Source organism: Acanthopagrus latus, chromosome 13 (assembly GCF_904848185.1).
Source record: "Acanthopagrus latus isolate v.2019 chromosome 13, fAcaLat1.1, whole genome shotgun sequence".
Classification (NCBI taxonomy): Eukaryota; Metazoa; Chordata; class Actinopteri; order Spariformes; family Sparidae; genus Acanthopagrus; species Acanthopagrus latus.
Window position 1 is genome coordinate 5,177,433 of NC_051051.1, and position 129,972 is coordinate 5,307,404.

Sequence of the window (129,972 nt, forward strand, 5' to 3'; positions counted from 1 at the left end):
TAATATTAAGTGTGCCAGGACGAAATGATGCTCTCGAGTCACGCATACGTAAATCTCACATGTCAACGTCAACACTTCGAGCCAGCTCTGATAGTTCTGTCTTTTTCAAAACAGCATAACATACGCACTCTCACATATACTGAAAGATCAGATTGTGTAAGACAGGGGGGAAAAGGTTGTTTAGATTAGCTGCCATATCCAGACGTCTGTTTCCCTACAAACTGTTAAGATAACAGGTATGAACTGGCACCGAATGAAAGGCCCGACGACTCCTAAGAATGAAATCAGACGCCGTTTGTGAAATTTCTTCAAGGACACATCCGCATTAGCATTTCTATAGTACCGAGAATGTGTTCGTGTGTTGCAAACGTGACATATGAAGTTCACATTAAATGCTCATTAGCGTGTAATGTGAACTTTGAGGAGGCGAAGGGGAAGGCAGTGGCTTTATTATTAGCTCGCAAAACGGGCGATCGAGTGTGTGGAGACATTTCCACCCAATCTGTGGTGACCAAGACTGGTCCACTGGTGTTCTTCATATGCAGGCGGACCTTCTCCAGCTGTTTTTGTGGTGATATTTTGCCAAGCCATGATGTTTTACTCACCCTTACCAATTGGTATTTGTGCCTTAACTGTAACAAGAGTGAAATTGAAAAAACATACTTAGCTAATATTTATTCTAGCGATTGGGTTGCACATGGAAGTACTGTCTGATCCCCTATCAACAGGAAGACAGCGAGAATAAATACATCTGTTTTATGACAAGGCTGACTGAGGTTAGTTTAAGCCAAAGCATAATTGGTCCTTTAACCTAAGCTCTTTGTTACGGTGAGGGTGTCTTTGTCACGCTAGTTCCATTCATGAACAAGCTTTTCAGATTGTGGAATGTGTGTGTTTGCAGGTAAATAAAGGTTCATCTGTATGCAAGATGTTAAGGTTCGGCCAAAATCACAAACAAACCAACACAATGTACGTCTCTCCCGGTTGAAGTGGGCGTCCTTGATATTGTAAAGAACGAGGAAAAAGCGGGAAAGCTGGTGCTGCATTTGTATGTGGCGAGACACAGAAAGGTCACAGCGTTGCTCCGCCGTCGTTATGTTTTGAAAAGTGTGGCAATATGAAAGCGACGGCTGCCTTCAATGACTGTGTTAGAGGAAGGCAGGGGCAGCTAATGGAGACAAGCTCTTTCCATTACAACTCCATCTGTTCCACTGAACAGTACCGCTGGCAGCTGCGCACATGTTGGAGCGAGACCTAGAAAGCCAGACAGAAAAAAAGGTCCGAGTCCCCGCGCTTCTGTTAAGCCCTGACAGAGCCAGTTATTTTATGACAAAGGGGCTAATTATCTAAACTGATCAGTGGAGGTCCGTTTGAATTCCTCTGCTTGATGTGTTTTCTGACGCCGGGAAAATGAGAAACTTTTTTTTTTCGCGGGGCTCTTCGCTGAATTTAAATGCTGAGTTAACAAAGGCGGCACGCAGTAATTGTTGCTGGAGCGATTCATATTTGTTCTACCATAAGGCTATAACTAAATCAATCTAAATGGGTGATTTTAATTAAATATATTACAGATAGGCTAAAACGTATCTGATCCAACAGAGTGTTTTGACGCCTTTGTATGCATGGATGCGTTCCATACGGTATTTTTTTTTTTTTTTTTTTAATGGCCACTATACAATAAAATACATGGAAGCAATAAAAAGCGGCTGTTGATTTGGTCAGAGGGATTCACGATGAAGCCATCCTTCCACATGAAACATTTATTTCTCCTAATTCTCCTTGCAGAACCTTTGAGTGATAATAACATGTTTCTTTCCGCTTGGCCGTGCCAGACGAGCGACAGGAAGACTGTAGGCCATAATTATCCTGTTTGTTCAGAGGCCCAGTGCTTTTTATTATTTAAATCTCCTAGGGCTGTGAAAGTGCTGAGAGGCAATTCTTTCTCCCATTTTTTCGCCATGCTGTGTTAGTCAGTGTTAATGCCGCTCTGTAATTTTTTGATGTTCTGTTTGCCCAGTGTTCATCAGGAATGTGAGGGACGCCTTAACCAAGAGGAAGAAGTGGCGTGACAGTGTAAACAAATAACGCGAACAAATTGCTTTATGCAGACACAAGTACTGATGATAGTAGGCATCAAATGACCGTATTATTATGAGGAATCAGCTTTTGCTCTGGATGTACAATGGACCGGTTCCCTTCAACGGTGCAAAAGAACTAATGGCTTACAGAGGTGGCAGAATTTTTTTTTTTTTTCTACTGTTGTCCCCCCAGACAGTCATTCATCTTTGTGGTTTTGCAATATTTATGGACTCTTATGACTGGTGCAAATAGGTAGGTGGAGGCATTAAAAAATTCATACGTTGGCAAAATGTCACAACATAATAACCAAACTTCTAACTATGCATGAGTTCCCTTAATTATTGAATTAGCCTTAAAATTTCACAGCATTAAAAACACACTTGAATGATTCATTTCACTGACAGCAATGTGTTTGGTGCTTAAACTGACTGCCACACAACTTGATTCAAAGCAGCACACGCTGTACATCTTAGGCAGGAGAAAAAAGTCCCAATGAAGACATGATGTTTACCGACACTAGAAATTAAAGGCCCAACAAGTCCTCATTATAAATCAAGAAAATGTTGTTTCTCCAGTCATCTCTGGAACCGCACACAGAAATATTTTTTGATTTGACACCCCCTATCAGCAGGACATATGATGACACTATGGTTAAAGGGCATTACTTAAAGATTAGCCATAATTCTTATTATATGAAATAAACATTAACAACAGAGTGTGAATTAACAGAAGTGTTGACGTTATGTCAAAGACATCTATATCTACCAAGGTTAGCATGCTAAGAAGCTAACTCTGGCCCATCTTGTCTCCTCTTGCTTGGTAAAGCAGTAGTTATAGCTGGGAGATGAGAAAAATGGTGAGTTGTGTATGTTGTCCAACAAGTGAACTCAAAAAAAGTCGCAAAAGGAAACTAAGAACAAGCTTAATTGCCTCATTAATCGTCTTACAAAGCAAACTTCCTTCAAGTTTGGACAGGTTCAGGCACACAAATAAGAGGAAAGATTATGCTTCACAGAAGTATTTTGTTAAGGTGATTAAAATAATAGACACAATGTTAAGATAATGGAACAACTGTGTTCTGATTGTCTTTGGAAATGAATAACACCCCCCCTGGAGTTTAATACAGTGTTTTGTTTCCCACACAATAATTAATATGCTGGTTAAACAAATTTTACATGTGTGATTTTTGGTTTATGGATTTTTATCATTATCTCACTGTTGCTCGCCCCTGCCCATCTTTCTACTCTCATTTAGTTTGAGCAGTGGAAGCACATTTACTCCAAGTACAATTTTAAGGTAGTTGTACAAGAGTTTTACCATTTTTATGCCACTTTATGCTTCAACAGCGCAGCATCTCAAATGGATATATCGTGCTTATTGCCTTTGACGTTAATACTTTTACATGATAAAACTAAAACAAAAATATATGATCGTGTCAAGTAGAATTAATCGTACAAGATCGATTCACCAACCTTTTCGGCTTGTGACCAGACCACACAACCCGATACATCACAAAAAAGATAATATTAAAGAGAATATTAAAATAATACTTTTGTTTTTTCTTACCTCACTCATAACTATTAATCTAACCCCGACCTTCACCACCCCTCAGATTAATCTTTTGACCCCAGTCTAACCCTAACCCGCTACACTGGAACTGTATATAAACTGGTTGGAAATCAGCTCTGCCTCTACCAGCTAATGCTACTCACACATTGATTCATTAATAATGATGAGTCTAATAAATTCGCTGTACAAACACTGTAAGGAAATTACCAAAAGAAGGAATATGAGCCAGTGTTTTTTTTTAATATCCCCATCTATTCATGGCAATATTTACAATACTCCATAAAATATATCCTTTCTAGTCGTCAAACCCCCCACAGGCCTTCTATGAAAATTAATTCCGAGCTGATAGTGGGGCAGTCGCTCTCAGCACATGAGCTCATACCAGTCAATTGTACGCAAGACAATTGGAAGAGAAAGAAGCCAGAGCCTGGGAGAGCAGAGATATTCGAGCGAGCCCGAGGAAGCCTCTGTGTTGCTTACAGTGCCTGGAATGAGACCCCAGCAGGGCAGTACTGTATCCTCTGTTAACTCAAGTGTGCGCCAGTAAGGGAGTAGGGCCATAAAAGGTGCTTTGGTTAAACCCCTCGCTGTCGTTTCCAGTCATGTGTGTCTTCCCATCTCTCAGGCTGGGGGGGTTTAAGTCCTCTCCAGACGACACTTTGCTTAAGTTTTTCGGCAATCCGATTTCAGCAATTATTTGACTGTGAAAGGAATTAATGCTTTGTTGCACCTCATTAAAAAAAAGCTACTCTAACTATGTTCACCAGTGGGGTTACTCCTTCACAAGAAAATAATGAAACCTGTTATTTAGTTAAAGTGCAGCATGTCACTTGATATTCTTACAGTGTATCATGATCTGGGTGAAGACTTGATTCTGATTGGCTGCAGGGTGTCAATTAACGCCTGATAGGTGACGGACACCTATGGAACTTCTCAAGAACTTCCGAATTCTCATGCTTTTCAGCGTATTCCTAGCTCCGATGTTGACTTGCACAATTTATGGCCATGACTTCTCATGGTTTTCTATGGTAGCATGAATAATCCTCTATCTTAAAGAGACTGGTGCAGCATATCGTTCCCTTATGAAGAGTTAGGTTAGTGACTTTATTGAGTGAACACTACTCACATTATAAGTATTGCTACTCCCGCTTAGTTTCAAAGTGCAGGTGCATCAGCTTTTATGACACTTCTTACCTTCGCTAGTTCAACCAAGCACAAGCGTATTTAATTCACTACACTGAGTGTGGCCCTTCAGTGCATCATCCTCTAGATGGTACCTTCAGGAAGTAGCCCACCACCCTCATTCTGAACTTCCTGGTATCAAGAGATCATCTCACCTCCTGGCCGCCATTCAACTTGCTTCTTCATTGTTGCCGACAGTACGCTGAGGCGTATTATTTTCTGCTGGCATAACGTTAGCGTTCTGGCTAATAGCTCTGCCGAAGGGTTCTATGAGCTGAGAAGAACAGCTTATGTCCCGTTGCTAAGTCATATTGAATGGGTTCGTCCTATTTACTGGAGAAGGGAACACTGTTACCATCGCATTAGAACCTTATGGGATTGCAATGTTCGTTCCAGGTGTGTGTCAGTCCCCGCAGGTGTTGCCTGGCAAATCGAGTTGAAAATGTTTTGATAGTGCTCTTTAGTTTACTCCTGATAATGGACACCTCATTGGACATCATCCCTTATTAAGAATCTCTGGCTGTGTCTGTTCTTTGCTCTATGTATAGAACAAAGAGCAGACACATCCAGCCTGAGGAAATCTGGATCCAGTCTGGAGTTTGCACTGCTCTTCTCTCTGTTTGTTCTTTGTTTTCAACTTTTGGGATTTGGAGGTTTGATTTATTTTAATGATACATCCACTGTTTGGAAAATGTGCGTTTTAACTACATAAAAGTGAAGCATGCACTGTCAAACTAGTGGCTGCGCCCTCCCGCACTCGACATTACCCAGCTGTACTTTCTTTTCCTTTTGTCTGTCCAGTATGATTAGATATTAATAGACTATTTTTCAGCCCAGGGGCAGAGAATTTTAGCTCAATTACGACAGGAAACCCAAACCAAGGCTTGGGACTTAAAGGATGGACCATGAAATCCTCCTTTCAACAAAAGAAGCCTTCCCCATCTTCTTGACCCTTTCTCTTTACCTGCTCTATTGAAGCCGTCTCCAAAACGGTACCAGCCCCGATATTTACAGCACTTAAAAGCCACTTGACAGCGCCACCATAAATTAATGAGACATGTTTATCAGCAGCAGCAGGCCACACCCGGCATTTTAAAGAAACAATCCTCAACGGATACATACCAGGGACTGAGCTGGGATAATTATCATCATGTAGTACATTTTAAAAAAGCAATGAGAATGAGTTGTAAGTACTCTTCCTTTTTTGCACTATGACATACATGCAAATGTAACACAATGCAATTAAATAAACAGTGACATCCCAACCACTAAGAAAGCATCATGACATAAAAGATAAAGGTTGATATCATTTTGCCATCGAGACAACAGTGGGAGCATTTTTCTCCAAGACACTAACTTACAGTATGACATTAAAGTATAAGACCTAAGGGTAGCACTGTCCTTTGGTAAATGCTGAGAAGGCACAATAGCATCTCCCCCCCAACCACCACCACCTTCTAATGCTGCTTGTTTACAGTAGGCTGAGTAGCAGAGAGTTTGGGATTTATAGGCAGTTGTGATATGAACGAGCACAAAGACATGAAAATGTCACAGTTTGTCAGATGGCTTGTGACCTGGAAAAAAAAAAAAAAAAATAGGAGCACTGTTTACCAAGCAGAGAGAGCGGCCTGGAGAGATAACATGCATGACCACGGCTAATGATTAACCCCTGTACTGAAACTGCTTATACGTGATATCTCCAAGAACTTGTTAGTGCAGAGTAAACGTTGGTGTACGTCATTCATATTCTTTGAAGTTGTTATAATCAGCGGTGCTTGGCGGATGAAGATAGTCAGATGAGAACTTAATGTGTTGCAGGGTGAATAATTCACGAACACCATTTCGTCAGCTGCATGTGTAGCAGTCACTCGCACGCAGTCATTCACATGGAAACAACTTGATTGGGTGTGCATAGTCATCTATTCATTAAACTATTTGCAGTATCAACATAAAGAACAAAACAATGGAGCCAAATGGGAATTAGTGAGCCAATTACCTGTGGGATGAATTACATTTCATGTTCTTTGTTGCCAGTGGCGCATCACGCCAGAGTTTAGCCTCTCGAACATGAATAACAGCAGATGTGAAGGATTTCCCGTGTGCTAATGTTCAGTATATTGTCTGCTTATATGCTTTGGTGTTGTTTTTTGAAATTGAATTGAAGTTGTGTCACGTAGCTCGCATATCATTTCTTTTTTTCCCTTTTTTCATGATGTTATTTCAAAGTGTGTACATCCAATCCATCTGAAATGCTTTCAAATGACAACAAAACGTTCACTAACGTCAAGTCGGAGACCCGAATTAGCTGCTGGGCTGCAGACTGAAAGAAAATAACAGTTCCAAGTTGAGCCACAACTGGGACGGCACTGTCGGGTGGATTTGGTTTATAAAGCTAGAAAAATGCAGGAAATACAGAATACATAAAATAAGCATGGGAGAAGTGACAGATACGTTGGACCGCCATGTTTTTACTGTCTGTCTTTAAACGCTACAATTACAGCCTGGGCAGGATCAAGGCACAGACGTTCTAGGCTAGGGGAAAAGAATAGCCGGTCTCAAACTTTATTTCAGTGTTAATGTATGTATTTATTCTCTGCCTAGAGTAATCCGTCCATTTAATCTGGTACTGGTTATGGATGAAAATGACATTAAAAAAAAAAAAAAAAATGCTGATTTTGCATATCTCTGTAACACAAATCCAATGCTAGCTGTCCATAAGAAGGGCCTTCCCAGTCCGCCGTATTTATGACCGCAAACATCCGCTCCCTTGCCTCCACACGTATGTACCTTTAAAACCCCGGTGGTCACTTCTCTTCTTTGGATCAGAGTGGGTGGAATTTTGCTCCTGCAACAGCATTTTATAATTAGGTTCAGCTCAGTGTCAGCAACTCCACACACAGCCAGACACCTATATAACATAACAGCACATTCAACGTGATTCACGGACAGAATCCTAAAGCTGCCTGTTCAATAAATCATCGTCTATAGGTGTGAGGGTATATTTCTGGAATTACTGAGAGTCATAGTTCAGAGTCTTTATACTGCAGGTGGAAAGGAACGACGACTTGGTGCAGACGCTGGAAAGAGTGAGAGTATGGAATTCTTCCTCTTCTTCTTAACATATCCCATAACAGAGACGATGTACACAGATAATAAACAATTACAAACAAATTATGTGTCTAGATTACTTAGAGTTCCCTTTTGTTTTTCTTCATGATCCTACAGATGAATATTTATGAGCTTGTGTAGTGCAGTGTCGAATGATGTATGTGCAGAGTTTGACACATTTTCTCCGTGCTCACTGAAAATTTTATTTCAAGAGGCGGGGCCTATGAGCAAGATTTGTGACATCACAGATATTTTGAGAGCCAATCCTGCTCCAGTATTCTATATCCACGATTGCAGTGTGGAGACACCTTGCGTCCAGTGGTTAGACTAACTATTTGCATATTCATAATATAGAATTAGTTTGATAAGGGAGAAGGATAACGCACCTTTTAAAGGGACAAGTCACCCAAAATCGAGAATGGAGTCATGACATGTCAGGTAAACTGCTGGGTAGTAATACATCAATTAGTGTCATAACTAGTAACTGCTGGAATAATACTTGCCCATACACAAGTGTAATGGATTCTAACATCCAAATCCAAGTAATTATATCACAGTTACTATATTAAGTAACATTGCATTAAAGCCAGAAGCATCCAATACTCCCTGAATAAACACAATATAACATGTAAGGTAACTAATTATTTTGACACCAAGTAATAATTAAAGTAATATAATACATTTAAATTGAGTAATAAGTTAAGAGTAACGTTTCTTAGTCCACAAAACATTTCTGGAGCTTCACAGCAAAACAGTGTCGCAGCATTCTACCAAACTACTGAAGCAGACAGGAAAGTGTTTTAAAACCCCACAACTTGTCTGGCTTACAGTCTCTGGAGGCCCCACGAGATCTCAAACTGGTCTGAATAGACGTTATTTACACCCCCTTTGTTTAAAAGCCTAAATCTTCACTGTGTCTGCTAATCTAAAAGCATCTACCTCGTATTGAGGGTGTAAAAATGGGCTTTTTTAAAAATTCCTTGGGGATCTCAAGGCTTCTGGAGACTTGGTGTACAAGCTTTTTTTCCAGTCGTTTTTTATTGTGTTAGGAAAAGTCCCCATCTACTTCGGTTGTTCAGGAGAAAGCTGCAACACTGTTTTGCTGTGAGGCTCCGGATCTATTTTTGATGGGTACAAATCATCACCTGGCTTTTCCATTAGGATGAGGCCGAGTAGATAATGACGAAACATGATGAAATTTTCTTTTTTTGGGTGAACTTAAGCTTTAACGATTTAGATAATGGTAATTGTACTTTATTTTCAAATATCTGTAAAGCACAAATTATACATGTGTCGAGGGGATCTTTAATCCCACAGTGATGTTTAACAAAACATAATGAAGGAAACTTAAATTTCACTGATAACTTCACAATGGTGTTCTCAATGTTCTGGCACATTTCTTAATTTGCTTGTTGTGATCCAATATGGTTAATGAATCTCGCTGAGTAGGCTGTGGGACTTAATGGGAGCCAGCTGTGCAACTCTTTGGTTTTAATAGCTGATTGTTCAGATGATAGTTTGCTTACTTGGAAGCATATCATTATTATCATCACCATTGCATGATGTAAATATTCAATTTAGCAATTTCTATAATTGAATTAAAGAGTCTAGAATCAGGAATTGTTCCATTTTTTACATCATTAACACCTCAAGGACGAGGAATTCAATTATAAAGTAACACTTGCTTGTACTTAACAGTTCAGCAAAGGTGGATCTTATTAGGTTGAATGCCAACTGGCAACATTTGTCATCTATAAAAGTAAAGTGCCAAACAGCACTTTGATTTGCATTTTCAAAGCAACTTGAGCCAATAAATGGAGCTCAGAAGAGGCCAAACCATCTGTGGCCAACCTGCCAGTGTATCTGTCCACCTGTAGTGCTTTCCTCAAGTATTTCCCTTTTTTTTCCCTCTCCTCAAAATATTATTGGTCTAACATTTTTAATAGGACAGTACCTTCACTTGTCAGTTCCAATTGCTTTCTCCCCCCATCCCCGTGTCCTTACCATCTCAACCAATTACCTTCTCTGTCTCACTTAGGTTTAAAGGCAATTAAATGTCAAGAAATGTACACAAAACAACAATCAGTCTCCTCGTTATGAATGCTGCCCCGGAGTGATCTCCCCGTGTATTTGTCTTGGATTTGTTCCTGTTTGTCGACAGCCTTTACCAGACTTGTCTCTTCATCTCTGGACTGAGGCAGAAGGTCAAGGCTATTTGACCGAGTCTAAGAAGAACACAAAGTCCGGCTCTGCAATATTCATTACACACCACGATACAAAAGATTTGGATTGAACCAACAGCATCCTTTTTTAATGATTTAATATCTTTTCCTCGGCTGCTTTGGCTGCTGGTTTGGGCACAGAGTCAGTACCAAGAGCTCGGCTCCACATCGATATTTAACACGACTTTATCCGTAGCGTCTCGTTTCATTATGCTTGAGATAAACAAAAAAACAACAACATTTTTAAACGTGCCCCGTAAAACTCAGATGTTCTCTTCATGTTTAAGCTTCCTGTTCAGCTGTGATCTCAGCGGAATGCGCTTTGCAAGGTCAGTGCACAGCAAGGAGGGTTAAAGTCCAAATAATATGAAAATCTGTGGGCTGCAGGAGTGTAGAGATGTGGTGTGCAAAAGCTCAAAGTAGCAGTGCTGCAGGGCTTGGCATCGCCGCTCTCTCAGAGTTAAACAATGGCTCAAGCTACCGTGCAGCAATCCTGCTACTGATCCTGTACAGCCTTAGGCGTGGTTGGTGGTGGGGATGAGGAATGGGAAAACACTGACATTGCTTTTGGATATTAAAGTGGCGGTAATGGACGGGTAGCAAACGGTAGATGCTCACTCATGGTCGGTGAGGCAGACACTGGTGTTTCTATAGTAACTCATTAGAGCCACTTGAGCATAGGGCTAGAGCAAGAGCAAGCAGAAACAGGTATATATTTTTCATATAGGGGAGCATGAAAATATGTTGTTTTTTGTTTGTCAAAAGTAAGCAGTTTATTTTTCAAAGCCAAGTAAATTGTATTAAATGTGGTTGATGTATAATGTAATGAGACCTTGGTACCAGAAGATGGAAGCAAAGCTCAGTTTCAGCGACACAACCCTCTCCCCACCTCCTCACTTTCTCCCTGTGTGGGTGTGTGTGATGGCAGACTCACCATCGTTTTTAGCCCTTTACATTCTATTTCAACTCAATTTTTTAAAGACCGTCTGACAGCACACATCAACACGTTGGTTTAAAGCCGTCCTCATACCAGGTGTCACAGCCCACCAATGGTCCAACTCACCTCAGCTTTCATTCCTTCTTGAAATTACATGAAACCCTCCTCTGGTGCGTTCCAACTGATGTCAGTGCTGTCATAAATTATCTCTTTTAAAAAAATAAAATAAAATAAGCTTGCTAAAACATACAGGTTCAAGTGAAAGGCCTGAAATTATTCTGTCAGCCTCTGCTGGAAGAATGAGACGTGTATTAATCATCCTTAAAACCAAATTACTGCTCTTCACCACTTGATGGCAGTGTAACTGTGGACATCTGCATTTCCTGAACTGATTAAAGCAAATCATCTCTGCTGTAAAAACAAACGAAAAAAAAAAAAAGAAAATGTTGGCAAAGGCAATCAGGGGAGAGTGATTTATTAGAAAAATATTTAAAGAGGGACACACAAACAGTCATATGCACTGTGCAGATGAGACAATGTCACAAATACTGGCCGGCTCTGGGTTCCTGAAACCAATGTAAGCAGGACAAATAAAAACACAATGAGCAAAAATGTTCTGATCTATACTCAGATTTGGTCTTAAGATCAGTTCAGTGACAACATCAGGTTTTATTCACAACCTATTAAACGTGGTTTTCTGTCATACTTAAAGGAGCACTATGTTGTTCTGGGGGAAGGAATTTTAATCAGAAAAAAAAAAACAGATCTTCATCGACTGATTTGTTTTGCCCAAAACCAAGTAAATGAATAAATTCTCTTTGTTTTCATGAATAAACAACCTGACCTTAAGAGGACACAACAATTCCATTTTGCTTTGTCTATATGTGGCGGACCCTGCCACTTTGCTAGCTTCAAACAGTATTTCGGGGACCTTATTTTCTTCCTTCCTTATTACCTCATTAATATTTCAGATATAGAAAAATATTATATGCATTTGAATTCCTTCTAAAAAAGACTTGAAATGTGCACTGTGTACCTTTCTGAAACTCAGGAAGGTAATATTTACTCCTATTGATAAGGAACAATACAAAATATTTATGTTGTATATTAACTTTAGCATTTATTATTTCCATATATGAATATATGAGCCTTCCTTAGATGAAAATAAGGTCCCCAGAACACTATTTGAAGCTAGAAAGGTAGCAGGGTCCGCCAAATATAAACAAGTAAAGCAGTATGAGGCTGTGTTGTCCTTTAAGTTCACTTTGTGTATTCAAATTAAATCGTGTCTTGACATGGTGCACCTTTAATATCCAAAATGGAAGGTAAGTCGGTTCTATAAACGAGGCCCCAGGTTTCATGCAGGTGTCTGCCTGTGTCGCCGGCTGTTTGTGCCACACATTCGTAGCTTATTTCACGGCAAATCAGAGTGTCAGACAAAAGGAAAATTGCTTTAAGAATGTCAGCAGCTAAACGATGTATATTCATCTTTCTTCAAGCTCTCCGTAAGACTGTTGTATATTCAGTTTGTGTGCCGTTCTTACTCAGTAGAGCAGGAGAAATCCAGCAGACAGCGCTGTTTGAAATGGTAAACAGCATGTTGTGAGACAGTCGCCATCAGTGTTATGAAGACTAGAGGCAGCCTGCTGGCCAAGTTTTAATGTTTACAGAGCACTGTGTACCGTGCTAAGATGAATATTTCATTACGAATGTCGTGGCATGCGGCGCGATGACCTCGACGCCGGATAGAATGACCAGCTTCCTGCGACAATCCGCGCAGCGTTTTGGCAGGGATAATGAGATGAATCTCTGCCCTGAAGATGTCAGGCTGTTCTGGGGTCAAAGAGGTGTCCGGTCTGGTGCAAGATGAGTGTAATATAATGTTGTTATGTTGCCATTATAGCACACAGTGGATGTTTTTTTTTTTTTTTCTAAGCTGTTGACATGTCAGTGGGTAGCCCGCAGGCCACCAGCTTATCTCCTCATGACTACATTTCACCTCTCTTAGCTGTGTCCCAAGACATGACACTTTCGTGAGACAAGTGAAGACGACCGAGCATGAATTATCCTCCAAATCAAAATATTTGTATCTTGCAGATGAACTTTTCTCAAGCCCTACGTGTCAGCCCAAGTTAGGCTCTGTGACGGTCATTCGGCATTCGAAGTTGGTTGTACAAGGTGTGTCAGCGAGATACAGCCCGGCGTAGTCAAAAAGCCCCGGGCGCAGCGTGTATTAAGGTTAATTTGAACTGATTAGATTACGAAGTGGGGCTGTTGCTGTGTGGGGAGGGGAGAGCAGGAGGGTTGTCGTGCCTCCTGCCGGGAAGGGTGTGTGTGGTGTGCTTTATCTTCGTGCTTCCGAGTCCGCTCGTGAGGGGTGCTACTTTGCGCTTAGGGATAGCAGGTCGCATGAGTTCAACCTCTTTGATAGCATGTATCCAGCAGCTTGTCACGCTTGATGGGAGAGTCAAATTGGCAGTGTCTGGAACAAGGGAGCACTCCGGAGGAGGTTGGCGAATGCTGTTTTTTTTTTTTTTTTTTTTTTTTATTAATAATACAATCCTCCTCACTATTTTCCTATTACTGCAGTACGTGAGGTTGCTTATATTGAGTAGTGCTTATTTTCCTCCGTGTAGTGACTTGATGTGATGTCCCAGGAGAGCTGAAGTCATTTCCTCTGTTATCCCTCCTTTTTTCTTATTTCCACATTTCTGTAAGGCTGCCTGAGAAAGAGCCCTAAGCGAAGGAGCGTCGCCTATCTGTATGTACATTACAGCCATTTATGTTTGTCTTCTCTTCTGTGTGATGTCTGCTTTTCAGAAGCTTTCAAATATTTCCTTCTTTCACAGGCAAGGTCCTTCCATTTTTTCCTTTGTCGTCTCTCCTTGAGCCTTTTGGAAAGCCCCCTTTTCCCCCGCTGCACAGTATTTGCACTTTTAAGAACACTGTGCGCTTTGGATCAAAACCCAACTGTGCTACCACAAAATAATATGGTTTGAAGAGAACTGCTGGCTGGAACAGATCACAAGGAGAACCCCAGAAATGGTTTTTGTTTTTTGTTTTTTCCCAAAAGAAACAAATTTGAGATTTGAGATCTGAGGAGCATTTAACGTTGCTGCAAACCACAGACACATCTGAATGTGTTGTACATTAGATGGTGGTGGCATGACAGCGGGGTGACGTGAACAACAAAAAATTCAAGGTAACGGTTCAACATGGATTTCCTTTGAAGACGTTGACAGTTTTCAGCAGGTTTTGTGGCGACAACACCAGGTGATTTTAGGCCACATGTGATATTTTCCTCATCCTAACCAAGTGGTTTTAGTGCCTAAACCTAACCACACCACAAAAATCAGCTTGAGAACAACCAGTTAGTTACCAGTTAATGGGTGTCAGCTTAATCATAACTGACCTCCCTAGTTGTACATCAAAAACATTGCAGACATATACGTGATCAACATTTACTCAGGCAACTTGGTGGCACAGCTGCGTTTTGAACTCACAAAATGACACCGCTAACATGATGATGTACAGCAGGTTTTCAATCTTAGTTAAGAGAGCGGGCATTCAACTTTCGCTGTCAACGCTAAGCACAAAGGACAGCTGTCAATAAGAATTTGGACGGGGGAGGACAACATAGATGAACGTCATTGTAATACATCAAGAGATCTCACCATGTTTGTGTTTTTCAAGAGTAGTAGGAGGAGAATTCCTACTTGCTAAGTTTGTTAATTTGCATACAGAGAGTTTCCACAAAATGGTTGATTTGGATACTGGAGCCAATAGAGGAAATGTAACAACTTTGATGAGCATGGCTTATGCCTGCTTTTCATATATAATTTATCAATAAATGGAAAATGAAATCCTCATGTGCATATTGTCACAGATGCAGGGGCCAAGTATAAATACATCACATTAGATGTAAGGAAAAAGAATAAATCTAAACTGGTGCAGAAAGTGTAAAATGTAGTGAGAAGGTGGTGCTTGCTTGAGTGCAAATGTAGAGAGTCAGAAAAAAAAAACTACCTGGTTTACTCTGAGATACTTAGAGCAAATGATGAGCAGCTTGCATAAGCTGACAGGTCTTAAATCTGTGTGCGCTGTTGTTTAGATATGCATATTCATTGGTGGTGAGGATGTGACAAAATTCTGCACAGTTAGCTGATAAGGAGGTTGTAAACAGCTGGTCTTAGATATAAGAGGAGGGACAATTAGCACGCCACCAGATGTGATGCAACCACTGGAAGCATGAGTCATAGACTGGCTGTTACAACAAACTTGGGTCACTGTGATTCTGGAGAACATAACTACAAGTATTATTTCTCATGAGTTGAAGAATGTGCGTGTTAGCCCTTTGCATTGCAAAATGTGTTCGTATGGCATCAGGCCACTAGGATTAAAGGTGCAACATGTACATGACAACCTTAAGAAATTAACAAAACAATGTGAAGAAATGGCTGTTCTGATGTTATGACATATGTGTATTGTGCTGCAGAGGGATCTGCTGAATTGAGCATGCTGACCAACTAGCCCGAGTGCAAAGCGCCAGTGCTAGTATTGTAATCATCAGCAGCCCCCTTGCAGCTAGCGGTCTGGACTGGGAGCCTAACTAGCTAACAGAGAACATTTTTAGCACACATTGCAGTATACATGTTTTTGATGCTTAAATGTTCGAAACATGATGAAGTAAAGCAATGACTGCTAGGTAAACAGATGAAGACGATGTCCAGTAGACAGAAGACAAAATACACGATTGATTAAACATTACATACTGGCAGATTATTGAGGATGCAAAGCTATTTGGATTTTTCTGCAGATTCGTACAAGGCCGTGTGTTATTAAGTGTTGGCTTCAGTCGAAGTTCAAAATACTGTACATCACCTCCAGAAAATTAAATCTCACCAGGACATGGCTGGATATGGATGGTACACTTGCATTAATGTTAACATTGTTTAAAATTACATCACCCGGGAATTAAAGTGTCTACATCTCCTTTTTCCAATTAAGCTCCCTTTACTACATATTAAGTGCTCAACTTAAGCTGCAGGCAGCCAAGGATGCATTTCATCGCAGCTGGATTTCCTTTCACTCTGTCATGGCATACAGTATATGTGAAGAAGTGAGTAAGCCCCCCACAAGATTTTTTAGTTTTTGGAGAAGAAAAAAAAAAGAAAAAAGTACTGCAGCCAAATTGAGACTCTCTTCATCTGTAAGCTGCTTTAAGCCTCACTAACGGCTTAGCCTCCCCTTATTAGTATTGGCTGCTGTGTAGATTTAGCAGACCTCCCCCTTTCCCTCTCTTTGCCACCCATCTATTTACCTTTCATGCAGCCATGTGCACTGATCACTTCAAGCACACCCGTTAAGCTCTCCCCCTCCCACACAGAGCGTCGTCGTCGAGTTGCATGTTAAGACCGGAGCCTGGTGGATTTTATGCAAGTAGATCTTACTGATTGTTTGTCCAGCACACACAGCTTTCCTTCTCAAAGTCTACCTGAAAAGTACAGAATGTGTCTTATCCAAATGAAGACTATATGAGCCATCAGCTCAACTGAGAGTAATTGTAGTTCTGCAGGTTTTTTTTTTTTTTTTTTTTTTTTTCAGAAGCATATCTCTCTCCATTGGAGGTGAAATGACAGTATTTCTTGTTTCTGAGGACAACACCATATTTTATTTATGTGAAAGGCACATCTTCCTCTGAAAAATCTAAGAATAGGTTGATTTTTCCAGCTAGATGTGCCGTGAGTAGCACCTCTCCTGGGAATGAATGCAAATGTGCTGGATATATTCCTTTGTATCTTTGCAGTCTTGAGAGTACCATCTATTGTATATTATGTATCGGCTTTTCTCCTGTCTGTTTGACACCCAAAACAACAGCACTGACTGAGCGAGTGCCTAGAGGGCTGCTAAAGAAGGCTTCTGTCATTTTTTATTTTTTTTTTTTACCTTTGTATGCTGTTTGGGATAGAATGGATGATTTTTATGGAAATGGCAAGATACGTCTGAAGTCTGGAATATTCCTTATAAAAACGCAAACAAAGTCTGCAAAGTGTTTTGTACAACTTAGTGAACACCAGGGTGGTGGAGGCAGCAAATGTTTTTTTGCTTTTCAGAAACAGATGTCTTTTCTCACCTACTGCATTCACAAAAAGGCTGTCACATTTCTCCCACATGGTTTGTTTACCACAGCCCATAAGCAGGGGGCAGCAGTGCAGTGCAGAGAGTGAGTTGCTGTTTTTAATTGCTGCATTGGAGAGCAGATTATTAAAACAGCAGAGGCAAACAAAGCAGATGCCTGTGGCAGAGGTTGAATAAACAAGCCGTAATTTCTGGTATTCAATGCAACTGTAAATAGTTAATAGATGTGCATCATAAATGTGCGGCAACCCTGACGCACCATCACATATAACTATATGCCACTTCAGATAATTAGATGCAGATTAGAACGCAATAAGATTTGTTCTGAAAACAAAGGCATGAAAGAAGGAAGTAAAGTGAGCCGACGGTGTCCACAAATTCTTGAAACAAGTACTTCAACAGCTGCTCAGCTGCCACAGCTGTGGCACATTCTCTTTGATTACCTCCGAAAACCCTTTGTGCATCACACAAACATGCTTCCAGTAAACATACAGCAGGGCTTAGTAATTTCTTCACATACACTTTGTGCAGACAGAATGGAAGGAAATCCAGCTGTGTTGAAATGCTGCCCCTGTCTTAAATGGAGCACTTAAAGGGAGCTTGATTTCAAAGGAGATGTAGTTAATTTACAGTGAAACTACTGTATCTCTACAAGGTGCAGTGGATTCTACATACATTCTAGTTTTGACAACATGGCTAATTCAGCTACATTAATGCAGAACACGTCCATGTGCTAAAGATGAAATCTTTCCTTGACAACACCGCCTACTGAACCTACGGAAAAAAAATAAAAAATCATAAACAACCAAGAGGTTCCCTAGAGATCTAAGGAAATAAATCCATCAGATCCATCCCTGCACCAATTACTGTTGGATTTTTTTCCCCCGCGCAGCTTCCTGTTCTAACGTTGATCTGACTGACACACCTGGCTCGAAGGTCTAGGTTTTGTGTGTCCAGAGTAGGATGTAAGTAATCCAGATGTTGGGCTCTAAAACAATCTGGGAACTAAGTTGATACGCACGATCTGATGCCATGATGGTGGTGTTCCTGAAAAATCATTATCAGTGTTGCTCCAGGACCATCATTGTAACCGACCAAGCACAATATTGTGATGTCATAGCTGCCTAAACCTGACCAAACATCCATACAAAACTGAAAAGAAACAGTTATTGGCATGTGAACAGTAAAATACTCCTGACTGAGTCTTCTACCAACTCTGCTATAACAGCTTGCACCAGATGTGAGCTGCTTCACTTTTTTTTTTACAAGCTGAAATGATCCTGGAGCAACATTATTTTTGATGTTTCAGGAACAACACTAACACGGGACTATCAGATGGACCATGTTGATATGGTCTTGTAGGGAAGTGCAACAACACAATGAGGTACTCAACTTCAGCATTTCAATGCAAAATAGTTAGCTCGATGCAGTCTGCGGGTCGAAAAAATTAGGAATTCCTCCTAAGATCAGTTGTCTGGCTGATGAATAATAGAATGGATATAATTCAGTCTCCAGACATTAAACCATGGAGAACATGTTCTTCCTCTTATGATAATTGGCTGACCTTTTTGCTACAGTGCTGGAGCAATCTTGGAACCCATTGGCTAATGTCTAATGATGATTCAGCCCCACAGGGAGCAGCAGCCAGTGTTTTTGGACTTCCGATGTAACAGATATCCGGGCCAAGACATGGTCATTGTTTGTAGCCCAACTGAAGAATGGAGTTAGGTATGCCTCTGAATACAAATAAACAAAGCTAAATCATTGTCAGATGACAGCTGATGGCAGGGCTGCTGACAGAGCAGAACACCAAGTCAGATGGCGGCCCGGGCTAATGGGTTCCATGATCACATTTTGACCGATACTTAGAGACTTCAATCAGAATCCAGAAGGCTTCCGATTCCAAAATGTTCAGATTCTGTATTTGTTTGCAGATATCCGTTTCGAAAGATTAGCGCGGTAGCTGTGGTCTCAAGAAAATGCATCCACCCAATTGGAGGCTCCAAGCGCATCTCTCAAATCTCCGAGATCTGATGACGTCCCATATTTTTACTCCAGCGCCGACCCCATTACAGCTGGAGAGGTTGTGTTGGTGGTGGACTGATGGGCAGACAGGGTCGCAGAGACTCTGAGAGGGCAGGCCGAAAGCAATCAGTGCCATTACAGTCGGCTACCATAACTTGTACGGGTAAGTGGGAATAATGCGTGGTTAGTTTGTTTCAACTGCAGAGAACAGTTTATTCCTGTCCACTCACACAAAAATGTGTTTCTTGTCTTCCTTGTTGCCTGTGACGTCCGAGTCTTCCTATGCAAGATGACGCGTGTGCAGAGTTTGACACTTGAAGGCTGTTTATACTGTTATCCACTGAAGGGGAAACGTTTCTCTCTGCTCAATATAAAAGCTCAAAAGTGAGTGGAGTTTTCTGGCAAACAGACAAAAGTTACTGTTGGATTGAATTCATTGTTCCTCACCACAGCACAATGTGTGCATCCCTGAGGTCTAACCAATATTTCAAAAGAATTTCCTTCCTCATATAATATTCGCAAAGAAGTTTATTTATTATTTTGTTTGGAAAGTTACACTCTAATGGTCATCACAGTGTTTTGAGGGTCAGCATCGGCACTACACCAGTTCTTTCACGGTTAAATCTGGTCCCAAGGTTAGACCAGCAGACTCTTTCCAAAAAAAGAGTCATGAAGTATCCAGTATGAGGAAGAGTCAGTGGAAAGTCCAGTGTATTAAATGACAAGCTGCACTAAGCTGACCAACAAGAAGACTGCAGCCTGTCAGAACAGGGTGATTTCACACTATGCCGATTGGATAATTGGACGATTGCTTCACAGTCGCATGTGGTGCGCTTTGTTACGTTCGAGCGTATATGGGACACCCACATATTATGGGTCACAAAACAGTTTTCAAAACAAAAGACGAGAGACATCGACACTACAGTTGTGTTTGTTTTTTTCTGGCCCCCTCAAAAAGATGGCTCGGTGCCACAAATCTCTGTTTTGGCATTTGAATCTTAAGAAGACCAACTGTCGTCATAAATCTGCAGGAGGCAGATTTCCAACGCACACAAACATGCTTCAAAACACTGCAGAGTGTTTCTCTCTCATGCTATCTGCTCTGGTGATAGGAGCGATCATTGGAGCATCGCTGAGAGTTGTGACGGCCTGATCTGGTGGGCAGGGGGAGTCTGAACTACAGAACACTTTCTTAAAGAAAGTGCATGTAGACATTGCTTTTAGGTTTTGGTGGCATTATTATTTTCGATACAATTCCTGTCTTCACTTGCTATTGTTGTCTTTGCTTGGATGTGACTTAAACATTTGCATAACTGCCCTTTTCTATTGATTAAATGGTTGATTTGTATTAATAAATCCTGACTACTCCAACTGTCCTGTAGCTCTCACTGGCCAGATGCGTGTTAGTGGCTAGTTTGTTTCGTTTAACAGGCTGTCCTTGCTGTTCGAGTCTAAAAATACATGCATAAATGACTCTGTTGAATGCCACAATCATGTGAACGCTCAGAGATAGCCATCATTAACATACCTTAGTCCGGGTAAAGACCACAAGGTCTGGCGGTTTCTCCATACCGCTGTCAGTGTGCGCTAATGTGCAAATGTATTCCTCGGGTTAGCCGTTTTATTCCTTTGTGTTTCAGGTAACTTTGCGTTATCTGAATTTAACACTGCGAAAGAAAAATTAGGCCCTAATGACAAGAAGAGAAATCATCCGTCTGCCTGCTAACGTTATCATCATCATCTCCCACAAACATCGCCTACAAAAATATCACTCATCATACAAAACAGTCTGATGTCGAGAGTGAGAGAGAAAAAAAAAAAGTAATGCGCTCTCATTTATTACAAGAATTCACTCAGCCAATATTTAATCCTGTGTACAGTAATAGGGATGACATGTGACACTAACAATACTTGACAATGTTCTCTATCACGAAGGCCGGCCATAGAAGCTGCCTCTGCCATTCGCTTCATGCTTCCTCTGACAGCAAGTGGATCGTGGAAGAGCTATAGTTAAGCCGAGTTCCTGCAGTGACTCCTGGGGCCATCAACATAGCTACGTCTACTATTAGAGCTGACAAATGAAGTTGTGGCATTAACTAAGCGCAGGAACAAAGATATACATCACAGATTCAGATTCCCATTACAACAGTTTTGCATGCACTGCTGTCCCGTTAAACGTTCATGTGCATGTTCTCAGTCAAACAGCCTCACAAGTTCCTCTTTTTCAAAACCTAAAAAGCTCAGTTAATATAAGTTTATTACCTGATTTAGCCACAAGTAATGAACTCATCCTTGGACACTGATCTCTTTAACGAAGAGGCACCAAGACCTGTCTGAAGAAAAACCCCTCCAGCTATATCACAGCCTATCACTATTGGTGCCCATTTCCTGCACACACAGGAATGAAATCAAACCAGTGGCAAAAGGAGACCATCTTGAAGCTGCACCGTAATTTAAGCTACAGTCTTACAATAAAGTGCCAAAATGCAATGGTTGCATAATCTTTTTCGTTCGTGAACAATGCTGCATTTTTCACCTGCTCTCACAGACAGCGGTGAATAGGTATGATGATAGAACCGACTGAGAGACAAGAGAAGAGTTCGGGGAGAAGAAAGAGCCTCGCGCTGTTTCTTCAGCCTCAGTTGAAATACTCTCCCTGCCCTTCCAACCAACATGCATTTTGCATAGACTGCAAGGATCGTTTTGATGTCGGGCACCAAAGAGCAGCAGACAGGCTAACTTTTAAATCCCAGATAGTGTTTCATGTTTCAGCATTTTTTTTGTAAATTTAATGCAATGTGGTTGGAGTCAAGGATCTGGTATGATCGTATTTAAGAGTTTGACTTGCCGAATAATTTTAAGCCATCCGGAATACTCAGATTCCCTCCACCTGTTTTGAATTTGAATACATCTACAAGGCCACACCATAACAGATTTTACGAAACAAAATCACAGCGAATGTAAACGTTAAACCTCCTGTAATGTATTTTATGAAGCCATTATGTTGTGGATCAAATTTAATCTATAACAAGAGGGAGTCCTGTGTAGATTGCATTTAAAAAAAAACACTTACAGCTCCTTGGAGTAGAACAATGACATAAAGAATGAATGCAATCAGTCCTGATTTTATAATATGTACGACATTAAAATGTCTGTAAAACAGCACGCAATGGCATGCAACAAGGGTTTGTGTCTGTGTTTTAGAATTCAGGTCAACTCATTCATTAAACTCCCTTTGCCTCTCTTCATAAAGTAGAACACACTCACCCTCCAGCTCAAGTCGAAAGTAAACATTACAGTACGTGAAATACGAACAATCACCTCCGTAGATCGCTGCTGCAGTCAGGTTGATAAATGGGAGCAAAGATAGATTCGCTTTTAATCACAAAAATGCAGCAGTAATCCCTAAAATCTCCTCTTGCTGGCAAACATCTCCAGATCGGTGCAGAAGCCAAGGTGACTCGGGGTGTTTACTCCTCCGGTGGGTCTGCACCAGCTTTCTCCTCAAGAGCTGGCCAGCTCTGATCAGTACAGCAGCTATATCCCCTCCTGCTCCTCTACACACAACACACGGCAGTGCACCTTTTCACAGAGACCCCTAGCAGCAGAAGTTACATACTGTTGGTTTAACGGGTTTAGTTATGGGTTTAATTATATTGCACAGCCCCACACAATCATTAGAGACCCACTAAATACATCAATCAGTGCAACAAACTCTATAATACTTTTCTCTCTGGAGGGAAACGGCAAAAGGTTTATTAAACTAGACTTCAAAGAAGAGTGCAGCAGCTTGGACTGGGAGTAGATTATCATTCTTACAAGGTTTTCAGTAGCACATGCATACACATCTTTACTTGAGAGGATATGTTGGGAGCAATGTGTCAGGCACTGTGCTCTATTGTCCACGGACACTGCTAATGTATATTTTATACAGCTCTCTGTTGCGGATGGGTGCATACATATATATGTGGCCGTGCATGTCTGCACACATGCAAAACCAGTTACTTCTGGGTTGTTTTTTTTTTCCTTTTGTTCTCTTTCTTCCATTTGGAGATTGGATGGAGGACAACAATGCGTCGGAGAACAGCTCAGAGAATATCATGCAGCGCGGTCACAACATTATGTACAACAGTCCGTCAAGTTATCTGTTGTGCAAAAACTCAATAAGGAAAAATCATTGCTGCTCAAAGTTTAAAATAAGTCCTCAATCCTCTTACTTTGCCACTGAAACATTAAACTTTACACAAATATTGTGAATGTGATATTTTCCTGTCCAATGCCTTTATCTCAATTGTGCTTCCAACTGCAGCACCACCACCTTTAAGATCACTTCATCTAGCAACAGTACCACTAGTGAGCCTCCTTCAAACCCTTTGGTCTTCAATATTCACTTTTAAGTGGATGAAAATGTAGGACTGTACTTTCTGTACCAAACACTTATATCTGCTATCCCAACCAATTTAAATTTCAATATCCTGCAGCTGAATTGCACTGCTGGGCCTGTTTCATGGGATATGAATCATTATGTATATGAAACAATGGCCCAGCTACGTTTGCACGATGAGTCATACATCATCCTCTGTTCTGCTGGAACCCTATCAGAACTGCAGTCCCGTCCTTTTTGTAAAGACTGATGGTGAGATCCGAAATGACTGGCTTCAACGTCGAGCGCTGAAGCCAGTGCTTGAGTAATGTCAGAGTGGTGTGGATGTAGTAGGCTTCATGTGAGTATAGGTCTGAGTTCTGCTGCCATTTGTGTCACGGACAGCAACATGGTACAATACAGTGCCCTTGGCTGTGTGGTACACAAGTTTTTTATAAGGCTGAGAGTCAAGAGTATTGAATTTTTCTCATCAAGTGTGACACATCTGAATGCTGAGCTCCATCTCTTTGCTATGTTCCCATCATCACCCGGGATACCATTGACTCTAATGTTATGCTGGGATGACAGTTGTCAAAGCTCCATCTTGAAAAGAGTAGTATGAACTCAAGGTGTCAAAAGAAACATTCACCGACAGATCAGGCAGTTGAATAGGCCAAATCAAGTCAGCCCATCTTCATCAGAAAAGCGTCCATAAAGGTTGACTGTGCAAGCAGGTTATTACAGTAATACCTATATGTGCTCTTTTTAGATGAAAACCTCTAACGCTCAAAGTAATTATAGCGGCAGCAAAAGAGGCTGTCAGGAGTGATAAATGATATGTTAAGTCTTCTTTAATTTAACTTAATCTTTTTCTTCATTTCATGTTGTGACTGGCTAGATTTAAGCACAATGACCACTCAGGAAAAGAACAACAAATATCCAGGGTTTTCACAATTGTAAATGTTTAAACGTGGTCTCCAACTGTGGTCACTGGCTTCACAATTCACAACCATCAACCCCAGCTCCTGATATTATATAAACATGTAATGTGAACTTGATATGACAAATATAATAGAAATCTCAATATGGTACGTAAAACAGTGATGTGCAGAAACATGGACCACCAACATCGTATCCTGGCGACTGGACTGTGGATCCCTGCTGTTCTCATGCATCTGATACTGACACTACAGTGAAAATCAGGTGAAGGTGACAACCAGTTGATAGGATCGACTGCTATAAAAGTAGTAACAACCAGCTATTAATATGATGGAATAGCTTTTTTTTATTGTGAAATAAAAATGTTTTTTACTACATTCACTACATTTCCTGCTGGATTTGGCAGGACCCCCGGGTGCATCCTGAACTACCTTAACAGTTTCCGCCAATGTGAAGGAGCAGCAATGACACCAAGGTCTTTTTCGGATCACTAAACTCCCCCACCCAGTCACGCAGAGCGAGGTCATAAACCCTCGGTCCCTTGTATCCACAATCCAATTCTTTCGGTCACTACCCAGGAGTCCTCATGACGATGGGCCCGGGGACACGTGGAGGGACTGGCGAGAAAAACACAGAGTTGGAAGTGACGCACAAAATCGGCGGTCAAGGTACTCGCTGTTCCTCTCCCACTCTCCCTGACACACCTGAGCTCTTTCTGCCTGGATCACAGGAACCTGTTAATGGAGCAGCCGATCCAGGAGAGAACAATGTCCTCAGAAACAGAGGGGCTGCCTGAGCGCGACTCTAGTCTGAAATATATGTATTTTTCCTTCAAAGAAATGCAAATTTATGCAGCAAAAGTACTCCAAAAAAATCTAATCAGATCATCTACCAGTGCACGACAGGTTTCTAGGGGGAGCCTGCGGTGTATGTATTAGGTTTCTGGCATGTATTGTTCTTAAGTTATTATTTTCTGAAGCCTATGCCTACACAGACAGTCCCACACCTGCTACTGCCTGCTAAAATGAGACACTGTGTCTGGTAATCATTCCTCAAATATACAACTTTCATTACATTTTTCTCTTTTCTTATAAGTTGAACTCACTGGCTTATATATTTTAATAGATATGATCTGAGGGGTACTGATGAAAAACACAAACATGAAATGTTGATGAAGGTTCTCAGTCATCCAGGTCGTGGTAATTCTAGGTGCTGTATCGTGGGCAACTGGACTTGTTTCAGTTCCTTTGAAGACATTTCAGCTCTCATCCAAGAGGCTTCTTCAGCTATAACTAACTGGAGGGGAGTTGCAGGCTTTTAAACCTCATGGAGAGGTTATTTTGGTTATATATCTGTGCAGTCCTGGCTGCATTAAACATCATTAACGACATTACTCTGCATCAGCCTGGGTGCTCTGTCCCCAGGATGGACAAGTTTCTGCCTGGGATATGATGTTTATTGAAGATCCTCTTGGGTTTCTCAGATATTCCTGCGACTTTGGGATTTTGAATACGTATATACTTAAGATCAAATGTATTGTTAAATCTTCATGATACACAAGAGATTTTCATACTGTAGGTGACTTGAAATGGAACTGAAGACTAAATATGTTGAAACAAACAGAAATGCTATCCACCTGTCACTCACAGTCTGCATGGACCTTTTGCAGACGGTGAATGTGCTCTCATGGACGTGCTGTCTGACTCTTGTATATGTTGCTTCTAATTGCCATTTTATTTTACATATTGAATGTAACAAATATTTGCTTACTAATGCTTTTGCAAAATTATGTGCGTGTGTTGTGCTAAATGTTGCTAATTTGCCTTTTTTTTTTTAAATTAAAAATAAAGCCCTGTGAGGCACACTTTGCGATACTGCGCTATATTAAACCATGACTTTAATTTAAACGTGGCATCCTGCCGGCGGCCTGTTGGTCAGCTGCATCGACAGAATAAATAAATCATATTCGTTTGATTGAAAGCACCACACCGTTTGAAGCAGCATTCAAAGCGCCTGCACACTACACACGCTCACTCTTTTTCGACTCCGTCTCATATCGTTTGTTTTTATTTCCCTTTAAAGCAAAAGAACCAGAGCCTTTATAGAAAACATCTAACGAGATTAGGAGGTGAGTGCTACATAACTCCCTCACCCATGACTACCTATTTGAGACACGGAAAGAGGCCATTTCTATGGAAATGCAATGTTTACACGCATGGGAGAAGTCTATTATCTGCCATTTGAAAATGTTAAGAGCGCAGTGCTTCCTGAGGTTTCTCCTTCATATTGCTTTCAGCGTTTTCTTCCTTGTTTTCTCTGTTTATTTTTTTTTTCTCCTGTGCTCATCCAGAGGAAAAACAAATGGTGTAAATGTCCTTGCGCCTGATTAAACACAAGCCCTTCTTTCTCCTCCACGCTTATGTCGCAAGAGAGATGTCTCACTAGTGTCCTCCGGAGTGCCTCATCCACTTCCAGACGCTGAATGGGGCCTTTTTCACCTTGAAAGCATTTAAATGGAGTTGGAAGGATTGGCTCCTTCTCTCTCTCTCTCTCTCTCTCTACTTTAGCAAGGTGTGTCAGAAGTTCAACAGTGTTTTGTGGAGCATGAACGTATACAGAAGGAAGCAATGCATCCACTGCGATGGAATAAAGTGATAGTAATACGTTGACAACACCACTCGTCTCCGAGAAAGAAAACGGCGTCTCTCGAGGGGAGACATCTTGTGATGTCTAGCTTTGATTCAAGTGTCCTTCAAGTGTGATCCGAGGGGTATTGTGTAGTTTGAGATCTAAAGAACAGTCTCAGTCCAAAAAGACACAGAAAATACAACAGCTTGACAGAACCAACGTTGTTTTATTAACATGACTTTTTTGTTAAATATTGTCTTTGCTTAAGATGGACACCTTTGTATGGTCCAGAGAATACTTCCTGTGGTGATGTGACAAAGAGATTTCTCTACACATGCAGTACGTCGCATGGCTTTTTTTCCCCCTCAAAACTACAACTACCAATAGATAAATACTACCGCCTGTTTCATTCTACCTGCACTATATTGGCAACTCAAATTTAGAAGTCCAATAATTGTTGAACCAGTGTTGTAAAAAGTATCCAAACCTAAGAATGGGATATTAAATGTATCAAAAATACAAGCAGAATAAATTATACATATATTTAGATTTATTTGTAAGGGTTGACTGATGATCATGCCCAGAAAATGAGTGAATCCAATACTCTGATTATCAGAATTAACTAGTAACCTCATCTATCAAACAGATGTAGTGGAGTAAAACTACAATATCTGCCCCCTAAAATTTAGGAGGAAGTATAAAGTAGCAGAGAGTGGATATAATTATATTGGTGTCCCACCAAAAATGCCCTTCAGTACATTATTTGAGTACCATCACAGGTTGTAACTTACTAATTACATTAATTATAATTACTGTAATGAAGCTGCTTTTGTGTACAAGTACTTAAAAGACCTGAAGGACACAGGTTGGGAAACAAAACGCTGCACAATCCACAAAAAAGGTCATAGCTAATTGGTCCCTCGGTGTCTAAAAGGTGGCAGTGATGATAAATGATAGAGGAACCAAAGAATGGACCCAAAACCAAAGGTGAAGTGGGAGTCACAGGAAAGGGGGGCTAAACAAATTTTATGGAAATTGGCCAATCTTAAAACACACTCAACTCAGACTTTCACTCAAACAGAAAACACAGGACGCCAACTGATGGTGTCGCTTCCCCGGAGACTCGCAACCAGCTGAGCAGGGGGGACCGAACCCTCTCATTCAGCCTCCCAGCTGACTGATTGCAGTCACCTGAGGGAGAACTTCACAGGTGCACCCAGAAGCTCCTGATGACCTGTGACCAAGATCCTTGGGAAATCTCTGTTCACAAAAGGGCCTTGGGGGGAAAATCTCTGATTGACAAACTCAGCACTGGTTTCAACTCTCTCTGTGAGTGGCACGTCAACTCCGCTTGGCGACACAGCATCGTTTGCATGCGTGCGAGAACTCTGCAGCTCTCGTCGTACGTGTTGTGTTGTCTGCCTCTGTGATGATTTATTCTGCTGTTAATTCTATAACAAGAGGTAATTTAATTTAGCAGATGCTTGTTGCATGTGCTGCAGCGCCCATCGCTCTTTTTTTGTTTGTTAGCTTGGCTTCTTCTCTGGTTGATCTGGCCTCTAGTGAGGCTACACTGTGTGCTGGGAATAGAAACGTAATATGTTATTGGACGTTAAAGCTCTGTGGTGTGATGTGTGTTTACTTGGAAGCCTAAATGTCATCTACAATTCAAGAGGTCTATCATCTGCTTCATACAAGAAAAAAAATAATCCTCGTTCTTCCTTTTAAAATGTAGTGCAGTGACATTTGCCCAGAGTAGATTTTAATTGGCCTACTTATAACCTTTATCTGAGTGCTTGAGCTCTCAACCTTGGGGTCGTGACCTCCAAGAGGTTTGCAAGTTAATTTCCAGGGGTCACCAGATGGTTGTGGAAAAAAATAATAATTATGAAGTTAAATATTTTAGGTTGGGGAATGGTTTATCCATAACATTGCCTGTATCGGTGCTTTAAGCGTTTTTACTTGAACTCAAATTTCCTCACAGGAACAATACTTTTACTTGAGCAACTATTCTAGTCCTCTTCCTGTGGTGACTGCCATGTCCAGCATGTCTGAACTCAGGAACTATTGCTGATCCATAGAACTGTGGAGGCTTACCAAGACATCTAAATCATGTATGTGTAAGATCAAAAGGCAAGCTTAGTTGGTGCATGTAATGAAAGTTTCAGTGGTCTCTTCCCTACTTTCTGCAGGCATTAAAGAAAGATGCCTCCTGCCTTTGATACTAAACAGAGTATAAAATATATCAAAATACGAAGTGTCCATTAAGCAAGTGTCAGTAAATAACTTACCGTACAACCTACTGAGGCACTAGCCGACAACATAGCGGCATATGTTGGCTTTTCAGAGAAAATTGGCCAATCAGCTGATCTAGCATCTTCTCCTGCAGCAGCAGAACATCCGCTGGAACAGCATTGTTATGTTTTCAGTCCATAAGGCTTTACAGAATCACAGCGATGCGTCTCAGTACAAAGTACAAAAGGCTGCCATGTGACTCTCAATTTTCATGACTTGGTTCAAAGTCTGCCGTGCAGTGTTGTGTTGAGACTCCTCAAGCAGGAAATCCTCCATCGGGATTTGCTCCTTCAACAGTCAGCTGGACCTTCACCGCTTACAAAGTCAGCTTGCTCTGTCTCTCTCTTTTTGTCCAACCCCGACCACCTGCATTCGTAAAGGAATCACAGCACACGTTTTCCTTGACAGCCACGAGAACACCCCCACACATTATCCTAATAACATCTGGAGCTCTGCCAATCTGAACAATAGGGGGGAGAGGCGCAGAGGCGGAAACCAGCCGCAGCCACCAGAGGCACAAGTGACTGCATGTGATGGATTGTGCAATGCATTACAACATAATTGATCTCATACTGAACAATTTACAGTTCGACTTTATTTATCGTATGAAGCAACTCGAGATCCAGAGTGACTCAGTGATGTGCAATCTCAACTGAGGAGCGGAAACCAGTGTCCTGCTAAATGGAGTTTATGTGGAATCACAGTGGAGCAATATCGAGTTCTTCCTCTTTGCAGCATTATATGTCTTTCTTTGTTGAAACAAGATATTGGTACACTATAAAAGCACAGCCGAGCAATAATATAAAAATAAAAACAATGCACTTTTTTATTGATGGAAAAAGGAAAAGGCTGGGGTGCTTGATATATAAATCTGTGCTTTTATTGAATGTTTTCTTATTGTATCCCACAACATGGATAAATTAACTAGCATGTATGCTTTTCATCACCATCCAACCTGACCAGCCGGACCGAGATCCAGGATGGAAGCCACTTTAATGCAGCTTATATTAAAAGGTAAATGGATGAAGTCATTTATACCCCTGACATGCGGTCAAGCTCATGCAACCTGATGAGATAAGCGCTTAAGTGTTTAGCTTAGCAACAACAGTGAAGATTTTGTCTTAAAAACAATAAATAACGTCTTCATATATCAATATTGAATCATCCAGAGACTTGGATTAAGCTGTATGGAGCCATTGTGAGGTCTTTCTTTTAACGTTTTAAAACAAATCCCTACAGCAGGATGAGGGAAGGCGGCCTCTGTGTTTGTATTATTGATGCTGGCTGCTCAAACGAATGGACAGTGTTTCCCAGATACCAAACTTTTAATGTGAGAATGCCCACAATGTTATAACCACCGCCGTGTCGATGCTGTTTACGTTCACGAAGACGAACATTGAATGTAAGACTTGAGACTACGTGTCTCCATAATGTGTAATTGTATAAAATCATCTTGAACCCTGACAAAGTCATGTTTCTACTACAGTGGCAACACAATGGATATCATATATTCATTTTTACGGTTCTACAGATTTTACAGTAAAAAGTCACTTGCCTCTTCAGAAATAATACCTGAACAAAACCACAGCAATCAAAATGTCTTTAGTTGCACAACAAGTCAAAAACACCCAAAGTCATCGGTGTACATTTCCACACACTGTCTCAGGCACCCGCTGTGGCGGACACCTTAAAGCTGTTAGACAGACGTTTGTCACTCGGATGCAGGTCTGTGCTTTGTGGTCAGGACACATGTCTACTCTGTCCACTCGCACTAAGGCTGTGCATGTCTGGTGGTGAAAACACACCGTCACACACACACACACCATCTGTTACCTCCAACACTCCTGGCTTGGACAAACACGGTTATGAGTAGGTAATGGTGCGGACAAAACTCGTGACCTTGACACTGTCTCCTAAGTGTGATCAACATAGAGAGAGAGATGGAGGGAGAGGAGGTGGATTAATGAGAGCCGGTAGCCCTTTTGATTTTTTCGGTTTGCGAGAGAGAAAAAGGCAGCGGAACGTCTTATGTTGCCTGGAAACATGTCCTCGCCATGCAACGAGAGACGGAGGCTTTCTCTGCCTCCCTTATCTTATTCAACTTCAAAGATAAACGTCAAATCACCACACTCACTGCATTCTCTTTTCTGACCTTATGCTAGACATGAAATGCCATTATGCAATTACTAGTGCCACATGCCATTTTCCCCTGGATTTCTCCATTTTAATGCTATTTTCAGCCTCCCAACCTTACATACGAAGACACTTTTCTCAGATGCACCATGCTGACAGTATTTTCAAAGCCGGTGTAAGCTCTTGTCTTCGAGCCACAAGCGAGGTCTAAGAAAGACCAGCTCACTCATAAATGATGAGCATCAATTGATCTCAAGTATTATAATTTTAAAAGGAATAACAGCTGGATTTGATACGTCAAACTGGCTTCTGTGAGTGCAGCGAGGAAGCGAGTAATGCTTGAACATAGGTTTTAGTTACTTATTATAGCAGTTCACTTGATAAGTAATATTTGTGTCTCGGTGTAAAACATTCAGAGTGCTTTTCTCAGCAGGATAACAAAAAAGTAGAATGAGTGATTCTACACTATTACACATTAATGTGGTGACGAACCGGAGCTCTCTCCTCTCAGCTTGATAACAGCTCCGCAGCAGAGCATCATTTTGGAACAGAACGGTTGAATGTTGCACTGAATTATAAGCCTTGTATAACAAAATGCTATAACATAATCAGCTCGAGGTTGCCACTTAGCTAAAAATGCACTGAGGCCGACAGATGCAACCAAACCCTGTGACATGTTAATGCGTCATTCAGAAATCTATCGTTTTGTGTTATTTACAGATGATGTATTTGTGTGATAACTACCATTACCTTACTGTTTTACCTTTCGGAGTTAAGACTGTCTCAAACTCCATTCAACCAACAAGACATAAGCTATATATTTTGTATTTTGTAATGGTGGTTTCATTTAGTCGTCTGTCATTGTAACTTTTAGGGAAACATAAGATGATACTTTAGTACAGTTAGGTACCATTCACATTTAAACTGGCACTGATACCAGTACTGTACCTCGAATACTGGTACCCAGCGTTACCTTTCTTTCTGTACTTTGTTCTCTCTGTAATAGCAAAAATTTCATTTCAGTTGTAAAAATTAAGTCACCGAATACAACCTGCATTGTTTCAAAAGAGGAAGCTGTTGAAAAGACCTGGAAGCAGTTTTTATTTAACCTGGATGACTGGATTCAAATGAAGACGGTGATGGAATATAAATACCATACTGGACTTGATAATAAAGTCTAGTCTGCAGGATCCGAAGAGGAAGAAGGCACACTGGCATCGTCTGTTATGTCATACTTTTGCAAACCTACACACGATTTGTTTCATTTTAAGTTTTCGGTCATACTAAAAACACCTCACATACTGTTTTAGCATACCAAACATGATGATGGCAAGGAATGGGCCCATTTCAAAGCCTATACGTTAGGAAGAAGTCTGCAAACGTGACTAAACAAAACGTGACTAAATCTTTTAAAACGGTACCTCGTAGGTGAACATTTCGCCTTGAGTCACCTAGATGAATTTTCTTTAGTGATGGTGGCCGTTTAACAATGGAAACAGCTCCCATAATCCCACGCTACGTCCGTCTATTGTATTGATAAAGAGACCCCCAGCAGCAGTAATTACGCGTTGTGTGTTTAGCTGCGACAATGTCACTGGTTGAAGCACATTAATCACGTTTGTCTAGACTCAATGTTTTAATCCCAAACACTGACCTTACTATTTTTGGTTTTAGCCCCATTGGTGTTGTCCACTGTGTCCATTACCCACCCTTCACACTCTTTTGTTGGAGGAGATACGAGACTGATACCAACATTTGTCTTCCTGCCTCGTGATGAATAGCGGCGGTAATGTGTATAAAGTCATTCGGCTCAATTAGCATTAGTATGTTCTTGAAGTTTCCTTCGCCACATCATTAAAGTTCACCTTGATGGATTTTTGTGAGGTCATTAATTTCTTGAAAAGCCTATTTATTATCTCCTTGCTCTTCTGAAAGACAGGACGTGCGGCGAGTTAAGGTCACCCTCTGCATAAAAACCGAAAAAACAATTGGTGAGGACTTACTTAAATCCTCCACTGCATCGTGGGTAGTGTAGGAACGGAAATACTAATAATCTTCTTCCTTTTTCCCCCCAAAAAAATACACACAGTATATATTCCAGCCCAGTGTAAACAAAACACCGGTGAGAGGCACGAGGTCCCCGCGACAAAATGAACCGAGCGGCGCCGCGACAAGAACAGTCAGACAGGAAAATTCCATTGAAAACGTCACTCTGATGGATGAGATCTATCCAGTTCAAATGACTGTGTTCACTTCACAGCCCCTTCATGCAGACTCGATTTAGCCATCGTCCACAATTATTATTCGATCTACTGCTGTGAACGCTGTGCCAAAAATGGTTTAATTTCACACTCCCCCCTCCATCCCCTCCCCTCCGGATCAATAACACCTGATGCAGCCCCGTCTCATTCTCGTCTCATGGCGAGGTGCCGCATTTATAATGCCATCGACAGTATTGAGCAGTATTGATGACCAGGCGGGATAAGCACCTTGGGCAGATTGTAGGAATGAAGTGCCATTTTGTCTTTTTTTTTTTTTTTTTTTTTTTTTTTAAACAGCTGTACTCCTTTGTAATAGCTTTTTCAACCGTGAACATGAAAATAAAAAGGCCGCCTGGTAAAAAAAAAAAAAAAAAAAAAAACACACACACACAAACACACACAGGGCTTTGTTTAAATTCTTTGACTCAACACGTCATGTTTTGTTGACTGGTGCACACTAATCTATGGAGTAGCAGGGGTTTGGAGGAAAAGAAAAGCGCAGACAAAACAATAGATGTATAAAGCATCGAATTCTGTTGGATCAGATCTGCAAGACCGACGAGGCTTGTTCGTTTTGCTGGACGAACAAAAATGGCTCCACTGATAAATCTCGCTAACTGTATCTGAAGTTGCGCTTGTGTTGCAATGCGGAGCAGAGCTTTAGCTCGGGGGATGTTGTATTGTTCATATTTAGTGAATATGTAAAAGTGAACCTGACAGACTGCTGTCCGCCTGGTTTTCTGATGCTGCAATAATAAAAAGTGTGAAGAGACTAAATCGAGAAACACTTCTGCCTGAGAAGCCGACACGTATAAAAGGGGCAGCATCCAGTTTGGGGGAAGAAAAGCAATTTTTTAACATCTATTTAATATTTACAACATCAATTGGGTGATAATATGAATTTAAATTATCTTTTAGTGAATAAACAAACTGTCCTCAGAGGAGGAAAACAGCGTCCCCAGAACACTGTTTGAAGCTCGAAAGGTGGCAGGGTCCGCCACATATAAACAAAGTGAAATGAAACTGTGTTGTCCTTCAGGGTCAGTTTGTTCACTCATGAAAACAAGGAGAGTTTGTTTAGATATGGAAAAAAGATTGAAATTCCGCCCCCCCAAAACAAGAAAAACTACACAGTGCACCTTTAATTGGTTCTCTTTGGATATCAGTGAGCTGATATGGACAGCAGAGCAATTAAAAATATAAGGAGGAAGGAAATCTGTCCACGAGAAAAGAAAAATAAATGATAGAAAGAAAGAAAGACAACAAAACCAGCCCAGCATATGGCGCACAGCAGCATCATTTTCATTCAAATACGTATTGATTATGCTCGCAAAAGGACTTGTGTCTCGTGGATGTATCAGCTGCTCGCGTTAAATTGCCTCCCAGAAGAAGAAGAAGAAGAAAAAGAAGAAGAAGGGGGAGGCAGAGGAGACGCTAATGAGCATCATTATCAGCCCCCTCCCGACTGTCCTGAATGTAAAGTGCTCCTGACTTTTAGCGCTCTCGCATCCATTGTGCATGTTTCTCTCTCTCCGCCGGTTAGTTTCTCTCCCAGCGCAGCGGCGGTGGTGGAGAGGAGAGGAGCGCAGAGGAGAGAGGAGGAGAGAGGAGGGGCTGAGCTGCTGCTGCTGCTGCTGCTGCTGCTGCACCGTGCAGCTACTCACCTCTGACTGATTCCCCACCACCACCACTCACCCAACCATCTCCACATTTTCCCCCCTCCTTCATCTCTCAACTTGTCCCGCGTCAGGATGGATGCGTTCCTCCGCGTCGGGACCCGGTGAAAAAAAAAGAAGAAAGTGCCAGAAGGAAGAAATGCAGCGGGGAGAGCGTCGGAGCGTCTTTGGGCGTCGGTGATGATTGTTTTTCTTTCTTTCATTCTTTTTTTTTTTCCATTTTGCAATTGGTGACTGCAGAAATCTCCCCTAACGTGTCGGCGAGTCGACAGACAGACCGCTCGCTTCACTGGTGCGCTCCCGGAGAGAGGGAAGGAGAATGGGCATGCGGGATGAGAACGCGTCCTCTCAGCGGCTGAAATAACTGCTGTTTGGTTTTGGGTTTTTTTTTTTGTTTTTTTTTTGTTTTTTTTTGCGCGAAAACAGTACGTTGCCACAAAGTAAAAGGAAGACTGAATGATTCATTGAGTGGGTCTTTTTTTTTCTTTTTCCTTTTTTTTTGTGTGCGTGTTTCGCTTGAGGAGGAATTCATGCGCCGATAGCTCACAGGGGGGCCAATATGCCAGAATGGGTCCTCTACAGTATTTCTTTCTCTGTGGACTTCTGTGCACCCAAACCCACGGTAAGTTCTGTGAATTTTGCATCTACTGCTTAATGTTTTTGTTTTGGAGGTGCTTCGCTGGGGATGTGAACCTGAAGCGTGTCCGACCCCAACACAGTCTTGTCAGTTTCCAAACGCGTCAGGAAAAAAAAAAAAAAGAAAGAAAGAAAACCCGAGTGTTTGTCTATCCGTCAGGATTCAGAGTGGATTTGTTAAATTCGTGTTTAGGAAATCAGAAATGCGCCGAACACTGTGCGCCATTTCACAGCTTCATTTAGCCCTGATACAGAAGACAGTGTGCCAGGCCAACTATTTAGTAGCTTGGCCAGACGAAAGTTGCTCATTTATTCATAAGGTCTGGCCTAATTGAACACATTTGTAACTTGAATACGATCTTTGGCAGCTGTGAAATTGCCAGTATGCAAGTGCTGTACCCACACTCAACATCTGACTCTGTTATTTTCTAAGGAAATGAATATCTTTCGATTAATTAAACTCCCTGGATGTCACATCTTGTTTGTGTTGTGCTTGTAAAGACCTTTTAAACCCCCTAATTGATCAGCCTGTGCTCCCACTTTGCTCTAATGGACTTATCTGGGGTCACAATCTTGTGTGGCCCTTGTGTGAAAGGTTTCTCAGGCAGATGATGGAGCTGATGGCCTGTCCTATAGCTAAAGTGTCTAATGTGCCATGGAGAAGATGCTTACTCATACAGTGAGTCCACAGGTTTCTCATTCGATGCACTAACCTACTGTACAGATGTTCAAATGCAGCCGCACTAAAGAGACATTTCTGAGACTCTGGACAGGAAGAGTCTTCATCGTGGAGTGTTTTCACCCCCTGGAGCCGTTGGAACCCAAATCTGTGTCAGTGGAGTAAATAAAGTGGAGGTGTGAGCGTCACGTGGAGCTGGTGTAGATTCGGGTGGCTGAAAATATGTGACCGGTTTATTCGGTGCAGCACAACTGGAATCCAAAGCAAGAAAACAATGCAGCGGCATGCAAAGAGTCCTCCATACGGTCACTCTGGAGGCTGTAGTTTGTGTTGAGCTGCTGCTGAAAGGAGTTTTTATTGTTCCAACCCTCTTTTTTACATCCACTGGGGGGTTTAATCGACACATCTCTGTCACATTCTTGACATAAACATCACAGGCGTTCACAAAAATAGGATTGATCGCATTCTGCAGATGAATGTATTAAACTGCTGTACATTTCAGCTCCTTTAGTAGTTAGAATTCGAACATCTGTGCAGAAGGAGGCACAAATAATCCCGATAGATGGCGTCTGACTGAATATGCCGGTGGCAATACTGGAGGTAATCTGCGATCTATCAGTGGGGATAATGCTCAGAGTCTGCAGCCCGTGCACAATACGATTTATATTACACGGACAGTGTGCCCATTTTGACTGTTTGTATCCATCCTAAGTCTTTAATCAATAGCACCGATTTCAACTCTGCGGGGCTTTCGACCGACTTTGTGGTTGTGACATCTCAAACTCAATTCTCAAACGACGGGAAGAGAACCCGAAAGGCTTCTCTTTGCTCAACAATCAAATGAATCCTTGGTTACAAGCCTAAATCGAGTCCCCCCGAACTCCGCTAGTAGACAGATGTCACCTCAAAGTGACTTTTATTAGAGTGGTCCCTGCTTACAAGCCCTGGCATGTTCCCTGAACAGCTTTCTCTCTGGGCGGCCCTGAGTTCCAGCTTCAGCACCATGGATAGATCCTCATAAAAACAGACCAACTGGCAGAGAGAAAATAAAGGACCTCTGTCTCGGCTATTCTCACTGCGTCTTCGCCAAGACCCCAGCCAAACTCATCATTTCATTTACAACCTGAGCAGGTATCAATCGAGGACCGTTCGGCTGTTTAAATGCCAACATTTAATCTGAGGACTCGCATTTTAAAAAAAATCAAAAATATCCATCTATTCATTTCCCATCCCCACTTATTCATATTCAGGGTCACGGGGTGCTGGAGCATGCATCGAGCAGAAAGCAAGCAAACCCCCTGGAACGATTGCCAATCGAGAGCTAACTGACTGACAGGACCCTGCAGGACCTCTCTGCTTTTAGATGACAGTGCCAACCGCTGAGCCACTGAGCCCACCCACAACTTAAATCATCTCATTTTCAATTCTGTTGACTGTCAGCCCAAGTCTCAGAGTCTGCATTAGCCACAGCGGAGACCGGGGTAATGGGACGACCAATTAGACAAAGTCAGTATTTGTGTATCCACAGAAATGTTTGCTTAACCTAGAGACACATGTGTCGTGTTAAAAACATAATACATATATATTGCCATGGTTTGGTGCGCCGGCGCCAGCTAATGGAATCCTTTTTGTCAACAAACCTCTTAACATTATAGACTGTCACATCCGTTTCACTCACATGTGGGGCTTTATTTCCAGCCAATCTTCATGGCTGCCTTTGCAATTTGTGTGATTTGTCACCGTCAGAGGGATAAAGACGTGAGAGCGTGTAACATCATTTTCATTTATTTATATCTTACTTATTTTTCGTCCAAAAAGTCTGCTCTTCACTGACTCTCGAGTGACACTCAAGAGGTTGTTTTGCATGAGCGCAACAGAAAAAGAGAGACCTTTTAACACAGATATTATAATGTGCCTATACACCGTGAAGCAGATGAGAGCTGCGATGGTGTCGTGTCAGGAAACAAACACAGTGGTGCCACATTTGGGTCAGTCAGAGGTGGAATTTAAGACACGGCATCGAAAAGATGTTCACACGGCCAAATGAATGGTGCCGAGGGAGGTTTGTTAACCGAGCTGAGGTTACACAAACTATGACATTCTTGTCTTGACAGTCAGGATTAAGCATTGTTGTAACATCTTGCCATCAAATCTTCTTTTTTTTTAAACTAATTGTTCTGCTTGTTGATACAACAATGAGGTTTGCATATCTTTCTAAAACTTTGCATATCTGCACCATCGCAGTATGAAGCGACAAATCCCGAGGAGCAGTCGCTGTTTCTGCACCCAGCGAGACAACATGTTTGATGATGTCAGTGTTTGATGGAACGTGTTAATGAAAAAGCTAATGAGATGTAATGACTCCTCGGCTCCAGTCTGTGAAAGTAAATATGTGAGCCTGGGTGTAGTAACACAGCCAGTGAGAGCCTCGCACTTCCCTTTTGAGCACTTTAATGAAATTATACGTGTTTTCTTTCTGCCGATCACATCTACAGAAACATCCATGCATCTATGATATGCATTTTGAAAGTAGAATATTAATGAGAGATGGGAACTAGTGTATTTTCTTCAGAGGAGTGACTCGACATTCCTGGCTGCCATCTTCTTCTAATCAGTCATGTAATAATAAACAAACTGCACTCATTTTAGGCTTTTATTTTGGAGTGGGAGCTGCGTTTTTTTTGCCAACTAAATAGATCAGTGCACTCCTCCCAAACATACTGCTGTTGAGGCCACAGCAAAATTAAAATGCATTATTTATGTGTGTAAATATTATGGCAATCCCTTTTAATGGGGCTCTTTGAATCTCTTGTTTCCCCTCCAGGGTCTCGTCTTCGCCAGGAAGACTCCCCTCCCCGCATCGTGGAGCACCCCTCTGACCTCATTGTGTCCAAAGGGGAACCAGCCACTCTCAACTGCAAGGCAGAGGGCCGTCCAACCCCCACGGTGGAATGGTACAAAGACGGGGAGCGCGTCGAGACGGACCGTGACAACCCCCGTTCCCACCGCATGTTGCTGCCCAGCGGGTCCCTCTTCTTCCTACGCATCGTCCACGGGCGACGGAGCAAGCCTGACGATGGCAGCTACGTGTGCGTGGCCCGAAACTATCTGGGCGAGGCCGTAAGCCGGAACGCTTCTTTAGAAGTTGCACGTGAGTCTTGAGTTTTTATCATGTCTGGAGGTAGTGGCCTGGTCAAAGGAATCTCAGTGTTGTGTGACACGGGGAGAAAAGAAAAAAAAAAAAAAAATGTAATGCAGTATGTATTGAGGTTGTTGACCTTTTTGCAGGGTGTATGAGAATGTGAGAATGTGTTAATGTTGCATCTGAAACAAGGTAGAGTTTATGTTAAATTAAGCATAACCTTTTGGGGACTGTTGTGCTAAGGGATCCATACATAAGATGTCATCTGTCATAATAAGAGCAGCGTCACCTATCCGCTGAACCCACAAGTGTGTGCGCGTATGCTTAGCCGTGTGTATAGCATGTGTGCGCACATGTGTGTGAATATGCTTTGCGGACTGCTAGCGAGACCTGTCTGGATGACCTGTTTGAGTAATGTATGGGCAGAGATGTGAATCGCTCCGGGGAGGGAGAGAAAGAAAGAAGAAAAAAAAAAAAAAAAAGAGGGCAGGATTTTAACCTAGCTCTCACTGTTTGGATTTGGAAAAGATGCAGCATGCTCCCAGCCAGTTCTCTCCCCGTGTGGGAGAGAGGCGCTCTGGGCTATTCACATTTCCATTATGTGCTAAACTGAGCTGATTTCTTGCCATGAACAAGATGCACACACATGCTCGGACGCACACACACACACACACACTCACACTCACAGATATACATGCGTGTGCACACACAAACACCCACTCTGTCTCCACCCCTGCTCTGGTTTCTCACTCTCGCAGAGATGTTGCACACAAGCAGGAAATAGGGAAACTCCTGGCAAATAGTATATCGCCATTTGATTTGAAATATACAAAAAAGATTTATCCACCAAAGCATTTTTCTGTATATTTTCCCCATTGCAAACATTTTTGTTATTATAAAATATGACATGTAATACTAATTGGAAGAGACACTCCGTATCAGACATATGGTCTTTACAGGGGGCTGGGGTCTCACTATGGAAAAAACGCTAACGGCTTGTCCTAAGGTTCAGGGTTCATTTATGAGTCATTCTGCAACACGTCAAAATGCAGGTTGTAGTCATTTTATGCTACACAAGAAAACACATTAATGTGGTGGAGTGCTAAGAAGTCCCATGGCCTGAGGACTGAAGCTGCTCTGTAGTTTGGTGCTACGGCAACGGGTACTTCTCCATCTTTTGTCAGATATCGGCAGCGTGAACAGACTGTGACTGACAGCTCACTTCATCGATATCACTGATCCCTGGTAGATGGGTACCAATGATGTTCTGGGAATTCAAGTTGAAAAGGGAGGAACAATCCTATGTTCCTGTTACACAAGCAATTCCACATCTCAGTCTGTATTAGAACAGTAAACTTGATCCCATCCATGTCAAAAAAGTACACAAGTGCCTGTATCAATGGCTGTCTCAGTTCACTTCTCTCTTGCTAGCTAGCTTGCAGTAATGGACAAGAAAAGGTGGGCGTTCAATTTTAGCTTTCGATGAGCCGGAGACATTAATCATGTCGGTGGAGGAGAGGAAATTGCATCTTATTAGGAGGATTTCCTCCCAAACGTTTGGGCCAAAGATAAGGATTTGAAATGGCAAGAGGCGGCAGATGCTGTCACGTCAGTATACAGAGTTTAAGGACTACGGGAGCTACGTGATATCGAAGACGAATGAAGTCCCCAGAAGTCTTTATTGCCAACAAAACTGGCTCTTTAACCAGAGGGAGCAAACTGTCATCAAAAAGCACAGTAACCTCCAGCATCCAGCTCCGTCTCTCTGTCCTCAAGAAACCTCTACAGTATATCTGCGGAGCCAGAAAACAGAGAGTTTGTGTGACCTCTGTGGGGTTGCCTGAGATGCAAGCCCGGGATGTTAAAGACAAATCTGCAACCTCAGTCTAGAAGTCATACTTGCCAGAAAAAAAAAAAAGCAGAGTACATTTGTCATCTCTGGCAGAGCCCCATGCTCCCTTGGGGGCCTCTCCAGGGCTGGACGCTCTACACATTGATCAAACTCAAAATTAATCACCTCTGCAGTCGATAAACATGTATACCCATGGTAAATACGTGTCCAGCTAAAGCATCATCATACAGTTTAAGAAACATTTCAGTCATTATAAGCAGTGCTTGTCTCTCAGAGGAAGAGGCGTCACTTGGGGAGGGTTTTATATTGAGTCTCAAACTCTTTTTTTATGTTGCGTCCTTGGATCCCAAAGAGTTTTTTTTTTTTTTTGAGCTAAGGTCTCATTCACAGTTCAACTCATTGGTAGTTGAATTGAAGGTTTTAGTATCGTTTTAGCCTCCTTTAGTGGATACATGAGCACAGTCTGATAACAATGATCCTGAATTTGTGTGAGAATGTGAAATATAACACAATAATAATTGTGACCAATTATGCCTGATTAAGCCAATTTTTAATTTGAAAGTCTGGCTTACTCAGAACCAATTCTCGCCCTCGAACAAATGTAGTCGATGTAGCTGATAGTCTCCAACCCTAATTTACTATTCCTAACTTGGAGGAATTCTGCAGTTAGAACAGTTCCATAATAGCTAAATTGCTATCCCGAGATAAGGGAATTTTCTTAATTCAATGTAGTACTTAGGAAACATATTTTAAGTGACCAAAAATATCCTAAATGTCATCTTAAAACAGATAAGATAGGATTTCAGACTTACTGTAAGACGTTTCCATAATCAGGCCTCTTGTTGCTGCAGGTGCCGATTCGTCACCCACTCCGGATCTGTGTTCAGCTCTAACAAGAAGTCATGGAAGAGGGAAAAAAAGAAAAAAAAAAAAACTGAGATAAGAGCCCAGAACCTAATAGAGGCTGAGTGGAGACATTATCTGAGATCATTGTGTGTTTTTGTGCACCGCATCCTCACTTTGTCTTATTGCCTTTTCCACATTAGACAATTGTATTTCTATTGTCCTCTCTCGCTGGTGCTGTTTCCTCGCCTTTTCTCTCAGATCAATAGTGGTGAACTGTCCTGGAAATACTAATGCCTACGGAGATGCTGGTTATTTGAGAGGAAACAGATTTTTTTTCCCCTATACAGAAATTGCATGTCCATGTGTGTCTTTGTGTAAATTATATTCCAGAATGGAGGACAAATAGACAATGTGGCGTTTGATATGCTAGTTGATTATGATCTTGTGCTAACTGACTAAAACAGTATCAGATTTCACCCTGTGCTATACATCACCGTTACATCGGGCATCTTAAAACAGTTGTATTTGAACATCCTGAATAATTCTCCCTCATAACGAAACCAGAGACCCAAAACTGTCGTTGCAGTGTCAGGAGACAAATTTTATAGCCGCTCCACTGATTCCCCAGACTGAATAGACGCCGACTTTATGAACACAATGACTGTGTCAGAGTGATTTTGTGGGGATTTTCTGGTTCGCCTTAAATACAATAAAGCTCATTTGTATTTTGCAGCTCAAACGGGCATCCTGAATTCATTCTCTGAGTTAATTGTCACATTTATTGTAAGTGCAGGCGCTGCAATTACTACTGATAAATCGCTTTTTTCCTCTATTGTTGGAAAAGAGGTGCGCTACTTATGCACCAGCAGCACATATGGAGGGCAAAATAACAGATACAATGTAGTCTTGATAATATCATGCACTAAACAGCCAGGAACTAAATCTAAATATGAGGAAATAAACATGAACATGCTTTCATTTTGGTTCCAGAGTGGCTGCAGTGTTTAAAAACGCAGTCACGCAAGTGTTGAAGGATGTGTTGGAGAATACTGGATAATTACTGAAGCCTTGTTTAGATCTCTTCATCAATTTTTAAGCATTTTGCTCTACGTATTGGGACAGTAACGTCTTCGGAGATGAGTGTAAGCACAGCAGAGTGCACTTTGTACTTCAATATTTGTTTAGCCGTGCAGCTAGTGGTCAGGACTGGGAACTCAAAAGGACTGAGGAAGGACAGGCTGGGGGCTAACTGTTAGCATGCTAACTTCAGTGGAGACATTTTTGTTATTTTGACAAAACTGTTATGTCATCACATTCTGTTGGTAATTTTAGGTAGTTTTATAATGTTTTAAACCAAATTTCTTACATATAGCACCTTTAAATTAACTTTTTCTTTTATTTTACTGTGTGACTCTGTGGGAATTGTCATTGTCACTTCACCTTTTAAGCTGTATGGCCACATAATGACTGTGTAGGCTTTGCAATGCTTTTTATTACTCCATATATTTTTAATGTCCACTACCTCTTAGAAGAAGCTACATCCATTTATCTTTTTCAAAACTTCACCCACAAATGAAGCTTCTCGCCAGTTAAAATTAAATACAATAGCCCATTTTGTTCTGCGCTGCCTCCGCTTGTGCAAAACGATGTCAATAGGTTGTTTTTCTCTCTTACATGAAAGACAGTACGACCGAGGCAGCCTCGAGCCTTCTTTGTGTAATTCCGAATATCATGGCTACAGGGATGCATAATCGCATGACTCCTTCAGGGGCAACGGGATCCTGCCAGTGCTGCTGCAGCCAAAGTTGTCATGCGATGCTGCGGGTGGGAGCGAGCGGTAGATGAAAGTGCTGTGGGGAGGCTCTGACAGCGAGCCTGGCTCCAAAAAAATGTAAAAAAAATAAAGCGGTCTGTCCATACACAATCCTGAAATCTTTTCTAATGGGCTGTAGTATTGTATCTCGACCAGTGGCTTAGAAAATGTAGCTAACTAAGGGGGGGGGAGTTTCCCTTGGGTGCATTTGTGCTGTACAAGCTCAATTTTGGTGGTTCGTCGTGCATTTTATGAGCCTCGGTCTGACTGAAATTTTGAAGGGGGGCATTATTCATTCCATGTGGTGCAAAACACTTCAGCTGTTTAAGATGGTAGGGAAGCTTAAAATATGTAAATTATTTAGATATGGCTGACAAATCTACAGCCAGCAGGAGGTTTGCAACAAACAGATAATACGCCTCCTAATATTTGTTTATCTTATAAATTTACCAAGCCTCACTAGCAAAAAAAACAAAACAAAAAAAACCCAAACACTTATTTCTAAACTGTGAACCATACATGTTGCAAAAGCAGACTAGTTTCCACACATTAGTTTCCAGTCTCATTCCAGTACAACTGTGATGTACATTAAAAAGGTACAGTTCAACACAAAATGGATAAAATTGTGCTTTCCCCCTTACCGGTCGTGTTATTTATCTCTCTAGACTGTTTCGGTGTGATTTGCTGAGTTTTGGAGATATTGACCATAGAGATGTCCACTGTCTGTAACGAGATGGCACAAAAAACAAAAATGAAAAACCATTTGAAAAACTCAACTGCAGCGTCTCTTTCCAGAAATCATGACCTGGTTACTCAAGATAATCCACAGACCACAGACAGTTTTGAGCAATTTCACAGAGGGACTTGTGTGCTGTATGCTTATTTCAAGTTGGGTGTTTGCAGTTGAAGTGGTTTACATTGAACACACAGCTTGATTTAGTTGAAAGAGACTGAGCATAAGGATTCCCAGCCGAGCTTTTTTTTCCTCGGACTCAAATTTAGAAAGCCAAAAGCGAGAGACACTGGAGGGAAGCAAATTTGATCCAAGGCCATGTTGTGTATCGGCTGAGAGACCATCACTGGGCGCAAATCTGGAGTATTTTCACCCTTGTTGAAATTCTATTTCCTGTGCAGTCTTGTTGTGGGTGCATATTTGACACAAATGATAACATCAGCCATTTCACTAAGAAACAAGGCCACATCTGTTTATTATTAGAAGGTCTCGTATTTTTTTTTATTTTTGCTCGGGAAACAAGACTCATTGTGTTTCTCTTACTGCTGCAGCGTGTCACTCGTGCCTCACATCCAAGTATGCAATTTTAATAATCGACAGTCACCTGCTGTCAATGTGCACAATCACACATGGGCCAACCGCTGAGCCAGCTTTTCACATCTTCGGTCTGTTTATCCAGGACGCCGTGGCTGAGCGCTACTTCAGAGCACCGTCGAACAAACAACTGTGCGACCTCCAGGCCACCAGTGGACTGGCACTAATCATCAGAGTGAGTGGCTGCTGATGGAATTAGAACAGCTCCCTCAAACTATTAAGAAGGGACGGAACAACATGAACAGCGATGTGTTGAAGGGTGGTGTGGGCGGAGGGGCGGCGGATGCAAAGGGTGTTCATTAGTGCAAAACTCGAGAGCAAGATGGGGCCCCCCTCCTCTCTTCTACTGTGCTAAGTGAATTGGAAGTATAGTCACTCAGCCAGACAATCATCAATTAAATCGTCCCTGTTAAAGGCGGCCGACAAACTAACCACAATGCTGGATGAAATCTGGTATCTGGATTGTGTTTTTTTAGTGCACTGCAGTCATTATTTTGATGAGAGATTAAACGCACCGGGCACTCATTTGAAATTTTTTTTTATAGAATTAGGGTTATGATTTGGCAAACGAGGTGAGGACCAAAATGCAGACAACTCACCAGAGGTAGGATTAAGAAACACAGGACGAGCTTTATGAGACAAAAGCTGATACACACACACACAAAAAGTCCAGGCAAAACCAAAGCGACTCAAAGGGACACAAGACAAAGTGCAAGCAAAAGCACAAATCAATGAAAACTCAAGGAACATAAATCAGAAACATACCAACAAGGAGACATTGGTGAGAAGACACTGGGTGGCATCACTGGGGAAGACAGAACGAACTGACAAAGACATGAGGGAGAACAAAGACCAGACACACTAACGAGGGGATCAGGTCCAGGTGGTGGAGAGAGGCGGGGAAAGGACAGGTGAGGGGAAGGAACAGAAAAACACTGGAAGGAGGAAGTGAAAAGCAAGATGCGACACATGGAGGGCAACAATTTCAAAATAAAACAGGAGAACATAAAAAAATTGGGATCATAACACTTAATTGATTTAATGCTTGAGTTTCGTTCCTTCATGTGCCTTTAGTTTTGCAGGTATTTAGTTAAAAAAAATAGTATGACAAATTCGAATGCTGACTTCATGATGCCATGATAATGTTTATACTGTATGTTGAGATATTTCATGTAATAAGTGAAAAACCTTCCCTGCTGCAGGTGCTAAAAGAACATTGTGTCATTGGGATTCATCCTCTGGGGATCATGAATGTCTGTCATGGTTATTTATTTGTCATTTTAAAACGAAGCACATGCAAAGAAATGCAAATTGTGAAGGGGAAGAATTAAGAAGCCTCACAGCCTGAGGAAAGAAGCTGCTCTGCAGTCTGGTGGTTCGTTAGCGGGTACCTCTGTTGCTTCCGCCAGATGGAGGCGGGGTGAAGATGCTTTTACCATGATGGTGTTGATGTGTGAAGACCATGACAGGTTGTTCGCGATGTTGATTCCCAGGAAACTAAAACTTGTTACCTCAGCTCCAGTGATGAAGAAGGTGGTGTTTGTCTCAGCCTTCTCTCTCGTTTTTGAGATACAGACCATCCATCAGACATGACATCACCATCCACGGCTTGTATGTTTGCATCATTTGCAATGTTTGGAGAGGTGAAATGTGAATTCAGAGCGTTGCTATTATTAACATTATTCAATCGAGGCCATAAAGGTTGCCAGAAAAAGATCGAGCTTTGACCTCGGCTCGTGATGCGTCTCTTCCCTGTTGAAAGATAATCCTCATTCACTGAGTATCCGTCAGCCCTGCAGACTCTGCAGTAAACAACAGTAGCCTAATTTGGATCATTTGAGAGTCTAACCATGCTTTTCTCCAACCATGAGAGCTCCCCCCCCCCCAAAATGCATCACACGGAAGGAAACATTTATCCTCACTTCCATATTTGTGCCTCGCAACTGGCACACAACGGCGCGGGTAATGGATCAGAAAGTATTCGTGCTCGGTCAAGCGTCCTGAACCAGGCCTCGGTTCTGGGTGGTATTTTTGTTGTGATACTGGAAATTAGGTTGTGGTCCGCCAGTAATATTATTAGGCACCTAGTTATCAGTAGTAGTTAGATTCAGTAAAAAAAAAAAAAAAGAAAAAGAAAAAAAAAGTAGCACACCACTTACAGTACGGTTCAGAAGCACGTCTACTGGGAGCCACTCTCTGGTGTTTTTGGAAAAGTGGCGAGTTGCCATTAATCATGCATTTCACTCTTACCCATTGACAACATCCAAAGTTAGTGGCTGCCAGCCCTGTGTGTTCCCAGGCAGATTGTCAATGTTTTTTTTTCAGTGAGTAGATAGGTTGGCCACATTGCACCATCTGTTGCCGGTCCAACAGCCCTCCTGTGTGCTTATCCCCTGTTTGCCTTCCTCTGCCTTCGCTCTCGTTAAGCCGCCGCAGAGTACCGAGTTTTAGTGAACTCAGATCATCAGAACTGATCCTCCTCAGCCGACGAGGTGTCGGGGATAAGTTTGCATTCTCATTACATTCATCTTTCGCAGGCGTTATTATGAAATTATATTGTGTACGAGTTGATTGACTCGAGTTGAAAACACTCAAACCGAGGCGTTTTCTTGCTGCAGTTAGTCAGATATCCATGTCTTGTGTGCCAGCAGGCTACACGTGACGTTTTACAGCGGCTACATGAGGGCAAAAAGCAACAACCAAAGCACAAATCTAAATAAAACTGCCCCGAGGGTTTTCGAGCGCTCCACTGATGTTACTCTAAACTTGATGTTTGCTGTTTATGTCGTGGCGAGTTGCGTCCGTTTAATCGGACACTGTAGCTCCGGGTGGTCAGTAATAAGCACTACTAGCCTTTTTTTCTCTCCTCCATTTTTTTGTTGTTGACATTGCTGTCGGGAAAAGCGACCCCCAAGCTCTTTTGGGGATTGGGCAGCAGAGGGGAAAAAAAAAGCTGCAGTGTCCCGGAGCGTGGATCTGTTCAGAGAGAGTCACACAAAACACACAAAAAACGGCCAAAAAACTCTGACATATTGATCGACAAGTGACAGTTAAATGGCCCGCGGCTGGTATTTAGAATAGCCTTAGCAAAAACGTGGTGTGCTGGGATGAATATAATCATGCAGGATGACACTCGTGAGCAGTCGTCTGCATGCACATCCCCCTCATCTGATTCATTTGCATCCCTCAAATGTAACTCAGATGTATGTATAATGATAACGTATAGCTGATTGCCATCTGTCTTCTCTCTCCGGTCATAGCAGCAGAATCACAAATGTACTATTTGCATTTTTGTGCATACTCTGCTGAAATCGCTGTCCACTGCAGTGGCTGATTGTAATAGCGCATTTTAATATGGCTGATGAAATGGCCACACAACTTCAGGTCAGCATATCTCATTTGTTTAATTATAGAAAACATGTAGGATATTTGTTTTCATCTGTGTAAGGTGGGCTGATGTGCATAACAGCGCGGATATAGAGGTGGCCAGGCCAGGCGAGTGGAAATAATTTATGCATATTTTTTTGGCTGAAGACAGTGAGATAAGGGGCTAGCATCTGGTGCTAACTGGACCATGCTCGCTCCTCGGAGGTCTGTGCATTACGAGGTTCGGTAAGTTAGCTAAGGGCTAGCATCTGGTGTTAATTGGACCATGCAAACACCTTTAAGAGCTCTGGTGCACTTTCTTACAGTCGGTTGGAAGAAACATATGCCTGGTGTGAAGAAGCATGCTAACTGGATTTACTCTGTTGCAGCTTGTTGTAGCTGTTTTTTTTAATCCTTTCAGAAGCAGCTGCATGTATGAGGAAGTTCAACGTGTTACATTTTTGCAGTCGATTAGTGTTGTTTTAACAAATTTACTCCAAGTTTTAAGTCTTTTTTTTTTTTCCCCCAAATGGGATTTGAGATTTACATTCTGATGCAATCCAACAGAAAACCTGTGCTCTCTGTGAAGACTATTATAAAGGTGCACTGTGAATTCAATTTAAAGAAATATTATGGCAAGTTTCTAATATTCTGCTCCCCTTCATGCATGTTAATAAAGCCACCTTTAAGTATGTTGTAGTCCAGTAGAACATCATCACTTACCATGACCCAAATTTATAATTAACTGTACACATTTCCAGCAATGTCAACAACATCTTTTTAAAGATTGATGTACCTAATACAGTGGCCTAATAGTCTCTATTATACCTGCCAGTATTCTTATTTTCATATTATTACTACTACTATTATCACTAGTATTATAATCAATATCATTCTTAGACATGACAGGACAAATGACTCGCTAGCTCAGCTCCCCCTTAAGAGCACCTCCCTTGACAAGTTTCACCTACATGTATGAAATTTGGTACACATGTGTATTAGACCTAGATCTGCAAAAACGCCTCATAGTATCATGAATTAAACTCAACAGGAAGTCAGTCATTTAGAATTTTGTGGGGGCTGGTTTTGCCATTTAAAGGCGTTGTACTCTTATCACATACTTAATTTGAATGTGACTTTTATTTGCACAACCATTTCTGATATGTCACTATAACAGTTATACTTAACCCGAATTTAGATTTCCATTTCAATAATAGGTCAAGTCACCATTACCTTGCTCTCCCCCATTAACAAACGAATGAAATGCCGTAAAGCAAAATTACGATGAAAGATGTTAGTCGGTGAGCTTCTTCCCGTGAGAATAACCAGAGTGCATTTGGATTAGCTAGTTGATTTTTTTTTATTTATTTTTTTTTATAATTGTCCTCATATGAATTATTTAACTTCCTAGATAGCATGGATGAGCTAGTACACCAATATCAGAACTGAACTAAATTATCTGTATCCACATCTTGACTCTGAGCGGGCAAGGCTCAAACTGGAAGTGGGCTGATCAGAAGTTGCTATACTTGTGTCCATACAGAAAAATGTATTTACAGAACAGCCTCAGAATTGAGCAATGTTTTTTATTTAAAGAACAAGAAAACTATTTACTAAGTTTTTAATACATTTGAATGAATAATCTTGGGATCTGAGATAATAGTCATGCGGATAAAAAACAATTGATCTGCACTGGATACTCATTTCAGCCATGTACCTCATGACTGCTCATATTGTTCTATTAAACGCATGTTGCAGGACTTCCTTCAAAGCACAGAACACATGACTAAATATAGCGTATGGCTGCCTGGTGAAAGGTTGCGTAAAGAGTTCACGAAAAGTGCAGCTTGACATATCAGTTAATAAGAGTATGGCTGAAACCAGACGAGGCTGTATTCACTGTGAAGTCCACTCTAATGATATCATCAGTCAGGTCCATTAGTACAACAGTGGCTGTGTCGAAGAAGTCACCGGCAATACTCTGGTAAAGGTCACATCGGGTCAAGCTGCTCACACGCACCTGTCACAGCCCTTGACTGAGGATCCCTGTTATGAATAAACCAAATCTTTCCCCCCGTCTGCCTGAAGTGTCCTGCCCACAAATTGAAAATCCTCCAGCAAAACAGCGTGGACGGGTTCAGCTGCCAGCTCCTCTGTCCCTCTCTCTGACAGACACCGCTTCTCCTGCAGTGAGAAAAAAAAATATGTTTACTGTCAAAGCGGCCTTGAGTCTGAACATTTCAGTCCGAGAGGCGACTGCGAGATAAAGAAATGAATCCACCCGTTTCTCTTTTTAAAACATGTTAATAACTGATATATTGACATCCTCCCGTTGCAACGTATCCAAACACATTTTGATCATTTTCATGTGTACATGTTTGGTCTGGGGACTCGGCACCGGCCGCGTGGCACCATGCATTTTCAATATGACGGATCACAAAATGATTCATTACACGCCGCTGTCTACCTTTCGAGGTAATATATCGCGCCGCCTCGCGCCGCACATTATTTGCTATAGTTTAATGCAGTCGTGTTTCGACATTTGAATTTGAAATATGGCTACACATCTCCTTTTAGATGAGTTGGCGCCGGCTTAAGCTACTCCATTAGCAGACCTTGAATGAGGCCTTCACACTGTTACGGATACAGCTGTAACTTATTGCTGCTGTCATCGACGGGAGCTGCTGCTGGGGTGCAGCCTTCTGTTTTCTGAAAGCTGCATCCAGACATGTTTCAGAACCACTATATGAAGTCAGGTATCATTATTAGGATTCATAGAAGGGATCATACGAAAGGAAAAACAGTGAAATCGTAGTGGTAATTTTCAAACTGGCCTTGAGCGTGGCAATGTGCTGATTTATGTGTTGTAAATAAACATCTAAATGTTGCCAAAAATGACTGCATGTGGCTCATTGTGTACACAAACAATGTTCTCAATGCTCGAGTTCATGTGTGGAGACCCTGGTGACACTACGAGCAAAGTTTCATGTTGTGTCGAGCCCTCTTAGTGTTTTAAAAAATAGCGATTTTGATGCTAGCGTAAACGTGCCCCTTGAACTCCCACTGAAAATGAGCTTGCCCTAAAACGAAAATATGGTAAATCTACGGTAAATGCTTTAACATGAAGGTTTGACTTTGATCCCCCCCAGTAGTCCGGCTAGCTGCATGGCTAACTGAGCTTGCAAGCTAACAGTAGCTACAGTCATAGGTGTATATACAGAAAAAAATATACAGTTAGCAGTAGTTAGCAGTTACTCTGGTGAAACCTTAATATATGACACAATGACTTAGAGAGTAAGATTTCAGTGAGATAGAGAGATTAGTTTTCACAAATGTTACTTTAAATCGTATTTGAACCAAAGAAACATCTTCTATTCTCTGTTTTTTGAAGTGGCATTTTTTTTCCAGTGTGTGTCTGTGCGGGGGGGACATGAGCATCTTAACTTAGTGTGTGTGATGGTGTGTGTGCATCCGAGTGCGACAAAGCTAAGTCATGTGTCTCTCAGCAGAATGATAATAGCTCATAATTGTAGCTGTGCCGTGATTGATGTGCCGTTTCTGCATAAACATAAGCCTCGCAAGACGGCATCTTCAGGCACATTTGCTTCTAATGAAACAAAGACGACACGGAGGCGCTTTCATTGCGGTATTGTAACGTAGCACGCAAACAAGATCTTTCTTTTCTGGTATTTTATGCTGGGCTGGAAGCCAGTCATTGTGTTGAAATGTACCGCTGTATTTTCATGGTGCTCTGCCCCTAATTTAAGTAAATATATAAACTCCCTTCAGTGGTCTCCAGCCTGGCTGGGGTGATGAGAGTGAAGAACATCACCAGCCAGCCAGAGGGACTCTGCAGTTGGTTTATTATTCATGTGGCCCACACAACATTTCACCAATCTAGGCCAAAGCGCTGTTATAGTTGCTAAGTGTCATCTTCCAGACTTCCGCTGGCCCATTCATTCACCTCCATCTCGTCAGTTTACCCAGAAAATCGTCAACAACTCTATCCATCGCGTCCTTCCCGATTCACAAGAAGCGGAGAGAGTGTCAAGGCCAGGGCAGCGAGAAGATGACATCAGACTTCCCCTCTTACACACCTCAGTGAGTAAAAAGCAAAAGGAATATCCGGTAGCTTGATTAATTCATGAAATCCGCTGAATGTAGTATCTTCCTCTTTATTCTACCCCCCCAAGCCCACGCACTCAAGCATCTGTTATTCTTGTGCTTTTTACCTGGCAGAGGTTATTTCATAAATAAATGCTTTCTACAAAACAGAGAGTGCTGTTCTGTGGCCCCGCCGTCGCTCTTTACGCCAACGAAAAGCCTCAAAGTGCTGCACGGCGGTGTGTGTCAATTCATTCTCCACTGTTGTGCGGGATGTAATTGCAACAAGGCAGCAAATTAGATTCCATCCCATGTGACATGCGTCTGTTTGTGTGAAGCAAGCCGCTCTTGTTGTTGGTGTTGTGAGGGCAGAGCGGGGCGGACTGGATGTCAGATTCAGAGCCGAGCTTTGATTCCATTCCCAATTTTTTTTGAGCAGTCCTTAGAACAGTTAGTCACCCGTTATTAGTAGTCGCTAATACTTTTTATGTAAACTGATGCAACCGGACGTTTCCAGTACGCTGTCCTCACCTTTGTTTCGTGCAGACTCAGTTGTTGGATCTGTTGCCTCTCCTCACCATGGATTTTTTTGTGCACTTTAAGTATGCTTCATTTGCCGTATGCTGCGGGGACTCTTAAGTCCCTCTCTGCGGTCGTAAAAATCCCTTATCTGAATTAAAAGTGATAGGGGGCACGTGTCGCAGAGCTGCCGAGTCTACACTGGCTTAACTTCATACTTAAAGACACTTTACACTAGTTCACAGTGAGCGATGGCACGGCGTGTAATTGCATTTGTTGTCAGAATACTCAGACTTTCCAGAATGGTTCTCCCGTTCACGGCCGGTGTCTGGCTGCTGTGTGCGGTGGTGAAAAAAAAAAAAAAGGTTTGTGTAGGCTGAGTAAATGTGACGCAGACACAACAAGGCTAAGTGGATGTTGCACAATGGCAGCAGCTGGTGGATCATAGGAACCATGCTGTCCCTTATTTTTTTACTTTATCCTTTATCCTTTATATTCTTGGCTGAGTACCAGGGAGGGGAAAGATGGCAGAAGATAACAACTTATTCATATGCATCATAGCCAAAAGATTTAAACACACTTTTATCACACCAGGCTATCGGGAAAAAAATAATCCAGTTTCATATGTGTTGCTCTGTAAAGGGCGACACTCTCATGGTTAGTGGGTTGGCTTGGTTCTCATGCTCCAGTAGTTAATGTGCACTAGTCCATCGCTGCAGATGTTTGTCCGCATGGGGACGGCGACTGAGGAGTGACCAACGGAGCTCAGCGCCGGGGAGGGATGGACAGTGTGTTCCAGAACAGATGTTACCAGCCTTTGTGCGTTTGTCATTTGGGCCTTAATCTGGTCACTGAAGGGCATTAGACTATGTAGAAGGCAAAAAGGCTCACGGATGCTGCCGTCACACGGGCACCCCAGCTGTCTGCACCCTTCGGAAGACACCCAACACACACACACACACACACACACACCTAAATCCTAAATTCACTCCCATATTCAAGCTCCCTCTTCGTCAAATCCGTGCTCGGGCACACATGCAAAGCAACCGAAACAGCACACGAACTCTAATTGGCTCAGAATTAGGGCACATGGTGTATTGTTGAACCTGTGGAGATTATGCATTATGCTTGAATCTGTGGAGATTATGCAGCTCTGGGATATTATGCCTCCATTTTCTCTGATTGCCTCTGTGTTGTTTCCCTGCCTGTGTGTGTCACAGCGAAACATCCCACTCGTTCCATCCCTTCCTCTCCTCCCTAATATTGCACCTCATTCTCTTTTCACTTTCCTCCCAATTCCCCTCTGTTGTTCTGCACCCTTCACTCCTCTCCCTCTAAGATTCTCTCTCTCCTCTTCAACGCCCTCCACCCTCCTCCTCCTCCCCCTCCTCCTCCTCCTCCACCCTCCTCCTCTCCGCCTCCCCTCCGTAGGGCCTCTGGCTGTCTCCCCACAAGTGATGTTCTCCTGGCCAGATGATGCATGCATATCTCTTGTGTCTTCTTGATGCTAACTCACGTCGACACTTGCACGGCATTGTGGGATTATGCTCTCGGTCATATTTCATGTAATGATGAAAATGATGATGGTGATGAGGATTCAGGGGTTGGGTGGGGAGAGCGGATGGGGAGGGGGGGGGGGAGTTGTTTCTATTTTCTGCCCTTGTCTTTTCTTCAATATCAATCAGGGGCGGCGAGATAAGATGGAATAATCGGGTGTTCACAAGAAAGTGGAGACGGAATAACAAGTTTTTGGTTCGAGTTTTGGCTCCTTTTCGCTTTCCGTGTCGTCGGAGGCAGCAACCCGGCGCGCCGCACAAAAGGAACCAGCTAGAACTGCAGCACTGCTAATTCCCAATTGCCTGTTTTTTAAATTTATTTATTTATTTTTTATTATTCTCATATTGGATGTTTTTGTTTCTTTTGTTCGTGTTTGCATGAACGCCACATTCAGAAGAAGAGACAGGAAGTGAAAATCATCCTTAATAGAGAAGTGTTTTCCCTTACGATTGGAAATATGCTCAGAGTGAGAGGGGAAAACAGGGAGGATAAACACATTTAGGGGTAAAGGGGAGGGGGTACAGTTATTGGACTAACCCCGGAGAGAGACAGCATGAGTGGGGGCCACGGCAGACTTTTTGCCCTCCAACAGCGTCTCCTCCATGTGTGTGTGTGTGTGTGCAGTATATTTGTGTGGTACTGTGCACATTTCAGGGGCTTGCAGCAGCTATGCAAAGCTGTGTCAGTGGATATAGCATCTATGGAAGAGAGATTTCTTCACAGTCTTCGCTACACCCTAATTAATCTGCTTAAACCTGCTAGGCCTGTCTCCAGCACTCTTACACATCAGGAAAAAAAAAAAAAAAAAAAGCCAGGCAGCTCAGAATCCAACCAGGATTTTCTCCATGGATGCCAGTGGAAAATCACTCCAGCCCACACTGCTGACAGTTCTCTGTCAGAGTGTGCAGAAATGCATATAAAATAGAGACAAACATACACCTCATCATTTCCCTTGATGGATGCTGGGGTGGGGAGGCGGTTGTCACGAGGGGTCATGAAGCCCCCCAAAACAATCTGGTTGTTGGTTTGAATTGCCTGCCTACTGGGTAACAGGCACTTCCGTATAGCCGACAGATGAAGCAATTTGTGGTCAGTTGAGTTCTCTGAGCCTTGCCCCGGGCGATGGCTGTGATCTGGGCCTCACACAAATCCCAATGACAAAAGAGTGACATTCATTTTCTGTCTCTTTCACTCACTGTTACTGCCAGAGCGGCTGTAAACAATCCTCTTGGAAATATCTAACGCAGCCGGAACATACAGTCAGTTGCTTGTGGAAACCGTCCCCACTTAAATGCGGTATACTCACCTGATTCCATTCCAAGTCTGCTGAACAATATGATATTCAGAGCTGTTACAATTTATCTGTTAATCAATTAGGTGAAAGGAAGAAAATGAATCACTTTTTTTTTATTGATTGGTTCTTTACTGAAACAATTAACAATCTGAAGATGACAGTATGGGAAATTCTGGGAAATGGCAATGAGCATTTTTTGACTCTGTTTTGACATTTCACAAAATTATATTTCTGTTAATCATGAAAAATAATCAGCAGATTTATCAAGACTGAAAATAATTGTCAGTTGCAGCGCTAAAGGTGCAATACGTAAGAATTAATTCTCAAAACAATAAGGGCCAGTATATCACCAGAGTAACCGCTAACCTCTGCTAACAGTAGCTGCCGTTAGCAAGTTTCTCAGTTAGCGGTGCAGCTATCAGTTGGGACTGTGGGCTCAGGGGAGCGTTGTTGTTCACATCCCCAGCATGGGAGCTTTGGGACTGGGTGGAGCTAGCTGGTTAGCATGCTAATTACAGTAGATAGCTCAGTACATACAATACATATTTTTACATTTTATTGATGAGAATGTTTTTTTATGTTATCATGTAGTAAAGTTTTAACATATTGACCCTTTAATGCTGTTAAAGAGCCTTTGCATGAGCCTTTGCATTACACTACACTACTTTGTTTGCCACAGTAGACTGCAGATTTCCTACACTAACAATCAGATCATTAGCTGCAAAGCTACTCTTCCATGACTGATCTTTCATGGCTGATTTAAAAAAGAATAATAATTCAACAAGTAACTAAAAAATGATCACTGATGTAATGTGTTGCAGAGATATCTCCCGAAGTTAGCATGCTAACCAGCTAGCCCCAGCCCGTCCTTTTTCATAATACCACTCGCAGCTCCCAATCTGGAACACTAGCTGCACAGCTAACTGAGCTAAATTGCTAACAGTGGCAACAGTAAGCGCTTACTCTGGTGATATTCTGCCTGCATTTGTGTTGATTCTATGTTCTTACATACTGCACCTTTAACTCAACGTATGGATTGTGTGATGTTGACTGTCTGAGTATGTTGTGGATCTGCAGGGCTTCTTCTTGGCTCAGCCCAGTGTTAAAATGTGTTCTGATATCATGTGTGAAATGTACGTAAATGACATATAACATCACTCAGTACACAATGGAACTGAACTGTGGGAGTTGATCAACTGGGATTTTGTGAGAATTAATGAACGAATGGAAACAAAACATTTTGCTGTGATCCTGTTCCTGTTCTGTTCGGACTACACTCTTATTAGTAACAGCTTGCTCAAGGACAATTAAAAAAGAGAAATACGGATGTGTTTTGAATATCAAATCTGTTCCCTCACAATGGCAGGACAATTACAGTTTTAACACCTGACCTGCCTGTTCCATCGATTTGAAATCAAACATCTCTTTTGAACGTTGCTGGCACAGCCGGAGCGCTCGCAATCATTCTTATTAGACTTCCGAGACAGTCCGCCCGAGCTTTACCTCACTACTATTAAGAGTCAGACATTAAAGGGCTTTTTAGCATTTTGTGAAATGAAGAATGTAATTCATCATCCGCGTGCAGACACAGTTTTGCATGTTAATGCTATTATGGAAGGAACACAGGCACAGGCCTTTTAACATAATTAATTTGTATTTTTAAGGTGTGTCACTTATTGAGTGGAAAATGGATGAGAAGATTAACAAAATGACTCAATTCATGTAATTTGCTAAGCCTAAAAAAGCCGTGTTTGTGTGGTTTTAAGTGATGTGTTTACTAAACTGCCTCCTCGTTGTTCGACGAAATGGCAATACCTGAAGGGGAAGGGATGGGAAGACAACAAATGGCTGATGGTTTGAGTGGAAGTGTGTTTGTTTTTATCCACAAAGAAATGGATATAGATGTATATCCAATAATAATAATATAAAGGATAGAAGTAGCTGATTTGTTGCTCATTAAATTGTGGTTGGAAATCCTTTTATCCCCAAAGTAAAAGATTCTACATTTCTCTTACTGTACATTGAGCATAACTGGCATCAAGTGTAACTTTGGCTTTGAACTGAATTTCCTGTATTGTTTTTCATCCATTTTCTTTTAAAAAAGAAAAAAACCTGATGATTTTATGACTTCTGTAGTTTTGTGAGGCACTTTGTAACTTTTTGTTTTTGAAAAGCGCTCTATAAATAAAGACTACTACTGTTTGATTCTCATCAAAGTCCGTCACATTTTCCAGCTCGGTTAGTTCCTTTATTTCAAGTGGCTCTTTAGAGAGTCCAGCCACGTGGTGTGTTTTAAAGTTAAGCGCAGAGGGGGCACCATCATCGTTTGTCCAGAGGACATTCAGCAGTGACACGTCCAGAGGCGATAAAGTCTGAGATTAACTTTGGAGGGGGACGGCTGCATGGAATTTTTCCCAAGAGCAATTCCTGAGGGGGGTCGTTGCATTGCCAGCTTCAGTCACTGGACCAAATTCAAACAGCTGCAAACATTAGTGGAGCTCGGAGAACAAAGAGTGACTGTTGAATTTTATATATATCTTCATGACTGGTAGAGTAAAGAAATGTCTAACGTACTGAAGCCTTTGTTTGAGTTGTTTGAAACACTTTGAATCCTCCTTTGTGTGTCTATAATCAGCACAAGTTGCTTCTGCAGAATGTTTTAGTATCATAAAGATTATATTGCTGTTATATTTATTCCATATATGGTAATCGGACTTGCTTTTCTATAGCACTTTATAACACTTGTCAGATTCACCAGTTCACATACTGATGGCGGTGGCTGCCATGGAAGGTGCCAACTGCTCGTCAGGGTTCAGTGTCTTGCTCAAGGACACTTTGACATGCATTTTGGGGGATCTTGGGAACCAACAACCTCAAGATTTCCAGGACGACCTGCTCTAACTCCTGAGCTGCAGCTGCCCCATACATTTTTTTTTTTTTTTTTTTACTTCATTTAAGACACGATTGAAAGTGCCAGTATATGTGCCGCTGCTGCCTAAGATGACCCTCATCCAACCTGATTCACATTAAAGGTGACTGAGAAAGAAAAATGTCATTATTATGGTGTTGTGAAAGCCATGGAGAATCTGCAATCCAGTCTACAAGTTTGTGCGAGGCCACTTGCAAAGAAGCCGTTCCCTTCCTTCTCTCGGCCAGCTCTGTTAACGTCGCCTCGGATGACCAGCTCCCATCGTGACTTAGTTAAAACGCGAGTCTATTCGTGTGCAGTCATCCACGCCGGCTGTTTTTTTTTTTTTTTTCTCGACATCGAATATGAACATTTTACCCCCTGTCTGTTTTGCATATTTCATTGAATTAATTCATGTTTTGCATTAAGTATTTACAATATTATATTTTTTATTACAGGATCGTGCTCAGTTGAGTGCCCTGTGCCACGCTGTCACAGAAAAAAAGGAGAGACGGCTGTAAATATTTAGCATTATTCTAAAAATGGCTTCATTTTATAGTCGTGTCCGGGCAATTCTTAATTAAGCAAAATAATTCTTGACAAATGTAGTTTAACTCATGAGTAGGCGTGTTGGAATTCATAATCTGCCATGCAGAAGGGCGGATTAATATTTTTTGCTACCCGATTACTGTTTGTAAAGGGTTTGTTAGAGCAGACCGGCAGCTATTTCTCCGATTTAAACATCTGATGGAAGCAGTTTTCAGTTTGTTGTCGGGAACGGCTCCCTCATCCATTGTGAAGTCTGGTTTAAGGACAAGAGGTGATCAGGTATCCTTCAAAGGTTGCCTTCCCCTGAAGAAACTTACATTGTAGTGTTAATGATCATTCCTTTAACCCACTGAACTACCTTTTAAACCACAGATCTTCATAACCGATTTGAATACTAGCCAATATTTGATTTAGACTTTGAAGATCATTTATTTTACAGACTCAAAACATGAGCCAAGGCAGTTATGTCCGTTTGTAAGTTGCTTAGTTAGTTGGTTGTTTTCTCAGCACACGAAAACAACTGAAAGGATTTCAATAAAACTCGGATGGAGGCTGAGTCTCGGCCCACGCGTGCTTGTGCAGCTCCAGAACTGTCTTTATGTGAAGTCCTGGAGAAATACAAAGGCACTGAGTGTTATTTGCTTTCGCGTATTTATGTGTTTCCTGTAAAAGGGTCAGGTAGGAATCGATTGCCCTCTGTAGTTACCAACAGCGACGGCACAGAATGTGAATTACGCCCCCCGCCTCGCAGCTACATGTCGACGTAGCCGAGTCTCTCTGGAGGTTCGACTGGAGCTAAGTGATGAGAGGGCTGGCCTAACACGGCCCGAGCAGGACCTTTTACAGCGTGCGAGACCCACGGCTACAAATTTGACAGCAGAGAATACAGCACTGAGAGGGTTGTCTTGCCGGTTTGGTTCCCGGCAACCCTAATTCCAATCAGCTAATGTGACCGCTGACGTTAGCTGCCTGACCAAACTAACAAGCGAGGTAACAGTCTAACAGCAGCTAAAGCTCCTTAAACCACCTCGTCACTGGATTCTCCACGTCGTCGAACTGGCAGCCGTTGGACTCTGAGTTTGTTTTTGGCCTCCGACACCGGTGTGTTCACGTGAAGCCCGGTGCAGTTAGCTGCTGTTAGAGGTCACTTTAGCCACAAGTAAAGCCATCTGCTCATCTGGAAACTCTGTTAATATCAGAGAGGGTTCAGGCAGAGCAGCCGGAGGACATTAGAGGGAAAACCAGAAGACATGGCCCTCATAAAATATGATCCACTTTCACCCGAATCAGTGAAGTGAATAAAGTTAAAAACAGGTGGTTTCGCAATGTCAAAGTGACCCCCTGAAACATATCTCTGACATGAGATAGTATTTTCTGTGCTGCTCGCCCTCCACGACTTAAATATAGTTGACTGATGGGTGGATAGCATGGTATTATTGGTTGATATTGGTTAGGTCAAGCTTACAAAGCAGTCTTTGACATAAAAATACAAAAAACGAAAGGATTACAAAGTCAAATTTGCCATTCATGCTTGTGATCTGAGATTATGCTTCCATCTGCATTGTTTCAGATCTGGTGATCTTAAATGACGGTTGGTGGTTTGAAATTTAGAGTGACGCGGGTCTGTTGAGCTTGATGCTGGATGAGGCTTAACTGAGTTAAAGAAGACTCAGCTTGCCTGAGAGCCATTCTATCTGATCTATTAGATTATTATTGTTCTGTATATGTTGGAAAGTAGCTATGTTAGCTGCTGTTTGTTTCAGCTGCTCTCACATAATGTTATTAATCAACAGCAGAAACAAAGCAAGTACTCAGAGCTGCAGACATGACCTCTGGAGAGGCGGCTGTCAAAGCAAATCTCAGCCGGGCGTCCACCTACTCACTTGTTCTGAAGCGTTCGACACCATCGCAGACATTTTCAACGGAGAGTCGAGGCGTGTGTGCGCCGCTTCATGCGAACGCACATGCGTATATGCGCGCGTGTGCTGACGAATGCACGCGCAGCTCTGGTGAACAGACAGGCAATCAGTTCGATGATGTTTTAATTGCCTCAGGAGCGAAACGCTAAAGCAGAACAATTCCAAAACCGCCCTTCTCCTTCTGTGTTAGCTCAATTAATCCCTGATTGGCGCTAATTGCTTGTGCAAAGTCTATCTGAAACAACAGCGGATATGAAGTAGGCTGCGCCCGCTTGGCAGTGGGTCTCTTTCACTCTTTAATGCAGTCTTCCCTGCCAAACACGCCAAATATTTGATGACAGAGTGTCTAATTGCCTCCTTTCTGTCTCACTTACTCTCTCCCTGCCTTTGATTAACAAGCACGGACAGGTGCGCGCCGTGTTGACGTGTGTGTGTGTGTGGCTTTAGATTTACATTCACACACCGTGGATTATACATTAACGCCGCGGTAGACGTCCTCAATCACTAATTCACCATCCACCAGTCCGGCAGTCGAAACTCGGCTGTTCTGAAACCATTAGAACACTCTGGACCGGCTTCACTCAGGCTATTAGCAGCTGTTAAGCGGGCTGAATAAACTGCGAGCTAATGATTAGAATGCATCTGCGAAATCTGAACTCCATAGCACCGCATTTAGCAACACTTAATTAATCTTAATGGATTCTGAAATAAGCCAGCCAAAAGAAAAAAAAAAAAAAAAAAAAAGAAAGGAAAAAAATCTTATCCATAAATTACTTTTCTCTGTTCCGTACCACGCGTTTGCCACAAAGCACTCCCCGGGGACGCTTTAACGCTCACACATTAATATATACGCATGTGGTATGGTATGTGTGCGAGCAGGAAACACTTACAGTAGACGCATAATAAAAACCCTGCACCCTCTCCCAACAGAAAAGAAGTGTTTACCACAATATTAGCCCCTTAAATCAACCTGTCCCCCGTTTCTTCCCCCCCGCCCTCTCTCATCATCTTCGTCCCGCACTTTAATTCTTCCTACACCACCAATTCTCTGTCTGTCTTCTTACGATGCGAGCGAACAGAAAGAGTTAGGGGCCGGCACCGGCGCAAGCTTAGTTATTTGAAGGGATGCCATTTCAATTTCGGTGTTGAAGTTTGAATGAGCGGGTTGTTTTTTTTTTGGTTTTTTTTTCGGCAAGCGCTGTATTTGCAGAGTATGTTTATTTGTTTGCATGCATGTGTGTGAGCTCGGTGTGTGTGTGTATGTGTGTGTGTGTGCCTGGCGCGGCGTCCTTATCACCTCCTCACACACCTGCTTCCCTCGAAGACTGAGCCTCCCCTCTTCTCATGCCGCCTCATCAAAGCCAGATCCAGCCACAGTTGTCGCTTCCCCTTTCCCCGCCGTTGTTCCCCTCCCCTCCCCCCACCACCACTGCCGTCAAGCTGGTCTGGCTCGCTCTCAACAGCCGCCACTCCCCTTGTATCACCGTTGTCCAAGCAGTAAGACCTCGCCGGTATCATACGATCCCTGGGAGGGAAAATTCACGCGGCTTGGCGGATGTACATACAGGTGCTGTAACTCCTTGGAAGGACTATTAAGGATTAGGAAGGGCGACAAACTGCTGAAAGCACAAAGCCTCAAGTTTGTGGCACTGGAGGGAAAAGACGTTTTGCTGCAGAGTGCAGGTGCAAAACAGATGTTTCAGCCATCCAGGGGTCCACGTCTCCAAAAACATTTTTTCATGTGAAATCGAAGCGAACGTTTGAAATGTGCCAAAAAGAGAGAAAAAAAAACAACAGAGTTTGTGAATTAATGGTTTTTGGAGCCAGAGATCCGCCCCGCCAGAGAGGGCAAAAAAGTCATGTTCTGTGAGTGCTCTGAGGTAGGAGCTTGATACTGTATGTGGGAATTTAAAAAAAAAAAAGTTGTGGTCAAAAGTTTGTGGTCAGTGTCTCTATGTCCCATTTGTCTATTTCTTATTAAAAGGGGCTCTGTTGAGCTTCTGTGTTGAGCTTGAAGCTGGACGTTTTTTGGCTTTTCATTGCTTTATTAACAGCTTGAGAGACGACAGGAGGCTGGATGGGAAATGGGGGGTGGGGGTGTTGGGTAGACAAATGGCCACCAAATGGCCGCTGCAGCGAGGACGAGGCCTCTGTAGGTGGGTCGCACGCTCTACCAACTGAGCTGCTGGGGCACCCAAAGAGCTAACCAATGGTACCTACTGCTGCTGTCTGTTAGCGGAGCGCAGAGAGGCGCTCATGTACGCATCAGGGAAATCAAAAGTCCAGCAGCCTTAAACAACTTTAACAAATCGTCTGCAGGCTTGTGTGGCCATCTTAGAGAGACGGGAAGGTCTCATCTTTCAGTCCGCTCACATATGGACAATAAAAAGTGATTCATACAGGTAAATTGCTACAAATTGTTACAAAGAGACCCTTTAAACACACTTCTCTTTGTACTCCTGTAGTGCCACCGTTCACACTTTTCTGCGGGGACGGGTTTAGCTCGAAAGTTAACTCAGCAGGCAGAGATGTTAAGAGTTGAACCAACTCCATTTTTTTTGCCGGCGATGGGAGACTATTCTCTCAGCTGGGTGAGACAGTCAGAGGCTGCTGTCAGGGCGAGTGGCGGCGCCTACACTGCTGAGCTGGTAAGCTATTCCAGTCTTACGGTAGCTCAGGGACACAATACCTCATATACTGAAGCACATAGTAACCTCACCTCTAACCTCACCTCTAACAACAACACAACAGGAGAGTTTAGAGGGACTTTAATTAGAGCAACAAATCTAAAACAAAAGCAGAACTTTAAATCCTCTCTGATAGCCGCTACAGGAGTCTAAGTTTCGAGGCGCCTCTTGCAGTTTGTAGTTTTGTCGAACAGAGCTGCAGCTAATGATTCCTCTGTTCATCAAGTCAGCATTTAGTGCACAAATTGACCAGAAAATTGAGAAAAATGTTACGTCCCAATTTCTAAGAGCCCAAGTGGACGTTGAATATGCAGTTCATCATCACGGAAGATTTAGAAAAAAAACAGGCGAAACGTGAAGGCGGAACCAGAAAGTCTTCGGCGTCGAAACAGTTAATTGGGTTATCAGAATTCTTGCTGATTTTCCCCCGTGTCAAACCAGAGATCAAGATTCAAGGCTACCGACTGTGACTCACTGCAAAACAGCCCGACACACTTCACACAAACACAGACTGAATGGATCCACGCAGTCTGGCCTCTAATACTTTTTTTTTTCTTTCCGCGCCTGCCAAGCTTTTTTCCTACTTCTGCTTTGTTTTTGTGAACCGCGGCTCTTAGCTCATACGCCTGGAAGCGATGCAAATTCATCTCGGTGCCGTAACATGGCAACGTGGTACCGATGTTGCATAAATTTTGCATTTTTTTTCTTTTTCTCCTTATACCTCTCCATAGTCTATCACGGAACATACAGACCTTCAATCAGCCGACCACTTAACATCTTCTAATTGCCTTTCAGTCTGCCATTACTGTACATGCAACATGAACTCTTCATTAATTCCCCTTCCTTTCCCCTCTCGTTTAGCCACCTCTCCCGCTCTTATGTTTCCTTGCTGCATACATAGCAGGCGGCAAAGTGTGCACATTTTTAATTAACTTTTTTGCCAAAAAAGAAGGAATGTCTTTGGGTTTCTAATTAACGGTGGCAGAGGTTTAAGTATATCGGGAGAGGAAAAAAAAAAGTAAAATGAGAATCTTCATTTCTTTGTCTCCCTCGAGGCGAGGATTTTAGGAGCAATTTTGTTACGTCTCATCAAGCATCTAGCGCGGGGTGAGAGTATCTGGGTACTCGCCACTCTCCTGATTGGTTTGATAACAATGTGTCTGTTAGGGGATTACTTTTCTTGCTGCTTTGACTTTTTTTGGTGTGTTGTTCCTCCACCTCCTCACCTAAACGAGGGGAGCGGCAATTTTCCACCCGCTGGAATAATGCGAACCTCATCCATGCGTGCGATGTAAACAACCCCTACCTCCAGTCGCGGAGCTTTTAATGCCAGCATCTGTATGTGTGGTATGCATCCCCTCCCCTCACTGCCTGCCTGCCCTGTCCTGTCCTCCCGAGAGAGCAGCGGCATTAATAACTGTAAGTGGATAATGCCCAGGCTTGAATTCCGATCAAGGTTTAATAAGAGCATGATTCAGTCGGCCACTGGCGGCAGGAGGCACTTTGTGTTCATAGGGATGTGTGTGTGTGTGTGCGTACATGTGCCTAAACGGTAAGTATAAGTGCATTACTGCTGGTGTATACAAGGGTTTCTGACCTTTTGCCTCAGTTTGACACAAACGTAAGAACTTGAATGCGCGTTATATGTCTCTGTCGGCCTCGGGGGTCAAGCTGTGGTCAGCGAAAGCTAACAAGCTGACCTCATGAGTCACCGGTAATGTAATCAGGAAGGTAGTTTTCTGCTTATCCACCTGTCCTGCGCAGGGCTTCCCTCTTCCTGCTGGACTCGTGCAAGTGCATCAATAGATGAATAAAATGATTTTATCGTGGCTTGCTCTCATGCCTGTACGTTTGCGTTGTGTTTTGTTCTTTACATTTTAAGACCAATACAGCACCACACATGGACAGTACTTACACTTCCAAGCTTCAATTTCCATTTCTTTGTGCCGGCTTATCTTGAACACTCAGAACAGCTCTTCAGCCAAATGATATGCCTCTTGTTTATGTTTTCTTGTATTAGTATCCATGGACCCATCGAAGCTATTATCTCTATTAAGCCCCTGCAGGGCCAAGGCTGCACGTTCCATTATTAGTTCTGCAAAGTCCCGAGGCCAGTGATTCAAACCAAAACAGTTTAATTTCATAAGGATGACTCTTTTTCACACAAATGAAAAGGAAATGTTCACAGGCGGTGCTATTGTCCAGATTTCACAACATACAAACACACTTCTGTGAAGAGCAGTACATCTTCATTTAGCATTATACATAACATATTTCAAAAATGTTCTCAGCATTTTCTGAGCAGTGCCACAACAAAGGTATCAAAGAAACTGACGCAGGGTTTCAACATATGCTGGTCTTGCCAGTGACCGGTCACTAGCAAGACCAGCATATGTTGTGTTTTGGTGCTGGTCTATGCTGATTTTTCCAGCAGGGAAAGTAGCTGACTTGGCTGGGAGATTAGAGCACTGTGGTGAGTGTTGGTAGCTGGCTGGCATGCTAACTTAAATAGATATCCCTGCGACACAATTCAAACGTCAACATCAAAACTGTTGTTTCGAATGTTTCAAGCTTTTAAGCAAAAGTTTGTACGTATTGCACCTTTAAAGGAAATAATATTCATACCCCGGTTAGCCGTGCAGCTATCTGTCTTATTAGCTGACTCCTCGCAGACTGGGTGCTCGAAGGGAGGTGGTGGTGTTGTTTGTTATGGGACAATCAGGTATAAACTGGCTACATCAGAGTTAGCATGCTAGCTTTAGTAGATATCTCTGCAGCTGTTTTGCTTGCATATTGCACCTTTAGTTATCCCCTCTTTCTGATATCTGTCATGTTATGATTCATTTTGTTCAGCTGCTGAGGAGTTATATGAGATCAGTATAAAATCTTTTATGTGCATAAGTTCAGATCACGTACATTTTGATTGTGTCCCATTGCTCAAGCTGTAGGTGTTTACCGCTGCAGTTTAATCCCATCCATGTTACTTCAGGAGGAGAGACACAGCATCGGCTTCACTCTTGCTGCTGGAGATGGAGCATCTCTGCGACACTGTCAAACACCGTGTCCAATCAACCGCTGCACGGCTCTTCATGTATAGTTTCCAGTGAAGTATAAATGCGGCTCAACCGAGTTAATTGGAGCGTTGCTTGGATTCTATACGGGCGCGCCTTCAACAGCCAGCGTTCTAACACAAACAGACTGGTAGGCACTGCAACGCTGAATAACATAATACATTACAGCAAGAGGAACAGGGAAGTTTCAAATGTACAGCAACGTCACACTGGAACGCTTAAGAATTATTAATGTTTCTATGTATTATGTAATATTAAGTCCCCCCTCGTGGAAGCCAAAGGGACAATACAGAGGGAGCATTATTCATGTCGAGGAGACGCGTGTTTTGCTGAGAGTCGGAGCCATTAAACATGCTATCTGCTCATTGCCATTAGCTCCAAAAGCTCAGAGAGCGAACCTGACTTTGACATCTAATCCTCTTACCCGGGAGAGTACTAATGCTCGCAAAGTATACGGCGCATCTGACAAACGGATCCATTTTTTATAGGTGCGTATACGTTGATGAGGCAGTATTGATGAGAGCCCCCCCACCCCCCCCCCCCCACCCCTTGTCTCCCCAAATATCTTTTGATGCCCCCCACTGTTCCCCGTCTCCCCCCAACCTCCCTCTGTCTCCATCCAAGCAGATGGCCTCCCTCTAACGGAGCATTGACACCAGATGTGCAGTTCCAGTGTCGACTCAGGGACCAGCTGGGCTGAGTGTGCCAGTGGTTCTGTTAATGAAAATGGCTCTGCTGTGCATTTGTGTGTGTGTGTGTGTGTGTATGTGTGTGTGTTGTTTACCGTGGTTCAGTGGCATGTGACAGTTGGGGGATCTCTCCGTGGGTGAGGGTTTTTTCGAGAGCCGCAGCGAGTTGCACTGCAGCTCAACTCAGCCATGCAGCGCTCAACAGCACACCCACCATGGTTGAAACCATACAGCTACCCATCCAGAATAAACACACACACTCTCTCTCTCTCCCTCTCTACACTGTATCTCGCTATGTGGCAGTCTGTTATTCCCTCCGTAGAGCTGTCTCTCACAACCGCCCCCCCAAAACTTCCCCTCATACATAATCATATATTCTTTCCTCTAACCTATTTAGCAGCGAGGGGATCACTGGTCCTATTACTAATTCATACACACTCCTCAAACAAAGAAGTAAGAGTACAAACAGTCTGGGGGTGAATTTATCCTGCTGTAATTGCTTAGGAAGGGATATGTTAATTTTTTATTTTTTTTTAAAGGAAATATTGTTCTATTTTTTTTTTGTGTGTGTGGACAGGGAAAAGACGTGAACGCAAGGTAGCAGCTATAATGAACATTTCAGCCCCGATAAAAAAAAAGCTTGCGCCCCGGACTAATGAAGTTGTAACTACACGCCGCGCTCTGTAATTTAGGAATTTGCTCTGAAACAATTCATTATTACAGATCGTTCCGCTGATCAATTAAATGATAAGGGGAAACAAAAGAGTCCTGTTTTGCTTGGCAATAACTCTGACAAGCCCTTCCATATAGGATGAAGACAACCGAGCTAAGTGAAAAAAAATTCTGAGCGCTCCTTTTTTAAAAGAATGTAATGCAAAAAAAAACGATAGATACGGAAGCCGACACCTCTGTGATAGCCTAGTTATCTGAGCTGATTACGTTTTGCCCCTATCTCCCAGCGAAGAGATTATGAGTGGAGGGGGGGAGGTGGCGGTTTAATACCTACACCAAATGGCTGACGAGGTGGATGAGATTCCTCGAGCTCTTAAGCATGCTCTGAAAGGAGAATTCTCGCTCTTACAGGATAAATCGTAGCCTTTTGAATTTTTTTTGAAAGAGGGGGGGATATGGAGTCCACTCACCTCTGTGCTGTAATATTTTTAGCATTTTGTCGAGGCAGAGTGACACGGGGAGTGAAGGCTCCCCATAGGATTCACTCCATTAAGCCAATAGGGGCAGGAGTTGTGATTCCACATATTGGAGACTTTTTAAAGCTCTGCTGCGGTAATCTATCTGGAGCTGAACCCCAAGCGCATCCGTGAATACCTCTCACCTGACTATCGCTGATAACATTCCCTGAATTTTCAACGCGCTCGATTCTTTTTATAAGGGCATTTCACGCACCGTCAGACTGTCAATTAAAGATGGTTGTGTCCGTGACAACAGCCGAAGCTTCATTCCAGAGCGAACCGTCCATGTTCTGACAAACACGCCCGACAGAATTAAAAATCAGCGCGAAACCTACATGATGTGTGCATACGGAGCACATGATGCATATTTGCACACAGCTCGATGTTATATTGCTGAAGAGATGAACTGGTGTTTATCCCAGTGTGTGCAGGATTTACAGGAGTCTACCAACAGAAATGGAACATAACATTCATAATTATGTTTTCATCAATCGAGAACCACCTTGGGAGAAGAATCAATGTGTTTTCATTACCTCAGAACCATTTATATCGACAGAGGGGAGGGGTCCTCTTCATGGATCTAATAAGTAAAAAATCTGGATACAGCGTCAGAGGTGGGGCCGCGTTCATTCCTATTAGAGCTGCTCGGTGATGCGTGAACCCAAAAAAGTTTGACTTCCTGGGTGTGAAATTACCCAGATTTGTCTGTATAGCTTCCATTTTGCGCGGTCCATAGAGCTCACACACAAGAGACTGCTGCCGGTCCAGCGGCTAACTTCCAGATTAGCCTTTTGGCTAACTTGAAAACACTTTAATGGTGCGGCTGTTTCTTGACCTTCCAAATGTTTTAGTGAAACAAGTTGTTTCAAGGGTGCCGGGATGCTTCAAAAATGTCTTCAGCATTTCTTATGATTGTTTTTTTTGTTTGTTTGTTTGTTTGTTTTTTACAGCCAATTCTTTCACAATGTAAAATAAGGTCGAAACGTATGTTTAGATGTTTTTCCTGCTCCAGCACACCTGACTCAAATGAATGGGTTTTTACCAGGCTTCAGCAGAGCTTCATGATGAGCTGATCATTTGAATCAGGTGTGCCGGAGCGTGTTAAATCAACTAAAACGTGTAAGGCAGGAGGCCACTAGGAGCAGGATTTCTAAAGAAAACACTGCAGTAGACTTTTCCCTGCATGAGTTAAAGATGTCGCCTGCTTATGGCACAAGAGGAACTTTATCCCGCGAGGATCATGAATGTCTGCACCAAATATCATGCAAAAGTCGTCATAACATTACACAGAAAGACATCAACGTAATGGTGGCACTAAAATCACTAGGTTTCATCCTCTGGGGACAATGAATTACTGTACAATATTTCACTGCAGGCCATCTAAAAGCTGAGCCGGGATCAAAGTGGTGGTGCAAAAATGCAGACGGACTGATATCGCCATGCCTAAAGCCACACAGTTCAATAAAGTAATAAAATATAATAGCAGGGCAAACATGACTCGCAAGCGACCCGTCTAGTTTGGTGACCTACTTTGTACAGGTCTTCTGTGGGGTTTCGTACTTTTTGAAATATCTCTGAGCTGCTCATTCTGTCCAGAGTGGAGGAGGATGGAGTTCGTCTAAGCACACATCAGGTGAGGAGAGTCAGGGGTTCACTGTGGACAGGTCTTCAGGGCTACACACACACACACACACACACACATACACACACACACGGACTGACAAACAGATTCACACCTACGGGCAATTTAGACTTTTTTCCATTTCACCTAACCCGCACGTCTCTGGACTGTGGGTGGAAAGAGAGCACCCAGAGGAGAGCCGCACGGGGAAAAAAACATGCAAACTCAATTCGAGTCCCAGAACCTTTCGTGCTAGCTTAATGGTTCTTTTTTTTTCCAGCATTGCCTCGTTCATCCTCCTCTGGAATTTTATTCCAATGGAAACTTGGAAAATACATACAGTTACAGTAGATCTTTTAATACTGAAATAGTTTATTTACATGCAGCCTTGGATTGAGAGCATTAGTGATGTTTGGAGGCTCAAGACTCGGTGTGTCAATCTAGAGGGATGATTCCTCTGCTGCTGTGTTCATTAAGCTGTGCACACGCTGAACGTAGCCAGGACGACGTTGAATACGTGATTTACGCATTCATGTGTTAATCTCTCCACCGGGAAGTATTAATCGTCGCGGCAACGGTGAATTGTTAGCAATGCTTGATGTTTTTGCACCACAGAAGGGAAACGTTTGACTGTACCGTGAGTGTATTACAACAGTACGTTGCGCTGACAGGCACCGAATATCACGAACGCAGAGACCAGGTAGACTCCACACGTACTGTAAGCCAAGTAATAATTTGCCGTGGGACTGGACGCTCCAGTGGGTGTGTTGTTCCGCGGTGTCTCATCAATTACATTCCCGGAGAGAAAACACCCGGCTGCTTTCTGTTTCTTCGGGATGCCGAGGTTAATGGTGCTTTTTCTCAAACGCCTCTGCCAGCCGGTAATTGGAGCAACTTAAAAATCATAAGTGCGGTCTTTGTAGTGTCGGGAGCACCGGCTGAATGCGGCATTATTAAGTATAGAAAAGCCAACTTTTATTGATTTGACCTCCCGTTTGGTCCTCATTTTCTCTCTCTTTGTACAGCTTTCTCGCCTCCACCGACCGTCTTCGAGAGACCTTATAATAATAGTCTCTTTCGATGTGCATCTGGACGCGTGCCTGGAGGATTGGATCATTTGATATTTCGTGATGAAGAGGGGAAACAATCTGTCATTTTGTTGTAGTATTTCTAGAATGTTTCATAAGGCAAGTCATTAATTAATCATTCACTGTCATCACATTTCAGATTTAACCGATTGGCTTTAAAATTCGGTTTAATCCGAGCTCAGTGGCGTTGAAATAACTCAAGGTAAACACAGGAGTCGTTTTTTTTTTGTTTTTTTTTCCGCTCCGTGTTTTATTAAATAGTTTCAATTCAGCTAATAATCTTTCAATTTCACTGGTGAGTTGAAGAGAACAAGCTGCGGGAGCCAACTGGGTCTGTTTTGTTTGCGCCGCCTGTTTGTGTGCTGTGGGAGCGTTGGTTGATTTTTCCCTTATCCAGAAGATTAAGAGAGGATTGTCAGTTTCCTTACGCCTCATACCTCAGAGAATACGCGTTGGCATCCGTGTCCACGCTTGCATCTGTCAGTCATTTATTGCACGTCTTACACCTTCTGACCTTTTTCTTTCTTTGCCGATACACGACACAGATGTTGTCTCTTCCTCTCTTTTGTACGTCTGACCACAGACAATTGGTCCTGGCACACAGCGTCGTATGCAGAACAGACAGTAAAAAGTGAGTGCAGACCGGCTCCGGTGTGTCAGCAGCAGCAGCAGCAGCGAAGTGCGGCTCTACGTGCTGCAGAGTCAGCCTCTCACAGCAGTCATTTTTACCATGATTTAGAGGCTTATTACATCGCCTGCAGGAAAGAGAAGCGTCCCTGTGTTGTGTTTCATCGGGGGGGAGGGGCCACATATTGTGGCCCATCTGTATGTACCCATGCCGTGATTGACAGGTTATGAAAGCATCGACAAATTTGATTTGATTTTTGATAAAAGCAGATAAAAAACACGGGGACTAGAAAATCAAATGGGTCGGATCCTTTGTCATACAGAGGACATCTGAGCAAACTGAAGTCAGACGCGTAATATGTAGTGTGTGTTTGCTCGCAGAGCTGTGTGCTGTTTCCTGCAGAATTAAGAAAGATTTTTCTTTTTAAATAAAGCTAATATAAAGAGAGAGAGAAAGAGACAGAGAGAAGAGGCTGATAAATCATATTTGGCCACCTCTCAAATAACATATCACAAGAGTAAGAGCTTACTGCTGCTATCTGTAGGCTGCTGTTTGCTATTTAGCCCAGCTAGCCATGCAGCTAGCGGCCCAGACTGGGAACTGGTAGTGTGGTATTGTGGGAAAAAAGGAACAGAAGGTTGCTGGTTCAGTTCCCCTGGTCTGCATGTCAAAGCATCCTTGGGCAAGATAGTGAACCCCAAACTCTTCCTGATGTGCTGGTCGGTGCTTTGCATGGCAGCCACCGCCATCAGTGTATGAATGTATGTATGATTTGGACAAAAGTCTGATGAATGTAAATGTTTAAAACTTAAATTCTTACACATTGTACCTTCAGTAGTAGTGTAACAACCTTACATCTTATGTTTTACTGAAAGTAATTATCTGTAGTTCTGCTAAATTGGCTCTTTTTGTTGTTCGCTCCAAGACAAAAAACAAAAGAAAGCATCAGTGTTCTCGCTGTTCATTAGGGTGTTGTTGTCAGCCGCCACTGTTTTTTTCTTTACTTCTGAGCCCCATGTAAGGATTTTTAAAAGTAAATACATTTTTAGAGTTTGCAGAGTTTCGCTGTGAGATTTCAGCAGAATCTGTCATATTTTGTCAAAAAGCTGTGTGATGCAACACAAAGGCTGTGCTGTTTGCAGCTGCCCTGCAGGACCCACAGATTCACAGCTTATCATGTCTAAAAGTGAGCGTCGGGCCAGTCTGCTGCCTTTAGCCCACTTGGCAGCCTGGTGGCTGTTGCTCATCTGTCCCCAAGCCAGTGTGAGCACATCACCGATCTGGACCGGGATTAAAGGACCTAATACTAACAGCTGTGCTGAGATTAGCCATGTCAGTATTTACAGTTATTTTGTCAACCAGCGCACCACACACTCTGCTCAAATAATGAACTGCTATATTTGTATTAGTCTGTTTTCTTATACTTGGCTTTGGATTCCCTTTGAAAAGCATTGCATTTATTTTTACGTCTCGAGGGAGCGAATGCGATGGCAAAGAATAAAAGTGGGGACTAACGTGAAGAGTTCGGAAGAGGCCACATCCTTTGTTTCACAAAATGTACCATACATGGGAGGTGTGGGTGAAACAAATGGAGAGGAAGACTGACAGGAGGATGAAGAGATAGATGATTAGCTTGAAACGTGACAGTCTGCAGCATAAAGATGTTGATGGATTGAGCTGGTTTATCTTCTCTGCGTGTGTGTGTGAGAGAGAGAGAGAAAAAGAGAGAGAGGAAGAGATGTTATAAGCGATTGTGTTTGCACACGTACCTCCCTCTGTGAGTGTCAGTGTGTACCATCAGCAGAAAGCGCATGAATATGCATGTGTGTGTTCACGCGGGGAGCGACGTGCTCCCTCGCCAGAGACCAATCGCCCCGTGATGGGCGATCACTGGAAGACTGGACGGGGTTTTTCCATACATATCTGTCTACGGAAGTGTCGCATATAAAAAATGTGTGCCATATTCAGAAGTGGCACCGCGGTCTTTCCTTCTGATAGATCATGTGTTTTTAATCTGCTTAGACACAGAAGAGGGAGGAAGGGACTCTGGGAAGGTGTTGGAGAGCAGCAGGTCAGCGGCAGCAGCCAACAGCTGCTCACTGTGTACGTACAGGATCTGTGCTGCGTGGTCTTTGCTTCACCAGGGGGTGTGCATGGATGTGATTAACAGAGATTTGGGGTGAATAATCTTCTAAGCTGCTCAGTGGAGCAAGCGGTGATGGGGGGCTGGGGTTGGAGTAGGGTGGAGCTTATGGTTACTGAGTCATACTGTATGATATACCTGAAACCCTGTCTTCAGGGAGGTGATGCCTGACTGGGACCCCATCATGGGTAACCAATCTGTAGGTCCCAGATATGTATTGACCCATAATTAACAAGAAATTACAGTGCATTTAATTCTAACATGAGGGATCAAAATTCAGCTTTGGTCAGATTTCACTGAGGGATTGTCAACCATCATTAATAAAACTTGAGTTGGTAGTCATTTGACTGTTAACAAACTGATACATGCTTTATAAGCCATTTATTGAGCAATTGTTAAGGTTTATCAACCATCCGGATAATGTATATAGGCAGTATTCATCACCATATTCACCATTGTTGAGTATTATAAACATCAGTTGCAAATTTGAAATGAACAACTGCGTAGAGGTGCTGCTGTATGTAAGAATCGGCCACCCGTCGAAGTCACATTCTTTGTTAGCGGTGAAATGATAACTATACATATGCTCCTTTAGTAATGATGCTTATTGTTAAGCATTGCTAAGATATTTTATTGATGCAACTGTCATTATCGATCAGTCAGTTTCTTAATTGATTCCCACATTGAGAAGAAGAGCACTCTAGTATCAGGAAAAACTTTGGGATTATATTCCAAAGTAAAACTGAGCACATGGATTACGTGTTGCCTTATATTTTCAACTCACGTAAACTTCAGGGTGTATTCTTGAGGTTGTTCCTATTAGATACAGATCGTTGCCCGGACTTGCTGCTTGGTTGGGGAGCGGTAGAACACTTAAGAGTCAAATACATGCCGTTCACAGCATTTAAGTGTCATGGAAAGCAAACTGATGGTGTTTCCAGCCACACATGAAGTGATCATTTGACAGGCTTTACAACCAGCACTGTTGCTATCTTTTGTCGTGAAATGATGCAACGTTGCTTCAACGGTTGCTTCCTCCCGACCACGGCTCTCTCTCTGTTGCAGGTTTCCAGCGACATCACTGTTCTGCAATGCACAGCTGTCATAATTGAAAAAAAAAGGAAATGAGGCTCAGGCTGGGAGTGGGGGGGGGGGGGGGGGGGTACAATCAGACCACAAAGCAGTCCTATACTGGACCTGGATCTTGATTCTCATCTCTAATTTTATTTGAACCCCTCTGTCAGTCCTGCGTGTTACATGGTGGATGGGTGCGGGTGGTGGGAGCCTCGCGTCCGGGTCACATGAACCTTGTACACAACACTCATATTCCATCATTTCAGTTCATTTACTCATTTAGAGATCAAAGGTCAAATCAGTGCAATCAAAGCAGCAAAGCGTACCATATTTTATCAGTTAATGCGGTAGCATGACATTACCATATTAATTAGTTTTCTTTTGTGCCGAATGCCAGCAGTGGTGGGGGTGCTGTGCTCTGCTTCATAGCTCCCAGCATTTTTTTTTTCGCCCGGTGCATTCATACATATCTATATTCTATCCAAACATGCACATATTGTGGCCCATCTGTATGTACCCATGCAAAGAAGGATATCACCAGGATGTTGTAGTAAACACAGCTTACCACCATCTCTGGTGGCCATCACGAGATGTGTTTGATCACACTGGGTGGTGTGGACGCACAGATTATCACTGATGATTTTTTTTCTTTTTTTTTGCTTTCTCCAACATCATTTGCGTGCATTACATCCCACAAAAGTCCAGGCAACAGGGAAATATGATATAGCCTATTATGGAGTACATACAGTGAAAGCATCATCACACAAGGACAGGCAGAGAGGAGCGGCGGAGGAGTGGCTGCTAGAATTACAGGGAAGGTGCAGAAAAATGGATTAAGGCCCTTTTCTTAACCTTTAAAGGTCTGCGAGGGATTGCATGCATTCGCACTTGTTTGTCCGGTTCACTCCATTGTGATGACAACGACGACGACAATGATTGTGAGACACAGCGGCGTGCATAATTTCAGTTAGAGAAGAGTGCATGGAGGAAAAAAAAAGCTCTCTCCCTGGGTGACCGCTGCTTTAGTGAAACAAGGCGGATAAAAGGCTAGATTTTGATCCCTGACTCATTTTTCCGGCTCATGTTGTACATCTCCACAATATTGCTGTAAGGGGTCTATGATATTCGCGGTTCACGAGGAAAAATATGCAATCGCCTTTTTTCTATATTTTGCTTTCTTTTGTTTTTTTGTTTTTTTGTTTTTTTGTTGTTTTCTCGCCTCAATTTTAATATTCCTCCAGTAGGTAAACCAGAGCAGCATCCAAGTTTATGAGCACGGGGTCATGTGTGCCTCCCAGCCCAGTCGGATTTTTAAGGAATGCTTTACTCCGGAAAAGACAATGCAATAAAATCGCCATTAACGAGGAGGGATTTAGCATCCTTAAATGCATAATCATGGACTGTAAGGTCACGCACAAATGTTTGCATAATGCCGCAGCGCACGAAAGAGCATCTGGATTTACAGGTGTAAGTAGATGAGATAGTCTGGGGAGCAGGCAGGAGCAGATTTACATAGGGCTAGTCTGAGACATAGAGGGATGCGTTCTCGTGAAGAAACGCATGGAGACAGGAGTAATTAATTATAGATGTGGAAGTGTGGTCTGAGGGAATGCTGTTACTGTAACTAGAGGCATAGCAAGTGAGAAACGAGGAGAAGGGAGATGTGAGGGGTGGGGGGGGAGAAACCCTCCTCCTTCTATACCATCCACAACTTCAATTTACATTACATGACAGGAGAATGGAGGTTAATTAAACATGACAATAGGCAGGGCGTTTATTGTTAACCCCTCATGGTGGTTTGACTGGCTCGTAACTCAAAAGGCCAAAGAATGCATAAAGAATAATGTTTTCGTGCAAATTGGCATTCAAATGTCTCGTGGAAAGCGAGGTTACGAGAATGGAAATGGGTGGAACGGGCCCCTACGGTTGTGTGTGTGCTGCAAATCTGGGTGAAAAGTAAAAGTAAAAGCCATCTCCGTGTTTAACAGCAAAGCTACGGGGGGAAACAGCGGGAGAAACAGTTTTCGAAAAACTAAATTGCATTTAAAACTAAAATTTTGGGTCGCCAGAGGCGCGCTCACTTTTCACCGCTCGTCTATTTTCCAACCCCTCATATTGATGCTAATTGGACTCGACACTAATGATGCCAAAAAAGCAAAGCGAAGCGGTACTAAGGTTTGCTGCCTGCTTGTCATTTTGGAGGCTGCTGACTTTTCGGTTACCATGGAGCTGCTGACCTAACCCTGCTTTCCAGATTAGGGTTGTTTTTTTTTTGCTGTTTTTTTTTGTCGAGTTTTTAAAAATGGAAATGAACTCAGGTCATATTTGGTCTCAATGCTTGTAACCAACTGCTGATAGATAAATATAGTTTGGATAAAATATGGGGAATTTATTTTTTTTGCCATGAACTCGAGCAGTGGCCAATAATGCAAAATTAGAAGGTGGTAGTTTGCATCCAACGAGACTGTAAAGATTTAAATTCCAAAACAAATTCCATTTCATATCCTTTTCTCCGTAAGCACCATACCCAAAATACATGTTTCTGTATGCTTGGTACCACATTCCTTCCATTTAAACTGGGCCTAGGTTTAGTCATGCTGCTGTAAAGGCAGATTTATAATAGGTAATGTACGCCCTGTGCTGGGCTCGTAGCCTCGGGGGACACTGTGTAAACGCTCCTCATCTCCCTGCTGATTGTAGTCCTGACTGATTGCTGATGACTTTTTTAGGCCACAGACATGTTAAGTTGTTTATTTATTCAAAAAAAAAAAATCCCCAATGCAAATCGCCCTCTCTCCACTCCATATCTCTCTCCCCCTCCTCAAGTGCATGTCGGCATATCTGTCTCAGTTTCTGTGTCGGACTCTTAAACAGCGATGATGTGCTGCGGTCATCAGCAGAACTTTGTGATATAACAGCGGGGCAGCTGTTTTTGTTGTTTATGCACGCGTGTGTGTGTGTTATGTGTCAGTGTGCGTCGGATGCATGTGACAGATATGGGACATCCTTGAGAAAAGTGACACAACCCCTACAGGCGATCGCATTCAAAAAGAATCTTCAGCAGAACTCCACAACAACAATTTAGCGGACCACTGTCAGAAGAAATCACAGAGCTGCTGTAATGCATTTTCTGTCAGTAGATCACTATCTGTACACATCTCTACAGCGGTTTTATGGTCTTTTTTGCATCACGATGCCTGACACATTGCCAGGAACATTGCATATGAAGAAATAGCCGCTGTTTATCTCAACCACCTGATAACTGTTAAAACCTGCTACACAGAGAGCTTCGTCCACCTGCAGCATGCCATTCCTTCTCTGCATCTGTGACTCCCGGATGGAAACGCAGCCATCTGCTACACGCATCCGCCAGCGAGGTGTTGGTGTCCTCGTCGGGTCCTCTCTCCTCATAAACAATTCTGTTTCCTTTCTGCCTTTGCCAGCATCGCAAATGCGCAGCTACCACAACTGTTTCTTCTGGGTGGGGTTGTAAGGTGGTGAGGTTATACAGTGTATTTCCTCAGCGGACCACCAGCCTGCTCTCCATATGCACAAACACACACACACACACACACACACACAAATACACGTGCAAAGACAAACAAGCAGATCACTACAAAATCAACAAAACGATGCATGTGTTAATTAGGGTGCAGCTTTGTCACCCGTCACCATCTGTCTGTCACACCTTGTTTATTTACCACTTTTGAGTTGTGAAGTCACGTCGTCTTCGATCAATTAATGTTCTGAACTGACTCAATTAGCCCTAAATAAATAGGTCAGAAATGATTAGAAAACTGAAGTCGTTAATCGCTTTGGAGTTTGCATCTCTCCAAGCCTCTCGTTTCTCACACGGATACACTGAGCACGTGTCTAATTTTGAACATTATACACGACATAACTCAAGTCAGACGTGGATATTTTGTAGCTGAAATTGATTCTGTACCTGGACACTAAAATTCGGATTGAGGCTGTGATCAACATTAAACACTAGGCTTACAAAAATAAAGAAGGAAATTATTACATGGGCACAATTTCCCATGAGTGATGTTGGAAACAGGGTCATTGATTCAAGTTACCTCCAAAAATGCTAATGCTATTTTTGTGTAGGACTTTAGCACAGTAAAATTTGCTGACTAGAACTGGGCATGGGCTGCTGCTGAGGATGATGGGAATTTTAATTAAGGGCATTAGTTTTGCGAAGGTTTGGCAATAAAACAAGGTAACACTTGATAAAAGCCATCATTAATGAAATAAGCAATGTTTACTGTTAAGTTGCAATGACTTACTTTCTTTATAAATGGTTAATAAATACTGTGTAGATCATCTATACTGATGCTTGGAAACCCTTATTGCATAATTAACATTTTATAAAAGTGAATGAGATAACCAAATTATTAATGATGGTCATTATAAAGTGTCATCCAAACCAAAGTATTGGACAAATTCAAAATTTAACTATGTGCAACAAGGAATTTTTAACTAGATAGAAAAAAAAGTCTGAATTTAATAGTGACAGTTTGTATGACCAAACAAGACCATCAGCTGTTTCTATATGGTTATTATAGTTATTCTTCATGCCTGTCAGCGGGTCACAGCATGGGAGAAGAAGCTGCTCTCTAGTTTGATGGTATGGCACTAAGATCTATTTGTGGCTATGTGAGATTAATAACTGTAATATAACGACAGGGAAACAAATAGATACATCAACATGTTCCAGTAAACAGTGCTGCATCTCACTTTCACTGATTTAAAAACAAACACACAAGCTCAGCCAGATCAAGATCTTCAGACACAGGCAGTACCACTTTTGTCCACAAGGGGCACCACAATAACAAAAAAGGGAACATTCCTTGTAGCTGCTTCAATGATGGTGTATTGTAGTCTTGTGATTCGTACCTTGAAAACATTTAAAATACCAAATGCCATGACAATAAATCCGATAGCTGCTGCTAAGAAATATAATATTTTAACCTTATGGTGGCAGTATGATAAAAGACAGACGTTAGCAGCCAGTAGGATCCCCCCTCTCGGGAGTGTGAATAGTTATAGAGATATCCAGTCTGACTTGCATCCTTGAAGAGGAGACACTGCAGTAAATGCATGCGAGCTTAATGGACACAGGAGACATTAAGTGTACCAGAGAAAAAATAATAAATGTGCATCCATCTGTTAATGTCTATTAACTGCACTGCAGCGTTTTTCAAACAGCACAGACTGCGTAGGAATAAACAGGCTGCTCAAAACTCTTGTAGCACCTGATACCAAAAGAAAAATGGATCGGATTTTCCACTTTCGCATGATTGGGAGCTCGCGAGCTGAGCAACAACGCCTCGAGATCTCAAGTGGGATCTTCTCGGATTTGATGTTGCAGCGAAATGCCGAGATTAAATTCAGCTATAGAGTGCCGCCGTAGCTGAAGAGGGTCTCAAGAAATCAGGATGCTCAGATGGAATATCTCAACATTTTCACCACGCTTCTCCCATTAATCATATAATGAGTCCCCTGTATGATTATTTGAATTCAGATACTTCCACCTTGTCACATATTTTCACCACCCATTGTGCCATGAAATGAAGCCCATTTACAAATCATTCTCCTTCTGATTTGATAGATGAAACTGGTGAATGAGTGAGTCCCGTGAATACCTTGTTTGAATAATTGAGCAATACTCAATCAGGCAACATTAGGCAGCCGTGGCGGGCCCCACCGTCAGAAATAATTGCCACCCGACAGCAGCCTACACATGGGTGCTGCCTCCAAAGGGGCTCTACATTTGATAACAATAGAAACAACACCGTCCCCCACCCTGCATCTCACATGCCTTCATGAACACACCACCTACAGAATCCTGCAGAGGCTAGCAGGAAATGGGGGTGGGGGGGGGGCGCCCACAGCCGTGTCGGGGGTGCTGGATAGCTGTCATCACAGCGCGGTAATGTATACTGTCGGGATGGAATAAATCACCCGCAAAAATGGACGGAATTTATGTATTTGGACAAGGAGCCCGCCCGTGTACCCTTTTCATATTTTCAGTAGCCTATTACCAAGAGATTGTATGTAATAAGTTTTTCACTTCCCATTTATTTGGACATGATTTATTATGTACACCACCAATCATAAAACAAATGGGGTCATAGGGGGCGACGCGCAATTTTTGGAAATATCCTTGAAACTGAGACAATAAGTAAAACACGTAGGAGAGAGTAAGAATTGCAGGGGAACTTTGAAATGATAGACCTGTACCTGCAGCAGACAGCGTGTTATTAGTTGTGTCTTTTATTAGAATAGGGTTTTTTAGATTTGTCACAGATAGTGTTAATAAACTCTGTCGCATTGTTAAACTCTCAGCGCTGTTAAATCTAACGCAACTCCAATTTTCTGCTTCAGTCTGTGGAATTTGGTTTTATTTCTCTTCGTGGCTTCAATTATCCAGTTTTTCTATGCGTGTCCGGGCTTCACAAGTCTCTCGAGACGAGCTTTTGTTGTTATAGAAGCACCTTTAATGTGACAACTCAGAAACAGGGAAAGGTAGTTTTGTGACTGGATGAGTGTCGGGTCGTTGAGCGTATAGCACCACATGACAGCCAGCGAGGAGTATGTCTGAGCCAAAGCAGTGACTCCGACTGAGACTACTGCAGCAAATGTGATTGACAGCTGGGCCGAAGGGCCTTTGGCTCCTTCCTGATTTTTCTTTCTCGCTGGAGGTGTCCTCTGGGACTTAGAATTCATGCTACAGTATATCAGCAGAACGGCTTATGGCTGTAATGAGGATGAAAAGCAAACTGAACACTGAGCCAGTGTTTTTTTTGTTTTTTTTTCATTCTACGCTGCTCTGAGTTTTTACAAACTGCCATTAAGTTTTAGTTCTGCACTGTGCATTTGATTTGCATTGGACATTTTCTTGGATAAACTGGCTGTAACACTGTCAACCGTTTTACTAGCTGCTGTGCATAAATGGGGCAATTAAAAAGAAAAACAAAAGGTAAAGAGTGGTGCGTACTCGACTGATGTTAACTACATAGAGCAAGTGTGATTTTTAATTAGGCTCACTAGTTTTTTCACCAGTCATTCGCACCTAAAATGACACTAATCTCCAAATCTTTTATCACAAGTCTTAATTGGAATGCTTTTGCAACAATTTTCTTTCAAACTCGCAGTCACAATTGTTGTCACACCAGGCACTTTATTATTTAAATTTGGCCCCACAGTAACACGATCCACAAAAACAACATGTCACGACGTATTAATGCAAAGCGGCCGCAGCCATCTAAAATCACGATCTCTATTTTTAACAGCGCGGTGATTTCTGTAGCTACTTAAAGCGGACGACTTTGAACTGATATTCAGTATAACTATTGTGACAGAATGAGGAAGTTTTGAAGCGGTAACCTTTTTTTAACTTGGCGGCATTTAGCACATACTTCTGTTCAAAATGCACGAGTATGGCTTTTACAGGCATTGCTTGACAATTCTTGATGTTGCCGCGGCTTTGAACATGCAAAAATCAAGAACAGACACCTCTTGCCATGCATGGATAAATTGAAATGCTCGTCCGACAGTGATAGAGCGCAGGAAGCACTGCTCATGAGTGGAATTCTAAAGAACTAAAGCTGTGTGCATTTTTAAAAAAGGGGAATTTTGTCATATTTCACCATCTGTACTTCAAGTAGCTGTCATAATCCCAGGCTCTTTATTTAGTATTATAGAGTTGTTGCCCCTCTGCCTGCAACTGTATTGATTCCTCTCAAAGCAAAGTATGACAGACTTTCAGTATCTCTCACAAAAGAAACATTCTAACCGTCCAACAGGAACATCTCAGTGACATTTGCTGCTGTTAATGAGATATTTTGAAACCGTTTTACCCCGGGTCCTGAATGAGACCTTGCACCCCCTCTGTAGTCATTCCATAAAGCTTCATAAAGGCACATTTGATTCAGTCAATATCCATGGTCACTGGTGCTTTCTCTTCCAATTTGTGCATGCGGCAGTGCAGCCTCTTTTCAAGTAACCAAGGTCTCACCTTCACAAAGTGCAGGGCCCCGTCTTCGAACTGCTGTTTTCATCCAAGGTTTCACAAAAAAAAAAAAAAAAAAAAATCCCCAAAGAGTTTCAGCCAAACGGGTATTTTTTTATTGGTCAAAATAATAGCTTTGAAAAATAGTGAATTTCACAGCACTATTGACCACTATTGACCTTTAATTCTGCAGATGTCCAATAAATGTTGGAATTAGCACATAGTTCATACTGCAGAGTAGACCACAGCTTAGTCCTTGGGTCAGATCTTAACTGTGCAATTTTACAAAGACATATCATCACTGTGGCACTGTGTGGAGATTTGTGTATTTTACTTACAAAATGTTCCCAGAGGTAGATTTTGAATGATTTGGTGACCCTCACAGTAACCAGACTTCGCTACAAATACACTTCCCGTACACAACAAACTGACTTCAGTGTCCATTCATACTCGAAGTGAAGGGAGATGGTGAATGTAACAACCCACCCAAGTAAAATATATGTGTGGGAAACACTGGACACCTTTATTTTTGCTTATTCTTCAAGACCTAACTTTTCGTGTTGATTCAGAAGTTTCACCTTCCTTTAATGTTCTCCTCTCTCCTTCTAGGTGTCTTTCCTATATGTACAGTGTATTGTACTGTTAATCCTACCTACCTGGCTTTACATGCTCTAATATTTAGCCAGCGAGATCAAAGCAGAGCCCCTACCACCTCAGGGGGACAGCTGCATTATTAAAGACTGAGAGACGGCTGAAGATTGTGTGTGGCGGTCTGATAAAATTGTCTTTGCATTCTCACATTAGAAAAAGGTCCTGGAGGTCAGTTAACCTGAGACATCTCCGTCTCAGAGTGACTCCCAGCCTCACATAATGGAATCTGATTAAATTTCAAGCTAATCAACTGAATAAGCCTTTGTTACAGTCAAAGTAACGGCTCCTGTTCCCTTTATTTTGTCTCGTAGTGCTACGTGATGACTTCAGACTGAATCCACAGGATGTGGTGGTGGCGGTCGGGGAGACTGCCAGTCTTGAGTGTCAGGCTCCGCGTGGGCACCCTGAACCCACGACCTTCTGGAGGAAAGATAAAGCTCGTCTTGACCTCAAAGATGACCGAATCACGGTGGGTTACCCACCTGGGAGCTCTCTTCTTCCACATACATGGCACTTAGACCGCTTACCTTAAGATTCAATCAGTCATATTTATCTGGAACTCTGAAATCAATGGTTCATCTTAATAATATGGATTTTTTATTTTTTATTGCCAGGTCCGTGGAGGAAAGTTGACCATCTCAAACACCAAGAAGACCGATGGGGGGATATACGTGTGTGTGGCGGCCAACATGGTCGGAGAAAGAGAGAGTGAAAAAGCGCAGCTCTCGGTGTTTGGTAAGACGCTCCCCGGAATCAAAAGGAATAAAACATTACTTTTTTTTTCTCTCCCACATTTACTGCATACTAGCACATACAGTATTTATCACTCAGTGGAAAGCATACTTGCTATCTATGTTGTGTTTACTGCCCACATCCAGAAAGACCAGTGTTTGTGCAGCGGCCTGTGAACCAGGTGGTCTTAGTTGACGAGAGCGTGGAGTTCAGGTGTCAGGTCCACGGTGACCCGCAGCCTACACTGCGCTGGAAAAAGGAGGACGTTGATATTCCCCGTGGCAGGTGAGGGATGTGTGTGGATGTGTGTGGTGCTCTGTGGTATGTGTACATGCATCATTGTGTGTGTGTGTATTTATACAATTAAAGTCATAATGGATATATGTTGAATCACAGCTAATGGTAGTTGGTTGTTTGCATCATATTATAAGTTGTTCCTGTGGGTTTTTGTTCACCCCTGTCTACCCACATCATAAGCACGCATTAATTGCATTGCAATCCCATTAAGAACACTTATTTTTAAAAGTCATTATCAGCCTGTCATGTGGGTCTTAATAGTTAATGCTCAGCGCTTTATGCTTTTAATTACAGCACGTCTCATTATACAATCTGGCCATCTATCAAAACCTCTGAATTTTATCGGCTAGGTTTAAGCAGTCCGTATATTTGACGTTTGAGACAGCCGAAGCAGTGCATTTACATGTAGTTTTATAATCCGACTGATTCATTCATCGCTTTCTTTATTGCTCTCCTGCTTGTGATTGATGGAAATTTAACATCTTAAGCCAATTAAAGGTCATGTTCTTGGAAAGGTATTCACTTACTACTAGAATTGCTATCAAGTAAATCAAATGCCAGGATATTAAATCTATGGCTGGTAAGTTATTTTAGAAATATAAAAAAGTATTAAGGTTTTAGTATTAAAGTAATTTACTCTTTAGTTAGTTATTAGTATTGTGTGTTACAGTTGTAGAAAATCTCTCAGTATCCCAATGAACATCAACATATCAAATGCTCTGACGAAAAAAATAAAATTACAAATCCATATGACACCTTCCAAGAGGCTAGGAGAACATGTTGCTAAAGCTAATAGCGAGCTAGCCACACTAGGACTGCAGATGTGCAGCCTAAATTTCCCAGTCTTAATGTGCTAGCTTGAAAGCAGTGAGTAAATGCTTGTTGCACATGTTTATTTTTCTAAAATTCGCTGTTTTCTTAGCTTTGATAGCGATGCACTGCTCTCGGTCAGACTCGTTCAGAGGCTAACCCAGTTAGGCTAGCACATACCCAAAGCAGTGCCAGATAGCCTTTTTTGGACTGAGGTACATTCGTGACAGCTACTTTGCTTGTGTTTATATGATTATGGCAATTAACAAAGTTGTGTGAAAATATTCTAGACTAATTAAAGCTAAGAGAGCTTGTAGAATGTGGCGAAGCAGCTGGCTAACAAGAGGTATGGGACAGTCTCTGTAGTCAGGCAGTGTGAGCTCATGAGATACTTTCGGGGATATTCTTTCAAAATGTAGCCTTCTCTCACTGGTTTCTTCAATCTTACCAACCCCAGATTGAAAACCAGAGAAAATGAAGGTAAAATTGAATGTGTGATCCTCAAAACCTTGCGAGTCAACTACGTTAAACTGTTTATTCAGCTTTCAATCAGAGTTCCAAAAGCCTTTCATCCCCCTGAAAACAGAGAAACATCTCCTCATGCTACAAGTGTGACTAACACCTGTTAGCCATTAATGCTATATAAAGCAAATTGGTACTTTCTTTGGTCTGTCACGGCACAAGAATATATTTCGAGGCGAACTATATTAACCGTCTGTCTCTCTGTCTGCCTACCTGAGTTGTACCCTCTACCTCGGCACCCCTTGACTCCAGAAACATGTCCTACTTTCAGACCCGCCTCGCCTCACTTCCCTCCTTCCACTTCTTTCATTCTTCTCCTAAACCCGTCAGCCTCCTGGGAAGTCTGTATCTGGGTCAGAGATGTGCTGTGAATGGAGTCCTTCGGCAGACTCCGGACATACCCCCCCCCCCCCCCCCCATCGATATTCTGCCCACACCCGTTTGCAACATCTATTTCAGATGTGACTTTTTCTCACCCCTTGTGCCATTTCTCTGCCTGACTTGCCTCCCATCTCTGAATCAGTATGGCTGGCTAGACAATTTCACAGGATCTCTCACGCCAAAAGCGACCCCAGAGAGGGAGAGCCCGACTCCTTGCTCCTCGACTCCTCCTGCGTGTAGCCCCTCTGAGGCGCTTATCTAAACTCTGGTCGCTGAGATGTTTCTCTCGTCTCTAACTGCATCGCTGCAGCCTTACGGCGTGCTGCACTGGAGGACACACACTGATGCATGGAACATATCCATGAATTAGTCATTTCTTACTGCTCTGCTCATTCATCGGACTCAGTTTGTCAGACTGTGCCACTCCCTTACTCTCAGACTGTTTGTCTGTCTCTCCCTCTGCCTGTCTCCCTTTCTTTTCCCTCCCTCTCTCTCGCTCTCTCTCCCACACAAACACACACACACACACACATAGTATAGCATATTGCATAGCCCACACCACAGTGGGTGGCTTGTCTTTATAAATATTGAAATAGTGGAACAGCTAGGGTTCCAGCTGAAAGCACCTTTCATTTTGCCATGCCTTCATCTCAGCATAATTGCTCCCCTTTTTTTCTGCCTCTGTAGCAGAGTGTATGCAGCAGGGAGTCTTAATTGCCTTAGAAAGTCTGTCTTTATTCTATCAAAAATGACACATCCTTTATAAAAGCCTCCATCTAAAGCATCACACAGGTTTACACAACACCCCATTCCGTTGTTTGTTGATTGTGTTTGCTCGATTAAAAGGAGCATTTTAAAATATGCATATGATTGTATTGATCTTTTCCCGTTTCATGAAGTCAACCGTAACTTGTTGTCACCGTTCCTCTTCTGTCACCAGGTATGACATCAGATATGAAAAAGAGGACTTCCTGCTGAGGATAAAGAAGGCATCAGTCAGCGATCAGGGAACCTTCACCTGCCTAGCAGAGAACCGTGTGGGTAAAGTGGAGGCCTCTGCCTACCTTACCATCAGAGGTGGGTAACTGCCTGTGGACTCACTTGGGGCAAAGCTCATAACGCATCCCTGGTATTTTTTTGTATCTCCCAAAGCAGGCCACTGGACAATCAGTCCTTTATTGCCCACTTTACGAGCGTTATTGCCCCCCTGCTGAAAGGCTCTGCCTGGCCTCAGCCTTTCTTTCATAAAGCAGGCTGATGTAGTTGATTGTTTCAGATCTCCAGCTAGGCTCCAGATATGAACAATCCAACCAGCTCTTATGACGTCTCCTGAGGGACTTATTCTCCATCCAGCCCCCGAACTCCATATTTACACAATATCAATGAGTGGAAACTATAGTATTCCATTGTAAAGGTTGATATTGTAAAAATAAAAAAGATATATTGCTTTTTGGGGGGGGGTCAGTTCCCCTCTGCTTTAAACTGCCATTATAACGATGTGTGTGAAAGCATTAAGATAAGTAACAGTTTACTTGGAACCAATAGCACGTCTGTGGCGCCTCAATAGGTATATCATACATCATCATACATACTCTACATCAAAAATCTCATCACATGGACTGTTCATTCCTTCTTTATTATATGACTCATATACTGGATTTCTTACTCTTATTTCCTATTACCCATCATGCATGAATTGTCACATCTTCAAAACAATCCAGGTCCGATCTAAAGAACCTGTTTGGCTCGGTATTCAAGTCAAACAAGAAGTATTCAGAGCAATATGTTCCTTATATTAAGCCAGATTTATGCTTGGGCTTGGGTAAAAAATAGTAGTTCACTAATATGAAATCTGCACAAAGGCTGTCCTTGTGTTTTTTATCTTTGAAAAGACATGATTATTTCGAGGGAATCATTGATGACAAGGAACACTAGATCCTAATTGATTTGTATCACTTTGTTTTGTTGTATTTTTACTTGTGGGTTTCGATATGTTTTGCAGTATTTTCACCTTTTTAAAGTTATTATTTGACTGATATTGAAGATAAACAGCAAAACAAAATGTCAGCCAGATATCTTTAATTCAGACTGCTTGATAATTATAATTTACTATTGAATTATTTTAATTTAATTCTATTGTAAACCTGCCTTTGTGAGAGGTTTGTGAGAGGCACTTGATAAACATCAGATCTGTTACCTGTGTGAATGTTTTCTTCTCGAAACATAAATTAAGGTCAACCCGAACCCCAGAATAAATGTTGGCAATGTACATTTCTACAAAACACCAATACTGGTGCATTTTGATATTTCCCTACACTAAACGTTCAAGTTTATGTCGTGACATCTCTGTCTGTCTGTTCTGGTAAGACACAAAAAAGACTTGATTATGGTTAGAAATAATCTCCATTTTGGATTGCCTACTTCAGATCCAACTAACAAAGCAGGAAAATGTCTAAATGTCTTGATACAAATGTTGAAATGCACTCTCAGTGGTCTCTCTTAACAGTCTGGTCTCCTAGCTGTCACACTATGACCATCCTCTCCTCACGTATGATATGTACAATGCCAACATGTTATTGTGAGTCAGCTGGTAAAGTGTTACAGATAAATTGTTCAGCCAGTGTTTTTTTTGTTTTTTGGCATTTGGCTATCATTCCCTCTGATGTTGCCAAGGTGCTGTTTCCTTGAGGCCCATGCCATCACCTGCTTTTGGTGACTGAGCTCCCCCTTCCCCCCCCCACCCTTCAACTTCATGGATGGAAACCCGGCTTCACCTCATTCATTTCTGATTTTCATTCTTTTTTTTTTCTGTCCCTCTGTTCTACTCCTCTGCTGTCCTTCTCTCTGTGTTGTGTGTTGATCTCACCCACACCATTGTTGTGTCACCAGCTCGGCCCGTTGGTAAGTAAGAGCTGATCCCATTGTGCATGCGTTGCTATTTTTTCTGTTTTTTGATCACACACACGTATGCATGGAGTGTTGTGGCATTCCACAAACGCATTCATCGAACTAATATTGGACATGCATATCTACATTGTTGCTATCAACTCCTGACTTCCCCTGGCAGGTTTTTGAAGAAACAGTGGATTTATCACCTCACTTCTTTCTAAATGGGGGTCTAGATGCAGTTTTGGTTGATATGCCCAAAATCAAGAGTTTGAAGTGATGAGGATGCTCATTAGATTATCATTCATTCTGATGTTCTGGCAGCAGAATGAATGACATAGTCAAGAAATAGTTACTAAATGATGAAAGAGCTAATGCATGAATATGTTAGTAGTTTGTAGCTGGAAATCTAATCGAGCATTTTTCTCCTCAAGCTAGTTTCTCCGTTAATACACACTTTGGAAGTCTGAACAGATGTGTTGCTATTGTGCTATTGTTTATTTTACCTCTAACCTCAGAGGCGCCCCAGTTTGTGGTGCGACCCCGTGACCAGATTGTCGTGCAAGGGCGAACAGCTACCTTTCCCTGTGAGACCAGGGGTAAACCTCAGCCCACTGTTTTCTGGCAGCGAGAAGGTAGCCAGGTGAGGATGCGAATTTTGACTGAGTGTGTATAATATGTGTATCCGTGCATGATGCGGGATTGATGATTTTTCATTTAGGCCAACCATGATGTAAATTTAGCACCAACATCCAGAATAAAGTATGTAAAGTCTAAAAAAAAATTGCTAATGAGCTGACTAAAAGGATCAAACCAGGGGACAGCAGAGTGTGGTTCTGTTCCACATACAGATAATGAAGTGGTCATTTATCATCAATCTGCACCGGTCCGACCGGCCAATTCACTGAGCAAGAAACAATGTCATGTGCTGCATTAGAGTCATTAGACATAATGAAAGCTAGCTAATGTCCTTTCCTGCCCATCAGCCTGTCTGCTTCGGGTGCAGAAACAGACAACGCTGATGCCTCAATTTTCGTGGCTGCAGGTTATCACAGCAGGATTATCACTCTGGGGGTAAACTGCCATTCAGACAAAGTAGGAAAGCGACACTGACCCAGTTTTTTAACTGAAATGTACATTTGTTTGAAAATGTCAGCGTATTTTGGGCAGATTTTTTTTAAGTCAGCTCGCCCATGATGTTAAGTTAAAATACAATAAATTAAGGTTTCAGTGACAATCGGTGATTCATTTGGCAAAGGAGTTACTTAGAAAAATCTTAAGTTCCTGTGTGACAGGAAGATAGAAATGAGTGTCATCTGCATAACATGAAAATATGCATAATTACCATAATAAGCGAAGTAATCTGTTTAAAGCAGTGGAGAGGTTTGTATGGGACACAATATCTAGTTTATGAGGTTTTGTTAAGATAGTGTATCAGTTCCTCAAATACATTGTGAACAATATCAAGATGACTAAAGAAGAAGGCCAGGAATTTCTCACATTCAAATGGAATATATGTCATACATGAGAAAGAAAAAGCAACTACTTATTTTAAGGACGTTCAAGCTTATACATTTTTGGCTTGCTGCAAGTATACCATCCGATTTTGTTTACATCACCTCCCACTTTCACTCCCTGTAGGATCTTCTGTTTCCCAGCCAGCCAACAAAAGGAGATAGCCGTGTTTCAGTGTCCATGAACGGGGAGTTGACCATTTCATCTGTTCAGCGCTCCGATGCAGGGTATTATATCTGCCAGGCGCTCACTGTAGCAGGCAGTATCATGGCCAAGGCCCAGCTTGAGGTATCAGATGGTAAGGCAACACACACACACACACTCACACACACACACACACACACACACACACACACACACACACACACACACACACACACACACACACACACACAGACTGACTGACTGACAGCAAATTATTATCGATACAGTGTTCTAACATATGAGAGCTATCTTTTTTAGTTATTGCATATAACAGCACCAACATGCACCAACAACAATTCTCTATAAACACGTTCTACATACCTTCTGTTGTTACACGCTGTTGGCTATATTATGCATCAGGGAGTTACATGCACAGTATTAGTGAACGCTTCAAACACTATTGCATGATTGCATGGCTCAATACACAGGTAATTTCACCTGAATGGAGCCATTACTGTTTTTTTTCCCCACGTGGCATCATCTGGAGGGATTTCTCCAAATAGCTGGTAGGTGACAGACACACCACTGCTTTCCTGATGCAATGAAAGGTAAAAAGGGGAAAGTATACTTTTAACGTCATGATGGCAGTCTGTACTTACAGCATACACACAGTGAACTCCTTGTTGAACTTGATTTTAAGATTTTTTTTATGCAGAACACCTACTTTTACATGATCATCCAACATATTTTTACTCAGATTTCTGAAGTCACATTGTTTGACAAATGTTGTTAAAACAAGTGCTACATCCTACAACGTGCATTATGATTTTAGAGCTTTGGCAAAAGTATTCTGTATGCGATTTGGTGCATTTTTCAGTGTGATGCTGTTATCGATAAATCACAGAAAAAGTACACATGTAAGCTTTGTACAGACCTTAGAAAATGGTAATACCAGCATATCAAAGGTTGTTTTTCTGCCCCCACTTATATTGACAAAGATACGTCTCTACAGTATGTTCTAAAAGCATGTCAGCCACAATCATTCTTTTCATTATCACCTGACTGTGCTACGTCTGAATAATCTGAAAAGACTGAAATGATGTAAAATAAACCTCTCCGTGGTGGAGAGACACTTTACACTTTTTTGACAAAGCTTTAATGTCAGCATTAAGTGCCGAGCCGCTGCCAGCTGGGAGCTGTTTATGCCCTTCTCTCCATTTGTTTCTTGGCTTTTTCTCCCACACATTATTAAATTAACATCTGTTGAAGTGTTTTTCGGAGAGGGAATGACTCTTGTTCTGTCACTCAGAGGAGATGGATCAATATCCAAATGTTTGGTGCAGGCTAGGGGGGATGAGAGGAATGTGCTTGATTGATGGCTGTAAGCGAAGAGTTGCAGTGATACCAGGTTAAGTTTTGGAAGCCTGCACCAATTTATCTGAAGCTTCAGATACGGAGTAGCGCTCCAACCTTGACGTTGCCTTGGATGTGTGACTGACCGGTTTACTAATTATCCATTCAGACATGACACACCGTATTTGCTGTGAGTTGGAAGTGAAGCTCTGCTCGTGTAGAATAAGCAAGTTCAGCATACATCTAAGAGCTGCAGCCACGCATTTTAACAAGCACACACCACTGTATGCACTTGCTTTCACACTGAGGAAGACATTGCTTTCTTCTGCTGAACATACTAATGGACAGCGGCAATTTTCTATAGAAGGTGAAACTGGGTCACCATTAGAGTCCAAACTGACCATAGCCACTGTCCTCCACACAGTTGCAAGCTACACTTTTTTCAAAAAACATATTTCAAGCCTTCGGGGGGTGAGTGTCTGATACCAGATATATTTTGAGTGTGGTATCTCTGCGCATATGTCTGACAGATTCCTACTGATGCCTCAAGGTGAATTGTCTGAGTCCACACCAGAACCCTGAGAGTTTCGACTCTGGTTTTTTAGCAGCAATTGGAGGGTATTTGTAGAAATTGATGCTCGGATTAGATACTCATCTAATAAATGTTTTAATAATCAGCATTCCCTCAGTGGCAGGCACACAGCTAATAATTAGGTCTCCCAGCATTTGTTTTATCTGCAAAACTTCTGGGAAATGATTCATTATACTTTGCAGCGTGAATAGCCGCTGGTTGTGATGAGCGATAAACAATCCTGAAAAGCAACTTTCGGAAATCTTTTCACAGCTAAATTAGGAACAGTGTTATGATGCTGTTTGCTCTCTAATCACTCGGGTAATGATTGCTTGCTGAAAAGAAGAATGTATGTTTTCATGAAAAAGCAATTTACGTCACCGAGTTCCACATGAAAGCCTGGTCAGTGAAGCATTTATTTTGCGTTCACAGCGTTTTCTGTCTTCATATAAATGCAGACAATTCACCCCCCATAATAACTGGCCGTATTACATGTGGTTCTTCTCACCATGCCTGCTCGTAGTTGTACCTGATTTCTCGGCTATTCTGCTTGAGTTGCCGTGTTCCTCATTGTGCTGAAGGAGGTGCGATGAACGATAAGGCAGGGGGAACCAGCTGTAAACACTTGTGCGAATGGAGACAGACCTGATAACAGTGGAGAGCAGCGGTGAGGAAATTGGAAGCGGGGGGTAGTTACAAGGCCTCAAGAGCTTCAACACTGCAGAAATTACTGTTGCAGAGTGCACAGGCTGTTTTCTGGATGATATAACATGCTTTAAAAAGCTTTAAAAGAGATGAATTGTTGTTCTGCTTGGCATGCTAATTCATAGTTTAGTTTCGTGTGTCTGTGTCGGGGAGGGGGAAGGGAGGCTGCATTCATGAGTCACAGTAGGAAGAGAGAGGACAGGCATGAATGTGTTGAGAGGTGTTATAAAGAAGGTATGGTAATTAGCACCACGGCTGAAGCATCGTTAATCCTCACCTAGTAATTAAAGCTCAAAGGTGTGATGCAGTGCCATGAGCGCACTGCCCTACTGCGGAAAAAGGCTCGCAAAACAGTCACTTCCTCTCACAACAAACCCAACAGACTGAACCCTAACATCTTGGGTCTGCAACCACTAATGCAATTACTGCAATCACAAATTAACACCTTGTGATAAGGTCATGTCTTTATTTTTTCACAAATCACGATGCATCAAACCAGTGAGAACAGCGAGTCATTGTTCTACGCTGAGATCGTGACATCCAAATTACAGTGCTACTATTGCGCTTGAATAGTAACACCTGTTCCTTGATTATTATCCTTAGCCCTGAAGGACCGCCCACCACCCATCATCCGGCAGGGCCCGTCCAACCAAACGCAGGCGTTGGGAGGCGTGTCCCTACTGAGGTGTCAGGCGTCAGGGGACCCAGAGCCTACGGTCACCTGGAGAAAGAATGGGGTCAGTCTGCTCGGAAAGGACCCGCGGTTTTCCCTGCTGGAGCATGGCAGCCTTCAGATCCAGAACACCAGGGTGGGTGATCACAGAGTTACACAAAGGAGTTAGCATGGTACCTGTAGCATTATGTGGCACTGTGGCCTGCTGGTTATATAGTCAATTTAAGGAGCCCAATTAATGCAATGTCTTATTTTTGATAACCTGGCATCACCAGAGTAGTTGGCAAATGTGTAAGTCTGGCCTTCTTGAAGTATTTTGATTTCTAAGGATGCCAAACAGAGTGCGTTAGGACACTATGTATAGACCTACAACTAATCAGAGTAATGACTTGTGATCCACATCCACTCAGGCCAATAAAACATGTGTGTTATTGTTGAGTCCCAGGGTTAGCGTTCCAGTTAGGGTTAGGGTTTGTAAGGTAAGTTGGTCCAGTTTCAAGCAGAAAAAAAATGGCAGCCTGATCACAAGAGATCTTGTATTTCAGCTAAACAGTTCACAGGTTTTTTTACACATTAATTTCTGAAAACCTACTGGTGAAAAATAGGCAATGCAGTTACATAACCTTCATTCACATGCCACTGGAAAGACCAGCACCCAATGAGAGCATCAGCAATGTTCAAATCTGGAGCAGTAATGTCAGCCATCGTATTAAACCCGGCAAATATAAAATAAATGGTTGTGATTGGCCCAATACGGACCAGAATGGATGTAAATCTCACTGAATGCCATGAGGACCAGACACATCTTCCAGAACAAATAAGCTTGGTGGAAACTTCCAAGGATCCCAGGCTGTACTCTTGTTGTCGCTACAATGAAGTCCAGTTGAGAAGGTCAGTTTGACAAATCTACAGGTTAAACCTGAGTGTTTGTTGCCCTGTCAGAGTTTGTCCCAAGGTCTCAAAAATTAACTTACAGTTTTATTACTACTGATGGAAATGATGGCCCAAACCACCAAACCCATAAGTTTTAATAAACCAGAGTTATCAGATAAGCTTAACTGATTCCGAGCTTAAAGGCGTGATAACAAGCATCCTGCTGAAGGACATAATCTTTAACCAAAACTGCCTGCTCTACCTGAAGTGATACCAGCAATTGCAGTAACCAAGTTTCTATTGGAATGGCTCCATCAGGACCCGAGGATTCATTTATAAAAACAAAGAATTGTTAATTGATCTTTAAGAGTGTTTTACCCCAGAATGGAAATAGAGTTGTTTTCCAAGGGCCATATCAGTTGAATCACCCTTCGATGTGTTTCTGAAAATTAATCAAACTGTGCACACATTTCACATTTTACTCTTACCTGCAGGTCTATACATAGAGACAGTGCAGTGCACTTGTTCTTCTTCAGGGGGAAGGACTCCTACTGAAGTCTTGTTTACACAACACATCCTTTTATTGCATGTTACAAACAATAGAGCGATTCCCTCATCTGCCATCTGATGTCAGCTGAGCGTAATTCAAATGGACAAGTGCAGTCAGGTTGCTTTTAAAAGATGAATAGAGTGTATTGATTTTTAAAAGTTGTTAAACGTTGCTATTTTATTCGGATTCTCATAGGCCGCAGTTAGACTCAAGGACTACAAGGACAGGGACCTGTGAGAAGAGTCTTAACAGGGCTAATATAGTGGAGGAAGGGCAATATATGGTGTCCTGTCGCAGTGTCAAAGTGCTCTCTCCATGTCACTCTCACTTCTACTCTCTCTCGAGACTGATAGCTAGTCATGAGTGGCTCCTAAGGCATTGCCTGTATAAAATAGATTGTGATATCACTTATTTCCTGTGTCAGCACTGATGATGATAATGTTGATGGCTCTGGGAATGGGGGGTGACTATTATTGGAGGAAATCAATTAAGAAAATTAATGTAAGCTCTTACTGGGCTCTTTTTTCTTTTTTCATTGGCCGGTGTTAAAGTTTCCACTCATCCACTCTCCGGCTTTTCTCGAGCCAAATGCAGGCCAGTGGAGGTTAATGCATTTTTACTGTACTACTAGCTGTGAACCTCCTTCAAAAGCCCAGACTGACGTAAGAGCTTGTAGAAACCATCAGGGATCAGAGCTTCAAAGGCTATTGGATTCACTCTAATGCAGCAACACGACACAGCCTGAGAGCTGTATCGTTTGCAATGAGCAGAGGAAAACTTTATGGGCATTTGGTTTTGAGTGTTGAACTTGGTTTCTTTTACAACTGTGAAATCAACCCAACTATAAAAGGGTCCCATATTGTAGAAAGTGAGATTGCCATGTCTTTTTTTTTTAACTGTAAATTCCAGGTCTAGGATCTGTATAGATACTGTGAGAGTATTAAAACTCTCAATCCATGGTGAGATGCACAAGTCCCGTTTTCAGAAAATCTTCCTTCAAACGTGCCATCGGGACTTTCGTAAGGTCGTGATGCCACAACAATCCAGTCACCCCCAACACAGCCATAATTCAGAAAATATTGTAATATACATTCAGTCAACGGTTGAATAGTGATGCTGGTTGGTAATGGATGGTATGAGCAAATCATGTGTTTTCCGAACACGAAAGCATTTAACATTTTTCCAAAATTAACTTGTGAAACTGAAACTGAGAATAATGTGGGACCTTTAAATGGGAGCTTGTCGATAACACCATAATCTGTTTCCCTCAGATGTCCGACTTGGGATTGTACACATGTGTCGCCACCAGCTCCAGTGGAGAAACATCCTGGAGTGCCTACTTGGACGTCAGAGGTCTGCTCCAATAGAAATAAGTCAACTGAACTATGAAAAATGAACACAATTCTATGCATATCACGCATAACGTAGCATTCTGCAGGTATTCATTTTGTGTCTCTACTTTTTCTCCTCTATCAGACTCCACTGACCTCATAGACTTCATGTCTCACAATACAACTGCCCTCCCAGGGCCGCCCTCCAAGCCTGAGGTCACCGATGTTACCAAGAGCAGTATCTCGTTGTCATGGGAACCGGGGCCAGAGGCCGGCTCCCCAGTGTCCTCCTATGTCATTGAGGCCTTTGGGTATGTCTGCGACCTATGGCCTCGAGCCACATTTAGTGACCCCGAACTTTTCATGGCAGTAACAGATGTGGGGTGTTTTTCTGTGGGCAATTCAATCAACCTAGAACAGTTTCAAACCAGAATATGCAGGATGGTTTATCCCTTACAGTTTCACAATTCATTTTACGAGAGTAAAAAATGTTCTGCTATTTAAATATTTTGCTTCCCTTAACAAATACTTGACTAAAAGGACCGCAAAGACATACATGATTGTTATTCTAATTATTCTTTTTAATGATGACAGGAAGTAGGTTATTTTCTATAAGAAGGGAAAAGATTCTTCCTCTTAAGTAGGATTTATTCACGCTCTTTCCACAGTCAGTCGGTGAGTAACAGCTGGCAGACGGTGGCAGACCACGTGAAGACCACCGAGTTGACAGTCAAGGACCTACGACCCAACACCGTCTACCTATTTATCATCAGGGCAGTCAATGCTCAAGGGCTCGGCGACCCCAGCCCCATGTCTGAGCCTGTCCGGACCCAAGGTACATAAATAAGAAAATGGATTGTAATGGCTTCTTAGTGAGAATCGTCACCATTCCACTCTACATGCCTGCATTTGCTTTTTCACTCCAGACATCAGTCCCACAGCTCAGGGAGTGGACCATCGTCGCGTGCAGAAGGAGTTGGGCGACGTGGTGGTCAGCATGCACAACCCCGTGGTGCTCAGCTCCACTTCAGTGCAGGTCACGTGGACTGTGAGTACTCGCACCCTTTCCAAAATTGACAGTGGTTTATGGAAGTTGTGGTTCTTTTACCCTCAGAGCAGCGAACAACTCTCGAACAGCCGCGTTTAAGCTTGTTTGAGAACTTTATACTTGGCGCGTCGCTACGGTTCGGATTTGTTGGCACACAGGCAGAGTAAACACTGTGGGATTCATAGTCGGAACAGCTGGTGCTCCATCAATTTAGAATGGTTTGAGGTGATGCAGGAATCAAGACTAATGTTTCTATTCGGGACAAATATATCACCATTAGGAGGTACATGTGTCACTTCTGGAGGCAGTTTGCAGTCAGCCCTTTATCTGGGAAATGTTATTTCTGTCTGTTGGCAAGGTGTCCCTGTTGCCTGCTGCTGTAGGTTAATGACACACCTAGGATGGGCTTACACTAGCCTGTTATTTCATGCTTGTCGGTACGACAGCCGCGTACTGTAACGCTGCCTGCAGACTGACACGGTGACGGGATAAACTGGTTTGGGGTGGATCTGAATTCGACCGGGCCCCGTTCGGCAGAAAACACTCATTTATTACCAGGCGTCAAGCAAAGGTTTCTGTATTAACGTTGTTTGTGTGCACTGTTGGATTCAGTCTGGAGTCTTTGTTGCCCTGTGGGAACAGTTGGACCAGTGTAAATATTTCAGTAAACTTTAATTGGACAATCTGTTACTAGCTAATGTTAGGTGGGAGCGCAGCCACAGACAGTTGTTAAGGTTTAACAATAACCCCACAACCTAGAGACCTTCCACCCAAACATGGGAGTACTTGGAGTACTTTTCAATACATATTGATTTGGAATATTTGAAACGGTTTCAGGACTAATTTTCTGGACTATCGATGCGCAGGTGCCAGCTGCTCTCCCTCATTTTCTCTTTATTTTGGGCAGCAAGTCGACACACGCCCCCTGGGTTTTCCGCCAGTGTATTGTAGGACCGGAGGCATGCTGAGCCTAAGTATCGTGGAGTCCTTTTCAAATGAATTTTTAAGATGTTTTTCAAACTGAAAACTCCCCTTAAGAATAACTTGGCGTGCGAATCGTGTGCGTAACGTTACCAAGAAAGAGAGAGAAATGGTGAGTCAGTATCCACAATAGCCGCAATATTCAAAGATCTTTATCAGAAGATCGTCCTTGTGCATTTCCTGCTCATCAGTTCATCTGGTTGTCTTTTGACTAATAGTTGTGAGTGATTTTCTTTTTGTGCAGATTTTTTTTAGAGTTATGGTGACAGACTCTCTCTCCACCTCCCTACGCTTATGTTTTAAGAGTAATTTATTTGCCAGAAATGGGACAAAACACGCAGTGAACAAGGTTAAAGATATATAGATTTCTTGCTTCCTACCTCTCAATTAGAAAGGGGGCTCTACAGAACTTCCATGCTGTCCTGGAAGCCAGTCGTGAGTTTATATTGGCCGACTCCATTTCTAAACTAACAGTAGCTACTACGATCGGACAGAGGCACTCCAGAACATACGTGAAGTCGCATCCTTTGGCCTGTCAAAGAAAATCCTTTACAGTCCAGCAGCCAAATCAAACACCTTAAACAACTATACATTTACTGTGGTAATGTAAGATATACTGTATATTTTTGCAGTTTCATGCTGCAGTAACTCCCATGCAAGATTTTCGCAACTCTGTACAAGTTTGACAGTCAGAGTGTCAGAGTCAGAGTCTCGATCAATCCTGCAGCTCCCTTCTAAGAAGAAAGTGAACACAGGGGAGGGTAATTTATTTTGACGCACGTCTTCAAACATGTGAATTTCTTTTTACAAGTGAGACAGAGAGAAGAAAAGGGATCCATCCTAATGTATTTGGACTGGTCTGATAATAAACAGCCACTTTTATAGCACTTGTAAAAGCATTTTCTTGCTTCTGTCCTTGTTAACAAGCCATTACTATGAGTTGTGTCTGTTACATATTTTACCGTGCAAAGAGCAAAAAAAAAATCATGAGTATTTTGATCTCAGGACTCAGTGCTCATATTCTGCTGAAGGTCTCTGACTCAGGATTGCTGTTCTGCTTCGGGAAACACACTGCAACACACTTTGCGCGGCTTCTTGTTTCTCCGCTGCTAATTAAACTGTACGATTAACTAAGTGCGCATTGTCTCTGACAGAGGACACAAACTGAACACTGAGCCCAACTCAGGCACAGCTGTATGAAGCCTCCCACATCACTGCCGTGCAGCATGTCTTCATCCCACTCTCTCTCTCCGGTCTTCTCTTCTCTCAGGTGGAGAATCCATCCCAGTTTATTCAAGGCTACCGTGTCCTGTTCCGGCAGACATCAGGTCTCCCCTCCCCGGGGCCGTGGCAGATACAGGACTTGAAGGTTGCCTCCGAGAGGGACATAACTCTCTCCGGTCTTAAGAAAGGCATCGTCTATGAGATTAAAGTGCGGCCATACTTCAATGAGTTCCAGGGCGCGGACAGTGAATCCATGACAGCACGCACCATGGAAGAAGGTAAGCGACAAATTAATTCCCATTTTCTCGACCCCAAAAAAATCAATTTCTCAGCTTACTTTATGTTGCAAGAAATGTAAGATTCAATTACTTATGCATGAGCGGACGCTCTTGTGTAAATGATTCTACCTACTTTTATATTTAGTTGCCGCTAGTAATGGCTTCATGGCTAGATAGTAATGGATAATGGCATTTCAAGTACACCCACCCACACACGCACACTGCTGCAGTGCCATGTCCCCTGTGTGTGAAAACAGGTCTCCCAGACAGCACAGTGGGGGTCTTTGACAAGCCAGTGCCTCCGTGGGGTTTGGTGGGCAAAGGGGGAGGGCAGGAACTGTCTCTTTTGACATAAGCTCAACTCTCTCCCTGCTCCTCTGTGGACCCCTGCTGCCATGTCTCTGTCAGACACCAAGCAGACCTGCGTGATATGATTCGCCTTAACTAACACACACACACGCACACACACACTGACAGTCTCAATCGCCAATGAAACTCATTAGCGATAACACTTGTCCCCTCTGCCGCGCAGGTCAATTGATCGGCCGATTGCTAACGTTAGCCTAATGTGGTTTTACCTTGAAATTTGGCTCGATATCCCTCCAGATCTTGTCTTTAGCTTGTGATCAGACCAAACTGTCAGATTCCCTGCATTTATATGTCTTCAAACCCTGGCACACAGAAGCATAATATTATCCCATCTTTTGAGCTTCCCACCCTGAGCCAGACATCAGAGGAAAGCGGCAGCCCTGTAGATAAGGTCCGGATGACGGTCACAGCTGCATCCCCGTAACAACTGAGCAAACTCCCTCCACAGATGAGGAACACATGTTGAGGTCGAAAAGCTCAGAAAAAGCTAGAATTGAGATTGTTTTTGTCAGACTTGTTTTTCCATCAGCAAGAATGAAATTGCACGCTTGCACTACAAAAAAAAGTAGTGTTTTTCGCCCACTGATTGAGCCAACTTCTTCATGTAGTTGCATTCAACTGCTGCATCAGCTGGACTGTGTGGAACATGGCCTCCGCTGAGAGCAAGCCATGCTGGGGGTCAGTAATGCATCTTCCTCCCAGTAGGAAGATATGGACTCTGAACAGGCTATGAAACAGGGGATGGAGCTTATGGAGGAACAGAGAAAACTCACCTCACCGTAGCCCAATTAAAACGGCCACATAGGATTGCCAGAGGTCTTCACGGACCGGTGCGCAGCCTCCAGTTACTTGGATCCTGGAAACAAGGCATCATGGTTGGGGAAAAAATTGGCTTGATCTGCAGATACTCAAGAGCCCTGAAATGTGCTGATGTGGAGAATTATAAGAAAAAACATTGGATATCCGTCAAAGGCAGGTTTGGAAGGTGCCCTAGCAGAGGGCGTCTTTGGGGCCTCGGAGGTCAAAGCCGTTGATGTGTCCGACTGCATACGGGGGCAAATTGTGTGTTAAGATTAATGATCCTCGCAACCCCGCACCGAGCCGTCGCTGAGAGCGATGTGGCCAGGGGCGGTGGGCTGTTTGACTTCACCATCATCACTGACATCCATAGGATCCTGAGGCTTTCCCGTAGTGCTCATAGCAAATCAAAGGAAATGCTACGGAGTGCCAAAGTGCCCGGGCAGATATAGCTGTTAAGATGATGTACTGATACTATGAGACGAGCGCAGGAGGGTCAGTGAGGAGACAAGACAAGGCCGTCCTGTGCAGAAGAGAGAACAGAGCTGATCCTGCCAGATATACATTTACCTTACACGTTTGTCATACACGGACAGGTATGTTGACATGAAAATGTTTACCAATTCATGAATTAATTAGCTTAATTGATGCACTCTTTTGCATTGCAGGTTACGGTAACCACTTTATTCCCTGTATATTGGGACATTAAGCAGCTTAAGTGCCTTTTTTTTTTAATTGCACAGCTGTGAGTAAAAAAAAATGTTCCCTCAGTCACTGGAAGCATTAATTGCGCAAAATTACTCTCCGGCTACCGTGTTCATCAGTCTGAATATCAGTATTAGTCACATTATTGAGAGCGTGCTCTTTGACCTTTTTCTGCTGTTGTGGCCATTTATTGCAATGTTATCCTGAGTCATTACTGGTATCGCAGCCATTATTCACCCTCTGGGATTGTTCTGGTACATGCGGAAATTGCAGAACTACACTTAATGGTTCCTGTCTTCTGCCGATGTAAACCTCTGACTGACTGGGCAAGCTCCATCAGTTTGCTGAAACAGCACCAACCGGAATGACATTTGGAAATGCGGAGCTCGCGCGGCTGATAATGCTTTCACAAAAGCTCACGGGGAAAAAACAAAACAAAACACGTATTTATAGTTTGTTATATTTAAATCTCCTCTTTTCCTTCGAGATTTCTGTCTGTCTCCTCTCCCATTTTGCCTTTGTCCTGTTTTTCTTTTTTGTTCATTCCACTCATTTACACAAAACACTGTGTAACAGTTGCTGATATTCTATGCATACCACTGTCTATTGGGAATTGTATGACACAGCTATGAAGAGGTGATCGGGTTGTACATCCACTTCTTTCTTGCTGGAACTGTTTGCAGTGTTACAGTGTTTTAACAACAAGGAGCACAAAAACCTTTGAAATAATCACAAAAATGCAATATAACCCCAAGTGATTATGAGATTTAACTGCCAGTGCTGAAATTAGTTTGTGTTTTGTTGAAAGCTATTTGAAAAAAAAAAAAAAAAAAAAAAGAACCTGTAGACATCTAGGTTCTGGCCCAAGCCCACAACAGTGGTGACAATCCAGCAGTCTAGCTTTGCCACAATTAAACATTTTGTTATTTCAAGTCATAGTTTATTATTCTGTGTCCATGTGCTAGTGCAAAAGTCCAACATCTGGCTATTGCAGCTCAGCTGCTGAACTGTCCATGCACTATTTTTTTGTTCAGGAAATTGAATCAAAAAGACAAATGCTAGATAAACTGTTCTTGGCTGAGGTTCCGTTCACTCGAGAACGCTCCAACATGGGTGGCAGCCCACTGGATGTTTTTTGTTTGTTTGTTTGTTTTTCCTTCAACAGATTTATGACAATGATTTGATTTTTGTGGAATTTGGACTACAAAAAAATGATGGATTGCTCAAAATTGTGAGCCAGGGAGCCACATAGATGGTGCATTCTTTTTCAGAATGTTGATTGAAAATCCCAGATGAAATAGGGTTGACTTCGTTCCACTTCAGTCCACCTGCATTTTAAGTTGTTAATGTTTGTTAGCAGAGAGTTAAGATTATTGTGTCCTTGCCGAATGGTATGTCAGCATCGACGCTGCTTATCAGAAGAGTAGGATGAGTTTTTATGTCATTAAAGGAGACATATGTTCATTTACAGTTTCATCATTTTATTTTGGGTTACTACTAGAATAAGTTCATGTGCTTTAATACTGAAAAAACACATTTCTTTTGCCCTCAGTCTGAAACACTGCTGTTGTAGCTCCCGTCTCTTAGAGCCCCCCATCAATACCCAGTCTGCTCTGATTGATCAACTCACACTTGCTTGACCCAGCACCACTAACAACAACAGAGCAGCCGTGCTAAATCAATTCTTATGTGACAAACTAGCCGTGAGGCATAAATTATGCAAATGTGTGACTCTGTGGCGTAGTGTGACATCACAAAGTCACAGCTGTAAAGGCGAGACAACTGACGAGGCGTTTTGGGGGCAGTGTTCTCTGTGGGAGAGAGGAGCTCCTGCTGGTGTCGTTCTTTTACAGACACCAAGAACATTTATCAAAAAACTGAAGGAAATGAAAAGAAAAAAATAGGTCTCCTTTAAAATGATTTGTGTCCAGTGTGCATGGAGTGTGTGCCTGTTATTAATAAGTCATTTAGTTTCCGAGCAGCGTGGTTGTCGCTGTGCTGTGATGGTACATCTGTGCGAGTCAGTTTAACAGCAATTACATCAGAAAGTCAATACAGTTTAAATGGCTGAATACAGATATCCTCGAAGTGGGTTGGGTCAATTTTGTTAAATGTAATAGAAATAGACGGCTTCTCATATGGCAGATCTGATTCCTCTGTGCTGGCGGGCTGTCGGATATTTTGCCGACATGCCATATCAGTTTAAAGCCTCTCTATTTAAGCACAAGTTAAATCACACAGGGCTTTTGTCTTTGCTTTTTATTTACATCAAGACCGACTGAGCCAGATGTCCAGGTGTCACACCAACGGCAGAGGTCAGTCTCAGGACTGGCAGAGGCTTTATTACTCCGATCTACCATCACAAGCGGCGTGCACTCTCCACGCCGCGCCGAGACACCGTGCACATGTTCTTGCATTTCCCTCCAGCGATTCGCTGAACCAATCCCATCTGGAGACTTTGAGTTACAGTAGCCGTGTCAGTCTCTGGCCAGGTGGCAAACAAGACAAAACCGTCATAGCCCACCTGCTCTGGCCTCTCTGCACCCGTGTGGTGCTCAGAGCCTTGCTCACATTACGCCGCACAAAGCATTATTATTTTGCGGGTCCTTAATTGGGTTCGGAGTAGTTATTTCATCCGCTCAGTCAGAACATAATGATGGTTTTAATGGGAATCATGAGAAAGTAGTCATGTAGTCGGTTCGGTGAGAGATGATGATTTGCTCAGTTGCATAGTCATTGTGTTTGCCTCCTGCCTCCCGCCGTCTCTTTAAATGGCCGATCTGCCCACGCAGGTTATCAGACAGGCTCGGTACAAAAAACGACCCATTACAGAGGAGCTTTAAGTTTGGCAACGTGGAAGCATAGCGCCGAATTTCTGTTGACAAACCATCCCGGCTTCCTCATTATGGGACATGGACATTGACCGTCTTGATTCAGATGAGATATGCAAAAATGAGACGCGGCTACTTAGGAAGCCTTTACGCGTGGCCTTAATGGCTCCAATCCATTATGGAAGTGGTGTCAGCTACTGAGCTCAGCCATTTATATTCTTGGCAGAGGAAGTTCCACTCACATCGAAACTTGCTCATCTGCTTGGAACAGCTATCATTTGTGAGATTAGTAAAGCAGAATTTGGACCTCAAATGCTTTAGAAGTTATGATGCCTGGAAGACCACAGATTCCTAAAACGCTGGGAAATATAATGGATGAGCTGTGTGTTTTTTCAAGTCCCAGCGCTTCCAAGTTATACAAAAACATTCCTACCGTTAAGATTGTGAAATTGAGATGAAGTGCTCTGGTAGCCATCTGCCACGCTGGCTTAGAAAATACCTTGTTGTATGGATGGCGTGCTGTATGAATATGAAGCGAGGCAGTGAGTGAGACAAATCCTTTCTTCTTCTGTACAAAACAGCATTCTGAATTGTTTCACTCTTTTGCCTTGTGTATTGCCTGTGTTTCTTTAATCTTTTAACCCACCCCTCTGACCCATCAGCACCTGGCGCGCCTCCGCAGCAAGTGACAGTGTTGACAGTCGGGAGCCATAACAGCACATCCATCAGCGTGTCGTGGGACCCACCTCCCACCGACCAGCAGAACGGCATCATCCAGGAGTACAAGGTGGGATCAAGCTCCTGCACCCGACGCGCGGACACAGACTGAATATTTTAGTAACGATCTGTACAACCTCACAATGAATTCTCCCTGGCGTGTCCATCTTTGTCAGATCTGGTGTTTGGCCAACGAAACCCGCTTTCATGTCAACAAGTCCGTGGACGCGACCATCCGCTCGGTGGTGGTCGGGGGGCTGCAGGCTGGAGTGCAGTACCACGTGGAGGTGGCCGCGGGCACCAGCGCGGGGGTTGGGGTCAAGAGTAAACCGCAGCTCATCATTTTAGGTAATCCACTCTCGTGCAAACACACCGAACCTTGAGTCAAATGAAATGACCTCATAATGGGGGGGACCTGGGTCTCCATCACAGATTGGGCGAGGGCAGTGTGGGGGAGGGGTCTCTGGAAAAATGATTTATCAATTTATTGCACTTGAAGAAAGAAGATTGCGCTTTACAACGCAGACGTAGACTGAGGAATCAATAGCGTTTCATTAAGTGTAGTGTCTGGTAACACTGTGCCAAGTACTGTTAGCCATATCAATAATCCTCTTCAATATGTGGGCAGCTGGCGCTAACAAAGTAGACAGTGTTTTTGTAGGAGCTTATCAGACTATCACATCTTATCAAATAGCTAAAGGATGCCCAGAGTATATAAGCCCAGAATCAATATGGGAGCCCAGGCCAGATGCTCCTCATCTGTGACTTTTGACTGATATATAATAACACCCTTAACGCGCTGGGGAAAGGGAAACACAGGCCTGCGGACTGGGGGCTTAATGATGGGGTGGGGTGGGGTGGGTGGGGTGGTGCTGTGGTGGTGTTCCTGCTGGAGACTGTGAATCTAATTTCACAGCACAGTAGCCACAACAGAAAATCAAACTCTGTCAGAGCTGCTCTGTCAATCTCGTGTCTTGCAGCTCAAGTTGATAAGTGCACTGCTGAATTGATTTACTCTGCCTACATATTGGATATACTGATGCTGTTTTTTTTTTGTTTTTTTTGCTTGTAACACAGATGCACCCTCATCTTTTGTCTGCTCCTGTGGTCCACATGTCTTTGTGTTTGATATATTCCGTCTTTATTCCCTTTAAAAATCCATTATTTGGGCTGAACAATTGATCTTTTGCTGTTTGTTAGTTATCCCTTTTTCACTTAACAGAGCTTGAGCAATCCCCAAAAAATGAACCCCTAGACACAAAATACCCTGGTAATAGTTTTTTGGGGGGTTTTGTTAGTTTTTTTTTTTTTTCATTCACATTGTCCTCTTTTGTCACAATGTATTCATTTTGGGGGGGTTCTTCTCTCTTTGTTTGTTTGGTTCACATTTGAGATGTGTTTTGTACCACAATGGAGATGGAATAGTTTTTTTTTTTGTTTTTTTTTAATTCCAAATGATTACCATTCATAACAACTACTGAAATATAATCATTTGTCCATTCTGATGCAGTAGAATTGACATGCAGCCATTCGCTTGTCTCTCCCCCCCGTGTGTGCGGGTGCCCTCAGGTGCAGAGCTGAGGGACATAATGACGGGATCGGAGGGCAACAATAGCATCTCAGACGTGGTGAAGCAGCCGGCCTTCATTGCCGGTCTGGGAGGGGCCTGCTGGATTGTCCTCATGGGCTTCAGTGCCTGGCTGTACTGGAGGAGAAAAAAGAGGAAGGGGCTCAGCAACTATGCAGGTAAAAAAAAAAAAAAAAAAAAATCAATTTACATGGTTCTGCATCGACACAGAATCTCAAAGCACGCTAGGTCTCTCCCTCCGATGGAAAAAACTGATGTCATCACAGATGCGACTCCATTTGAGCCGGCTAAAACGCAGAACAAAGGAAATGTATTCAGCGCAGATGGAAATAGGCCCTATTGACTTTAATTCACTGTGCACTGATGTGCATCAACTGTGCTGAGTTCCATCAGCACCGCACCTCGACATTCACGCGAGATAAGTAATTTAACATCCCCTTCCATTATCAGACCACGGCCGGTGTTGTTTGCACATTAACACGTGGCGCGTCTAGGTTTACGTCTGAAATATTCGTATCCCCTCTGCGAGTCAAACATATAGCTGTGCGCCATTATCATAATGTGCATTGGAGCTTTCATAGTAGTGACTTGGGGAAGAGAGTGCTGTGATTTCCTAATTCAATAGGGATTTACATGATTGAGTGCTGCTTCGCTGATCCCTTCTCTCAAAACAAATCGAAGAGTTTAATTCCAAAACACTGCATTTCCATTTGTAGAGGACAAAAATATTGCAAATGCTCACCGGAACGGTTCAAATGTAAAATGTCATTTGATTTCCTTGAACTAACTTCAGTTATATTACAGTAATATCGAACAGTTAAAAGGCAACATTACCTGTCCTCTGCTTTGGTTTGCTTTGCTTTGACGTGGTGCGTTTGTCAGATGAGAAATCCATTTCAGAATAAACCTCTCATTCCTCTCTACCAATTTGTAGAATTGAAGAAATAATTAAATAAATTGATGCAGACTTGCCCCCTCCCCTCCCTCAGGGGCAAAGGGGGGTCAAATGTGTCACCTTCATTTGAACTTTATCCCCTCAGGGCAGTCAGCGTAATTCAGAAACTGCTGGCACGCAGTAGTTGGATTCATTACTACGCGTGAGTTTCATTAAAATGTGATTGCTGCTGACATACCTCCGGTGATAAATGTACAAACAAAGCAAAGATGAAAGGCCTCGGTTCTCATTTCCGCACCTGATTTCATGAATGTATTGTTTGTTTTATATGGCTGCATCTTTTTGATTTTAAAGGAGGCATATTATGCTCGTTTTCTGGGTTGGTAGCTTTATTTTGGGTCGCTATTAGAAAGCGTCAATGCTCAAAAACACATTTTTAGCTCTTGTCGCTTTAAATCCCCCGTTCCCAAATAGCCAGTCTGCTGTGATTGGTCAGCTCACACACGCCTGACCCAGCACTGCTAATAACACCAGAGAAGCTGTGCTCACATCTGATCTTACATGACAAACTAGCCGTTATGCGTAAATCATGCAGATGTGTGACATGGTGACGCAGTGTGATGTATAGGTGTTTTAGGTGCAGTGTTTTCTGTGGGAGAAAGGAGCCTCTGTAGGTGTGAACCTTGACTTTTTTTTCCCCTAACTTTCAAGATCTTTTTAACTGCACAAGAACCTTTGAATATAAAACACTGAAGGAAATGAAAAAAATGAAAAAGCATAATAGGTCTCCTTTCATAATGTTTTCATCATGACACCGGCTGCCTTTCAAACAATTTCCCTGTCTTCTGAATTGCAGTTCAGTCCTTCACCTTCACTCGTGCAGGTACGTCTATGCATTTGTGCATTATGGTATACTGAAATATTTGCCTGCCTGCCTGCCTCTTGACAGCCGTATAAATGGATCAGTCGTTCAAATTGATGGTGGTACATTTTTTGGACAGAATAATTGTAATGGACTGCTTTTCTCCTCTGTCCTCCCTCTTTTCCTCTCCCAAGTTACATTCCAAAGAGACAGAGGCCTGATCAGAAACGGAAGGTGAGAATGTAATTTCACTTTTTGAAAAAGAAAAAAAACTTTAAAAAAAAATATCAAGAAACCCTACTGCAGAGCCTGACATTTGACACATGACTGCCACGCGACGTAGTGTGGGGTCTGACACGAGTCCATTGTATAACCTGTAATGAAGAGTTCTTTCGTGATGAATTCCATTTGCATACGTGTTCCAATACCCCCCCATCCACCTCCCAGCCCCCCTCGCCTGCTCATATCAGTGTATGATTTGCACTGATGTACACTTGATGAAATCATTAATCACTCCTTTGAAGTGAGTGCTACCAATTAATGCAGGTGGGCTGCTGTTTTTTGTTCACTCGGCTCCCCGCTCAGTTCATGCGAGGTTGTTGGCAGAGCGAGGGGGTCGCGGGAGGAGGAGGAGGAGGGGAGAGGTGATGAATGTTGCTGCTCAAAAAAGGGTTGGCGTACAGTATTCTGTGATGGCTCGTGTGTCGGGGACGAAGCAACAAAGCTTTGGACCTTGAGACTCCACCCGGTGGCCATGAGAATTACCCGGCCCGCTCCAAAACGCCTCCACCCGAGTGAAGCCATCCTTTGTGTCCACTAAATTGTCAACGTGTACCAAAAAACAACAAGGGGAAAATGGCGAGTTTGCTTTGCAACAAGAGAAAAAGGGATGGCCTTTTTTTTTTTAAATTCCTATTCACTCCCTCGTTCCTTTTCGTCACACATAAACAAGCAGATAAGCCCAGGGCTAGAAGAAATGATGCAAATAATGGCCTAAAAATAAACAGTTTCTTGCCTAACTCCTCTGCGTGCATGAGCGTTCTTCTCCTCCCAACTCGCACTCGCGCCATTGTGTCGCTGTTGGCACATGTTTCTGAGTAAATGTATGTAAATGCATGTGTGTGTGCGTGTGTATTTATTTTTAAAATGGAAATTATTGACGTAATTGTTTGAACACCTTTGAGCCATCACAGAGTCAGCTGTGCACAAATTCCCCCGACACATCCTGGCTCAGTTGAAAAATTCACTGTGTGGCTGCACATTAAGTAAACATATGCCGACAGGACGCACGAGGCATGTGAACGTTTTTTTTTTCTTTTTTTTTTTCTTTTTTTTTTACAGCAGCTGATACGAAGTGGTTGTAAATTGCCTCCCCCCCCCGAATTGCTGCCCCACAACTTTCCCTACCTTGAAGTCGAAGCCTGTATTCATGACCGTTGTATTTCACTAAGACAAAATGACACGGTAGCTTTTCCTAAACCACCTAATGGGCTTTTGCTGTCTCTGTTGCTATGGAGACGGTGCACCAGGGTAGCTGATCTGCCAGAGGCTGTCCATGATTCTCAATTTAAAATGTAAATTTCTGTTGTGCTAAGGCTCTAAAGTGGATTTAGTGTGTATTTAGGCCTGCCTTGTATCTCCGGGGAGAGTTAGGGGTGGTGGAGTTAAGGGGAGGCAGAAGTCTGATTTATAGACTTGCCATTTTATGTCTCTCTGTTGTTTATTGTCGCCTGTGCGCTGAGCAGCTCCGCGGGCGAGAATATGCTGAATGAGTTTTCACATCAATTTGTTGTTGATGCAGCAGGGAGAGAAAATGAGCGATAGCGTTGCGATGCAGGGGCTCGATGTTTTAAACCACGTCGACGGCTCTCCGCCTCACCGCCTCACCTCTCCTCTCTTTGTCTCTCAGCCGTCCAGGGCTGCTGAAAGCCGGGGACCAAGGCCTGCCCTGGCTGGCCGACTCCTGGCCCTCGACGAGCCTCCCAGCCAACGGCGGCTTAGGGAGTCCGAAGGGCAGCAGCAACTTTGGCCGGGGAGGTAAGAAACTGTAAACAGGCTGGGGTGATGGGATAAATAAAGCTTTAGCGTAGCCCGGTCAGACAGTTTTGACGCTCATCCATTGGGAAGCACAGTGACAGGAGTGTAACACACACACACACACACACACACACACAAATTAAAAACAGCCTTTGAGGGCTTTGCTTTACTAATGTGATTTGACAAGCTTGATATTTGGCTCAAGTTGTGGTATTTGCATATACTTTTTACCCTGTCATTCCTTCCGATGCCCTGCCATTGTGTATACTTTTTAGTGTTTGTATGAGATTGATTCAAGTATGTGTATGTGTTGTGTGTTTGTGTGTTTGTGTGTTTGCGTGTCCCCCCCTCAGCCCATTGGAACCCCGATGAGCTGCAGGCTTTATGTGTGCAAGACAGTAGAGCTGAAGGTTAGCGCTGTTTGAATATCCCTCTTGTGAACACTCCACCGGGCCCCCACAGCGTGTTGCATGCTAATTACGGTTGTAGATAATCACTTTCATTTATATCAAGTCCATTTGAGACCTGTATTTAACTAATACAGAGTGCCAGAGCAGCAGGGAGTGTTAATGACCTTAAAGATCGTTAACTTCATGTCGGCGCATCTCTCCATGATCCCTTCTCCCTTTTTTTCCCTCCCCACCTCGTTTCCGTCGCTCTCCTCTGCTCATCTCAGATGTTTTGCCGTCCGCTGCGGTGGAGAAGACGGGCACCATGCTGTCTGATGGTGCCATCTACAGCAGTATTGACTTCATGGGGAAGGCGGCCTACAGCAGCCCAGCGCGAGGCAGTCAGCCCACTCCCTACGCCACCACTCAGATCCTCCAGTCCAACAGCTTCCACGAGCTGGCCGTGGACCGGCCAGATCCCCGCTGGAAGGCTTCTCTCCAAGCCCAGCAGGAGATGGCAAACCTGGGCTACTCGCTCACCGACAGACGCCCTGGCAGCGGTACGAGCCGCGATGAAAATAGAGCTCGATTCTGTTTTTGTATTTTTGTCTGATGTCTGCACCCGTGTGTAGGTAGACTGTGTGTCTGTGCTTGAATGCCCAGTAAAAGCAACGCTTTGCCAAAATAAATTTCAGGTAGGAGGAAAAACACTACAAAGGAGTTGGAAAATAAGAGCAAAATAAAAAAAAACGGACCCTTAGGATAATGTTCTTAATTACTCTTCCGTCTTCATCACAGTTCTACCCTCAGAGCTTATCTAGCCCAGAAATGTCACACAATCATGACGCATTTCTTTGGGGTTAACTTGATTAGCAGAGGCAGGGGAAAAAAAAGTCCCTCAGTGTTCTTTATGCAGCATATATATGTATACATTTAGTGAAGTCGTGGAGGCATTTCTGTCTACACAAAAGGCTGTGTGCTAGAGCTAAATGTCAGGCTTTACCAGAGATAAAGTACAGCAAGTGCAGAACTTAAAGTGGTTCGCCGCAGGTTTTTTGATGCCTCTTTAAGAAATGTCAACATTTAGAAAAAAAAGTCCTAATGCGCTGTCAGCACACAAAAAAGGAGAAATAATGAACACCGGGGCGGCGAGATGGTTTCTGAAAATGTTCAGATAGCAGAGATGGATAGAAGATAGCTTTAAGGGCAGTGTGTGTAGATTCGGCGTGGAACAATGTTTGTGTGTAAAGCGCACAGGGATTTCTTGAGTATCGTGTAGTGAAGACTTAACTTCCTCTCGCTCTTTACCTCCCCCCAGGTGCAAAGGTTGGGAAGAAAAAGAAGGTGAAGGGTGGAACAAAGGCCTCTAAATCAAATGGGACATGTTGGGCTAACATGCCCCTGCCTCCGCCACCCATGCACCCTCTCCCTGGTACCGAGGTCGACCTTGACCGTTACCCTCAGGAAAACCACGGAGGAGGGTAAGACGCGTTCATATCTCATCAATCTCGGCCCCCCGGAAGAGATGCACACAAACACAAAAGCACACGTCGGGAGAAGAAAACACATGGAAACACAGAGGTCACAATATCCTGCACCTGTGGCCAGGCTCTGTGTGTGTTTGTGTGTGTTTGTTTTTTCCGATCGAAGAGCTTGGTCAAGAGCTTCAGTTCACATAACGCTTCAACAGACCTCCAGCTGCCCATTTTCTTAATATAGAAAAACAGACTGATATTAAATTGCCAGTGGAGGAAAAACAGACCCTCAACATTCAATTTAGAGTAGAGTTTGAGGATGAATTCGGTCAGATTTATCTTAAAAAAGTGATTGTAAGTAATAGCAAAAAGTAATATTTTGGTATTTTTTAGTTCCTTACATTTATCCTCTTGTCTTCAACCTAATGTGATTCAGAATCATTTTTGCCCAAATGCCAGATATGACAGCAACAGTTGGGCCCCGCCCATGTCCGTCCAGACCTACCGCCACCAGAATCTAGACAGCGGGGTGGAGGAGGAGAGAGGTCCCACTCCCCCACTGAGAGGAAGATCCTCCTCGCCAGCAGCGGCTCCCTTCGGCCAGCCCTCGTCTTCCTCCCTCAGCTCCGCCCACCACGAGGAAATGCAGTCCATTTTACAAGCCCACTTGGATGAGCTGACCAGAGCTTACCAGTATGAGGTGGCCAAGCAGGCATGGTAAGGATGATCTAAAGCAATAGTATGTAACTTTTTACCTTAAAAGGTGCATTATGCAAGCATTTAGATATAACGAAATACATCAACAAGTTCTGTAGAAATTATAGATTTGAAGTTATGTCAAAGAGATCTATGTATTGTGTTACAGAGATATCTATTGAAGTTAGCATGCTTAGCAGTTAGCCCCGCCCCATCCTTTCTCATAAAAGCACTTTAAGCCTCCAATGCGGACTGCTTACTCTGATGTGAACAAAGCTAACAGCAGCTACAGCTGAGTAGGAATTCAAGAGGTGGCCAATTCTTACACACTGCACCTTTAAAATTACATACTGATTTGCAAAAGGGAGAACGGTGCATGTTTAAATTCCAATTTGTGAATCAACCGCTTGTTTGTGAACTATGCGACCTGGATTCAGTCTTCTGATGGACAGGAAGCTCTACTTGCAGCTAAAGTAACTGCTAACTGTTGTTTACTGTAGCTGTTGTCAGCTAGTTAGCTCAGTTAGCTGTGCAACCATATTGTATAACCTTATTGAGGCTCTCCTCCGGAACACAGATCTGGTCCGTCCATGCACTCACATGCTGTGGATTAAAACCGTCCGCATATATTTCAATAATGTGATGATGATATACAACGATTATATAGCCTAGACCTTTCAAATAAACAATATAGCCTTGTGCAGGCAGACAAAGCATCAAACTGATTAATAATTCATCTTAAGGGATAAAGATTGTCCTCAAAGTAATGGCAGTATACCTATATACATATTAAACATCAATAGTTGGTGGTAATGCATTGCTAGACGTGGTAACTGTGCCCCCCAACAGTGAATTGCAGTCTGACCCTGTGGATGCGTCACATTGCAAAAGACGAACAATTCTTGCCTGATGTTGCTTGAAAGCTCCAGTTAACTAGTTTTTAAGACCTTCCTTCTATAATTTGATGTCTTTTCTGGTTATACCGTGTGCATGCATCAGGATTTTGTTCAAATATATTTGCGTGGCGGAGAAGGAGCGATACCTGTAATTTTATTCATTTCATTCTGTTGATAGTTTGGGTTTTGCATATCAATGACCGACGATCGAGCATCTTATAATGCTGGTATTTACATGTGTCAGCCCGGAACCTGCAGTCTATGTTTTCTCGTGAGCGATAAAAACAGCTCTCCATTGATTACACCTTTGATGGCGCATTGGAAAACTTGACAAGTCAGTGGCGACACGTGTTGGAGGGTAATGACTGGGTTTAGTCTAACATGCTGTTCTGACATCAGTAAATAGAGTTGGTAATTATGCATGCATCTCCTCTATGGCGGGATGTGAGCCATCATGGAGGACAGCTGTGGGGGAGATAACAGGCATGTTGGTGACAGCCCTGCCCATCCAGATATCCTTTATCCAGTCCAATTACAACTCCATTGTGTTAGCACAACACACAGTGGCGCTGAGAAAGTAATCAGTGAAATCACTGCAGGCATTCACAGTCTCTGCTTTGCTACCTTTCTGAATATACACTGATTCTGCATTCTCAAACTTGTTTTGCAGTATTTTCCCCGCTCCCTATCTGACCTCCGTTTGCTTGTTTCGTACGGATTTTGTTCTTTAATATGCCGTATTTCCCTACAATTAATTAGGCACATGAAGAGCAGTCCAAACGTGTCCAGCACCCCCATCCCTCCCATGGACTTCATGTCCGGCACTCTGGGCTCCGACTTGGGAGCCACTCTACTTTCTGAAGAGGACGAGGAGGAGGAGGAGGAAGAGAGATACGCTGTAGTGTCAAAGAATCTGTGTGGCTTTGAATACACTCCTGGTCACAGCGTGGATAACCTTGATGGCTCAGGTATGTTTTTGCATGCGGTAATTTGACTGAAATCGTTGCTTTTTATGTGAACAGACTGAAAGGTCATGAACAGCAGAAAGAAGGCAAGCCAGCAGTTAACTGGCTGCATCACAACATCATTTCTGCTGCAAAAGAGAGCTTGAAATTTGGATGATGCAGCTGCAGATACATATAGATGAATAAAAAGCAAAGCAGATATGGATAGAACTAGGATTATACAGCACTGCAGGTGCACTGCTATGTGTTATAATGCAGTAGAGACATGGGCTTATAGACTATGTTACTATTGGTAAAGGTTTATATTAAGGTCCTTGAAATTAGCGTTAATAGGTGGTAAGGTCCTCATAAATCCTTATGAGATGCACCCTTGCTCATAATAGTACAACATTTATAAGTTATTCTATCATATATACTTATTTATAATAGTTAAATATCTTACAAGTGCTTGTAATGTCTTGTAGTCTAACAACAAACAAGGTTATTAGGCCTTCATTACTTATTAACATAGACTTAATACAAATTGGCATGGATTTATATGTAATGTACCAATAACAAACATTTCAATAATAGAATATGTTTACAAATGTATAAAATAAAATATTGTAATGGATGGCAGAAGTATGAGTATATCCACAAATATTACACATAATTAGATTTTTTAAATAAGGATGTATCATACAGTATTCTTCACTGCATCACAGAATATGCAGATTTGGACACGTTTATTGATCCCACGTGCATCAAAATGGATACTTATTCTGTCCGATTATCACCAACAAATGGAGCATGTGTGCAAAACATATCCCTAAAGATACAGATGTGAGAATGTAAATAAGTAAATGTGTGTTTTATCAGAATTTGTCATGCAAATGTGTAAAATAGCTGTGGACAGAACATTTAAAGAAAAGTGCAGGCACAATCCTTTCGTTGCCTCCCTCATGTAGCTGAAGAGGCTGCAGCCACTCAGCTTGGCACCCCGAGGGATTTTGTTCATATTGGATGATTTTGTAGTCGGCAATTTAACTCTCTTGACAATGTTTGGTGTCAGTGCAGGAAGAGGTCTGTGTGTTTTTGTATATATATAGTTATAAAAGAGAAAGTGTGGAAGTCAGGGACGTGAATGCACTGATTGTGTGTTTCTGACCAACAATGTTTTTACCAGAACTACAAGCTTTCCCTTGTGAATGTGTTTAGTCCCGATGCACAGATATTCTACGAGTAGATAAAAAGTCACTGAATGCTCAAAAATGCAATCTTTTACCGCAAACCAGGGTTTTGCACAATCGTCCAATATTTACGTTCCGGCTGCCGATAGGGTTTGGGGCCACTGAGGCACAAAACGCAGTGTGTTGGCTGGCTGAACTGTCACCTACGGACACACTGCACAGAACAAAGAAGGAAGCGTACAATAGCCTGTTTAATCATATACATACAAGCCGTCACATGCTGGTCCAGTGGTTGTCTTCTCGGGTATTACATAGCAGATCAGGGACATGTTTATGTAGTCTGCGGGGACGGTGATCGACACTCAAAGGCGACGTAGAAACCCTAATTAGCGAGAAGTAAAACTCCTTGATCAGCTTCAGAATACTCCGATATCCTCGTCTAAATCACGGGCACCCTTTTTTCACTTTTTCTTTGTCAAAGCGATATCCAGACAGTCCGTGTTGAAAGTTATTTGAAGGCGTCTCTTGCCTAGACATCAAAACCAAAACATAGAATATTTTACAAAACTTTAGTAGTACTCACTGCGCTGAGAAGTCACTTGTCTTACATTTAAGGTTTGATGCATTTATAAATAGGGTTTGTGTCTGAAAACGCATTTCTTTAGAGAGGCACTTGAAGGCTTCTCCCACGGGGACAGAGGAAGTGTACCATTTTTAGACGCCGTTGTTTGATAGGTTAAGAGAGTGACTCGAGCATTGAGAATATGTGTTTTTCAGCACTTCTGATAACCGGGGGGGAGAGATAAGGGTCAGCGTGACTAAAAATATTTACACAATTAGCAATGCAAACATTTTCTATCGTCTCATGTTTGGCTGTCATGTATTGTGAAGCGTTCAAGGGGAAACTTTGAGAAAATATCTTCAACAAAGCCGGTGTGGTGGCAGTATTTCCACAGGGGTTCCATATTGCAGTTGAGATGGGGTTTTTTTTTTTTCGCTTTGAGTGGCACGTCTCTCGTATTTCCAAGAGGTCTGTTTGACATAAACATTAACGTGAAACAAACGCTGCTGTGAGAATTAAAGAAAAGTGGTTTTAGGCCTTCAGAAACACTGTTCTCCAAGACTTTAAATCAAGTAGTAAGTACGAAGTAGAAATATCCACACTTCATTGATGAACTTTATCCACATGAACTCTCTCTTTGTTGGGCATTGCAGGTAACAGCTTGCAGCACTGTCGCCCAGACGGCTCTGGCACAGCAGACCACGGTGCACAGGGTACGCATAGCCTCGGCCACAAGATGGCACCACTGTCTGGCCTCAAAGCGCAGTCAGACAAGGTCGGGACTCTGCCCAGGCGAAGAGACACCAACACAGACGGTAAGTCTCCTACACCCTCAGACGTTGTTTATTGGAGAATCCTCAATTTTACTGGAAACTCAACGAGTGCCTCCGTCACGATGCCTCATTCGCATCCTTTGCCAAACACCCTCCATCTACCATCCACTCCACAGCCCACACGCCGGTCATGAAGTCCCTGCACAGTGTGGGTTCCCGCATGCACAGCTCGTGGGCAGCTGCAGCCTCGGACCCCTCCGAGGAGTGCATGGTGACTGTGTCGACGCTGGAGCGGCAGCATATGGCTTCCTGGAGCGGCACGACAACATCCAACCGGGCCACCCTGACCAGGGGATCCCACAAGAGACCTGGCACAGATCCCTCCCACAACGGGCATCCTTCCACAAACAGCACAGAGAAAAGGGAACACTGTAAGTGTCAATCCCCATGAGGACGTATCGGTAGCAGTACACAGGGATGGATGCAATCCAGTGCAATCTGTCTGCAGACAGAAATGATATGCAGGTTTAACCAAAACTGTCTCTTTATCCATTTATAGTCTGATTTTTGATTCGACAAAAAAAATGACAAAGGAGAATAAAGTTCAGTTTCCCCCAAACCACCAGAACCTCCTAAATTGTTCTTTAATTTCGACATAATTTTAGATTTGGAAGAATAATCCTCCGCTACTTTTAATAAGAATGAAACTCTCAGAATCCCTCCAATGTTAAGCTCGCACCCACACTGAGATGCACTCTGAGACTGTGAAATTGAGTCGCAGATATTGAGAGCGAAGTGTTCAATATCAGCCGGATTTCACATCGCTGTTGTTGCTGTTGTGTCTCTCTCTTCCAGAGTCTTTGTGAAGCATCATTCCCCTGCAGTTGCTGCCTGTCCCAGGACACCTTGTTTGTAAGCGCTATGAGATTTTTCTCTCTGCGAAGTGACATGGAACGATGTCGGGAAGACGGAGAGGGAAGACGGAACGGAGACAAAGAAGCGAGAGTGCGAGATAAAAATGCAGAGCTGTAAATGTCATGTACAGACACAGACACCAGTCTCACACACAGTGTTATTTTCATCCCCCCCTTCAAAAGAGTAAACAGTATGTTATATGTCCGCTTCTATTTTCTGTCACACGCTGTACAAAGATTCACACTGTGGGGAAGAAGAAGAAGAAAAAGAAGAAAAATCACAACAAAATGACTAATTGAAATGAAAAAGGACTTGCATAATGTGTAAATATATTTTTTAATGTTTCTCTTTTTTTTTTTTTGCTTTGCTATGCAAGCCAAACCCAATGTCGTCTCTTTTTTGTGTGATTTATTACTGTGAATCATTTTTCATTAATGCTCAAAACTGTTAGCTTATTTTGATGAAGCTACTGTATTGTTGTACTTTGCACAGAGCGTTTTGGTAAAAATAAGCACAAACCCATTGTCAGCCGAGCTGAGGAGGAGAATCAATAATGGCAAAGAGGGACGTCTATGTAAAACAGAACCTAAACAGAAGATATATACTTGGCTGTGCTGTAATTGTTTTTTTGACAAATACTCATATATTGAGAGTTACACTGGAGGAAAAAAATAAACACAGTTAATTACTTGAGAATGATATGCCAATATAACAAAACTGTGTTTCATTCTACTTGCTGGGGATCCTATTATGCATCATACTAGCGATGGTTCTCAGTGATCGTTACCAGAACCCTGTTACGGTAACAAGGCAACACATCAGTTGTGATATCCAAAGCAAAGACGAAGGAAAATAGGGCATGTGTCACTTCTCTGCCGTTCCCCCAAAAAAAGAGTATGTTAATAAAAAAAAAAATGTCTATATATTGTTTTTGGTAATTTTTTTTTCCAATTACATACAGTGACATTATGACAGTGCAATATTAAAAGGGCAATATGACAGTAAAGGGAAATGTCAGCGGAAGCCACAGGCCAAAACGTCCCGATGTCACCTCGAGACAAACGAGATGCAGAGTTTAACTATATATGATGTTTAACATCACGTAAATTATACTGGATTTGTTCTTGTGTGTCACACTGTTGAGTGGTTAGAGATCGGAACCGTCACCTTTACGAAAGACGTATAACCAAGAACGACTGCCAAATTTAAAGACCATTTTTAAAAAAAAGACATTTTACAGCTTTTTCCAATTAGCATTTTTCTGCCAATGAGATTCATGATGCCATGACTTTACACCCGTTTGGATGGGGTTTTTTGTGTTCTGATCATTGTTTGTGGTGACAGCTCTCTCCCTTTGAAAGAATCTTTTACCTGCCAGATTGGTTTGCCCTCAGGAATACACAGCCACATACAGTAGGGCCGTTTTTTCAATCCTTTGATGCAAAATAAAATGTGTATGTGAAAACTAAAACCAGGTTTCTCCTCAGCGTGCCTGTGAGTCTGTCTGACACACTCTTCACATGAACACAACAAAGTCCATGTTGGAATTTGGGGAAAAAAATCAATGTTATAAGCTCATCCCATACTCATATACTCAGTATGTTTTCACAATTAAGCACCCAGTTTCTATAAATAGCAATCGTTCCTTAGACACATTGCTAAAAGAATAAAATATTGTCACCTGTGCTAGACAGTTGTCTTCCTCTTATTCAAAGCCTTCAGAGATTCAGTAGATGAGTGTTAAAGGTGTTAGAAAGCAGCCAGATACATGTGGTTTAAAAAAAAACAAAAAAAAAACACAATGGTGATGTATTATTTTTCCTGGTTTGTTCTGACTTTATTGATCGCAGTCTGATTCTATTTCTTGAAAGACCCCTTCTGCCAGAAGTAAGACAGAAAATCGACACAGTGTAACTCCCAGCACATTTTTATTTAAGAGAACAGTGTTTCCATCGAGCAGACATCTTTATCGGGCACTGTCAAACTACTGTTAGGGATATAAGAGTCAAGTAATACACGGTGTAGACATAAAAACTTGAATCGCCCTGAGACAGGAACCAATGAGAGCAAGGCTGGATAACACAAAGGCTGATTAGTATAACCTGTACAAGAACATATTACATCTCGTCGGTGCTGCGGATGTGAGCAGTGCCGTGCAGGATGTGAGGTCCACGGAAATCACTTTGCCGGTTTCGGTTCCATCCGTGGGGTCGAACACAAACACAATCTGCACTAACCGGTCAAAGTCCACCAGTGTAGTTCAACACTGGTGGACTTCAGCATCGCCAGTGGATCAAATGTGCTCCTTCCCTCACATTGAACGGAAGTGAACGGGTGGCGAATGTTCATTTTGCATGTATGTGACTGTGCCTCAACACTTCCTGACACTCTTGTATAGGGGACAAAGCATGCCTCAATTGTCCAAACAATAAAATTGATAATAAATATTAAAAAAAGTTATAAACAAACAAGTTTTTAGTTGTCCAAAAGCATTTAAACAAGTCACAACACACCTATGACAAGGAAGTCAACAAAAACATTCTGAGAAAATAAGGAATAAAAAGAAATCAACTTAAAATTATCAAACATATTGAGAAATGAAATATGTGAAGGGGGCGCGGGACTTTTTGATCACACATATATAACCACTTTCTAAAAAGATCAACATGTTTATTTGATCTCTTTCTTAACGTTTCTGGGCTTTCCATACAGGCAGGCGTGCTTTGTCCTCTGCACTGGAGCGTCGCAGTCATTTGCAGCTCTGCCAGTCTGAGCGCAATCATGTTGATCGCAAACCACCTGAGTGATCAATGTGTTTGTGCCAGTGTTTGCTTGTTCTGCTCTCTGAGGGGTTATTTTACAACGCCTGAAGAAGATCTCCTCAGATAAAAACTGCCGAAAGCTGTCGGTACACTGCGTTGATCTTCCGTCTCTTTCTGCTGTCAGTCTGCTCTTTGATCCGGCAGCCATAGATGTTTCTTTTTTCTTGATGTGCGTCCCGTACGCTCAGTTTGTCAGAGACAGCTCATGAAATCTTAAACTTTCCTGGTTGTCCCTGTGAAGATTCACATTCAACTTAATTCCATCCAGATGAGCCAGGAGCGAAAGTCATTATGATGTCTTCAGGCCACGTGGCAGCTCCCCCCTGGCAACAGATCTGGACAACACTGGTGTGTAAGGTGTTATGCACAGTGTGGGACACCCTGTCAATATTTGTATCCTGAGATGGATAGACAGGGATTAGGACTGTCCGCTGATACCGTGCAGACAGGGGGCACCATGTGCAATCTACCATTTAAGCCTTAAATCCAACGGGCTGGGTGTAACAGGCACAGATGAATTGGTATTGTGGAGTCAATTCTATACTCGCTTTGACACTATTTGGCTGCCCTGACCAGACCGCCCTCCTCCCCCCCTCCCTGACACAATCCCGCCACCAAATCGGGAGTCGGCTGCTCCTAATTTGCCCGGCTTGTAAGTACACGGGAATTTAATGGAAGAGCGGAAAGACAACAGCCAGCCGGAGCCCACAGAGGCCAATTACAAGGCTCCACCTGCATTCACAGAGTTCCAGTTCCGTCGCTGGAATTGGAATGGTGCGCTCACTTTATGGGTTGTTGCGGTTTTTGATTGGATGAAAAAAAAAAGCAGTTTCCTGTAACCGTTATTTACTGCTGAGATTTTATTCTTTTTTTTCCCCCCCGCGCTCAAGGGAGCAATTTGGCTTGAAACTGCTTCACTTTCTTTTGAATGCTGCTACAAAAAGACAGTTAAATATGAGTAACGGCAAACTTTTATCTACAGGAAGCAGAGTCATAATTCAGTCATTTTATTTTTGGATTCCACTTTGTGTTTATTGTTATTTTGTCATGTTATAACATCCCATTAATGAAACAGTGCAACAGTTATATGTACAGTACAGTACAGATACACACACTTAAGTTGCACTGCTGTTGGTTAGAAAAAGGATGCAAATAAAACATTATTGTTTCCCTACTTTGTTCACACTCTTTATATGTCTGATGTATCCTGAGCACACAAAGTCGACCATTTAACAGCAACATAATGTAAAAAAAAAAACACCTCTGCGATTTGGCGCCCCCTACAGTTTCTGAGTGAAACACCACTGCCGTAAACACAAACCCCAGGTCAATGACAATTAGTCAGATGTAATGTCATGTGTTGAAGTAAATCACCATTCCCTCTCATAGGAGACACAGTACCATCAAAATGATTTTGAAGCTGTTACGTAATGTTGCTTTAAAAAAGGGATTCTATGAAACAATTCATAACATCCCACTAGAAGTTTCTGGATGTTTGGACGTTGAGATAAAAAGGAGCCTTTCTCATCCAAACATCTGGAACATTGGCAGACATATGACAGGAGTTATGTACGCAACGTGTGTCTGTTTTCGCGCGTTTAATCAAGCATCAGTCCGATCTCTCTCGTCAGTGTCTTTCATCAGCACTAGTGTTGATTCAATACTGTACACCGCCAGTATGCTGTAACAGTGAGGATAAATGGATGCTCCCCTGCAAGTGTCATCTCCTCAAGCTTTGGTTTAAAGGCGGTAGATTTTCTTTTAACTGCATCTATTTGAAGCAGTGTTTTAATATTTCCGACTGTTCAAAAGAACCTCATCTACATAAAAGATCCATTATTTTACAAACACCTCTTGTATCCCGTGACGTCAGTCCCCCGTCTTCCTGACCAGGTGTAAACTGATAATAAGGTGATAAAGTGAGTGTGAACGATCTATTCCTTTTCTTTCTAAAGCTGAAGATGAAATGTGTTGGAACCCCACGAACGAGTGGGCGGTAAGAGTCTTGTTTTCTGATACTTCTTCATCTTAAAAGTAAAATATATGCTGTTTCTTTCAAACTTGAAGACCTGGGGGTGAGGAGGAGGAGAGCTGCTCCCTAGCTGACCTGATATTTTACCTTAAGTAGGGTCAAAAAGAAAGTTTCACCTTTGTGGGTGTTTTGTGATTTTCCCTCGTGAAATGTAATATTATACTTCCTTCTCATAACAGATAGTTAGAAGAAGAGTAGACCATCTATTCAGCAGATTCTAGGACAAACTTACCTTGTGAGGCTGTTTGAATTTGCAAAATCACGTGATCACGTGATCCTGTAACAAACCATCCGCCACTTCAGGTTAATGACAAACAATACACTGACAAAATTCCATACTTCATCTCGAGAAAGTGTGAACACCGGCATCAAACTCAATGTTTCTCATCACTCTGCAGATGCTTTCGCCACAGCAAACTAGCCCAATGAGGATATTAAAATCAAAAGCAATTCTAACAAAATCCATCAGCGTTTCCTGCCAGATGGGCTTTCTGATGGATGCAAAAAAAAAAAAAAAAGAAGGAAGGAAGGGGGAAAAAAAAAAATCTGAGTGAACCACCCTCTCATCCGGTTGAACTTGAAATTAGATGAAAGTAAATAAACACAGGCGGCAGATTGCATTAGCAAAATCAGCCTCGCACAGTTCTGACAGTAGTCATATTTATTCAAGAGAAAAAAACACAACATGCAAAAATTAGCATATTTGCATGAGCTGCCGTCCGACTGAGGAGCTAATTTTAGACATAAGAAATGTCAGAATCATACATTTTCCACCGCAGACAGCATGATGACAGCACTTGTAACGCACCAGTGTATGTTTTGAAATACGACCAACATTATGAATTGCAAATTAAATGGTTATATTTAACAGTGCGATGCTCAGGCACCTGAATGCATTCCTTATATACACACTTTACTTTGCTGAGCATTTTAATACTGCGCATGAGCCATATATAAGACTCAGTATAGGCTATATGATCTGCTGAAGTATCTCACTCTGCACATATTCAAGACATCTGCTTTAAGGGAAGAGGAAAAGGAACCATTCACATTCTTTTCTTTGAGCTCTCATTACTGCATGAGCTGCACGATTTCATGAAACTTTCCCAACATGTGGTGGACAACCTTTTCACTATGATTATGTGTAACACTGCCTTGAAAGGCTGATTTGTGACTCATGACATTTGGCTAATTGCAACATTGGAACAGTGTGGCGGTTCACATGCACCCCACCTGAGACCGCTGGTCCTGCTCTGTGGCTCAGCTACCCTGAGGGTAAGCTAAAGGCCAGTGGTCTCCTGGCCTTTAACTCCCCCAGTGACCAATTAATTTTCATCTTGTTCATCCCTGCTGCTTCATCTGCTTCTTTCATGTTACCACTACATGTTGTGCCACTGACAAAGAGGCAAAGCCTCTCCTGGAGGTCTCTGATAGAGGGCATTACAGTAAATACAGAAAGGACATTTGCATGCTGATATTGCAAGTTTGTGTACACCTGCTCTCACATAGCCCTCAGGTCTCAGCCCAGACCGGCTTGACTGTTTAATCCTGAGACCAAGAACCAGCTCTAGTGTCTAGCAGGTCCCCAGGAGAGTGGAGTAGTACGCTTGTGGTTTAGCCTCTAGACGGACAGACTGTCTCTGCACTGTTGCCCAAACGGTTTTCTTTAGAAATCCTGACTTACAATTTGTCTGCCGAGGTTGTCATAGGAATCTCAAGATCTCTGAAGCCAATCAGATAATACTGTATAAAATAACAGCAAGTGCATTGGGTCAATATAGTTTTTTTTACTGTTGTTTCATTTGGATGTTTAATCTCGACTGTGCAGAGTTTGGCACTAGACAGCTTTTTTCACATTCATCTAGGGGGCTCTATAAAACACCTGTTTTGTCGACTGCTTATACCCGACTCTCTCTCGCTCCTCTGCTGATGCTCGCTCTTCTCATCCCTGGAGTCAAAGTCCTGGTCAGAGCCGCTGTAAATCGCCGAAGACGAAGACAGCTACATATAAGAATACAATGAGCTGTAATTATCAGTTTTTCTGGTGATTATGCTGCCCCCAATGTTTTTGAAGCCATGGCCAGAATTCAAAAAGGTAGCTTCAAGACTCCTACACTGCCAGGTTAATTTACATCATCGTCCTTTTGGCCCGGAGTGCTGCTTATGACAACTTAGCATTTACTTCTAATTTAAGTCCTCTCTTGGCATCACAGGACACATCCACCTAGTGACAGACAAATGATATATCCCCATAAACATATTCGAATTTATCACTGCGGGATCGAGCTCCACCTCGCCACCAGATTCATCATGTCTGACACCTCCTAATTCCTCCCCAACTGCCTGCTTTAAGAGAAAGTAATCTTCCTCAAACACAACTGCGATAAATATGAAACCATAAACTTGCACTCAGTGCTCCTGCACCCCCTCCACTCCGCTAATAACACACACACACACACACACACACACACACACACACACACACTGTACAGTCCACAACCTTGGCACCCTCCTTGCCTCTGAGGATGTCAATGACATGGGGGAATCATCGCCTCTCAGAGCTGAGGAATGCTGCCTATCTCTGACACAACCTGTGTATTTCACTGCTGTGAAGCTAATCAATGTCTTCATCACCCCGAGACTTATTTTCCTGCAACACTGCTTCCTGCACATCCTCAGTAAAGAAAAAAAAACAAAAACTCCTCTATGTTGGAAATCCTATCACGAGTGAAACGATTTCACGAACCATTTCAAGAGGCCAAAGTGTGCCAGTTGTTCGAAAACATCCAAAGACTTCCTCAGCATGTAGAGTAATATTTTGATTACGTCAAGACTCAACATTTGCTGCGTGATAGTGGAGAAAATTGAACACCCACGTAAACATACGGCGCGGTTCAGCTGGTAGGTCAGAGGAGACGTTTTCATTCGCAGCACAGCACTCAGCCATAGTGTCTCTATAGATCTGTCCTCTTTATAAAGAGTTGTTCAGGGTTGACAGCCATCAGTTTCACTCTTTCTGTCAGCCTCTTGAGCAATTCCGCCACATTTGCCCTAGCTGTCATGGCCGGCTTTTTGTCAACAGATTGCAGAGAATCTGCTGGATAAACACAGCAAAATTGAAAATGAAACTTGGCAGGCACACACACACAAGCATGCGAAAACACACACACACACACACACACACACACACACACACACACACACACACACACACACTGTATCTTAGAGACCAGGGCACACACACTTGTGAATAACCGACAGTCGTCCTTGAGAAAGGAAAAGAGAGCAAAAGAAATAGAAGGGGATGAAGGCAGTCATTCATGGTGCTGAGAAAGTAGCTTTCCAGAGGAGAAAACAGCACAACTCAATCTCCCTTCAGTTAACTTTGGTTTGCAATCAAGTTATTGGAATAATTCATGAAGAGGCTGATTGCGTGACTAAGTAAACACGATGTGAAAAACATTACATTTTTGAATATTCACCTTTTCATTAAAGTTAAACCCATAAACATTCCAGTGCTCCAACAATTTTTTGTTAATGTGATTAGCGCCTCCGAGTCGTTAATGAGTCTGATGCTGCTTTTTTTTCCTTTTCTTTTTTTTTTTTTAATCCAGCAATCATGGGTCACTGATGTTGATTCAAGTGGACATTACCTTCCACAGCATGAGTTCAAAATCACCCACCATTCAGTCACGGCAATCACACCACTCAAGCTTGAAGTGATAATTGGACAAAAAGAAAAAGGTAGATCGCACCGTGTCAGCTGCAAAGGAGGTCAGCCAACACACACACACACACACACACACACACACACACACACACACACACACCATGGACACAGGTGTTATTGAGAGTTTGAGCCTGTCACTGACTGTAAATGGGCAAACGTTAAAGGTTATTATGCCCACGTAGTCTGTTGCAGAGATATCTACCGGATTTAGCATGCTAACCAGCTAGCTCCAACCTATCTACGTTCATGTTGGAGGTGCCCTGAGCTCCCCTTTTGGACTGCTAGCTGCATGACTAACTGAGCTAACAGCAGCTACATTTAGCATAAGTTAGAATTATTTGATTATTGTGAAAGGTAATAACATTCTACCAATCAAGCGTGAGATTCACTTCTTCAGAGAAAACGTATCTGCGTTACCTGTCGATGCCGTGTTTAGTGTTTCCACGGCTCGTTGAGTGTAATCCATATTAGATTGATCAATACTCTGTCTGAAATGACACTACTCAACAGAACTGTTTTAAAAAAAACATTTTGGTTCTTCATGTTCTGTTTTAAAATGATTGTTTGGTTTCTTCATGCGGTGTTACCTTGTTTGTTACGTAGTCAGAGTAACTGATTTGTGTCGAACGCGAGCGATTTGAATATCTCCCTGCAGATCTACTGTCACAAAGCAAGTGGATGACAACAGTTGATAGACTGAAAAAACTTGCAGCCACAAGGCTACATACACAGTATTGTTGTTGGAGGTGATAAAGTGATTTGATGTTGGTGATTCTGGGTTTAACAGCCAAGTAAGGAGTATGTCCTCCTAATTCAGGCGGCTTCTTAGAAGATTTTAAGATTTAATAGCTGAATGAAGGCTCTCATCAGAATCTTTATGTCTCTTTTCTTGTCCCCTTCAGGTCAGTCGACCTTCTGAAGTGGGTCATTAAACTGGAGCTTGTTCC

The 129,972-nt window shown here is 42.6% G+C and overlaps 1 protein-coding gene and 1 long non-coding RNA gene across 8 annotated transcripts; one reads left to right on the forward strand and one right to left on the reverse strand.

Moving 5' to 3' along the window:
* Positions 1 to 27,396: 27,396 nt before the first annotated feature.
* LOC119031727 lies at positions 27,397 to 46,734 on the reverse strand. 4 transcript variants are annotated; one of them, XR_005078679.1, is made up of 5 exons: positions 46,616 to 46,734; positions 45,165 to 45,246; positions 42,677 to 42,753; positions 29,482 to 29,851; positions 27,397 to 28,770 (listed from the first exon to the last, which is right to left on the reverse strand). It is a non-coding gene; the product is annotated as an uncharacterized LOC119031727 (long non-coding RNA). The 4 variants fall into 4 exon arrangements; XR_005078680.1 differs by lacking the exons at positions 27,397 to 28,770; positions 29,482 to 29,851 and adding exons at positions 41,659 to 41,805; positions 41,940 to 41,998; XR_005078678.1 differs by lacking the exons at positions 27,397 to 28,770; positions 29,482 to 29,851 and adding exons at positions 41,659 to 41,805; positions 41,912 to 41,998.
* Positions 35,513 to 121,364, forward strand: LOC119031726 (roundabout homolog 2-like). Of its 4 annotated transcripts, XM_037120383.1 has the most exons (29): positions 35,513 to 36,177; positions 39,695 to 40,021; positions 85,237 to 85,394; positions 85,540 to 85,660; positions 85,804 to 85,942; positions 88,608 to 88,744; positions 90,557 to 90,568; positions 91,072 to 91,196; positions 92,195 to 92,366; positions 95,445 to 95,650; positions 98,209 to 98,290; positions 98,414 to 98,579; positions 98,937 to 99,103; positions 99,195 to 99,316; positions 101,568 to 101,799; positions 107,165 to 107,289; positions 107,396 to 107,567; positions 108,789 to 108,965; positions 110,559 to 110,585; positions 110,759 to 110,798; positions 112,474 to 112,601; positions 112,955 to 113,011; positions 113,278 to 113,550; positions 114,309 to 114,471; positions 114,925 to 115,182; positions 116,817 to 117,025; positions 119,407 to 119,568; positions 119,703 to 119,957; positions 120,382 to 121,364. In XM_037120383.1, coding segments are annotated over exons 1-29 (4,269 nt in total). In that variant the 5' UTR covers positions 35,513 to 36,122; the 3' UTR covers positions 120,384 to 121,364. The 4 variants fall into 4 exon arrangements, with proteins under 4 accessions (XP_036976278.1, XP_036976281.1, XP_036976280.1 ...); XM_037120386.1 differs by lacking the exon at positions 112,955 to 113,011; XM_037120385.1 differs by lacking the exon at positions 90,557 to 90,568.
* Positions 121,365 to 129,972: the final 8,608 nt, after the last annotated feature.

Coding starts and splice junctions, on each gene's coding strand:
- LOC119031726 (XM_037120383.1), top strand. CDS start 36,123: ATGGGTCCTCTACAGTATTTCTTTCTCTGTGGACTTCTGTGCACCCAA. Junction 95,651..98,208: donor TTCAGATCCAGAACACCAGG/GTGGGTGATCAC, acceptor TGTTTCCCTCAG/ATGTCCGACTTGGGATTGTA. Junction 113,551..114,308: donor CGACAGACGCCCTGGCAGCG/GTACGAGCCGCG, acceptor ACCTCCCCCCAG/GTGCAAAGGTTGGGAAGAAA.